Source organism: Gambusia affinis, linkage group LG10 (assembly GCF_019740435.1).
Source record: "Gambusia affinis linkage group LG10, SWU_Gaff_1.0, whole genome shotgun sequence".
Lineage (NCBI taxonomy): Eukaryota > Metazoa > Chordata > Actinopteri > Cyprinodontiformes > Poeciliidae > Gambusia > Gambusia affinis.
The window spans coordinates 18,548,052-18,692,230 of NC_057877.1; the positions used below are offsets into that span (position 1 = coordinate 18,548,052).

Here is a 144,179-nt window from a genome sequence, read left to right on the forward strand (position 1 = left end):
GGCAAGTTCAAAACCTGCAAGACTGAAGGTGATTCTAGGAGAGAGCAACACTGAAAACTGACTCTTCCAGATGGCATACCAGACTCTCTGGATGAGCTTCTCAGCAAGGTGAAGGATACCTTTGGTTTAAAGACCAATGTCAGATTGCAATATATGGACAAAGAGTTTGGTAATGACTTCTTCAACCTCAGCTCAACTTCAGACCTGGAGGACTTGGGAACAGTCAAGGTGATTCAAGAAAAAGCCATTCAAACTTTTGTTGATGTCATTGAAACAGCTTCATCTTGTTCTACAGTTCACTCTGACAGCAGTTCTTTAGCCTCAAATGACAGTATAATCCTCTCCTCCCCTGAATCCTTGCCATCGCGAACACAACAATGGCCAGCCAACTTTCCCATTCCCATATTTTCATATGACACTGAACATAAGCTAGAGAAGGGGAATTCTGAGTATCAAGCAAACAACAAAATGTTGACGGTCACCTCCCGAATGAAGACTGACATCCTAAATAGATTAGTAGAAGAGATCTACAGATACAGAGCCTACACAGAGGATGCACAGTTCTGTGTAGTTGCAGAGGCCTTGGTTAAAAAACATCCGTGTTTAAAAGAGCCCGGTTCATTCAATGGTTGCTACGGTTGGAAGCAAAGGCTGAAGTACAAATGGGAAACTACAGGACTCTACTCAAATCACAAGGATGTCCAGAGTTGTCTGTAAACTCTCTTAAATCCAAAGTTAGTATTTCTGTTTCTCCTGCTGCAAAAATAAAGAAGCCAAGACGAGCTGAAGTTTTTTATCCATCCTTTCCATTGGGAGAAACACAAGAAAGCATGGAAAAAGAGAGAATTGAACTCTTGGCAGCAATCAAAGGCGGAACAATGACAGGGTCATGGAGAAAATGGCTCGTACCTTTGCCTACAGGCGTCAGGAGGTGGTGAATGAAGAACCTGGTATAGAGGATTTCAAGGACAGATGGCCTGCTCTGTTCCAACAGAAAGAGGTAGTAATGCAGATTGAAATTAAATGTCTAGGGTTTTGAACTTAGACTTTGGGAATGATTGAGTATTTACTTTAAGTAATTTTTTTTAACATAGTAAGTTTTTTTTTTGTTTGTTTCACAGATTAATGCGGAGTTCCAGAGGCTCATGGCTCTTTCCCTTGAGCAGACTTTCTTGGCCCAGTTGGACAGGCACTCAAGTCAGCTGATTAAAGTCATTCAGGCCAAAGGAGGAGCAACACGTGCAAAAATGGCTGGCATCATGAGAACTTATGAGAGGTATGGATATCATCAATATGGACACTGAGTGAACTAAGCTATGGCCATTTACTTTTTTCCATTTAAAACAAAGAACTTAAAGTGATTAGTTACTTTCAGACTTTGTTTTAATTATAATACTTGATACACTTTCTGTGCAAAGCTGATATCATTTGAAGAAAAGCAAGTTTGCCTGTCATGTATTTCTGCTGCATTTAGTTGTTATAGTAAGTCTGTATTCTGGTTTATTCATGAATTCAATAAAATAAACCTTTCTATACAACTTGCCAGAAACCGGTGCAATTTAGCCAAATTTTTGAGCTTCTGTTGCTTTTAAATTTTAGCATTTTTAAATGTTTGACTTGTATCAATTCTATGCTGTAAGAGATCTCTTTAATGGAAAATGATATTCACTAGTTCTGGTAGATTGTGCTAAGAAAAAGCCTTAACAATACAGTCTAGTTTCACAAATTGAGATGTGAAGGATAAAATGTGGCAGAGGTGGAATATGAATAATTTTGAAGTGCAGCATTAAAACCCAGTGGACTAGTGAGCTATACATTATGGCATCTGATAGGCCTTTGCTGTTGTGAACAGCCCAAATATATTAGTTATATCATGAATCTCTTCAGATATGAAATATTGATAATGATAACTTTTCTACAGGTTGAAGACATTGGGATTCGAAGGGAATGTGTTCTGAAAGGGCTCATCACCTTTCTTGGAGAGGATGCAAAAGACCTTATTAAGGAATACTGTGTAAGTTTTTAAAGGTTTAAAGTTGCATCTCATCCCATTCAAGCAAATGGACAAATACAATGTCAGTTGTTTTTACCTTCTTAAATGATTTATGGACTGGCCTTTCTAAATGTGAACATCTGTTTGAAAAAGCGGGGCAGATTTGGTGTCAGAAATGTAAATTTAACATGGCTGGGTCCTGCTTAAATCCAGAAATGGTGAATTTGCTGTTCAGCAGAGCACATCAACTTCATTTCATGTTTACCAATATGCCAAACAAGTTAATAAGAATATGTTTTAGCGTCATGGTATTTTGATACCAGCTCCAAAATATCTGACAAGCAACACAAATATGCATTTTGTATTGAGTTACACCCTAAGATGACCATTGGCTGGATCAGTATTCTGCTTTGATATGAAATCTAAGAAATTGTTTTTTAAGCTAAAGCCTGTAATATGATGGAACATGTATAAAGCTATATACATGCATTATCTTTTCAAAAAAATTAAAAATCACCCTTTGATTTATTATTTGTAATGCAACTTCAAACTTGGAAAATTTATCAAGGATATTTCAAATGCCGTAAACCACTCTTCAGTTCACAAGCTGTACATCTTATACTTGGTGCTTGCATTTACAAGGCTTTTATTTTCCAAATTCTGTAGTGAGAGATTAGTTACAGTGTTCAAGTTTTAACATATTGTTTAACTCACTACAGGGCAGCAGCGGAGATGATGCCCAGATGGAACTCAAACAACTCACCATGGCAGTGTTTGTGATTCGGAAGGAGGGAGAGGGATTGAAAGAACCCCCAGAAGACATTGGCATCGTCATTGTGGGAGTGGAGGTGTTGCAGGACCTGACTTCAGTTGCCTCAGCATGTGCCCTGCTTCTGGGTTTGATATATTCCCTTAACCTGGCTTATCCAAAGGCTCTGCGCTTCACATTTGAAGTGTTCCAAAAAATCTTCATGCAGCTTGAGCAGCACAAGATGTCTCCCAAAGTTCAAAATTTGTTTGGAAGACTTCAGACCTCACAGTAAAGACACTGGCATGGTGTGCAACAGGACAGAAGATCATCAGTCTTCTTTGTTTGGACAGAAGATCGCCATGTTTTGGAAGCTTAACACCTGAAGGAACTGCACTTTGTGAACTTCTTTTGGGACATTGTTCATATTAAAGCCACAAGTAATACACAGTTTACTGGGTAACAATTGTGACTGGCATTTCTGGAGGATGTTTGTTGCTCTTGTTTTCAGTGTAAAAATAGTCACTACTGTCATTATATTTTATGTCAAAAACATGTTCTCAGCAAATGTTATGGTTTAAGAGTGGATTTTCTTTTTTAGGAGGACTTGTGTTAAATCTAAAAAACCACATTTTTTTTCCTGAGGAATACTTCTGGATTCTACAACCTCACACAGGGGTGTCCAAGTCTTGTCCAGGGGAGCTACCATTGTGAAACTTTCAGATGGACCCTATTTCAATACCACCTGAAGCTAATTTCTGAATTCACACACCAGCAGACATTCAGCTCAGCAGAGGCGTTGAAATGAACAGTTCATTTGATTCAGATATATTGGAGATGGGATGCATCTGAAAGTTGCAGGATGATGGCTCTCCAGAACAGGACTTGGGCACCTCTGATCTAGCAGGTTGCTGACTAAAAAGGTTTAAGTATTCAAAAATACAACCCCAATTAAGCAGAAAAGTAATATCCCTTATGAAGTTTCAAAAGATCTGTGTAGCATGTTTAATGCATAATATTTTGTGAAAAACCTGTAAGTTTGTGATGTTTTCACAATAAAATTTAACCAGCACACCATGTGTTCCTCTCCATGATTCATATACAATGATTCAGTCTTTCTTTTTTCCAATATTCTCAATTGTATCATGTTGTCCCCTGCAGACATCCATGGAAGACCAGCCAGAGATCTTGTTATTTTGCTAATCAAAACATCTGCAGTAGTAAAACAATTCCACAAAAAAAAACAAAGAAACAACAATAAAGGCATAGCAGTTAATATTTTAAATCATGTTTGTTTTATCTTGTAAGTGACACTTTAAAGCGTTTTGTTTTCTTATGTTTTTGCAATATTTTGCTAGCACTTATGTGAATGTGACAGATGACCCTGCTGTCACACAGAATTGGTAATGGTTTTCTGTTCTTCCTTAATGTTACTTTACATATTAATTAGTGCTTAGTTTAGATTTATCTTTATCTTTGAAATTATTTTTATTAGTCTGACATTTTAGTTAACTATTTGACTTGCACACATTTAGTTAACTTTATTTGTCAGTTCTTTGTATTTTTTGTTAAAGACAACCATTTAATTTCTTCTTTTTGAGTTATTAGTTTCCTTTGGACCTGCCCCTGGAAATTATAGATGAGCTCCAGCTGACTGAGGTCCAGGGATGTCAAACTCCCTCAGCGGGCCGGTCCATTTGTTCACCAGGGGAAGGGGATATTTGGTTTATAGTTTATTTTGACCATTTTTTTTAATGTTTCTTCTTTTTCAAAGTTAGTTTAAATTTTATATTTATTTAATTTAAAGATTTAATGATAATCTCACTAGTATTTGTTAGGTTCTTGTGTGTTTAGTTACCCCCTTGTGTGTGTTAGCAGTGGTCTGATCAGCCACTATTTAAGTTCCCCTCATGTCTTGTTTGTTAGGTCAGTTTGTGCTTGAGTTTCTTTTGTTACCACTTGAGTTACACTTTGTTATGTTGATCTCAGTTTTTGGGCCCAGTTTGTCATTTTTGAATTAGTTTGGATACTTTTTGTAATAAATTAAGATTATTTTCTGAAATTCTTTTATGTCTCTTGGCTGGTCTATGCAAAACCCTCACAGTGAAATATACTTATGTTTAAGCGTAGCTCTTGTTCTTTTATATGTACAATATTTTAGGATTTATTAGTCATTTTCTAAACTACTCTTAAGATTAATACTACTGTCTTAGTGCTGTCACAGTACCATATAAATGAGGATAATTGCATTAGTAAAAGTGTCCAGTGTTTACAATATAAGGCTTCAGTGATTAATCTAAACAAAGGCTGATTTGCCTTGAATATATATATATAATTATTTTTTTTGAAAAGCCCAAATGTTATATTAACTGCAGTAATATAAATTTTTGCAGACTTCAAAAGCATCAACCTGTGAAGATCGCCTTTTGACGATTTGAAAAAGGTAGATTAATACATTAGTAAAATTAAGCATATAAGTGCTGCAGTCTGTTGTTCCTGCTGCTGCAGTCTGTTGTTCCTGCTGCTGCTGCAGTCTGTTGCTGCAGTCTGTTCCTGCTGCTGCAGTCGGTTGCTGCTGCTGCAGTCTGTTGCTGCTGCTGCAGTCTGTTCCTGCTGCTGCAGTCTGTTCCTGCTGCTGCAGTCTGTTGCTGCTGTTCCTGCTGCTGCAGTCTGTTGCTGCTGCTGCAGTCTGTTCCTGCTGCTGCAGTCTGTCCAGCGCTCTGCTGTGATTTATAGACCAGCAGAGGAGCTAATTGCACTGTTTCTACGTTGACCACCAATTTCCAGTAAACACCATCTAACTTGTTGGAGGCTGTGTGATAAACGCAGCATGAGTGTTTATGACAGGATGAATTGACGAACCTGTCACTTATATAATATTCAGAAAATATCACCGGCTCAAAAGCAATTCTTATTTTCATTGATAACTTGTAGAAATGTTTTCTGTTTATATCAATTTTTCCTGGTTTCACAATTTGAAAACGAAAACACAAATAGCGGTTGAGTTTCATTCTTACATCTTTTTCTGTCAATATTCATGGTTATAATTCTGATTTTTTAAATATTATTTTCTCAGAAGAGCTGGAGGACACCATGTTTTGTCTTGGTACTAAGTTTCCATCAGCAAAGGTTATTTTAAGGGGAGATTTTAATGTGGTCTTTTCCACTCAACCGGATAAACATCCTCTAGATTTACAAATGGACAGAACCATCTTTTGAACTTCTCTAACCGGCTAAATTTATTAGATATTTGGAGACATCGTCATCCTACTGACATACAATTCACCTGGAGTAACAAAAGCTTTTCAACTCAATCTAGAATTGACTTCTCATAGAGGTTTTTTTTTCTTTTTTTGCCTTTATTGTTCTTTTTGCTATAATATACAATCTTAGATGTATTCGAATATATTTTTGACATTTTGTTATGAAAACCTAACTGAAAAAGTACACATAATTTTCTTTTACCAATGTATATATATTTATTTAACTCTTGTCTTTCTAGACTTTAACATCAACACCCTCAATATCTGTAATTATTATTTATTTGTTTTTATTATATTTTAATATTTGACTTTGAATTAACATCTGTATGTATGCTCATGTTATTCGTTTTAAATAAGTTAAAAAAAAGCACACAAATTGTTTTCATTCAAACTTGATGAGTTTGCCATTTGTTCTGCTGAGGCTGTGACATCAATCTGTGACATCACGCTTTTCTGTATTACATCACAAAACTGAAATCTGGAATTTTAGTTGACGACAAGAGACGTTCAGTCAGTGAAGAAGAGTTCGACAATTCAGACTGCTGTTAAAAATGTACGGAGTGCTACAACAATGGATGAAAGCTATAACAAAAGGACACAGGAGTGGGAAGACATATGTAAAGGGGTCGATGCATTAGGTTTACATTATCAAGACAAATATAAAAAACTAAGACGAAAAAAGGACAAGATATGCTGTCCCAATTTATTTAAAAAAATTGAAGAACTTGAGAAAAAACTTGAATCTCTCGATGTAGCTATAAAATCAAGGATTAGTACATTAACGGAGGTAGGACAAGAATGGGAACAGCTAGAAAACACATTGGAAGATTCAAAAAAGACTTTGGTGGAACTTAAGGAAGAGGCAAAAAGGAAGGAGCAGCCTAAGAAACCAAACCTATTTTTAATTGTCTTAAAACATATGGGAATAAGCATTGTAGCAGGATGTGGCTTAGGTCTGATGATTGGGGGGGGCACTAGGTGTGTTGAGTTTTGTATTTAATGGAACTGGAGCACCACAGCCGAGATCAGATACCTCTGGACCCTGAGGTTGGTCAATGGGGCTCGTTACTGGTTGGTTACAGCCCTGGTTCTGGTTCCAGACATGGAAACAACCCTAGTTCTGGGTCTGGTCCCAGTCTTGCGTCTGGTTCTGTTTCCAGCCCTGGTTCCAGACATGGACCCAGCCCTGGTTCTGGTTTCAGGCATGGACCAAGACCTGGTTCTCGGTCTGGTTTCAGAGATGGAATCAAACCTGGTTCTGGTTATGGTCCCAGCCTTGGTTCTGGTTCCAGACATGGACCCAGCCCTGGTTCTGGTACCAGTCCTGCCTCCAGACATGGACCCAGACCTGGTTCTGGTTCCAGCCCTGGTTCCAGACATGGACCCAGCCCTGGTTCTGGTACCAGAAATGGTTCCAGCACTGGTTCTGGGCCTGGTTCCAGACATGGACCCAGCCCTGGTTCTGGTACCAGTCCTGCCTTCAGACATGGACCCAGACCTGGTTCTGGTTCCAGCCCTGGTTCCAGACATGGACCCAGCCCTGGTTCTGGTACCAGAAATGGTTCCAGCCCTTGGTTCTGGGTCTGGTCCCAGCCTTGGTTCTGGTTCCAGAAATGGTACCAGCCCTGGTTCTGGTTTCAGACATGGACCAAGACCTGGTTCTGCGTCTGGTTCCAGAGATGGAATCAAACCTGGTTCTGGTACCAGAAATGGTTCCAGCACTGGTTCTGGTACCAGTCCTGCTTCCAGACATGGACCCAGCCCTGGTTCTGGTACCAGTCCTGCTTCCAGACATGGACCCAGCCCTGGTTCTGGTACCAGTCCTGCTTCCAGACATGGACCCAGCCCTGGTTCTGGTCCCAGCCTTGGTTCCAGACATGGAACCAGCCCTGGTTCTGGTACCAGAAATGGTTCCAGACATGGAAACAACCCTAGTTCTGGGTCTGGTCCCAGTCTTGCGTCTGGTTCTGTTTCCAGCCCTGGTTCCAGACATGGACCCAGCCCTGGTTCTGGTTTCAGGCATGGACCAAGACCTGGTTCTCGGTCTGGTTTCAGAGATGGAATCAAACCTGGTTCTGGTTATGGTCCCAGCCTTGGTTCTGGTTCCAGACATGGACCCAGCCCTAGTTCTGGTACCAGAAATGGTTCCAGCACTGGTTCTGGGCCTGGTTCCAGACATGGACCCAGCCCTGGTTCTGGTACCAGAAATGGTTCCAGCCCTTGGTTCTGGGTCTGGTCCCAGCCTTGGTTCTGGTTCCAGAAATGGTACCAGCCCTGGTTCTGGTTTCAGACATGGACCAAGACCTGGTTCTGCGTCTGGTTCCAGAGATGGAATCAAACCTGGTTCTGGTTCCAGTAATATTACCAGCCCTGGTTCTGGTTCCAGACATGGAACCAAATCTGGTTCTGGTTTCAGACATGGACCAAGCCCTGGTTCTGGTTCCAGAAATGGAACCAAACCTGGTTCTGCGTCTGTTTCCAGCCCTGGTTCTGGTTCTGCTTCCAGACATGGACCCAGCCCTGGTTCTGGGTCTGGTCCCAGTCCTGCGTCTGGTTCTGTTTCCAGCCCTGGTTCTGGGTCTGGTCCCAGCCGTGGGTCTGGTTCTGGTTCCAGACATGGACCCAGCCCTGGTTCCGGCCCTGGTTCTGGGTCTGGTCCCAGTCCTGCGTCTGGTTCTGTTTCCAGTCCTGGTTCTGGGTCTGGTCCCAGTCCTGCGTCCGGTTCTGTTTCCAGCCCTGGAACCAGGCAGTGGTGGAGAAAGTACTCAGACAATGTACTTAAGTAAAAGTACAAATACACAGACAAAAATTTACTCAAGTAAAAGTCAAAGTACCACATTATTATTTTACTTAAGTAAAAGTAAGAAAGTACAAGCTTTTAAAACTACTTAAGTATTAAAAGTAAAAGTACTTGCCAACCATAATACCTAATGGCTTATATAATGTCATTAAGTGTACCTATCGTATTTAGTTTTAATAAATCAGTAATGTACCATTTTAATGAGCAATGCTGCAGATAAAGCATGTTTTTATTGTGTTTACCCGCTGTGACAGTTTAGATTTAGATATTTTATTCTATGCATCAGAATTCCAGGGATGACCTGCAGGGTTACATGTAATTAGGCAAAATGAGAGAAATTATTATACCTTTGAAATGTTTTATTTAATTCAAAATAAACACGTTCAAAAGAAAATTGTTTCCCTGAAAAAAGGGACTTTAAACTGACCTAACAAACATCAAGCGATTTGGAAACATCTAGTCTTTCGTCCTAACAAAACATGAACTTAACTTTTTTGCCAGCTATTTTGAGAGAACTCTTAACAGAAAGGGGCTGAGGACATTCAATCAAGGAAGAGGAGTCCAACTTGGAACAGCCACATAATGTTCTGTAGCATCTGTATATGGGTGCACCTGATCTGAATGAAATTGGTCCCCCCACATTCTTCAAATCAGACAATTGGTGTCAAACATTTGTGCTGTTTATGCAGAATTTTTTTTTTGTTTGTATTGCTTACCTTTGAAGATATTAATGAGCGTCTAAAGGTCCAAAGGTCAACCAGTCCCCCACCCCATTTACGAAGTCAAAATTACCTTTAAACGTCCATTGATATTTTCAAAGATAAAGCAGGAGAAACTCAAATTTTGCTGCACAAAACATTTGACATTGATTTGAAGAAAGTGTGGGGGTCAGCTTCAGTCAGCCAACTCTAATCATAGCACCACATTAACTTCTCATTTTAACATCACGGCAAGAATTTCTTGTTCAGCTTAAGCAGAAGTTGGTTCTCAAAGTTTTTAGAGTCCAGCCTGGCTCTTTTGGGTGAGAAAATTTGTCCTGCTATACTGAAGAGTCTTTCGCAGGCTGCTGAGGCGGGCAAAGGTGTGTTTACTTTTAAAGACAAATTAAACACTGCCGGAACTGACTTGAGAATATCCATGGTATCACTTGTGCTGGCCAAATATGCATCTAGCTGTCTGGTAGTCTCTTGAATGTTGCTCTTAATGACTCTGAAGTAGTCCTCCTCATCTGATGAGCTTGAGTTGTTCCGAACGAGTTGCACTGGCTCTTGATCCAGGTTTGTCTTGATGTAGTCCAGTCCTATACAGAACAATCAAAATTAATACCACATAGGAAACATAATTCATCAAAATTTTATAAATGACACATAAATGTCACCAATATACTTTTAAAACCACAAAGTAGTGTTGAGACGCTTATCCAGGGTTGCACGTGTACTCATGCACATACAGCTGTATTTCACACATAGTATGTTTCATTTATGCACAGAGAGCTTTTGGAGGAATGGAACTTGACCTTGCATGTTTCACTTTCAAACAAAAGGCTTTCAGTAGAAGTGAAACTTAAGCTGACACCATGATATCATGGCATTCCTTAGCTGACGTAGTTCATCAGACGACCAATAAGGCGTGTCTTAGATATAAAGAATGGATCGTCCGTTTTTGATCAGATGCTGTTCAGTCCCGGTGTATTCACATCACAACAAATTAGCCTGTGAGGGTAAGCGTCTCTTTCTTTTTAGCGCTAAAAAGAATAAAATAAGTAAAGTCTGATTATTTGTGTTTGACTGATTTTCTGCACGTGTGATCACATGCTTCCGATTCATCGATAGTATATTTGGTTCAATAGTAGGTCTTAACAACTACATATATATGACCATAATGGGTAGCACCTACAATTTTGCTCCTCGGTGGTATGAGAGGAACAAATAAGGAAGGTGAAGACTGGATATAATTTATTCAAATCATAAACTACTATACACTATGTAATGCATAAAATTTTTGATTTATAGGTAATATTTTCTGATGACCAGGAACTGTTCTTTGAATTTGACAACAATAGAGTATTTAAAAAAAAAAAAATTAATGGCCATTGAGGAACAATTTATATGATTTACCCATTTTCAGCATGTCATCATTGCTTGTCCAGGATGTTCGGAACTTTGGAAGAAGAATCGCTCCTGCAATGAGTTCAGGGTCAGCAAGCGCTAACATTTATTTAATAACCAGGACGTGAAGGAGTTTAGCGTCAACTTATATGTAACATTCATGGCGGGAGACGTGATCACGACCGCAGTAATCACTGTTACTTGCAAGTTCATGCTAGCTTATAATAATATACAGTAATCGTATTTATTTACTGCAGTCGAGTTCAACAAAAAGCTTGCTAAGATTACATAAAACTTCACTAACACAAATTAATTTAACATCGATAGCGTTTAGCAACTTAACTTACCTCAATATGTTTTTTCAAATTTGATGGTGAATTTTTGAAAGATAGAATTTCATGCTTTCGGGGAAGGCAAAGGCGGCATTGGAATCTCCAGGAAGCGTTTTTTGACCCAGTTATTTCAAAGAAATCTTTTAAATAAGGCCATGGGTGGGGCAGGTCTTCTGGAGGATGACTATCCTTGGACTCCATTCTGGGAGTTAATGATTCTGCAGGTCCTGCGTACTGTGCTGCTCTTCTTGAGGGAGGGCCTAATGGTTATTTCCCGCTTTGGATTGGTTCAGCGGACTGATTCTGCTCTCGCCATTGGATACTTTCAAACTAACGAACAAATCAAAAAACCGAAATGGGTCGAAACGCTGTATAGAAATGTAGTGAAGTAGAAAGTACAGATACTTACTGTTAAATGTAGTGGAGTAAAAGTAGAAAGTATCCATTATTAAATCTACTTAAGTAAAGTACAGATACACGGAAATTGTACTTAAGTACAGTAACGAAGTACTTGTACTTCGTTACTTCCCACCACTGGAACCAGGGCCCTCTCATTATGTAAGACCCAACTCTCCAGTTGATTCAGTAATATGTCATGGTCAACAGTGTCAAAAGCTGCACTGAGGTCCAACAGAACCAGCACTGTGGTTCTCCCACAGTCCGTATTTATATGGATGTCATTGAACACTTTTACGAGGGCAGTTTCTGTGCTGTGGTGAGACCGGAAACCAGATTGGAAGGAGTCAAAGCGGTTGGTTATCGTTAGGAAGCTATTTAACTGTTTACACACAACTTTTTCAATAACTTTGCTGATGAATGGGAGGTTGGAGATCGGCCTGTAATTCTGCAGTAGTGATTTGTCTAGATTGATAGATTAAGCATTGATAGATTGTCTAGATTGTCTAGATTACATAGATGCTAACTGATATTCTATAACATGGAGTGTGTAACTGGGGATGCCATCTTTCATAAGTTTCAATAAGAAACGCCCATTGCGGCTTCTCATGTAGATTATGAAAATTGTGAAATTAAAATATGAAAGCCAATAATTTCATTTATCCTAATGAACAGACTGCGATGGACTGGCTACCTGTCCAGGTGTACCCCGCCTCTCGCCCGCTGCTGGTGCGAGATAGGAACAAATCATATGCACTACAAATGGCTTTCCATATCGCTTCGGGACGTAAAATTTATTTGCCAAAATACCGGACTATTCCGTACCTTGTAGACAATTCCATATTTTATAGGGTGGATGGCATCTCCAGTGCTAACTAAATAGGCTACTTAAATTTTCTCAATAAATATTTCATTATTCCACTAGCACGAAGCTAACGTAGCTTGGAAAGCTACAGTTATATGAACCGATAACTGAACATCCACTTACCTTGACTTCTCTGCACTTGACGTCGAAAAAGTCTTCTTGTTGCAGAGAATAAATTATTCTCTGCAACATGTATTTCTTAATTCATGTCAAGCTCGAGTTGCAGCGCTGAATATTGTTAAAAACACGAACATTTGAGCTGGACTGATCTGACACTGGACCACTGAATAGCATAATCAAGTAGCCGAAGGCTAGAATGCCTTAGAATATCCGCCAAAATGTTACGTAAATCTGACGTTTTGACTAGACAGAATGCTAATTCAAGATATCAGTAATGTCATTTTGACTAGTCAGAATGTCAATTTAAGATATCTTAAATGGAAAAGCTGAATAATTCAAGATATCTCAAATTCATTTAGAGATATCTTAAAAGGAATTTTGACTAGTCAAAATTACAATTCAAGATATCTTAAATTGAGTTTTGTCTAGTCATTATTTGCATTTAAGATATCTATAATTTAGTTTTCACTAGTCAAAACTACATTTCTCCTATCCAAAAATACATTTAAGATATCTTGAATTATGGTGTAATTTGAGATATCTTTAATTAGAATTATGACTAGTCAAAACTAAAATTGAGATATCTTGAATTTACTTTATGACTAGTCGTAATTTAATTGTAGATATCTGAAATGTGTATTTCAGATAGTCAGTAATTCATTGTAGATATCTTGAATTGAAGTCTCCATACAACTGAATGGTAAATCTGACGTCATTTCGACTAGTCAGAATGTAATTAGAGATATCTCAAATAGGTATTTTGACTAGTCAAAAATATAATTAGAGATATCTTAAATCGCTAAAACGTCTAGTCATAATACAATTTGAGATATCTGGAATGTAAGGGCGGCAAAACCGAATTTATGTTAAAACGGCTTGCCATAGTGGCTTCGCTTCCAACGTTTTTCTGATGACGTTTGTTTTAAACTCCGAAGCTTTTTCCCTTCAAGTGCAAGTGCAGCTCTGTTGCCGTGCTGTGGACTCACATTGCTTCAGCTCTTCTTCGCAAAACAGGTAAAAACACTTCTTAGAAAACTGTTTGAAGTTAAGCCTTAGTCTGGAAATGTAAATTTTATATAGAGTTAACGTAACTTATAGCATTATAGCATGAGCTCGTTTGTGCTGGTTAGCCTGGTAAAATAACGTTACCTTTACATTGCTAACTCTGGTGTATTATCTTACTGGCATATTGCAACGTTCTAAGTTACGTGTCTGTAAATGAGGTGAAAGATAGGAAAATATGATGGTGTTATTGTTTGTGCTGGTTCGGAATTAACGTTAGCTAAGGTGCTAATTTTACCGAAGGTTTTAGCTTGACTTTTGCCGCTAAATCTTCCTCGAGCGACTAGCTTCGGGTTGAGATAAGCTCAGTGGGTGAGTGTCTGTTAGCATTGTTGTTACATCCTTTGTCGAACAATATAACGTTAACTGATAATTGATCCCCCTTTATTTTTTTCTTTGTTTTACATCTAATAACTGTTCATTTGTTTAAACAATGACCTTGCAAATGTTAAAAGTGCAGATTAGCTAGGTCAACAAGGATGAATTCTAACATTCTTTTTTTTTTCTTTCTTTTTCTTAACTCCTAAGCTTTTTCCCCCCAAGTGGCTATGCAGTTCTGTCCTGCTGAGTGCTAACATAGCTTCAGCTCTTCAAAAGACAAGACAACACGTAAAAAGACAGCTCTTCAAACATATTTGAAGCCACAAAATAGTCTGGAAATGTAGAGGAGCAGCTAACCCAGGGATGGGCAATCCTGGTCCTCGAGGGCTGGTGTCTCTACTTCAACACACCTGAGTCAAATAATGAGGTCATTAGCAGGACTGGAGAACCTGACTGCACTTGGGAGGTGATTCAGCTGTTGGATTCAGGTGTGTTGGACCAGGGAGACATTTAAGAGTTGCAGGATAAAGTAGTTTCTCTTATTGTTTGACTTGGTTCAGCCACAGTGGCAGGTGGACAAAAAAGTTAATTTCCAACCCTGTTCACATATTTAAACCATTCTCTTGCAAATTTAAAGTTAAGTCAATAGTAACAGGTGCAACTATGTACAGGTGTAAATTCTGCAGCATTTGTACTTCAGAATTTAGAGAATTTTGTAGTCATGTGAAGAAACATCAACACACAGCTAATTATCGGTTTGCATGTGGAATAGAGCAATGTCTGGGTTCCTTCAGAACATTTTCTGCATTCAGGTCCCACATGCACAGGAATCATCACCATTGCAGAACTCAGACTGAACACACTCAGTTCAAGGGTAATCTTGCTTGTGGGGTTGAAGGATGTTCCTATGTGGCAGAACAATTTTCAGCATTGTGCACTCATTTGAGATTTCATATTAGAGATGGCAAGAAAGTTGTCTGCCCCTATAATGACTGCCACAAATATTTCAGTATGATCAGCCAGATTGGTCCAGCGTGAATCACTAATTTAGCTGCAGAAGCAAATTGAAACCCATTCTACTAATATTCTAATATGTAATCAAAATCTCCAATTTCGGGAACCTAACAAAAATCACACAAAGTTCAAAGGCTCAAGCAAAATGGCCTATATTCAAATAGATGGATTTGGAATAAAAAAAACTTCTCAAAGAGGAACAATAAAATAATTTTTTCTCTGTTTTTCAGGGCAGGGCAGCCATGCATATCTTAAGGATGGTTGTGGTGAGCTGGTTTACTATCAAGTAAGTGATGAGCTTTGTGTTATTGTAATGTTTTTCATCACATTTCCAAATCTGTAACTATATATATATATATATATATATATATATATATGTACTCTGTGTTGTTGCAGTGCAGCAAACCTCAGACAGTATTGTATTGTTTCCCCATGATGTCTGGCTCTATTGTGACATGTTCTGACTGTATGCTAAAGTTTTGTTTTTTTATATTTCAGTGGGTGCTGGGGAAGCAGCCAACTTCGTTTTTGATACGTTTTACTGTGATGAAGTATACGTACTTCGTTACTGGAGTACGTGTACTTTGTTACGAAGTAGTAGAAATACGAAGTAGTATACGTACTTCGTTACTGGAGTACGTGTACTTTGTTACGAAGTAGTAGAAGTAACGAAGTACAGCAACGTGTACTTCGTTACGAAGTACTTTGTTACAAAGTAGTAGAAGTACGAAGTAGTAGAAGTAACGAAGTATGTCTACTTCGTTACGTCACAACACTGTTGAACTCTGCCTCTTCTATGCTCTCTACAGAGTTGCACTGTTGTCATTGCCACAAAATACCTTAAGATATTCAAGTGTTACTTCATCTTTGCCTAAATTGAAGATTGGAGAATATAATGTGACTGATAGAAAGTGCAATAATGGAATGCTTATGTAACACAGTAGAGAAGGGTAGTATATATATTTTAGATAAATGGGCCAATAGGTTCGGCTATCGGAGCACAGTGGAGTGTTTAAATGACACACAAAGGCAGCTGGATGTATTTACAGAACTGGCTTTAGTGACATAGAAAACACACAATTTTTAAAATTACACACAATAAAATGCATAAAATAATAACAATAACACTTGGCCAAGTGCTAACTCTTGAGTTTCAAATATTTTGGTGCACCCTGGTAATCTGCACTCTAAATTGTTAGTCAACAAATTAATCAAATTTATTTCCAATTTGGTTTAACTCAACATCGTTCACATGAGGAGAATTTCCACCACAGCAGTTTGTTATAATGTCTGAAATAAATCGCTCGTATTGTCCAAAATTTTTAAAAAACCAATAAGAATAAAGAATGTCAGTCGGTGGTCACACATAACCAACTGTGTGTGAAGATGTGTATTACATGCCTACCACACCGCAGGGTGCAGCAGGACTCCAAATGGGACAGACGAAATCTGGTTCTTTCTTTAGGTCAGTGTTTCTCAAATAGTGGGGCGGCACGAAGCTCAATCAAGGACGGTGTGTTTAACCTCGGGAACATGCTTTTTTATTTTTTTATTTAGATTTTTTTGACTGTCCTAGAATAATGTGCAATTGCACCTCCACTACATTAGGGGGCAGTGGCGCTCTCATTGGCAGAGTGTGTGCAGGGAACATTCGCTCGGGGGTGTGGGGGTTTGCGCGCTTTGCACACAGCACATAGTATGAGTATGAAGTGTAGACACGAAGTGTAGCAGACCTTCAAGTGACACCATGGAAAAATATTTAACAGGAACAAGAAGACAGGCGAAGAGAAACGGAGATAAAGAGACAAACGAAAGTCTTCCTAAAGCTAAGATGAGGAAATATGACGAAGTGTATGTAGCGCTTGGCTTCACTGTGACTACGGTGGGAGACGAAGAAAGACCGGTGTGCTTACTGTGTCTCAAAATGTTGGCAGCGGACAGCATGAAGCCAAATAAATGAAGGCGTCACTTAAAGACATTACACCCCAATCACGCTGATAAGCCGCTTGAGTTTTTTCAGCGAAAACGTGCCGAATATTGCCAACAATCATCCCGCTTTGTGACTGCTACTTCAGTAAACCAGCGAGCGTTGTTGGCATCATTTGGGTGATTCTCATGAACCCAACCTATTGAATGTCTTAGAAAATTTTAGGGTCATACTCATAAAAAACTCAAAATAATTCACTTTTATTTGGACAATCATTATTTCTAATATTTGGCACAGATCATTGTTGGCTACCAAAATAAATTTTTTTATGTTTTTTAACTGTATTTGGAGTCACAAATTCATTGCCGTAATGTGTCCCAAGGGGAAAAAAATGATTTCGCCTCAATTTATTATTATGAATAATCCAGCAGGTTTATAAAAAAAATATCATAAATTTGTTTAAATATACATAAATTAATAAAATATGATAATATATAATAATTTCCTGTTAAGTAATTCAGAATATTGTAATAAAAGTGAGTGTCCGGAGGTTCAACTCTCATTACCGTTGCACCGTGTTCAAAGTCCTGTAATATTCACAGCATTTTTTAAATAAAGTTTTTCTGACCCATGATGCACCACAAAGAAGAGAAGACAAAGATGGCTACAAGGTAAGATTGTTTGCACTCACCTGACAGAGATATTGGGGCTTTTATTGGAAAATTTCCATTAAGCTTTATTTAAAAATTACACACTAATCCTGTGTGTAACAATGGTTAGTTAAAATCAGTTATAAAATGCCCAAAACACAAGTAGTTCTAAAGGCCAGCTCCTTCCAAAGTGTTCTGCCATAAATCAGCTGCTCTGGCCTCATGTGTTCCGTTCCTATGGTAATGGCTCAGCTGCTAACTGTCATGTGTGTGTGAGACAGAAAGGGGGAAAAAAATTTCTATCTTTATGAGACACCCAGCCAATTAATATGGAAAAAGCACTCCGAACAAACCTTTGCCGTTCAGGAACCGTAATACATATTTGAAAACCGTTTGAAGCGTATAAGAGGGCTATTTGTCGTCTCCGATAGTACCGCAATTCAAATTTTTACCTCATTCACAGTAATTGCAGTGATGAGACAAAAAATAGTGCAGAAACTTTTCAGAAATACATGGAAGTGAACCTGGGAGAGCGTCAGTTACCCTGGCGCATGATTTCACTCTGAAGCACCTTGACAGAAAACCGTAAGCGCTAGAGAAATATCGAACACATTTTACCGGAGCAGGCATGCGTATCAATGTCATGACCGAGTTTGATACCAATCGGGCGATATTTGTGGGCGTGACGGCGATTTCAAAATCGCTTTGGGTTCAGAAATCTGCTTAAATTCTCACTCTACTGGAGCGGCAGTTGGTTTCAGTTATGGCAGTTGGAAATTTTGCTCGTTTTTCGCTTTTTACTTCGCCATCGTAAGTCCGATTCCTTAAACATAATAGCTCCAATGCCGGGATCGAGCCGCACGTTTTGTTACCACTTTTATGGGTGGGCTCGCAGCGGTACGAGCCGCATTAACGGTAACGGAAGAAGAAATTATAACTAGAAAATTCCTGAAGAAATTTAACTGTCTGGCGCCTGCCAAAGTGTGCCCGTCGGTTTGGACCCAGCGTTCTGATGCTAAAAGTTTGATATGTATAAATTTGATAAAAATAAAAATATAACTGAATTAGCATCAGTTCATTTTTGTTTTTGGAGTTAAATGTGTCAATGATGCTCTGATGGCACATTAGAAAAGCAAAGCAAACAGTCATGTACCTGCTCAGAAACCTCTTCCCCGTAGCGGAGAAGGGTCACAAAGTGTTCACAGTTTCGTCCAAGTAGGTCATAGTACACCTTCTTGCCTACGTAGACTTCAGCTCGCTGGAGGATCTCAGCGGTAGGCAGAGGTGCGTGGTGGTTATCGTATTTGTTATTTATACGATAACGACACTTCCTCACCACCTCTTCCAGCGGCTGCACACGGACCACACCCCTCCTGCTGAACACAGACTTGACTCGCAGTTTCTTTCCAGAGGGTCATAAGGCACCTTCTTGTCCATGAGTTCTGCTGCTCGCTGGAGGATCTCAGGTTATCGTATTTATTGTTAATCCGATAAGAATCCTTCCTCACCACCTCTGCCAGCGGCTGGAAACGGACCACACCCCTCCTGCTGAACACAGACTTGATTCTGGATATGATGGATCCATGTCTATCTGTGTGAGACACCATTTTTAATCATTAAAAGTAAAAAAAAGGAGAAATGTTTGTTACAGTGATCAAAACGTCACTGTATTTTGAACCTCATATCTCAAGATAGAAAAAAAAAGCAGTTCTTGTAGCTTGTTAAAGCAACTTAAAAGGAAGAAATAGGATTACAATGGTTGTTTTCCATTACTAACAATGGAGACAAAAAGATTTGACATTGCTTTGGGATAATATTTAACAAGTATCCCCAATAAGCAGAAACTTTTTTTTCAAAAGTGTGGAATGGATTTAAATACCTCATCCTGGATCTGTTATTTATAGTAGAAACTTTTGCCATAATTTGATTTTCGGTTTGTTACCTTCTCTGCATTTCTGAATTTCTTACTTTCAAAATAGCTCAAACTCTATCACATAGAGTGCAGATATGTTGTGAACATAAATCTTTACATCTTGCAGAAGATTGTTTTTTGTAAATTACTGCATTGTAGCTCTGTTTGCATTCCTGCAGGAAGCTGTACCTATGCCCTATGTCTCTTTTCTTTTGCATCCATTTTCATAGCTCTGTCCCCAGGCAAAAAATCAACTTTTAGCTAAGCCATGACAGACAATGATTTACATCTGTTGAGTGTATGTAATGCAGAGAAACTCTACTGTTAAAAGCAGGTGTTTCATTTATTTACGAGGGGCAGAGTTTTGCTCAAATTAAGCTATAGGAACCACTGGGATTTGTCACTCTCTACTGACCAACAGGTGTTAAATTGATGACAAGTCCATCTCCCAGGTAGAGACACCAGTGCTGGTACCCGGCTCGAAATACTTCAATCATGTCCCCTTGCATAGGCTCAGGGTCAGCAGAGGGGTCAGGGTCAGCAGAGGGGTCAGGGCCAGCAGAATGATTAGAGGCCATCTAATACACAGAGCAAAAAAGACAATTATTTTCACAAATTATCTTTTTGTGTCACAAAAAGACTGTTTTGGTAAATAAAACAACTAGAACAGGGGTCAGCAACCTATAGGAACCACTGGGATTTGTCACTCTCTACTGACCAACAGGTGTTAAATTGATGACAAGTCCATCTCCCAGGTAGAGACACCAGTGCTGGTACCCGGCTCGAAATACTTCAATCATGTCCCCTTGCATAGGCTCAGGGTCAGCAGAGGGGTCAGGGCCAGCAGAATGATTAGAGGCCATCTAATACACAGAGCAACAAAGACAATTATTTTCACAAATTATCTTTTTGTGTCACAAAAAGACTGATTTGGTAAATAAAACAACTAGAACAGGGGTCAGCTACCTATAGGAACCACTGGGATTTGTCACTCTACTGACCAACAGGTGTTAAATTGATGACAAGTCCATCTCCCAGGTAGAGACACCAGTGCTGGTACCCGGCTCGAAATACTTCAATCATGTCCCCTTGCATAGGCTCAGGGTCAGCAGAGGGGTCAGGGCCAGCAGAATGATTAGAGGCCATCTAATACACAGAGCAAAAAAGACAATTATTTTCACAAATTATCTTTTTGTGTCACAAAAAGACTGTTTTGGTAAATAAAACAACTAGAACAGGGGTCAGCAACCTATAGGAACCACTGGGATTTGTCACTCTCTACTGACCAACAGGTGTTAAATTGATGACAAGTCCATCTCCCAGGTAGAGACACCAGTGCTGGTACCCGGCTCGAAATACTTCAATCATGTCCCCTTGCATAGGCTCAGGGTCAGCAGAGGGGTCAGGGCCAGCAGAATGATTAGAGGCCATCTAATACACAGAGCAAAAAAGACAATTATTTTCACAAATTATCTTTTTGTGTCACAAAAAGACTGTTTTGGTAAATAAAACAACTAGAACAGGGGTCAGCAACCTATAGGAACCACTGGGATTTGTCACTCTCTACTGACCAACAGGTGTTAAATTGATGACAAGTCCATCTCCCAGGTAGAGACACCAGTGCTGGTACCCGGCTCGAAATACTTCAATCATGTCCCCTTGCATAGGCTCAGGGTCAGCAGAGGGGTCAGGGCCAGCAGAATGATTAGAGGCCATCTAATACACAGAGCAAAAAAGACAATTATTTTCACAAATTATCTTTTTGTGTCACAAAAAGACTGTTTTGGTAAATAAAACAACTAGAACAGGGGTCAGCAACCTATAGGAACCACTGGGATTTGTCACTCTCTACTGACCAACAGGTGTTAAATTGATGACAAGTCCATCTCCCAGGTAGAGACACCAGTGCTGGTACCCGGCTCGAAATACTTCAATCATGTCCCCTTGCATAGGCTCAGGGTCAGCAGAGGGGTCAGGGCCAGCAGAATGATTAGAGGCCATCTAATACACAGAGCAAAAAAGACAATTATTTTCACAAATTATCTTTTTGTGTCACAAAAGACTGTTTTGGTAAATAAAACAACTAGAACAGGGGTCAGCAACCTATAGGAACCACTGGGATTTGTCACTCTCTACTGACCAACAGGTGTTAAATTGATGACAAGTCCATCTCCCAGGTAGAGACACCAGTGCTGGTACCCGGCTCGAAATACTTCAATCATGTCCCCTTGCATAGGCTCAGGGTCAGCAGAGGGGTCAGGGCCAGCAGAATGATTAGAGGCCATCTAATACACAGAGCAAAAAAGACAATTATTTTCACAAATTATCTTTTTGTGTCACAAAAGACTGTTTTGGTAAATAAAACAACTAGAACAGGGGTCAGCAACCTATAGGAACCACTGGGATTTGTCACTCTCTACTGACCAACAGGTGTTAAATTGATGACAAGTCCATCTCCCAGGTAGAGACACCAGTGCTGGTACCCCGATAGAGATATTTCAATCATGTCTCCTGGCTTTGGGTCAGCAGAGGGCTCAAAATCAGCAGGGTCATTAGAGGCCATCTAATACACAGAGCAAAAAAGACAATTATTTTCACAAATTATCTTTTTGTGTCACAAAAGACTGTTTTGGTAAATAAAACAACTAGAACAGGGGTCAGCAACCTATAGGAACCACTGGGATTTGTCACTCTCTACTGACCAACAGGTGTTAAATTGATGACAAGTCCATCTCCCAGGTAGAGACACCAGTGCTGGTACCCGGCTCGAAATACTTCAATCATGTCCCCTTGCATAGGCTCAGGGTCAGCAGAGGGGTCAGGGCCAGCAGAATGATTAGAGGCCATCTAATACACAGAGCAAAAAAGACAATTATTTTCACAAATTATCTTTTTGTGTCACAAAAAGACTGTTTTGGTAAATAAAACAACTAGAACAGGGGTCAGCAACCTATAGGAACCACTGGGATTTGTCACTCTCTACTGACCAACAGGTGTTAAATTGATGACAAGTCCATCTCCCAGGTAGAGACACCAGTGCTGGTACCCGGCTCGAAATACTTCAATCATGTCCCCTTGCATAGGCTCAGGGTCAGCAGAGGGGTCAGGGTCAGCAGAGGGGTCAGGGCCAGCAGAATGATTAGAGGCCATCTAATACACAGAGCAAAAAAGACAATTATTTTCACAAATTATCTTTTTGTGTCACAAAAAGACTGTTTTGGTAAATAAAACAACTAGAACAGGGGTCAGCAACCTTTACTGTCAAAAGATCCATTTGGGATTTGTCACTCTCTACTGACCAACAGGAGTTAAATTGATAACGAGTCCATCTCCCAGGTAGAGACACCACTGCATTCGTTTTTTTTTTTTTTTTCAGGCAATCTAGTTCCTTTTTCTTGTTACTAAGAATTTGTTGTGCCTTCCTCAGTTTTTCTCTTAATTTGGCTGTTTTTTTTCCGCTTTGGAGTTGATGTTGCAGATGGATTAGAGTTCATGGTCTTTGGTTGGATGAATCTTTTACAAAGTTGTGGTTGAGGCTGAGGGTTGATTTGATTCACACTATCATCTGAGGGAGGGGTTTCATTTAGTATGTGTTTAACTGTTTGTTTCTTTTTATTATATCGATTAGAATTTTCCCTCCATTTTTTTCGCTGTTTCTGCAGATGCCTGGGTGTCAGATCTGCAGCTGCCTTTAACAACCCTTTTTCCTTGCGCTTCTGATACCTGTTAAAATAAGATATCAATAGGAACATTTGTGAGACAGCAAAGTTAGCAAAGCCTATACTGTATTTGTACAGTGTGAGCGTGAAAAAACAGAATAGAAGGAGAGATGAGAAAGAGGGAAAAAGAGCGGGAAAGGGGAAGAGAGGGAGAAAGAGAGACACTATCTTTCCCTTTCCTTTCTTCTATACTCCTCTAGAAAGTCTGGATTGTTATAAATCTTCTGCCTATGTTTTTCCACCCTAGCTCTTGATGCCGCCCTCTTCTGTTCACTTCCTTTTGCCCTTCATATTAGGTGATATCAATTAGCATAAATTAGCTTAGAAATTTAGCCTAAAAAATTTAAAGTATAATAAACAGCATTACAGTTTAAATAACCTATACATTTATCTATTTATTATTGCAAAATGACACTGTTCATCACCGTAATCTTGTTTCTCATTACCGCAACAGGCCTCAGATTATGCGGTAATGAAAGTTATGCATTATGGTAATGAATGACATCCACATGTGCTAGCTTAAAATTCTAGCATGTCGTGATGACTCAGTTAAACTTTTCTCACAAACAGTGTGAACTCCCTAACTTCTTCTGTACAAGAAAGTATCTTATTAACAACTTTTTAAGAACATGAGGTATTATACATTACGGTAATGATAACCTGTAGTGTAAAAATAGGCATATGGAAGGAGAAACTTAACAGTTGTCATGATCAAAAGATGTCATATTACGTCGAGCTTTGCGTTGTGCTACAGAAAACTGCAAACATCGAGACCAATATGAACAGCACAATAAACGTGAAAACAGCCACGAATAAACGTGTCCGTAGTTGGCAATAGTTATAATGGCAAGTTAGCACCGTTATAATTATTAATATTACGGTAAGTGTCGCAGCCATCTGAGCTGTGGAGCTGCAGGAGGAGCTCTGTGCGCTGCCACATCAAAACTCAGGGGCGTAACGCAGAATCTGGAGGCTGGGGGGGAGGGGGGCTTTGTGTGGTCCAGACAACAGTGGACCACACAAATTACTCATGTTTTTTATTTTTTGTACTGTTTTTTGTACAATTTCCTCTTCAGTTCAACCTTATCAGTGGAGACACATTGTTGATGTTACCATTATAAAATAACTTACAATTAAGTATTGGCAAAGCTCAATGTGATTTTCACAGGAGGCAGAGCGTTGTTGTTAGCAGCTGCTGAAAGTAACTAAAAAGTTACTTTTTACTAAAGTAACTTTAGTAACTAAGTTACTTGGAAAGTAACTTAGTTACTTTCCAAGTCAAGTAGTCAGTAATCTAACTAAGTTACTTTTTCAAGGAGTAATCAGTAGTCCGATTAAAGTTACTTTTTCAAAGTAACTATGCCATCACTGGTGAAGATGCAAGCTTTTGCCATTTTAGTAGGAGATTCATTAAGGTCATTTTTGCATGTTTTAAAGCTTCTAAAGTTGAGCAAGTGCTAGTTCTCTTAATTGGATAAAACCAAGGCTTTAGATGTGTATGTATGTAGTTTGGCCTTAGGCTCATAATGCAAGTTCATTCTCTCAGACTCATTCTTAGTAAATTAAACTGTGTGATGACTGATGAGTGTCTATTCTCTAGCTTTTTTTGACAGAAAAGCTTGTGTGTAAATTAAATATGACTCATGCATGCAGGAGTTAGACATCCCTCTGAGAATGTGATACAAAAGGCTCTTTGTATTCATTAAAATCCTTCTAAACATTTGTTGTAGTTAGATTGATGTTTGACACAGAGGCCTCTTCCATTATGGAGACAAGCCAAAGCAGCACGGTTGCCCATTCATGATTGTTTGGCAAGTCAAAAAAGAGTCGGAAAGTTTATAACAACTTCTGTGGATCTGTCTGTTTGATTGCTTCCATTGCACATTAACAGAAAAAATTATGGCTTTTATCTTTGGTGATGAATACTGCAACAAAATTACCACTAGGGGGCCTCAGGATACATAGAATGTGAGCCATATTTTAAGATGCAATCCAATAATCTACTATATAGGATTAGATTTAAGATCATTGTTTTCTAATTTTATTCATTATCTTGGGGGTTCAGAGCTAGATTATATTACATAGCATCACATATGACACTAGTTAGGGGAGTTACTGCTTCCTGTTATGCTTGTTTACAAATATTTACTCAAACTAAGCTAATTTTTGTCAAAATAAGCAAAGACAATGACAGAGATTTTAGAAAACATCAATGAAATTTCTCACGTCATAGTAATCAGCCCTTACAATGAAGTGTGTTGCTGCCCTCTGCCTGACATATGTCTGTACTACACATGCTCTCCTACAGTAGAAAAATTAATAGGATTTAAAACAATAGAACAGTCTGAAAGAAAATTATGAGTAGTATTATTTTCATCTGGTTGAGGATTTTTTTTCAGAAGCGATTCGGGAAATGGGAAGATTATTTATGTTATAAATTACTGAATGGAAAAGGGGTATAATTATAAGTTAAACTTTATCACAATGCTTTTCAGACTCGGTCACCGAACAAGTGGTGTATATACATATATTTGAGTATGTATATTTGGTAGTAAGGTATTGTATTTATACTTAGAAATATGAAAGTCTTTGTTATATTTTGTTGGTGAAATGTCCGTCTGAAATAACATCATCATCATCGTAAAATTATCAAAGGGAAAGCACGCAGATGTATAAGGAGTCACCTATGACAGAACCTGAGAGTAAAATTAATAGTAAGTATTATTGAATCACAAATAGAATCTGTAATGGAGAGAAAAAAGCAGAAGCAACAGGCAATTGCAGTATTGGCATCTACACTGTGGCACTAACACCAACACCTGTCAAGGATTTACAGTTTGATTATAAACCAAACTTCTAGATTCTTTTCAATACTGACACATAGTATAGCTACCAAGCACTAATAAGTGATAGTAATGGACTGATCTCACTATCTACACCACAAAACATGTCACCACAAAGTCTCTGTAATATAAAACTCAAGGAGTTTGGTTTACATTTGACCTTTTAATATAGACTGAAAAGCATAAAAGGGGATAAAAGAAAAATCTGCACAGCCATTAACCTGAATTATGTGTAGCAATACAATGTCTTCCTTTATGACATGTAAAACCAATGCACATATGATGGAGTACATCCGATGAAATTCAAATTATCATCATTTATACAGCAAATGATGATAGGTGTGGGAAAGGAAGGCAAAACTATCACAGAATGGACTGTGCCTTGTACCAGCTATTGAGAATGCAGAGCGCCAAGAGTTAATGACGTCATAATGTCACCATCTAAAGACGCAGCAGTGTTTGGACAAACATTATAAAAAAGGTGATTCAAACTATTTACACCAAAGTCGTAAGACACAATACACATGATCTGCTTCATTAACGTCAAACATCTTGAGGCTACAGATTGGTGGTTCAGTCACTTTCTGATGATTCACTAACTACTGATGAAGAAGAGGATGACGTCTTGTGTTTTCTTTTTCTCTCTTTCTTTTTGTGATGTTTCCCATGTTCCTTTTTGTGTTTCTTGCTTTTCTTCTTGTGACTTTGTTTCTTTTTCTTTCTCCTGTCTTCCTCGTCTGATGAGGAGCTGGATCTGCTGTGTTTCTTTCTTTTTTTTGGTTCTTCGTCACTGGATGATGCAGATCTAAGTGAAGATTTTTAAAAAATTAATTGCGACCAAAGGAACATGGAAAAGTGACAGCTTAATTGTTGGTCAGTTCCTATATGTGCTTCAACCTTACAAAGTGCCATTGTGAATATATATATATATATATATATAGCAGTGACGTGCGGTCAGGGGAGGCAGGTGAGGCAGTGCCTCACCAGCCATCATGGAAAGAAAGAAAATATATAATCATAAAGTAATTTAAATTGTTATATTCATCCGGTGGTTTGTACTAAAAATATTTATTTTTCATGTAGCTTCACCAATTTCGATTTTTATTTGTTCAAAATCGCTGAATTTTCTTATTTTCCCATTCAAATGCTTGGAAGCGATGCCGGTGAGGCAGCAGCGAGCTCTGCCTCACCTTGGATTGTGCAACCCCTGGCTCTGCTGGCTGCAGAGAGCATGTTGCTGTAATAAAATGGTTTAAACAAATTTAATATGTGAACTTATTTCCAATAATTTAGCTTATGTATATAATGTACAGTGCTTTTGTCACCAACTGTGTTTGTGTAACGTGTTTCGTAATGAGCGATTATAAACGGCAGAGAACAGGTTCGAGGTGAGGCAGGCAGTTCTCTTGCCTCATGGCAGGGGGCGCTCAAGATCCCAGACGTTCGTCTTGTTCACTCCTCAACTGCCGAGTAAGTGACAGCGAGCTAGGCTAAACGATTCGGGAAGCAAGTCAAGTGCAGCGATAGATTATAATAGAGATAGTGATTTTTTAGGTAAGGTAAGACAGTAATAACATTTATTTTGTTTTGTTTTTTAAGGAAATGTGTGTTTTGTGAGCTACAGTTTGTATGTGTAAGGATGCAGAAGTGAAACATAACCTGTAAACTGCTGTCAATCTATGCATCTATTTGCAAATCTGATTCTGATGACGTCAGTGCCTCACCAGCTATGAACCTCACCGCACGTCACTGATATATATACATATATATATATATATATAAAATCATTTAGGTTAAGATTTTATGCTCACTGAAACTGAAATGTATTTTTTAAACTAACCTTTTTCTTGATTTTCTATCTTTGCTCTTCTTTCGTTTACGTCTCTTTTTTCTGTCATCTTCATCACGAGAATCTGAAACATAAACATTGTGGAAAAGAAAAGCTCAGTGTTTGAAAAAAACAACTTAATATTTTAATAACAGAGCACATGTACTTCAGAAGGACATTTTACTATTACATGCCTCACTGTAATTTCTGTTCTGAACAAAGTTGAATATGGTTGTAACATAGCAAAAAGTGGAAGATGGGAAGGGCTGTGAATACTTTCCAGATGCAATATAAATAACTAAACTTCACATTAGAGCTCAGTTGTGTTTTCATGTTTGTGATTCGATAATAAACACACACAAATATGTAATTTGCAATGATGATAGTAACAGTGCAATGTATTTGCATAGTTTTCTGAAAATTATCTATATGAATTTGTACTTAAAAAATGCTTGACATAAAATCCAACCTTTTTGGCGCAGCACACTTCGACCCAATTTCTCATTATGCTGAGAAGCAGGCACGTCGTCTTCACTTTCCTCGCTGCTGGTGCTGCTTACGTCCAGAACAATGTCTTTCTGGGGGTCAACTCGGACGAAATTTCGACACTCGAATGTTAAATGGCCCGCTGCAAAACGGAGTAAAAGAGAGCATTAGGATAAAGGAAACACTGGCATCAGAACTCAGAATGGCATTACACCCAACTTAACTATATGTGAGATTTACAGTTGAGGTCACAATTATTAGCCACCATGATGAAGTCACACAAAACCAAAATAAAAACTGTTCACACTTGTATTGCTTCCAAAAGAACAAAAACAAAATTTCTCCTTTGCCTTCTCCCAATCTTCATGGTATTCAAGTGAATATAACCTGCACAATTCGACTTAACTGCAACTTCACAACGAACAAAACCCCGTAGAAGCAAAACCGCATTATAATTAGTACAGAAAACTTGTCCTCTAAATTGTGGCGTGAAGCTTTACTTACGATATCCACATTTCTTACACCCAGCTCTGATGTTGTCTTTATTAGGTCCTGAAAGAAAACAAAAACAAAAAAGTTAAAAAATTAAATACAGACCAGTGGGCCTTAACATAAATAATAAAGATATTTTTTAGAACACATCCGTTGGCTGACCTTCAACAGTGGTACAGTAGATCAGTAAAACGATAGAAAAGATCTTTTTTGCCTTAGAACCCCTAAACCCCTGCTAAAACTTTTCTATTTGTTAATTCACCAAACTAAACAAATATCAAACAGTACCTTCTGCTTAAAAGAAAAATAAGGTCTCATCTCAGGTATAAATTATTTACCTATTTGGTATTTAATATTAATACGGAGATATCATCCGGTTAGCACTACTTTAATTGTAATGTTACGGTCCAAACCTTTGCTTCATATTACTCCGATAATATTAATCAAGAAACAACAGAAATAAAATACATACCAGGGAGCGCCATTACAGTTTATGGGACAGACAAAGTCAATACTGTACAAAAATTAAAGTTGTTTAAGCGCGAAGCAGACTGTCGACAAGTCCGAAGGCAAAATACCGTCGGCCGGAAACATTTTTTCTAGAAACTACTAGGTTCCTCTGTCTTCTTCTTGGCTTTGTATGTTGGAAGCTTACAACATTGTGCAAAGCCGCCACCTTCTGGCCCGTGTTGAAAATGCGACGACAGTCTACACGTACTTTGTATATTATGGAGCATAGCTTTTAATCTTTTCTTGTTTTTAAAAATAAATAAATGAATGAATAAATAAATAAATAAGAGCCAGGAAAAAAACTAGCAAACAAAAAGTAGCAACAGAATATAGTAATCTATTTTTTTTTATTCCAAAAGTAAATTCAATACTAAAAACTAAAATGAAAAATATATTTTTTAAGGTCTCTAGACCTCCTAAAGGTCAGTTTTTCTGTAAACATGATATTACACAGTTGACTTTTCAATACGTCATACCATTTTCTTTTATTTTAACGAACAATATGTTTTGTACTTTTGTCTGTGGGATTGCTAAATCTTGAGGAAATTTATCCTCCCTGTATTATATGAGTTGCACTTTTCCAGATTTATATATTTTTTTATATTTGTCTTTTGTTGTTAACTATGGCTTCTCATGACCTTATGTATTTATTGCGTTAATCTAGTCCCTTGGTTCCCAAACTGATCACCGTTGCTAGTGGGGCTGCTTTAGAAATACTCTGAAGAAAAGTTGGTATTAAATGCAGGTCAACCACAAAACAATTAACTGTAATTAAGACCTAATAAGTCCACACTAAAAGGATGAGAAAGTATTTTGATGGAAAGAGAAGTAGGTGGAGAAAACTTCATGAAGCATCAGGATGAACTGAAGCGAGTGGCAGTGTACCAGTCCCTGACTTCCAGAACTTTGATTTTGGAATGATTTCTAACCCAAATGAATTGTGCACATGTTTCAATCTAGAATATACTGATTTGTTCAAATGTTGCAAAGTGCCAGGAAAATGAGCAAATTACAATTTCTCTTGCAGCTTTCACTAACCTGTCATGAAAAATATGATACTCCATTTCATTCATTCATTAAGAAATGTTAATGTATCAACATCTAAGCTTGTGTTTATTTTTATGAAAATGAAAGAAACTTAATTGCCGGTAAACACGTTAGATTATCTCATATTTTACTCAGCACCTTTAAAACATGATAGGACTCACAGTGGGTTCCATGATGGTTTTATGGCCACTTAATGCTGCAGCAAAGCATCAACAAACCATTATGATCCTAGCTCAATGTTCCACAGTTGGTATGAGATTCTGTGTTTGGAATGCTTCATTTGGTTCCCTCTGAACATGTATTATTGTCAAGATAATTAAATTTTGATTAGATATTAAGAATTTTTTAAGCATTGTTTGGTTGAGTGTTGGGGTAAACCTGACCTGTTTTTTAATATGTATACCTGATAAATTTTAAAGTCTAGTTAAGATGAGAAACCTCTGACTTTTCAAATTGAAACATTGGCTTCTTGGTTAAAAATTGAACAGATAATTAGTTACATGGCTACAAAATTCTGTTGGAATTTTGCTTTAAAATGTCAGGGTTTGGCCATTTGGAAAACTTGAACTGAGGTTGGACTTGTTATAGAAACATTTGGGAACTATTACTCTAGTCTTAGCTCTCTGCATACTGATCTCAAAGTTTATTTCCAGAATACTTTCATGTCTTAGTATCGAAACAAACCTCTATCCACTGGAAAGCCAAAGATGCTGCTATAATTTGCGCAGCAAACAGTAACAATTTATTTGTAGTTCTTGTTGAGGAGATTCCACCATGCTTGGGAAGTAAATATGCAACTGACAATTTACATGTTTCTGCTTTCATTGGGCAATGTGTAAATACTTGCAGATAATTTAGTAATCACTAATATATGCATCTTGTCTCCAAGAGCTAAATCAGCATTTGGGTAAGTCAACATCCCTGGGGCCTTTCTTCCCAGTCTATAAGAAGAGGAAGCCATAGTCTTTTTTTATTTTAAATTGAACCTTTTTAAAAACAATTCATAGTACTTTATCAAGACAAAAATAACCTGTGTGTCATTTATTCTCCTGTAATTCTTTTAAAGTCACTTACAAATGTTTGAAACTGTGCAGGCAACCTAAAACTAACAATGTAGGTCAAATTGCTGAGTTAATCCTCTGGGCCAGATGAGTGTTTTAAAGTGCCAGATGGACAGTGGTCGACACCAGAGCTACATGCCAAAGACTTTAAACATCAGATAAATAGTATTTGTTTTACTATCCTCAATCACTCTAAACAATAAAATAAAGATTTTAGCAATCACTGCACCTTTTCATGATTGATTTCCCAGCAGAGCCCAGTTGTGGTTTTTTGTCAAGGGTTAATCGACGACAGCCAGTCTGGCAAATGGAAAATGCTGACAGATGTGGGGCCCTAAGAGACATGCTCTCATCATTATGTCTGTGGCTGTGACACAAATGAACAGAAAGACATACACACACACACACACACCTACACACACACCTACACACACACCTACGGTACATACGCATACAATCTAAATCCTAAGCTTATGATGATGCCACATGTCTTTGCAAAAACTAAAAATAACACTTAATTTGAACTACAAGAAAATATGAAATTATTACTCTGTATAAATCATTGGACTCTTCAGTTGATTCCTATCTCCTAGCTCAGCAAAGACACTTTTATCAGTCACAATTCATCTCATGTTTTGCTTGCGAACTTCAACTTCTCTGTTATTCAAATCTTTGAAGAGAATTATATTTGACGTTTTAGTACTTTCGTTTTCTATCACAACTCCTTTAAAGTTCTTTCATCTAAAGGCCTTTGAATGCCACACATAAATGTTACTCCACATTTTAAGTTGGAAATAGAGTGCATAATTTGATTGATTCTCAAATTGAAATAAAAATTTGATTTGTGCTTACTAAGTAAGGTTTAGTTTAAATGCAGCACACCTTTCAACATTTACGTCAATTTTAATCTCACATCTCATATTCTGTATAGATGTTTATGAAACAAAGCTGCGACACAGTTCAAAAGTACAAGCTTTATCTCTGCTGGTTTATGACCTCAGATGAGAGATTAAAGCAGCAACCATTACTCAGAAACATACAGATGTTTTTGAGATTGGTTTTGTGTGTGTGGAGCTGTGAGTAGAAAGTATGTAGCTAATTCAATTTGCATTGCTGGAATCTGCGAAGACCTTTTGCAAGGCATTGTAAACTATTTCAGGTTATAGTCCTTTAAGTCTTATAAAGTCCATAAATGTTTTACATTTGATGAAATGTAAAAAATATGTCTGAAAGGAATGATGATACTGCTTAATAAGAAGCATATTCAATCTAATATGGGTGCTCTCAATCGTTCAAGCACAATAAACAACATTTCACAGAATTTTGTAATGTCGAGTTATTCAGCAAAATGAATATAGATATTTCAATAAAAGGCAGTCTCTTTTACACATTAGGTATCAAACCAGCAGGTGACAGTGTTGCCAAGAACGTAGTTATACATATCCTAAACAATTTCAATAATGATAAAAAAAAACTCTCTTAAAAGAAACCTGTCCTTTAAAATATATGACAAGATTATAGCACTTTAACTTAATTTGAAAAACCTCTAAGAACTTTCAGGTTTCCTGAAACTTTGAATGGTTCAGACATTATAAATACTTTCTGAGCTTTTTGACATTTCACATGACTTTTATCCTCCACAATTTAACACACAAAAATAAAATAAAATAAAAATTGATAGGGGGAAGAAGATAAGAACGAAAAAAGATGTACTAACCTGGTTGTCCAAGTGTGAATAATTACACTTAAATTAATAATTATAACACAGTTTTTTACAACATTTCTGATTTCAGTTTTCTGTAGTAAACACGATGAAACATAAGCAAATCAAAAATGAGCTAACATAAAGCTCAGGTGTTCTTGAAGGACTTTCCTGACAAAATAATGTAATATTTCAAAGGTATTAGCAAGGAGATGGGTACCAAAATAAAAATTAAAGAAAATAAGTGACCACATAAAAACATGGATAAAGAAAAATTGTGCTAGTAACACTGAAGAAGTTCCATCAGCCTAAAAGTGTTTGCTAGAAAGCTGAAGATAAAGAAGGATTTCATTTTCCAGAAATAAAGTAACCCTAAGCATTTTCAAATAAAGGCAACCATATTCAAAAAAACTGAAACTTTTTAAACTTTTAAACTTTTTAGTCATTTAAAACTTTTTAAAATTTTGGTATCAGAAAAACTGAAACTTTTCAAATTTTAGTATGAGCATGTCTGAGTTATATATGACAGAAAATCTTGCAGCTGTGAACGCAAGATGTCCTCACAAAATGAAATACTTGGAGAACATTTTTCAGAGGTGGAATTTGCAAGTATTGTCAAGTCTAGTTGTGGCATGCTGGAACACTTCTTCCAAAAGAAAAACAAACCACAAAAAATAAATGCTAAAATTAAATTCAAAAGTAATTTAGCAGTGTATTAGTTTGAGATTGTGTGCATGATGGGGCACACAACATGCAGACAACAAGGTCATTGTAGGTTTTTATCATCCTTAAAAGATTACTATATGTTTGTTTCTTCTTCATATTTTTCATTGACCTGGAGTTCTACCTACAAATGGTCATTTTATGGAATTCAAATCAGTGTTATTTAAAAACAAAAAGTTACATGAATAGACATATGACTATTTCAGAGAACATTTGTGGTTTAAAGTTGCAGTGTGTAACTTTTATGAAAATGTTTTTAAAAATATTCTGTGTAACTGAGCTCCTTTGCTTCCTCCCAGTGTTAACTAACAACCAATCAGAACCAGGAGGTGGGTCTTAACGCTGTCAACCACAATCTTATGTGTTGCTGCTCAGCAGCTCAGCAGCAACACATAAGATTGCTCAGTTATCAGGGGCGGTATTTAGGGTAGATAAACAATTTTCCTTTAACAATGAGATGTTTCTTTAATGTTTTCCTTCTGGCTCTGATTTGTCGTTTTTGGTCAGAAGAGGTGCATTTCTTTAGACAGCAAGAGAATTTCAGAGAGGAGGTGTGGGAGATTGATCTTTTCACAGATGATCAGTCTCATAATATCCTGTCACAACACTGTGACAGTTTTAGGGAATATGTAAAGAACTTTTTTTTTTCTTTTTTTTTTTACAAAAGTTCCATACTGAAACTTTAATGCCACATTTAAAAGTCTTATTTCCTGAAACTTTTAACAAGTACTGCAACTTAGGTTTTTAAAAAAAATCTAAAAATAAATCAAAACAATGCCTTATTTCAAATTTAATTTCTTAACAGACTGTATTATGTAAACTTTACATGTTTACAAGGCTTTTTGTAAACATATAAAGTAAAATAGAGCGTTGAAATAATGTGTACACTTTTCAAAAAAAAATAATAAAAAAATCAGTTTATAATGCATTCCAAGTTTGGGAGTCAACATTTCGATTTATAATTCACATTTCTGGCACAAAGATACAGCTACAAAACTGTGGCTATACATAAATTATCTGGTGGTTCCTCAAATCTCATTTTTCCCCAACCAGAATGTTCTTGTTGCCTAGTTTTATGTTACCAAGGAAGTGCCTGGAGAGCTAAACTGTGCGCGGCAACATGATTAAGTATGACAGGGTTCCTTTCACTGATACAAGACAAATTCAAATACTTTGCCTGTTAAGCTTTATTTAATTCCAGAAATGTTTGGAGCTTCAAAATTAAAATTTATTTGTCTTGTTGGAGAAAAGTAAGAGTGAGTTAAATTTATTGGTAATCTGTCCAGTGGCCTTTTACCCAAAAGGATTCATCTGACAGTAATAAATTATCTAAACACAAATATTAAAATTCATTTTTGGCTAGCGGCTAACAGTAGAACAGTTTTGTATTCACAAAAAAGCATTAACTCAAGGATAAACCTGTATTGTTCCTAAATAAGAAATGCCTACACGTCTTCTTCTCTTAGACACACATATTGCTATGAGGCATAAAGGTAAACCAAGGGTGCTGCTGAATTTCCTAAAAAGGTTGCAAAAGTTGATAGCATCTATTTCAAAGCAAGATCTTATTTTAAATTATTTATCCTGGTGAAACAGTCAAAGTGGTTCAATGAAGAAGAGAAATTCTAAAATTCTTCCTAAATGTCCTAAACCATAATGTTCACTATAACAAAAAAAGATGATAGAGGGTGCGGGAAACCTGCGGTTAATGCTACATTACACACAGGTCATCAATAAAGTCAGCAGTTCACTTAATTAGAAACATCTCCATATTTCTATGGGTGGTCCATTGTGGTTCCAGAAAAATGTCCATGGTATGTCTGAGCGGTAATCCATATGTGAGTGTGTTACCTAAAAGCTCAGTTTGGAATACGAAATGAACAGCTCTGTTGTAGTTGAGCGAAGTAGCCTGTCTGTCTTACAACACCTCCACCACATTCACTGCTAGCACTCTTTCTGGTCAGCACCTGGAGACTGTAGAGGATGTTTTTGGACAGAAGCTTGGCTGGATAAATAAACCTATGTCTGACCTCAAGCGCCAGTCACAGAGTTTTCTAACCTCATGACGTGACACGGTGTTCCCACATCAGGCCTGGGTGGTCATTAAGGAAAGAAAAACTTTTTGGAATATTTCAAACTGAGGAAACAAAAGAAATGAGGAAAAGAGAAAGAAGGGATTGAGCTTTCAATTTATTATGACTCATCCTTGTTATCATTTGTGTCCCTTTAAGATAACTAGCAAATGATATGTGAATGTTTTTTTTTTTTACTTTGTATGTGACAGTGGTTTCTTTATTGTATTACCATGATAGGCAAATAGCAACATTATATGTTTATTCAGTCTACAGGTTATTTGAGACCTAAAACAAATCCTTCATTTGTTTCTTATCTGTTTCATACTATTGAAGGACTTCTCTGTGCTTGAGGGGTACATGCATTTTGCACTGAAACTGTTCATAAATCCACAGCTGGGAGCCTGATTTATAAGAAGCACAAGGCACACTGATGTTTATGTGCAAAGAGTCTGAGCAGTAACTGTTTGCCTGGTGTGAGTCTGAGTGGCGGAGTAGTTGTGTTGCAAAAAGTTACAATAAATTAAGCTACTTGGAGCCCAGCCAGGTTTTGACATGATTCAGCCTCAGTACTTCTTTTAATAATTCCTAATAATAACCCATATGAGTGCATGTGGGATATAAATGGCTGAGCAACCACATTCTCTACCAGACCCTTAAACCATGCAGAATGTACCCACATGCTGCCTTTGTGATAATGAACCAATACTAGTTTTGAATATTCTCAAAACTAGTACTGGTTTTGAGAATGTTTGAGAATTGTTGAGAAATTTGTGCTCTTTCAAGTCCAGAGGAGAAAGCACTGTGTTCAGAGCAGAAAATATCTTCAAAAGCCTTTGTGGTCCCAACCCTTGCACCTTCCTTCTGTCTCCTTTTAGGTTTATTGTTAGACCTCCTTTTAATTTTCTATGCCTGTGTGAACATTTATGTAATATAGCCTCTTTATTACTACATTTGTGGTAAGTGCCAAGTTGACTGAGAAGCAAGGAATGCAAGGCAGGTTGACCACAGTGGTGTCTGCTAATTAAAATCCTCCTTAGATCAGACTTTGCTTGAGCTTCATTGTAAACGTCTATGGTTTTGTGCATTATCCCCAATTCTTGTTTATTTTACCACAATCCTGAAAATTGTGTGTCCCACATTGACTCATATGAAACAGTTCAGGCATTTTCTGCAGCCAAATACAAAGCCTGAACCCATTTAAGCTGCTGAAAGCAAAGCATTTGAAATGGAAAATAAAACACACTTCCAATCAAAGCATTGCAAAGTGAGAAGTTGGACAGAGAATCAGGGAATAATGAGCTGCTTTCTAATTTGATGGATATTTCTGACATAAACTAATTTAAAAGTTAATGTGTTTCCACAATAGGCATTAAAGTTATGTTGCCACTATAAGCTTAATTGTTTATGCTTATTGTGTTTTTTGTCATTGAAGATACTCTTGATTGTAATCAAAAGGGTCCTTTTCCTGGACAAAGATAACAAAGGTGCTATTGTTTCCTGTTTTAATTTTTCTGTCCGTATTACTCATAGCCCAGTTCTTCTGCAGTTAGCTGTGCTTCTGTGGGGTGAGGGTGGTGGAGGTGGTAGGAGTTTGTGCTGCATCCAGTGGGTTACTGTCTGTCTTAGTTGTTGCATCCTTGGGCATCATCCTTCCCCTGCCTTGTCTGCTGGTGGTGATCATAAGGCTTGCAATGCCTGAGCACAAGAGCCTCACTTCTGTCCAAGGGCAGCTGTGCCCACAATGTTGTAGCTTACCACCATCAGCATGTGTGTGAATGACTGAATGAAGTGAGAAGTGCTTTGGTGTCGAGGAGACATCTGCTGTAGCAGATAGCTAAACAATGTTAAGTTTTGCTCTTTCTGTTTCCTGAGAATGGACCATTACCACTGTCTCTGATGTCTGATCAGGAGGAAGGATTCCCATGAAGTCAATGACTTTCTTACAATCTTACAAGACACATCAGTGATAAGTAATCTACTCAACATGCAGACAACTTTCGGCTCAGATCCTTTGAAGGTAAAGATCAATGTGGTCTGTGTTTGGTCTGTGAACCAGGGAATAGAAACAATGACGTAAAACCTACCAGGAAGTTTTGCAAATGCATGTGTTTATTAATGTGTGCCATTTTGTTGGATTTAAAAACATATACATATTATTTTAGAGAAATATTACTGCCATAGCTGCACTTACACTGTTTTTCTTTACAACAGAACATTAGTAACAGTAATTCTGCATTGTTCTCTGTCTCCTTCCTGTTCTCTCAGGAAGGTGATCGTCTAAGCAGATAGTTAACAAATGCTGAGTTTGATTCTTTCTGGCTAAACAGAAAGATTCATTTCCATTGTTGTTACCATTGCTTGGTCAAGATAAAGTCAATGACTTTCTGGTAATCTTACAAGATTCTGTAAGCAATGAGTAATCTCCTCACTCAACGCAAACAACTTCCTGCTCAAGTCCTTTGAAGATATGGATCAGTGAGCTCTGTGAGTTCTGTGAATCAGGAGTGCACAGGTTTAGCTTTGTATTGAGGTGTCCAAGGAGAAAAGTTTTGCTGTTTAAGAAAAATAAGAAGACCCGGTGATAGTTTGGGAAAACATGGCTGGTGCAGGACCTGGCTGGTTCACCATTATAGAATCTAGCATGAACTAATTCATTATCAAAAACTGAAACCTGATTCAAAACTTACCAGGAAATCACACCCAAACTTTCAGAGAATAAAAAATCTGGAAGACCTTGAATAAGTGAAAGTCCAGAACTTCCTGCCACTGAGATTCTATGGAGTGATATATATTTCCTCATGTCTTTTTTTAAATAAATACAGTAAGTGCATTTTTTCAGTTGTAAGTAATTATTCATGATTAATGTGTACCACTTTATTGGATTAAAAAACTGATCATGTTGGATTATAACAATTAGTTTAACTGTTCCATTAGTTGCTATATATCCCTATTAGTTTTATAGCAACATGCTTATGTTATGTCTGGGCTTCAGTAGGTGCATTTCTTCCGCTCCTTTATGTTCACATGTTCAGTTCAGAGTTATGCAGTCTCTAATTTTCTTAGTTAACACACATACTAATCTGCCAACGCAGACACAGGCATATATGCACAACACACAGTAGCCTAATTGGAATAGCTCCATCTTTCTTTTATGTGTCAAATTAAAATGTAAGAGAGGCCCTTTTTCAAAGATGTCAGCCTGTTTGATGTTAAGGTAGTTGCCCTTTGCTGTAGCTGATGGGATTAGTTTGTGGTTCTTTACCTCCAAGTGCTCATCTGTTCATTTTCATGTTGGCAGTAAAATCTTTATGACTGTCTGTCAAAATACTCTGAGATCTCAGTATTTCTTATTCACATGTCCTGCATTGTTTCTGGTGCCTAAAGGAAGTTTTTTTTGGGACAAAAACAGAACAGATTACTGGCATGATGCTGATTTAGCTTAATTGTTTCAATAGTTGTTACTTTGGTTTCTCTCTAAAAGATGGGAGCCTGTCTTTTCAAATACTATGTGCGTGCTAGTTGAAATAATTATTTTTTAAGTTCTCTGTTATTAGTAAGGGGGAAAGATTCCCCTTACTATTTTTAAACTATGGCTGTGTGGTCTGGCCTTACCACAAGTGTAACCTTGCTTTGACAACCTGAACCTAAACATTTCCCAGCATGAGCTGTAATCTAAACGCAAACTCTACCTAACCACTGTAATTTACACAATCTATAGGTTCAAGAAACCTTGCATGTTACACAGAGGAAAGGGGAGAGAGTATAGCAATTATCAGTGAGTTCTGAGAACACAGTAACAAACTGTAGGGTGAATTTCACAAAAAATGTCGAATTGGCAGCAAGCTGTAGTTAAAAATGCAAACACATGACTCCAGACTTTTATGCTCAACTCTACATAAAATTCTGCTTGAAAATGCTTATTTCTCTTGCACTTAGTCTGTCTAGGTCACTTTATAAGGCACACTTTGCAAGTAACTTGTTATTGGAACTGCCTTTTGCCTTCACAACTAAAGTCATTTGTAGTGCCATAGATTGAACAATATGATGAAACCATTACTCAGAGAGTTTGATCCATATTGATATGATAAGGCCACATTGTGGCTGCAGATTTGTTGGCTGAACATTTTTGATGTAAATCTCCAGCTTCAACTCATCCAAAGGTTCATTACTGGATTGAAATATAGTGACTTTGAAGGCTCATTCAAGAAACCTTTTTGAGGTTATCTGGCTTTTTTGATATGATGTATTATCCTGTTGAAAGCAAATGTCAGAAAGTGGGTCTGTCCTGTCTGTTACTCTCCAGTTTTGGCGAGTCTGTTGGTTCAGATCTGCTTCAAGGTCCAGTGTCATGTGGGTTTTAATTTTAATACATCATGCATACAAATAATCTCGTAATCATATAAAACACAGCTTCAGCAACAGTCAGCATCTGTTCTCATGCCAGAAAAATAATTACCCCCATGGGGCAGATATTTTTCATACATATGGACATTTTCTGCTTGTGCTGTAAAGAACAGGAAGCGTACCTGAACCAGTCCCAGTTTGGAGCAAAGCTCCCTTCTGTCCAGTTTCTGCTGATTTGTGATCTCAGTCAGTAGTGAACACAAGTCACCATCTGCTACGCTATAAATATACTCTCGGTCTTCACCAGAAGCCAAGATAAATAATCATTTCTCCTCTACTTTGTGCAAATAAATCATTATGTTGGCTATAAAATCATTCATCCTTTGGAGACAGGAAGCGAAAAATAATTTAACAATATTAAAAATGTGTTACACATTTTGTTTGTTATGTGGGTGTTTTGCTCCATTTTTCAAAATCTTCTAAAGTGGTTTTGTTTCTGCTTCTATTGTGAACATTCAGGCTTTATGTACACAGCTAAAGCCAGATGTTGACACACTCTGTATAAAAACACACATAACTTCTCTGCTTGTCTATAAATTTTCTAGTTTCATGGAAAATTACCAAAACGGTTTCTATTTCCTGAAAATCAAAATAGAAAGTAAGATAATTTATTTGATCACTATTTTTGGTCGGAAGTGGACATGCTCTTCCTTGGCATTTGATGGAATTGACTTTATAACTCTATGACCTGGGCCAAACATTTTATATCCTTCCACACACTTCTCCCAGTAGTGTGGGTGGTTGAGCCCAGTTCTCATGACAGAACTGGTGTAACTGGTTCAAATTAGTGGGGCATTTTTCTTGCACACACTTTTTTAGCTCTGTCCACAGATGCTGTGTGGAACTTTTGTGCCACTCCAAATCATTGACTTTGTTGTCTAAGGTGATTGGATGATTGAATCAAACCTGATGATTAGATCATCATCCATTTAGAAGATCAATTTGTAGCCAAGCTTTAACTTCCTGCCAGATGCCTTGAGATGTTACTTCAGTATTTCCACAAAACATTTTTCACTCATGAGGCCATCTCTTTTGTTAAGTGCATCAGTTTCTCCAGCAACAAACTCTCACGGCATGATGCTGCCATCCCCTTGCATCGCAACTGGCTTTGCACCAAAATGCATTGATGATCAGTTGTCGCTCCTCCCAGAACACTCTGGTTTTCTAGTTTATGTCTGGTCTGCATCCCCAAAATCAAAACTAAACACATAGAAGTGGTTTTCAGTTTTTATGCTCCTCTAATTTGGAACAAACTTCCAGAAAACTGCAAAAAGGTTTAAATCAAGGCAGAAATCCCCTTGTAATGTTAGACTCATTTATATGAAAAATGAGTGCGTAAACATCTGAGTTTATGAAAAGGAATAAAACAGTCTCCGAATAAAATCTGTCTGTTGCGATTATGGCATTTAGCAAATCAAATTAACATTGACAATGCTCACTGAACACAAACAGCAAAGCATGTATCTTCTTTATTTTTCAGACAGTAAGAAACAATGAGTATGCTTTTATTCAAAAATTATGTGTAAATATTTGTTTGGCATTTGCTGCTGAGATGAGAAACAGCCACCAGGTATTTACACTTGTTGTACATAAGAATGAATCTGACAAAACAATTACTATTCTCTCTCAACAGCAGAGCTGTACAACAAAATTAGCTGATAAACATGCCTGCGCAGGTTTTCCGGTTTTTGCACACGGCTGCTGGTATTTTCAGTTCATTTGCTCTGTGGGCAACATCACGTGGTTTCTTCAGCCCAATTCCTTGTATGATTTTATTGCAGCCTTGATTAGATACATGTGACTGACTTGAAACCCCTGCTGGCAATACATGACTGACTGGAGAAAAGCAAAGATCCTCCTGAGTTCTGAAACGTAACAAAGATTGAGTCTTGTGGGTTTACGAGGCAAAAAGGTGTTCATCAGGAATTTGATTCCCCATCACTGTGTGAAACAAGCTTGGCCTAGCTCACCTCATTTCATAAATTAACTTCTGTGGTTGTGTAGAAAAGAAGATGTTTTTGTTTTTGCAAGTCAGCTCCACTACCTCACAGAAGAAAAATCCTTCACTTGCCACAGAAAAAACTGCCAAGATGAGTTAGAAAGAGGAAAATATTGGGGTCTCGCAGATTGCAGAAGAATTCAAAGAGGGGGAGAAATGGAAACCTGACCGACTGACTTAAAAGCAGAGCACATTGTGATGTTCTCCAGAATAGCTTGGACAATTCCTCTCTTTCTTTCCTTAGACTGCTTTTCATGGGGACGGAGGAAGTAATGGAAAAAGCCCAGCTAGGATTTATATCTCGCTGGATGCCAACATAAACTGGGTGCCCAATTTTTCTTTTACAGTTAGATAAATTTCTGAACACTAGAATATTTGGACTTTTACCACATTAGAAGATAATTCTGATCTCTATCACACATAGAGCAAGAAACCAGAGAAGGTAGGAAAACCACAATTAATTCAATGCTCAAAAATAGTAAACCAGAGCTCAGGCATTTCTGGAAATCAGTGTGAGTCGAGGGTCTTAAATGCCACACAAATCTTGTGTGGTCCTAACTTTTCAAATTCTCTTTCTGTCTCTCCTCTGTCTCTTCCTCCTTCTCTTAGGTTTCACCCCCTCCTCCCTTTTTTCATGGCTCTAAGCCTATGAGCTGGCGAAGGCCCTTCCTTGTTACACACCCCAGCGGGGCTTTATAAAAAGAGGGCCGGAGGTCTCACCAGCCACACACAGTCTCTGCCTTTTGGTTTTGTTGCTTCTTCTTCTTCCTCAGTCTCCAGGTTGGATTAGTGATGCTGATGGAACTTTGCGGGTCCAGCAATTTTCAGGTTATACTTTTGGGTCTCATCATGATGCCTGTAGGCCTGGCCGCTATGGACAGCCAAGGTGAGAAGATGACAGGGTCAGGATATTGGTAGTGTTTGCGGGCAGACTAGAGCATACAAGCAGGTAACCACAAGCTGGAAAGTGTGGGTTTGTGACGACAGACATGTTGTTGAGAATTGCATGAAGGCATGGTCACGGCTCAGGTGTGTGGGTGTCATGGAAAGTCTCTTCAGATGAACAAAGCCTTGTGTGAGGATATTTTTTTGCCTGAGTCAGTCTGTTTATGTAAAGTGTTGGACCTTCTGTTTGACTTTCCGTTGTTCTAAAGATGTTCTGGATGAATGTTCTTTTTTTTAACTTCACTGATTTGAAGCTTCTTAGTGAAAATGAATGGACAGAATTTCAACTGTGTTGGCAGTTTATGCTAATTCCCTGTGTAAACCCTGTTCTTGTTTAGCTTAGGGCAAAGTAAACATCAGCATGTCAGAAAATGTCTCAAATAAATGTTTATGCACATATGCTGTCCTTGCACTCCTTTTTATTTCTTAACCTCTAAAAATGTTTCTGTTTTTGAACAGCCTTTCATGAACTTGAGAAGGACCCTTCCTACTGGGACTCAAAAGCAAAGGCAACACTGGATGCTGCACTGAAGCTCCATCCTCGACAACACCGAGCTAAAAACATCATTCTTTTTCTTGGTGATGGTAGGTAAATGTTCTTCTTGTGCAAAACTACTGACAATTTCATTAGACATTGTCCTGCCCTGGCGTATTATACATGCATTACATGTGGATATATGCAAAACAGTGTTAATAAACATTTACTAATACTTAATTTATGATATCCGAACTAAGCTTTTATACTATTCAAAACCAAGAAAATCATATCATGTCAAATATTGTTTAAAACCCATTAACCTCAAAATGCTTATACGAGAGAACACCACTGTCATCATAGTTTACGGGTTATTGATGGATGCATCTTACAGTTATATAGTTCTGACCACCACTGAAAGCTCTTTTTGTGCTGATAATTTAATTTTGTCATATCCTGAAGGTTATAAAACTTGATATTTCTCAAGATAGTGGGATAATACAATAATGGCTCTTGTTGCATTTTAGTCAAAGCCATAAAAGAGCTGGAGAGGTTACAACAGGTCGAAAGATTTCATTCTGCTAAGGTATCAATCAGAAGAAGGGTGCAAAAAACCCCCCCCCCAAAAAAAACACCGCAATGTTTTGTACTGTGGTAGAATAAAGATCTTCTAAATAATTGGAGATAATATTGTACGACAGGGGCGTTACAAAAACTGGATGTTTTGTCAAGTATTATTCAAGTCTGAACTAAGGAGTAGAGCTCCATACAGAAGCATGGAATTTCAAATAAAATAATAGAACACGTTATGGCCCGACAAATCCAAATTTTAACCTTTGGACACAATTCCAAAAGTTAAATTTGCATAAGCATAATGTAGAACATTAGAAAAAGCATACAACGTCCACAGTGAAATTTGGTGATGGCAGCATCATGACCTGAGGCTAGTTTTTTTTTCAGATGGAAGAGATTATTTTTTATACATATATATAAAAGTGAATAAAGTTGTAAACAAACTCGTGTGGCTGTCAGGTGTCTGTTGTACAGCTCAAGATAAAGAAGGATTTTGCTTTCAGCCGTTTTGTGAGTCACGCCTTCATTCGACAAACCTCTTGATAGCTTTGCATTGGCTCATTTATTAGATTACCTGAAAAAGGCTGCAAACATATTTTACAAGAAAAGATGTGATAATATCCATCCATCCATCCATCCATCCATCCATCCATCCATCCATCCATCCATCCATCCATCCATCCATCCATCCATCCATCCATCCATCCATCCATCCATCCATCCATCCATCCATCCATCCATCCATCCAACAATTGCACTAAAATAAAAAAAAACCCATATTGAACTCAAATTACATTATAGTCTTCAAAGATTACAAGTAATATAGCATGACAGTCTGGTTAACTGAAGTTGGAGAAAAGGTTCAAATTACTACATATGCATTTACTGACTAATGGTTAAAGAGTAGATTTTTCTTGGAAATGGCTTCGGTCTCATAAAAATAAATTAGCAGATGTCTATTGTATGCATTTTAGATTTTCTTTCTTAAAACACAATTTTAAAGTATTTTGATGTTCCTTGTAGGCCATTTTGATTTCTTTTTGGGTCCACTGCTACATTTATTGGCACCATTTACTGCTGACTAGCTGTAAAGAGTAAAAAGTATGATGGTATCGGCCAAAACTGCTTTTGCCTGTGCATGAACGATCCATTAACATAGTGAGTTTGAAATCAAATTGCATTGTAAAATTTTATATTTTCCAACTTGAAAGTGCACCTTTGTGTTGTGTTTGCTAATTTCTATAGTCTGTGTTGACATGTTAGTCTTGTCTTCTGGCACTCCCAAGTAAAGACAGCTACAGTGAAAAGGAGACCATTTACATCTGGATTGGATAGAAATTCTTATTGTGTGTTTATATTTACAGTTGACAAGGCATTAAATTCATCTTTGCAGGAGAAGCTGTTTAAAGGCACATGGATTAAAGAACAGTTTTCCAGTTAACTATTGCAGTATCTGTTTTAAATCAAACTCAGTCACATTTCTGGGTGGTCGCGTTCAGTTTTCTTTGTGCATCTCCCCTGTCTGCTGTGCCCAGAGCCTGTTCTAAGTTTTACGACTGTGATTTTTGAGTTAAATTTGCTGCAGCTGCCTTAACTCAGCTAGGATTTGTTTCATTTAAAGGGGCAAAGATAAAGCAAATTCCTTCTTTACTGTTTCACACAATTCACTAAGGGAATATCAATTCCATCCCAACAGAGTGCTATTTTGACCCAGAAAGACTTTTTTAATCTAAATTTTGATTTTACTCATTGCATGTTTTCTTTAGAGATCTACATAATATTTTTAGTTTTCACACAAACTAACAAATCAGTTACAAAGGTAATGGCATAAACTTGTGACTGAATATTTCATATTATCAAACTGGTGGCAGATAATCTGCACAGTATGTGCTGTGAGTTTATGTAATGCCAAAGGGTGGTGAATGCAGATATGTGAAGCATTGCTGACAAAATATGTGATTAATTATGTAATTGCTTTGAGATAACTAAGATGAAAAAAACAGATGGGACATAAAAGTGAACTTTATTTGTCTGTCATCCTTCGGCAGGGATGGGTGTGTCTACGGTTTCAGCAGCACGTATCTTGCGAGGTCAGAATGAGGGCGGATCTGGGGAAGAGACAGTGCTGGCCATGGACACCTTCCCATATGTTGCCCTCTCTAAGGTAGTGACACAAAGTAGAACTGCTGACAAAGAAATGATTAAAATGTTTTTGTTTTGTTTTTTAATTTAAGATATTCTTAGTAGGTGTTGTGACCAAGCTTTAATATTTGTAAATAAGTTGGTACACCCATTTATAAAAAATAAAATAAATAAATAGCAACTACTTTTCGGCATTATTTGGTTAACTCTTGTTAACCAAATAATGCTTTTTGCTGGCTCAAATTTTGGTTTCAGCTTAAAAGTAATTTTAGAGTGTATATGTACCAAAATCTGCTCCAACAATGGCAACACTTATTTCATATGTTTTTTTGTTTTTTTTGGTCTGGTTTTCAAATTCCAGGCACACCTTGACTTGAGTCCTGACAGAATTTTGAAATAGTTTGTTTTGCATCTCTCATTGTAGTGCATCTCAGTCTACTGAATCTGATTTGACCTTTTGGAGCACATTGAACTCTTCTGAGTTGGGAGAGAAAGATAGAATGAGTAATTATGAAGGATTTAGGCAAAGACTGCTAGACTCCCAATGGGACATTCTAACAATTATAGTAGTCTGTGAGATGTTTACTGAAACTACAGCTCTTCCAAAAATAATTTTTTTCTAAATATTTTTAGACGTTTTGGTAGTTCAGTCAAGAAATGGAAAGAAATTGTCTGAGCTGGTTATCCACACTCACTTTGACCTTATTTTTATTAAGTGTCAGTGGTTTAAAATAACAAGGAGTTTCCTTGAAATTTCCAATAGCAAAGAACTCTAATATTTCCTTTCAAAACACATTGTCCATTAGCTCCCAAGTAAGCCACTAAAGCTCAATCATCTTTTATTCTTGCTGCTGTATAGCCATTTTTCACCTATTCACATTTATCAGCCAAAAAAGTTAGTTAAGGTGCTTAACAGTTTGCCAGGAATTGTGCAGCTCTTTGACCATTACTATACAAAGTGGAAAAGGGCTTACTGTACACCATAAATATAAGTAAAGACATGATTCCTACCAACACACATTTAGCTACACAGTGGAACATTGGCAACTTTGTTTTTCACATCCCCTGATAGTCCAGAGGTATTACTTGTGAGCCAGCTGGAAAATTTCACAACATTTCCAGAGTTACTGCTTCATTAGTGTTCTCATTTCCCTCTCCTCTGAAACAGCTCAAGAAAACTTTAAGGTTGCTAAATTTAAAATGACAAAATAAAGGTGAGCAATAAATAAGGTTGCTTATTTATTCAGATTTGCTTTAGTCAGCAAACTCCATAATAGAATACTAATCACTTTCACAGAAAAGAAATGGTAACACTTTAGCTTTGCAAATGGAAAACCTGAAGTAATTTACCTTATTTATCACCACAGACACTCTTGGAGCATGAGACTGTGAAGAGAGAGTTGTGTTAAATTTTAAGCACACACATGCATGCATTTAAATCTTCCAACTTAGTTTTGGCTGCTTAGTAAAATTGCACTGTTCATTATGCATAAAGAGAGAGAAGATGAAAAACAGAAGTGGCACTTGGCTTTCCAACAGCATGTTGCATCTTGTCTTTTAATGAGCATGCACTGCTACGTAAGTTCTTAAACCACAAAACTGAAAGAGATTTAAAGGATTTTGTTAATTCACCCTTTAATTAAAATGCTGACAATAGGCTGTAAGTAGTGATCACAAATTCTGGGTCTCACATCGCTTTCTGGGCAAGCTTAATCCCTAAATTATTGTAACTTGAGCATTATGGCAAGGTTGAGTATTTATTAATTGTAGGTTTCTGTCTCAACCCACAATCAAGACAGATTAAATCATTGTTTGGGATAAGTATACATATTTCTTTTTTTTTATTTACTCGACCTTGGAGATTTTACCAGAAAGAAGTAACATACCAAGAAGAAGTAACATTTGACTATTGTGAGACTTTGGTGTTCAGACAAGGTGCTGCTATTGCTTATGTTGCATTGTATTACTTGCATATTTTTTCTGAATCTTCCTAAAAGTAAAGCGAAAAAATCTGTATTTACAAAAACTTATCCTGAACATTTCAAAATATTTAGTGCAAATTCATGCTATGTGTTACTGTTTTAAAACGCCATGTAAAGTACTTTAAAATGGAAGGGATCCATTAAAGGGATCCACGACTAGTTAAGCATATTGGCCTTATTATGTTAGAATTTACTTATTGACCTAAAAGTGGTGGTGTTTTCTGGGTAAAAAACCCCAGTTACTTCAAAGATTGTATATCTTCATTATATTTTTCATATCAGCAGGTTGCCTTTTTTTACCTGCACAATGCATGCCAGGTGGATGACGTGGTTATGTTAAAGTGTGGTCCAAGTCTAAAAAGAAAACATAAGAATTTAAGGAAGAGGAGGTTGACAAGGGCAACCCACAACCATAAAACAGCCTCAAACGTTTCTATCTGCCTTTTAAATTGAGATATCTGCTGAAACAAACGTGATCGGCTTGTAATCTGCTTTGTTTACTATAATAGCTAGAGCTAACTCCATTAGCATGAGTTAACTCGAAATTAAAATCTCAATTGATTTTTCTGGTGAAATGAAGGTTAATATAAAATAATAAAAAAGGAAATTCGAAAAACAATGAATGCGTGTTAAAAATGTTGATAAATCATACAAGGGTGTATTTTTAGACCGTGTCCACTTGTCCACTTTATATTTATTTGTACAATTTTATTCTGTTTCTGAAGACCTACAGTGTGGATAAGCAGGTTGCGGACAGTGCCAGCACAGCCACGGCCTATCACTGTGGGGTGAAGGCCAACGCCAAGACAGTTGGACTCAGTGCTAAAGCAGTAGCCTATGAGTGCAACACTACTTTTGGAAATGAGGTCTACTCAGTACTACGACGTGCAAAAGCCCAAGGTAAATACAGTCAATCACTGACAGTAGTGGGTGTGCTGCATCATGGAAAAGTCAACCAGTTGAAACTTAACTCTTTACTCAAGATACAGATTAACCATACTTACCTAAGATGAAAAATGTTTGGAGTAAAACAATCATCCAATAAGCATGTGGTGTCACTTATTAGGGTTCTATTCAATGTACAGGAATAACTGCAGTGGCCCACTTTTGTATTCGTAATTTTGTTCATTTATGAAAAACTGATGTAGTTCTGATTTGAGTGTGTCTCTGGGTTGTACAGGTAAATCAGTGGGTATTGTGACCACCACACGTGTTCAGCATGCATCACCAGCTGCAGCCTATGCCCACTCTGTCAGCCGCAGCTGGTACAGCGACGCAGACCTTCCTTCCAGTGCTCAAAAACATGGATGTGTGGATATTGCTACCCAACTGGTCACCAACTTTGACATTGATGTATGAAAGAACAGCTTATTATCTTCCAAGATATTCTGAGACTGATTAATTATAGTAACAATGGTTACGTATAGGAACTGCAGAGCATGTGGCACAGTTAATTTTTAGACAATGTGAAATCTATAGTGTGCTATGATGCTATGTAGAGACATCAGGCAAAACCTCTGATCTCCTAAAGCCTGTGTTAAGTCAACAGCAGTCACACTAAATAAAAATTAGCAGCAGGTAATGGTTATTTTTTTCTTCCAGTCAAGGTAGCACTGTCTCTGCAATATTATTTTTAAGTGGAATGACTTATGGTGGCTGAAACTGCAAAAGGCAATTAACCACAGTGATGCGTTGGTGATCCAAAACACTCTATTTGTAAATGTTGCATGTTGCTTTACCTTATTTGCATTAGTTATCGGCGTAGCCTTGATGCGGTCAGCCATGTTATCTTGAGAAAACATCTATGCAAGCAAGTTGTGACTGAATCGCTTTCACTGATTTTTTTTTATTTCATTTTCAGCCTTAAAATACTTCAAACAACAGGGATGCTAACAAATTGGCTTATTCAATAGCAACACTTTACAGCAAATGTAAGATTACTAAAAGTTGAGAGCAGTCAATTACTTCAATGCGGATGCGTTAATAAACACCTTTAGCAAAACCCTGGGTCAATATTTGGAATCACACACATATGGATGGCTATAACTACCTCCAATATATATATATATTTTAAAAATGTATTATATTTTTTATTTCCTGAAGCTACTCCTTTGCTTGATGTAGCTTGCCAAATAATTTCTACTTCATCCTGCAGATGTTTAGACTGAAAGGATTCTAACTTAGAACTTGTACATGTTGGCTGTTGTACACCATGTATTTTGTGAAGCTGTATAGATAAATTCTTTAAAAAGTGCCTCCACCGATATTCTATCATGTGATTTTCTTAAAGGTGATTCTTGGGGGAGGAAGGATGTACATGACGCCAAAAGGCACTCCAGATCCTGAGTATCCCACCTCCTCTTCTCGTAAGGGAAACCGCAAAGACAAGAAAAACCTTATTGATGTGTGGTTGAATGCTAAACCGGTAGGGTTAATGAGCATTAGCTTGATATATTATCTACCATTCTATGAACTTCTGCTACTAACATCTATATTACCATGGACCATGGATTTATTTTTCAGAACAAGAAATCACTGTATGTCTGGCATAAGAAGGAGTTTGATGAGATAAATGTAAAAACTACAGATCGTCTTATGGGTGGGTGTACAAGTAATTTATAACTTCTTTATCTCTTAGTATCACCTTTGATCTTTACAGCCATTTAAAACAGTCATGTGTTATGTGTAAATTTACTTTTAACAAGCATTATCAGGTCCGTCTATAGAGATAAAGACTCAAGGGTGCATTTCTTGCTGTGATAATGCATATAACAGTAATCCAGGTGCAACTACCAAGAGTACACTGTCTTTATTATCTTACTATCATGTTGTCCTCTGATATGTGAGGAGTTCAGACTCCTCTTTCTCATTGGTCCATTTTTGAACTTTCTCATTGGTCCTTTTTTGAATGTTTTTTTTTTTTTTTCTGTGGCCTTTCTTTTCACAGCTTTATTGCTTCTGAACAGAGCTGAGTCTTTACTGTCTCCAACTGTAAATCTCACAATGCTGAGATTTCACTCTCTTATTTGGGTCTAGGTCTTTTTGAAGCAAAGGACATGAGATTTGATGTTTTCCGGAATACCACACGAGACCCATCTATTGTGGAGATGACCGAAAAAGCAATTCAAATCCTCAGGAAGAATCCAAAAGGATACTTCTTATTTGTGGAAGATGAGTATCATGGGATTGTTCTTGAATATAAAATCAAAACAAGAGTAAAAGAAAGCACCTTTTTTCAATGTTGTACCTGAAATAACAGAATCCTGATTGTGCATGATCATGTGCAGTTGTTGAAATGAGTGTTTTCTGTGTTGTATTACGAGGTAGAATTGACCATGGACACCATGATGGGATTGCAAAACTGGCACTAACTGAAGCTGAGATGTTTGATCGTGCAATTGAACGGGCAGCGCAAATCACCAGAGAGTCTGACACACTGACAGTGGTAACTGCAGACCACTCTCATGTCTTTACCTTTGGTGGTAACACACCTCGAGGGAACCCCATTTTTGGTATGATTCTAGAATAGCTACTTTGATGCTGTTCTTATTAAAAGTTGAGTGAAAGTATAAAAAAACATGTAAGACCAAGAGAAGAATAGAGGATGTTGACCTACTCTTAGGTTTTATTAGCTCTAGAAAGTCTTGGATAAAGGTTATTTAAGTTCATTGTAATCTACTTTCAATATGACGTCAAAGCATAAGTATCGAGGAATACCTTACATGACAAACATTATTCACTTTCCCACACAATGATTCAGGTCTGGCGCCAAAAAAAGCAGATGACGAAATGCCTTTTACCAGCATCCTTTATGCCAATGGCCCTGGTTATGTGCATGTAAATGGAACCAGAGGGAACATCACAACGGTGGATTACTGTGAGTCCGGGCTAATGGTTTTCAGATGCAGCTGCTTGTCTCTACTGATCTGTGTACAGACAGTTTTAACTGATGTGGTTATGGCTGACTCATGCCTGAGTTTGTCTGAAAAACAAAGATGAAACATAATGCATTCATTTCATTGTGATCTGTTTTCTTTTTTTCTGCATAACCCTTTGCATTTATATAACTGAACTTTTAAACTACATTTGCATGTCTTTGTGACACGTTGAAAAGGATGAAAATACACATGCATTTTAAGTTATTGCACGGAATACCTTTTATAGCCTTACGTTTTGCTCACCATTTCTAAATGGACCAGTACTACTTTTTGGAGCAAGTTTTCATCTCTAATAGCTATACACTGAACCCACCTCCATATGGAAGTTGATTTTAAAATGTATCCATCTGGAGAGGCAGGAAGCATTGCAAAAGAAGTACATGTGCACTTTGAGGCTTTTATCCACAGCAATGCGGTGAAATTACAAAGCAACGAGAAAGAAAAGGGCACCAGCATGCTTTTCCAACCATCTCTGCAACGCTACAGAAAAAAAATACTTTATCTGAAATGTAGAAAAGATTGTAGTATTGTTAATCATAATTTTTCCAAAATACTTTATCTCACTTCCTGTCCAACATGTGCTTCTTATATTTTAGAGGTCAGGCACTATTTCTGCATTTTCCATCAAAGGAACTTCAATTACCTTCTGGGGCTTTGCAAAGCTGTAATTAGTTTTGTTTGAGTAAATTATGGAAGCTTTGGAAAACCCTATCTTATGGGCCAAACTACTAAAAACGTCTGAGGCAAAAGTAATAATAGTATTAGTGCAAAAGCAGGAAGAACAAATAAAAAAGTCTTAACAAAAAGAACAGCAAATCTAGGACACTCAGTTTTCAGTTATATTTTGTTATTTCATATTGTAAGGAACGTTGGAAAAAATAAATGTTAAACACATAAACATTCTTCTTTTAATAATGTATTTCTAATTATGTTAATGACATAAAATTCACACCATTTTTTCCAATTAAACTACTGTATTTGTTGTTCAGGTAGGTTATGTAAGACATTCAAATCTTGTAGTTCCGGTGAGCTCTTCCCATATATTTTTTTTTAAAGTCAAATTTAACTAAATAGATTGACTAGGCAGCTGTGTATTTTTTTTTACCCTGAGACCACTTGAGTTCCTTTACCTTGGTATCATTGGGTAGTTGAAATATACTTCATTCAGATTCTCATTAGTAATGTGCTGGAAGATTTCCCCTTTCATTCTTTCTGCTAGTTACATGAAGTGTGCCTGTACCATGTGCTAAAACAACAGCCCCACATCCTGATGTTCACACCTTCACACTTCACGTTTGAAGGTGTGAACTTATTGTGCAATGCGGTTTCTCATATATGTGTTATATATGTGTTTAAAGAGTACAGGTTTGGATCTAATATGAAATCTATATTTTCTTAATATTTGATTGGCTTGTTAGAAAGGTGTATAGAATACTTTTCATAAGTTTCAACACACTTTATCTTCAGAAGTGAAGTTTTGCATAGTGAGTCTGTATAGAATGTCTTTCAGTTGAGTGCATTAGTTATTGTTTTTATTTTTTTATAAAGACAAAAGCTAGTTAGGAATCTGTGAAATAGCTACTCAAACATTGGTCATCAGTTAGGACTAAAATAACAAGTTATGAATTTGCACTGTAGTTGAGTAGTTTTGCTTTCAGAATACAGACCAAATCTAATTATTGTCCTGACTTTCTATATTTTTTAATACATATTTTTTCTATTTAATTCTTATTTCTTCACTCCAGCATATTTTAATTGCCTAATTTATGGACTAATTTTTTTTTTGTTAATTTCTTGGATATGTGTGTTAGAAGTGTGAACTTCATGCCAATATGGTAATTAGAGGTATATTTAGGGAGAAAAAATTGATGCGTTCAATATATATATTACAAAATGCTGTTTGCTGGTTTATATGTAATGGAGAAGCATTAAATTTCATTCCTTTTAACATATTGGATTTTTTTGAATTTTGCGCTTGTCTCCTTGCAGTGGATGAGGAGTACATGCAGCAGGCCGCTGTACCATTGGATGCTGAGACACATGGCGGAGAAGACGTAGCCATCTACGCCAAAGGTCCCATGGCTCACCTGTTTCATGGAGTAAAGGAGCAGAACTACGTAGCACATGTTATGGCTTATGCAGCCTGTTTGGAGCCATACAAAAACTGCCCTCCTCACCATCACAGCCATTCCTCAGCTGGGAGTGTGAACAGACATTTAGGCCTTTTGGTCAACATGCTTGTCCTTCTGTGGTTTTTAAGATGACCTTCATCCACACACATACATTTAAACTGTTCTGATTATTTGCATGCAGTAAAAGAAAGACTATGGATTAAGTGCTTTCAGGTAAATATGCCAACATGCCCATTTTGTGCATGGGCTAGAAAATCAGAGTGCATGGATAAACACTGACAGTACTGTATTTATTAGCAAAAAATCCTTGGATCATGTGGTAATGATTCACACACACTAGTGTTTTGCCATAGATTTACAAATGGAAGTTTGAGCATGCAAGTGTTAACTAATCTAAGCTGCATAGCAATAAAAAAGTTGAGCACTGACAGCTTGTTCACATGAAAATATGCAATGATGAACTGTTATTCCTTTGTAAACTGAAGCAGTTTTTCAAGAGAGACAATTAAAGACTCAATAAGTCATTCAACAATCCAAATTATAAATGTACAACTTCAAAGAGACTATAGACTTGGACTAACTTGTAAGTTCATGATTTAGTGAGATGTTTTCAGAGTTCTTTATTTTGTGCCATGGATTTACATGAAATGAAAAATTACTGTGTGCATAAGATTTTCTCTGAATAACTTGAAGCCAACAACCAAGCTGGGAGCCCTTTGTGGTACATCTGGACTCTGTTGGCCTATATACGTTTACTGAAGGAAAAAATGACTTGATTGAGTAAATCAAACCCGAACTTTGAGCTGTTCTGTCATTGTATGTTACAATATTAAATTACCTTCAATGAGCCAATATAAAAGGTATCTTACTTGGTCTCCTATGGTGAATAAATACTATATATATATATATGTATATATGTATGTATGTGTGTGTGTGTGTGTGAGGTGCCAAGTTGGTGAGGCACTGACTTAATCATAATCAGATTTACAAATATAAACCCCCTGCATGTTATCGTTTACATAAGAAATTTTCGCGCAGGCGGACAACGCTGGAGTATGGTGGCCCTAAGCACAGACTTGTTGCCATAGCAACTGACAACAACCCCACAAAAAAAAAGACAACAAAAAAACCCCACTCAAATATTTCCCTTACAAAGAGCAGAACATTCAGTCTGTTGCAGTAGTATGGTTTTAGGCTTGATGTTTATTTTGCGATTATTAATAAGTGATTGCTGAGATAAGAGGAGAAAACTATAAATATATCGCTGCACAGCAGTAATTAAACCACTGATAAAACAGAACAATCTAGACAAATCACTAATTCAGAATTACAGGCCGATCTCCAACCTCCCATTCATCAGCAAAGTTCTTGCAAAAGCTGTGTGTAAACAATTAAATAGCTTCCTAGCGATAACCAACTGCTTTGACTCCTTCCAGTCTGGTTTCCGTGCTCACCACAGCACAGAGACTGCCCTCGTTAAAGTGTTCAATGACATCCATATAAATACGGACTGTAGGAGAACCACAGTGTGGGTTCTGTTGGACTTTTTGACACTGTTGACCATGACGTATTACTGAATCGACTGGAGAGTTGGGTCGGACTCTCTGGTCCAGTGCTTAACTGGTTTTAATCTTACATAAAGAACAGGAATTTCTTTGTATCAATAGAAAACTTCTCATCAAAGAGGTCAGAGATCACATGTGGGGTACCCCAAGGTTCAATCCTAGGACCCCTCTTATTCAATGCTTATATGCTCCCAAACTTCCAGAAAACTGCAAAACAGCTGAAACACTGGCTTCCTTTAAATCTCGACTAAAAACCCACCTGTTTAGGATTGTATTTGAAACGTAGTCAATTACAAATTTAATGATGGAACTTGACTGAATGTCATGTTTTGATTGTTGATTCTATTTTGCAATTGCACAAAAATCTGTGAGGGACGGTGGAGTCCCAGAGCGAAATTCCGTGAATCGTTTTAAACTCTGTGATTGTGAGCATGAGTGGGAATAAAAATAGCAATATGTATTTTGTAGAAGTGTAACCGGGAAACCTTTTATGGATGCAAACTTGACTAAAAACCAACCAAACGTAATCAATTACAAATTTATTGATGGAACTTGACTTATTGTCATGTTTTGATTATTGATTCTATGTTGCATTGTGTTTCTGTGTTTGATTTGATGTAAAGCACTTTGGAATGCCTTGCTGCTGAAATGTGCTATACAAATAAAATTTGATTGATTGATTGATTGCACTTGACTTTACTGTAGGGCTAGCTTGCTGTTACTGTCTCTTACTCTGCAGTTGTGGAGTTACAATGTCTGGGATCATGAGCGCTCCCTGTAGAGGCCAGAGTACTGCCTGCCTTACCTCGAATCTGTTCTCTGCCGTTTCTGATTGCTCCTCAGCGCACGAAACTCGTTACACACACAGTTGGTGACAAAAAAACACTGTACATTATATACAAATGCTAAATTATGGAAAATCAGTTCATACGTGAAATCTTTTTTAGCCATTTTATTGGTGACGTACAGACAGGAGTAACATGCTCATCAGTGGTAGGAAGTACTTTTCATATATCTGTACTTTACTTAAGTAGATATAATCATGGATACTTTTAACTTTTACTCCACTACATTTTATGCTACCTCTTGATTTCTGTTGTGGAATTTTTTTGTCAGGTACTATGACTTCATTAATCTGATGCTAAATATATTAACTGATTAAAAAATATTCCACCATAAACCACTCTTTTGATGAGGAAATATGTCATATTTTAATATTAATCTCATCTATATTTATCTTATCTCTACAGTTTATGTTTATTGCAGCAGTGACCTCCACTGCAACGCTGATAGGAGGTTCCTTCTGTCTTTTTCTTCAGTCAAACATTTTTCCATTTCTAGTCTGAGGAGCAAAGCAACTTGATGAATTTCACTGGAAGCCAATCAGAAAGATGAGCATGGCAAAAAAAACAAAAAAAAAACCCCAAAAAACTCCCTGAATTTTTACTCTGTGGCACAATAAAAGCTATTTCTATCTTCTGTCTCCATCTTGAATAACTTATTTTAACTTACATTTTATAATGACTGAAAAACACATTACATTTATATATAAAAATAAAATAAAATTTCAGATTTAAACGTTCCCTTTCTTTTCCCATTTTTGCCCTTCTTCCGTCCTATTCTCTGAAACTCCCATAACGCCCCCTGGCGGCCCTCACTTTTAAAAACATTGTACTAAAGGACAACTGGGTCACCTTCTTTGCTCAACAAATGGTAATAAAGAATCTAAATCTAAGTTATTTTTAATGGATAGACAGAGAAAAATAAACAATAAATGTATCCCCCTGAACTAGATAGAAGAGAATTTAAGCACAAAATCTTTAGTCTGCATTCTAATCATTCATCGAAGCAGCCCCGTGTGTGCATACACATGTATACATTTATTTTATAGCATATAGAATTGTTTGCAGAATATTGTGCCAGAATAGAGAAAACTGAGGGAACTACAAACTACTATGTGATATGAAAACCACTTACACAGCAGTACAGCGCAATATTTATTGTTCCATTTTAGATGTTTGCTTATTTTTTGCAGGGTTTTTGTTGCCTAGCTCCCTCGCTCAGTGAGAGATAGAACAGGTATAACTGCCAATGAAGTAAACTGTAACAAAACACAAACCTTTACTTCCTTTTACATTTATGCATGTATTCTAGAATAGAACCCTATTCTAAACACATTTTTTTTATTTCGGGCCACATCACAATCAGAAATGCCCTAAAATGGCCCGGTTTTGACAAAAATGGATTGGTAAAACTACCCAATAACAAACTGTTAAAATAAAATGAAATTAAATCTTCTTTCTGTACAGACTCACTAAACACTATGACATTGCTATGTTACATTGCAATAGCAAGTATTTCAATATCACACCAACATTTTTAAAACTCAAAACCTTTTTGATGAGTATGATAACAAAATGTTTTTTCTACAGAATTGGGTTTGTTGGGAGGAGTTGGTGTGTTCTTAGTTGTTGTCAGGGGGCAGAAAGAAGGGGTTACTCAAGGCGGCATACATAGAAAATATCATTATGTGGTCACACTATCACGTTTTATGATAAGGATAAAATTCTAAGAAACTAATAGTGTGTCAAAGTTAATCAGTTTTCTGTTGTATGCAGATAACCAGAGATAACCAGGAACAAATATCATTTGTAGTGAGTTTTTACAGGAACATATATCATTACAGAGATCAAAAACTGTTAATGCATTAATTGGATCCAATTAATAATCAATGCAAACCCTACATTTTGTGTCATCAATTAGAACTAAACTGATTAATACTTTCCTGATATCTGATACTGAGTACTAAGCACAATATCTAAATTGAAAACTACAACTCTGTAAATATTCAGAAAAGTAACAAATAATAAAATGATAATAAAAATCTTGATGAGCTAAAAAGAAGATGCTTGCACTTTAATTGTCAAAAATGCAGTTGCCTGCCATGTTGGCTGCCTTATTGGCATAAAAACTACAAAAAAAAAAAAACATAAACAAACTATAAATCAAATGTTTCTAAAAAAAAACAAAAAAAAAACAAAAAAAAGTCTACTAGAAAAGAGTCTGACTATTTGAATGTTTTGGGTGAGCCATGGACAGTTCCCAGTTCCCTACCTGTGTTATATTTGTTCTTGCTTGTTAAGCATAATCTTGTACTTACGTTGCATGGCATGTCCATGTGCCCTTTGCTCCTTCTGCAGGTATAAAGGGAGTTGAGCTAACTCACAAGCAAAGCTTTGCAAATTTGCCTGCAGCCAACACAATGGCAAAGACAGACAACCTCCTTTTTGCTGGATTATTTATATTTGTATTAACTCAGAGGACTTTGTGCACTATCGGTAAGAATCTATTAAGTATTCAACTAAGAACAGTTCTTAAAATTTGTGGAAACCATGAATACATATAATATGACACTTGTTAAAGAGAAAACAAACATAGGACATCAGTAAACCAAACTGTTTTATGGTTTAATACGATAGAGTGATTTTCAGATAAAAAAAAAAGAATTTTATAAATAATGTGACGTATTTACATGTAATAACTCTGTAAGATCATATTTGACTTCTAGCTTTGTTGGTTTTTAAAATATTTCTTTCCATGAAATATCCCTTTGATTAAACCTTCATCCTTATCTGTTTGTAATTTTATAATGAAATACTTTTATTGTATCCTGATGTGTTTATCCTAATCATAGAGGAAGAACGTCATGCTGAATACTGGAACAACAAAGCGAAACAAGCTCTTCACACTGCACTCAATGTTCAGCCTAATGTGCATCAAGCCAAAAACCTCATCCTGTTCCTGGGGGACGGTGAGTCTTTTCTACCATTAAAGAGCCTTTCCTGGATCATCTGGTTTTGTTCCTTTTACCTAAGTTTATTTTTTCAGTCCAATAAAAAATTACATTGCTTTCCAAAACAAATGCGATGAATCTCAAAATCTTTTTTTCTGAGCTAGTAGGGAATGTTTAACAGAACTGAGGGAGCATGATTTGGGAAACCACTTTTTCATGAGCCTTTAACTAAAGGCAATTAAAACAAAGTGATGCCATAAACTGCTGGATAGTGATCTAAGCATGGTAAGAAGTCCACCATGCTCAGATGATGTGACACTCAATGGGGTTTCTTTGATAAGTAACAATTTGCTGTTAAACATTACTAAAGACTGCCCTTTCTGGTTATATACAACTGGATTTTAACCAACATCATATCATATCAGTATATCATGGTCATAATTGTGATTGTGGACAAATTGCAAATTTACAGCGGCATTATAGAATTCTGATCACAACATAACCCACTCTCTCCTGGAAAACATGCTGATTGTGCCATGTTCAGTGCTTTATCAGGGTTTGCGATTAATTAGTAACTCTTCATTACTCCGTAATCTGGAATGTTTATGACAACAAATCATGTTGTAAGTAAGTTCTTGTAAATTACCAGATGACAACACTGTACAAAGAGGTATTAGAAGAAGGTTCCAGTATTTTATTGTACATTTAAAATGCAGAGAAAAAGAACTGTGAATAATTAGCCCATAGTGAATCATTTTTTGGAGTTCAACTGTTGGACAACAAGTCATTGGTTTATGTTGATATAATAAAGTTTGTAGTTCTGAAAGAATAATTAATAATGGTGGATTTCATACTTCACACACGTTCCACTGTCTGTGATTGTGAGTCTTTTACTGTCATGTAAATCAGCCAAGTTTTATGAGGTTCACAAAGTACAATGTTAACCTTGTGGCATTTGATTCTGCTTTCAGGAATGGGAATACCAACAGTGACAGCGGCCCGAATCCTCAAAGGCCAGCTGGAAGGAAATTCAGGAGAGGAGGGAAGTTTGGTTATGGATACATTCCCTCACTTGGCACTGTCTAAGGTCAGCACTCTTTGACAGCACATTTTGACTGTTCAGGAAATGTATCTAAAATAAAAAATAAACACATTACTTAATGGTGAAACCTAACCCTTAGCTATTAATAAGCATTACTTTTGACAGAAAAAGTGCAAGTACTAGACAGAAACATAAAACTCAATAGAAATTATCTTAACATCTTTTAAGATCTAGCCTTTTAAACTGTCAGAAATTCATAAAGTTATTATATTAATATTTTGGTAGTATTTTGCTGGGGACAGTGTTGCTATACATCCCATCTTTATTGTTTTACTTGATGTGTTCTGTAGCAGTATCCCATATATTATACACTCCAAATCTGACATTATGATCTGAAGAGAATTCCTTGACCTTCTGTAGTCTTAATCAAGTGCATAGTAGACAACTTGTAAAAAAAAATATTGCCAAACACAGGATATTATCACATAAGAGTCTGATCTACATTTAGGGTGATGGTGATTGCAATCCCCCCTTCCAAATATTTTCTGCATCAAACTACATCCCTAACGGTTGAAAAACATATATACTTTGAGCTTGTCCTGGGCCCTCTCAAACCTTTGATAGACAATTTCTATTTTTGACTGCTTTTCTATTGTAAAAGCAAAGTCTTCATATTTGAAAGCACTTTAGAAAATTCAGAATTATTTGACTCTGATTTTTTTGTACATTTCATTATACTTCTAAAATATATTAATTCCACAGTGGTTTTCTCCAATATTTGATTCCTGCAGACCTATAACGTAAACCAGCAGATGCCAGATAGTGCCGGCACAGCGACGGCATACTTATGTGGGGTAAAAGCCAACTATGGGACCCTTGGAGTCTCTGCTGCCACTCCACGGGGTGACTGTAGAGCTATTTTTGGCAATGAAGTCACATCAATTCTCCACCGTGCCAAGAATGCAGGTAGGTACCATTATCTACAAAGTTTGGCCACCATATCTTTTTGTCAAGAGGATTAGTTTTATTATATGCGTGAGGCAGTATAAAAGGCACTTAAGCAAATTAATCACCCTGTAGTTTAATTTTGTAGAAATGTTGACAAAATGTAAGGAAGATTGTTACAACAGTCTGAGAACTACCATATTTGTTTTAGGAAAATCTGTTGGAATTGTCACAACAACGAGAGTGCAACATGCTTCCCCTGCTGCCTGCTACGCTCACTCTGCAGATAGAGATTGGTATTCTGACTCGGACCTCTCTAATGAAGCTGTCCAAAATGGCTGCCGTGATATTGCTTATCAACTGGTTCACAACACAGAGATAGATGTGAGTCTTTATGAAATCAGTTCCTTATGGCAATGTCCATCGAGTCAATAATTGCAACAAACCTTGTTGGATAGCAATGGAAATGTTTTCAAAACCAAATGTTAACATAGCTTTCAGCAATTTGACACATGCTTTTTAAATATACTTCATGTGTTATTCGACTCCGTCCTCACTCATGTTCATGTTATTTAATTCAGATCAATTGAATTCAGTTTATAATTTTTTTTAAAAGGTCATTTATGTCAATAATTCAGTTCCCCAAGAAAAATTATATAGATTATATAAATGTATGAAGCTTGAAGACACAATGTTTCCTAGCCTTTGTTTCTGTTATTCATAAGGATTTTCTGCTTGTAGCGACAAAAACACAACATTGAAGATTAGAATATTACATCAGACTGAGAACAGCAAAAACACTATTTTAATAGTTTTAAAATGACTATAACCTTTGTCATCTTCTTCAATGCAGGTCATTCTGGGTGGAGGTCGTCAGTATATGTTACCAAGAGACACACCAGATCCTGAGTACCCGTCCAAAACTGGAGACCGGAAAGACGGAAAAAATCTTATTTTTGAATGGGCTAAAAACAAAACAGTAAATTTAATATTTTACATCTACATTATTTGATTTGAAGTATGGTGTTCTAATGTAGTGTAAATATATTTGGATTTTGTACATCATCTTATATTATGTCAAATTTTACCCATATGTTTGTTATTTCAACTTGCAGAATGCTGAATATGTTTGGAATAAAAGTGAGTTTGATGCTGTCAATCCTCGAAAAACCAACTTCCTTCTAGGTAAGTTCTTATTAAGCACTCTAAAATGAAATAAAACAATGGCATGACTTGCTTAAATGTTTTCGCTGGTTAGTTTTGATTAGATGGAAGATATCTAAACAGTCATTTTCAGCTCTCTCTTGAAATTTGATTCAAGTCTGGAATCTGGTTTGACCAGTCTAGAACTGCTAGTTCCCACTGCTGCAAAATATCCCCGTAGCATTATGCTGCCATCACCATACTTCAATGTAGGGGTGTTATTAGCCTTAAGATGAGCCAAGTCTGATTTCCTCCAAACATTATGTCTGGCATTCACATCAAATAGTTCAATATTTGTCTCATAAGACCAGACTTTAGTTTCTTGTTGTTTGAGAGTCATTCAGGTGCCCCCAGACAGCCTGTCTGGCAAACTACAGACAGGCTGCCATATGATTTTTATGAAGAAGTGGCTCTCATCTGGCCACTTCAGGCCTGGTTGGTGGATTGCTGCAGAGATGGTTTCCTCCTGGAAGGGAAGAGAGTTTGGCATAGTTATGGGTGTTCATCAGGCTACAGGGAGGACAAGAAATAACTTATTTTACTTAAAAGTTTACATGATCCAGCATATTTAGCTCTAAATTACATTTTAAAAAATGTCCTCTCTCTCAGGTTTGTTTGAACCTAAAGACTGTCGCTATGAGCTGGAGCGGGATACATCTATGGACCCTTCGCTAACAGAGATGACAGAAAAGGCAATCAAGATTCTCCAAAAGAATCCCAAAGGATATTTTCTGTTTGTGGAAGATAAGTACAGTGATACACACCCAAAATTCCAAATCATTTTCTCTTTGTATTGCTTTTGAAGTTTGTATAATTGCATAGATTGTTGCATAGATTTATGTGCCAATGACCCTTATCATCAATATAATATCTCATTTTGTTTTTAATAAACACAATATTAAATAATCTGCATTTAAACCTAGAAACACAAATTATTCTATGAGTGGCATTAGCTGGTTTTAAATGAGCTATCATTTACCTGAAGAGATAGTGTAGAAATTCTGATGTCAAGTTCTGTTAAAACATAACGAGTTAATAATTTACCAGCAGAAAATACTACTCTCTGCAACAATTAGTGTTCATCCCAAAAACTTCTGAAAATGTCCTCATAGTCCATCCTGGGTTTGATTCCCAAGTTTAAGACATTTGCGGCATGTTTTCCCCCTTCTCTTTCTGTTTTATAACTGTAAATAAAGGCCTTTAAAAAAACACAAACCAATGGGATTATTATGCTTATGTGTCAGTGTGCTTCTCTTGAACTTTAAGGGGGAGAATAGATCATGGTCACCATGCCACTTGGGCTAAAAAAGCTCTCCACGAAGCTGTGGAGTTTGACCGTGCAATCGGGCGAGCAGCAGAACTCACCAATGAGCTGGACACACTGACTGTAGTCACTGCTGACCACTCCCATGTTTTTGCTTTTGGAGGACATTCTGCAAGAGGAAACTCTGTTGTGGGTAAGATACTGTATATGATGAGAAAATAACTTATATAAAAGTTAAAATAACATAATGTTGTCCAAATTAGTATTTCTAATTTCTAACACTGATGTGTTCTGTAATCCACAGGAGTTTCTCGTGGCTTGGCCTCAGACAACAAGCACTTTACCACTGCTGTTTATGGCAATGGACCAGGATATCAGATAGTCAATGGAACTCGCCCTGATATGAATGAATCAATTTCATGTAAGTACATGCTGATTTTTGTGAAAAAGCCAATAACTTCACCTGGTAGACTGACATGTTGCATTTTACATACTACACACAACATGAAAACAAGAGTGCATTTTATGTTGTTGGTTTAATAAAACCAGTAATGTGAATGTGTGTGTGAAAGGGTGAATTAATGAATTTAGTGTAAGTGCTTTGGAGTCCTCTGGGCTTCATGAGTTACTTTACAAAAACAAGCCATTTACCATTTGTCTAGGCAACATGTTAAAGACGATTTGTACTAAAAGAAAAATTGAATGTTCTGCTACCAATTTAAAATGCAAAAAATTAAGTTTACTTATTTCCAGGAAAGCTGACCTTGTCACCTGTATGTTCAGCTTTTGTGTCAGTTCATTTGTTAATTATATCATCATTACTTGGAAACTCAAATAAACATTTCAGTCAGGTCAAATCTTAAGACACACATAATGATGATTTATGGTCATCATTATGACCATAAATCATAATGATGACCATAAATGATGACCTAGATAATGTTTTACTTCCAAGTATGTTTTCTAAGGCTTCAAACATTCACACACACAACAGCAGGTTTGCCAATTCTGTGTGAGAAAATTTAAACATAATGCAGGCCTTTCCATTTCTCTCACAGCAACAAATGACTACAGACAGCAGACTACAGTCCCTCTCGACTCAGAGACCCATGGGATAGAAGACGTGGCCATCTTTGCCAAAGGACCAATGTCTCACCTTTTTCACGGAGTTCAGGAACAGAGCTACATTCCACATGTCATGGCTTACGCTGCCTGCATAGAGCCCTATACAGATTGCCAACTACTCGAAGGACACAGTGGAAGAATTCACTCTAGCCTGCTTCTTGTTGTGATGGGCTTGCTGATTACCCTGTGCTCTGCCTGAGATCACAGTACCAACAGAATTTGTTAAGGTGTTGGAATTAGTCCACAATCTTTTATTTTGGTTGAAATTTAAATTATTATTGTATTGCATTTCAATGTTGTGCTATGACATATGCAGCCATTCTGGCATTTTTGTTCAGCATTTGAGCGGAAAAAGTATTTCTATTAATACTGAATATGGAAGCTGTGAATCTGAACACTTTCTTAAACGTTTGTATCTAAAATATGACTGATTCTTTTAAAATTCTAATTATAATATCTTACTTTGTTTTCGTGTTGGATTATCAGCTTGTTTAAAATCTGTCCTACCTCCATGAATAAAGATAAAATGAAAATAAAATAAAAACTATTAAAGTTAAACATTATGTATGTGAGTTTAAAATTGCTGATAATTTCTAGTGTTATTTGGCAGGTTTTATTGCTAACTGCACTTCTTATGTTTAATTATATTCCAGACTTATATAATATATATAATATATTATATAAGTCTATTATATATATATATATATTATATATTTGTATAAAAACTTGTGTTCTGACAAAGTTATAGAAATTATGCTCAAGTTGAAGACCCATGAAAGCTGGTGTATTATAAGCTTCCTTCTCAGATTAAAGGAAGCTTTACAATTTGCAATACAACATATACAAATAAATGATGTTGCAACAGTTTGGGCTGAAATTCCCATGTTTAGTAAGAATAATAGCATCATGGCAACCTTTATGCAAACTATAAATGTATAACATCAAAACACATTTTAAAAACTTTGTGACATCAACCAAACTCACTAAATATAATTCACCTATAGAACAGTATCCCGAAGTCAGTTTTTCTATTTGTTTTGATATTTTGCTGCAAATCTTTTTATTAGTTCAGTTCAATTCAGTTTATTTGTATAGCACCAAATTACAACAAAAGCAATTTTGAGGCACTTACGGAAAAAGTCACTTTAGTCAAACATTTCAATTAATCTTAGTTATTATTGCAGTACATTAAACTATGTATACGGTGATGGAGACCAGAGCTTCTTTTTTGAAGTGCTGATGACGCTGTTGACAAGTTATCCAATCAGAAGAGCCAGTGGGCGGGTCTTCCGCCTTCTTGCTTGGAGGGAACTTTAACCATCAAAACAATAAACGCAGCTTTTCTTGATCTGGGTTTCGGATTTAAATTCAACATTATTTAGGACTACAAAGCTTCGTAAACATTTTAGCTAGATAATAGACGATTAAATAAATCACCTATTATTTGTTAGCTAAATGCATTACAAACTTAGCCGCACATGTGTGGAGTCGTTTCTGCAGAATTAGCCCTATTAGCTAACTATGGTTGAAAGTTTTCCTCCGTTTTCTGATTAATTTCATCATGAGCTAAGCAGAAAGCTTGCGTTGTGCAAGCAAACATCGGTGGTCATGCATTGCAACAACGGAAGGCTGGCAAGTCAGTTGTGCGTCGCGGTGAACGATGGAGACACCAGGTAGTTAACAAGTATTCAGGCTTTTCTTTGTTTTGTTCGGGCATGTCCCGAGTTGAAAGAGACGCAGCAGACAACGGTATTTAGGATACTGGATTGCATTTTCGAGTTGTTTAATTATGAACACCTCTTTAATAATTTTAGTTAAGTGATCAGCACTCTTTTATATGTACAGTTTGATTGGAGTCCTTTGACGTGTAATAAAACAACAGATGTACACATGCGATGGCTGAAATAATTGTATCGTAATAAGTGATGATTGTGCAGTTGAATAAACGTTAGTCATCAAGGGCATGCTTCCATATAATAAACAATGTTTAGGTAAATGCATCATGTCTTTAACTTTCATTATTTGTCAATCAGTTCTGGAGTTACTATTTGCAAGAGCATTTTTTTGTTTTTCAAATTTGGTAATGCCTGTGTAGGTGTTGATGCAAAACTGTTATCAGTATTTGCAATCTTTTTAGTTTTCTTAGATAATGTGCCAGAGAGAAGCCACCCATGATAAGCCAAACACCTACATGTACCTATTGTATGTTTAAATGAGTAGCTTTTAATATTTTTTATTTGTTCTGGTTTGTAGGAAGATGCACAACGTAAGGATAAATAGAATGTTTATGATCATGTTTTGTAAGTGATATATTACTAAATTAATACATTAATTCCAGAAAGTAAGGTGTTTTGATCCTTTGCAGATCTGTACAGCTATTTCTTTCCAAGGGTGCAAACCCAAACCTGGTGGGTAGTAAAGGTGTGGCTGCAATACACCTGGCTGTCGGCAACGAAACAGAGAAGAACTTACGCTGCTTGAAAATGTTGCTGCAGCATGGATCTGACCCTAATGTCAGGTATAGTTTCATACTTTGAAATTAAAACATATATTGTTTTACCAGTTTACAGATAACAGTTTAATTACCGTACACCTATAATCTTCTAAACAAATATATTCTAGTAAAGCACACATTGGTTTCTTACCTGTATTTCTCTTAGATCTTCTGAAGGCCTGACTCCTCTTCATGTCGCTGCTCTTTGGGGATGCTATCAAAATCTCAAGCTGCTCTTAATGAATGGAGGGAACCCAAATTTGAAAGACAATGTAAGTCTTTACAGTTAAACAGATTAATTACAGCTGTTTTAATACAGAGATGTTGGGCAAGTTTATATCTTAAATTGCATTGTATGATGTTTGATGGCAGGGACCTCTTGTGATGGAAACTCGCTTTACCAAGTTTGTATGAAGATAAACACATAGGCCGCCGCACTTACAGCCAAGCAAATATAACACTATCAAATAGGGCATAAGTGAGCATATTGGTTCCTCTAATTCTCATATTAGCTTCAATATTTATTTATATGATTAGAGTTTAGTTATACAACATCTATTGTACTGTTCAGGCATCTTTTAATGTGCAAACCATATTCAGTTTGATAAAATTCTGTTCTGTCCAGAAATACATCAAACTCAAATTAATTATAAAAAAATATCCAATTGTGTAGTCAGTTAAGATCATACAGTTGTTCTTGTAAGAAGCTCTTAGAAATCCCAGCCAACAGCATTAAATTGTTGACTTAACAGCAGTTCTTCATACAGAGCAAGTATTTGGGGACTGTGGAAAGAAATGGCTTCCTTTAATCAGGAAGAGACTCCTAGCAGAACCAGGTTCAGTGAGAGGTCATCTACTAGATGAAAACAGAGTCCCAAGTGTGCTTTTTATGGAAACAGACAAACAAAGAGTATGCATTATGATCTCAAATGACACAGTTTTAGAATATTAAAATCATTTAAATTCACTCAGCACACATCCTTAAAAAAATGTTAGTTTGCTTTGCTCAAATATTGATCTGAGAGCTTTTCTGTAAAAATGTCCTTATGGATGCTGGACTACTTCATGTAGTCAGAGTAACCAGATTACATTGTACAACAATGGCTCTCTCCTGAGGTGTCGGCTTACCACCAAATACCATAGGACAAATGTGGCTGCCAGGAATTAGAAATTTTTAAAGAATAATTATTTCTATGCTTGCTGTAATATTTAATTTATTTAATCTGACCATTATTGTTTGTTTATTTGTGCAGGAAGGGAACACACCAGCACAACTAGCAGAACAACAGGACAATCGGAAATGTGCCTCTCTTCTTCATGAGTACCAGTCCTCAGCTGATACAGAAGAAGAGGACCTCCCTCAGTTTCAATACTGTAAGATATGTTACCTTGTTTCAAACTGCTTTAAAAATTGTGGACTTTGTGGGATCTTTTTGTTTTAAGATACTACCGTACGAAAAAGTACATTCTCATAGATTTGCAATTCTTCATGTACAAAGAAAAAACATTCTCTTTGTTATCATATAAAAAGTAGTTACTGTTAACAGATGAAGATCAGCACATTCGCATTACTATTCTCATCATTATTTATTTGAACTCAAAAAAGCCAAACTGCTGAAACAAAAGTCTACCATTAACAAGAACATAAGTGGTAGCATCTCATTGCAGATTGATTGCAGTATATTTACCTATCCAAACAAATCTATAAAAGAAAATAATGTTTGCAGCATATTGTTGCCTATCAATCAAGAATGAATAATAAAGTAATATAAAAAATATCTATAATCAGTTCTTACAGACTATGATAAATAATTAATTTAGAGTGAAATGGTAAAGTCAGTTTTCATAATTTTTTTGAAGAGGATGTGCCAGCAGATTCACAGTCAAGCTAGAAATTAACTGTTAAATGTAATAAATAAACCAAAGATTAGCTGCCCTTTCCACCAAGTTGGTTGGCCAAATGGTGCAAAATGAATAAAGTGAAAATGTACACAGTGTGGTTATATGCAGGGACTTGAAACTGTTGTGATAAAATGTGTGTTTTCTTGTCACAGCTGTGTACTCAGACCAGACTGACACGTCCAGCTATCCTGAATCAGACTACAGTTTCAGTTCCCGCTCGTCTATGATCAGTGGTTTTGGTGAAGTCCCACTGAGCAGCACGAGGCGTTCATCCTTTTTCACCTTGTCCAACATAAATGGAAGACCAAGTTGCAGGGGAGTATCATTTAATGGGCCTTCTGTACTTTCAAGCACTCGCATTTCTGCTGCAGGACCTGTAGCTCCAATGCCAGCTCCAGAAAATGATGCCTTAAGTTTTGACGACGGATCAGTCACAAAGGATAATGAAGTTGTTTCAAAACCTTCAGAGTTTTTATCCAGGCGAGCAAGTCGGAAGAGTGTTAGCTTTAGAAAAATAGATGACTATTTCCCAGTTTTCAGCCCAGAAACTCCCAAACAGAGCACTGCTGCTGAAATCAGCCAGCGCACGGACACTTTACCCTTTGACATGTCTGAATACTCAGACTTTCTAGATTCTGAACGCATGGCTACAGTTTTACCACAGCAGGGGATCGACGTCACATCACCGGACCATGTATTTGTCTTCTCTAGGGAAAGCAGTGAGAGCACAGAAGAGGAGCTAGAGAAAACAGTTATCAGTCACTGTGCTCTTGAACTCAGTGAGGATGAACCAGAGGAGCAGAGCAGCAAAGAACCTCCAGTGAATCCTTCTGAACAACAAGAGCAGGTCCATGTGGGCAACAGCAGCAGCAGCAGCAGCAGCAGCAGCAGCAGCAGCAGCAGTGGGACTTGCAGCAGTCATTACAGTAGCTGTGAAAGTTACCATTACACCAGCTGTCTGGATGCTCCTGTACCCCTAAGAAATCCTTCATTCCCCCTTATAGAGGAGGCAGAGTCTGATACAAGGACCAAACAGGACTCTACAGACTCTGAAAATGAACTCCAAAAGGGAGAAAAAAATATGCTAAGAGTTCAAACGGAACCCAACAGAGACTCAAAATCTAAAACTGTACAGCCTTTATCAGGTTTGCTTGATAAACTGACCTTATCTGAAAAACAGCATGAAGAGACGGATATATTGAAAGCTTCTATGGGTTCTTATTTAAGCACTGCAAGAAAACTTGATGGAGTCAGGCAAGATGCAGAGTCATCAGAAGAAAATAGTGGACTTCAATTTACACCTAGCCCTTTTGTGACCGGCAGGACGCGGTCTAGATTGAGCCGCTGCTCAATGAGAACAAGCAGAAACCCTGAGAGCATGTTAATCACATCTTCTTTATTTGATGATACGCTGCCAACCCCAGTTCGAATGTTTCGGCAGACACCAAGGTGTCAGAGCAGTGGGCATGGAATCAACTCACCTTACACACCTATTTATACGTCACACCACTTGGAGAGGTGCACAGAAAGAGACTCGCTACCCAACGACAGCCAAGACCCCCAGTCCAGCACTCTTAGAGGTCCAAGTGTCAGTAATAGCCAAGCTGATACTCTTATTCTACACAACAGCGTAACTGATTCTGTTGGGGGATCCCAGACTTTGGATGACACTGTCATATTAGACAAGAACCAGGACGACTCGGACACTGCTTATGAAAAAAATTTTGCAGAGATTATTCGTGCCATAAGAGGACAGAACAGGCATCTTCCTGAGGATGAGGAATTTCTAACGGAGAATCTTACTGGTTCGGATGAGGCAAAAATAGCTCATCTGGCAGCTGAAGATCAAGTAGATGATTTTAAAAAGGATGACTGTTGGGTTACTGAAGACTACGGCTCAGAGTCCAACTCTGCATCCTCTTCGTCCACCTCCAGCTGTTTATCTCCAAAGACATCCACGGAGGACACTGACCCTCCATGTACTCCAGGCACCGGATGCACCCCAAGATACAGCATGAGCCGACTGTCGAGCCGTCGACCACAGCGCCTGGCAGACCTGTCTTTCACTCCTGGGGGGCGTCCAGTAATCCAGAACCTGGATGAACCAGTGGAGTATCTCTACACTGATACAGAGCAGGGCCACAAGCTCATTGAGACACACGTTCCACCTACGTCCGACACCTCATTCACCTCCGGCACAAGTACCAGCATCAGCGACGAGACTGTTTTGTACGACTGGCGAGCTTTACAAGCTGAAACAAAGAGCAGCAAGGGGAAAGAGAATCTACAGCCTGAGATGTGGGCTCAGGAAGAGGAAGATGATAAATCTGAGTGCAAACCGTTCCCAGAAACTAGAGGATTGACTGACAGGGAGCTGAGACTGAGGCTGGTGGAACTGGGAGAGAGCCCTGGTCCTATCAGCAGCCGCACCAGGCCAACTTACCTGAGGAAGCTCTGCCGACTGTTGCAAGAGGAAAACTGCAACACACAGAATGACAACAAACAGTCTGACCAGCCGCAGAAAGGTTATGTTTATTTTCAAATATAACATTACATTAAGTGAAGAAACATTCAGGAGAATTTAAGCAAGTAATTTTGCACCTCGTCATTCACAGATGTTTTCTTCTTTAACTTTACTAGATTTAGGGTATAGTCCAGATCTCTGTCGGGTCCTGAAGACTTTCCAGCTGCCCGATTCCCATGGTGATGAGCAGTCCCTGTGCCAGCAGTTTGACCAACCGGATCAAAACAGGAAGTGGAGGGAGGGCATCATCAAGTCCAGCTTTAACTACCTTCTTCTTGACCCAAGGTTGCTTTTTGATTTCTGGTGCAGTCCTTTTGCCTCGCAAAACGTTTTTTAAGTTTCACTGTTTGATAAGTGTTAACTTGTTTTCATTGTTTTGAGCATATGTGATATGTCCTATAGCTCTTTTGGAAGTTTTATTTTTTGATGTTTTTGAGTTTCTTATTATTAACAAAAATCATTAATAAAGCAAATAAAAAAGCGACAATATGACAGTATAAGATGACAATAGGATAACAGTAAAAATCTAGTGGGTTTACAGTATTTACCAAAATATTCAAAACAAAAATGTGTAACATGAAGTATTATTTTTTTTTTTAAGAAGCAGGGACCACTTATCTCCCCTGCTGTTGTGAATTCCAGTTACCTTTATGGATGCAAAATACTAAATACATAATAAATATATCATTTAGTTTTTAATTCCACAGGAAGACCACAATACATCAGATAACTTTTCATCAGCCATTTTCTTAATTAAAAATGAGCCTCTAAACTGGTTTTAATGAAAAACATAAAACAATATGTTGCATTACATATTTTTCTTTTTCTTTCATTAGAGTCACAAATAACCTCCCGTTCCGCAGTCACACCATGACTCCTCAGGAATGTTTCCAGACTTTCGTCCATGCCATATTTTACGTGGGCAAAGGAAAACGCTCCCGCCCCTACAGTCACCTGTATGAAGCTTTAGAGTACTACCGAGGGGAGAAGACCGCCAAGGTAACTCTGCCCGGACACCTCTGTCTTGTAAAATTATAAGGAAGTTTAACCAAGGTGATATCAATAGGTAACAGGGCTGCTTTTCATCCCTTTAACAGAAACTTTGTCCAAAAGTGCAGCACATTCTCCAGGTGTGGACGGCCGGACAGGGAGTCATCTCTCTGCACTGTTTTCAGAACGTCATTCCTGTGGAAGCGTACACAAGAGAGGCCTGCATGGTGGAGGCCATCGGTGAGTGAGGAGGAGTCGTAACTTGTCAATGATAATCACCTATGAATGATGTCAGACCAAGTGTTTGACGTGACGTCCTTCACCCACCTGCATGCGCCAATCTGAATATGAAAATATAAATATGGATATATAGTCATCCTGGAAGGTTTGATTAAAAGTAATACCATCATAGTTTTTTAGGAGCTTCTGAGTTGAAAACTGGTTTATAGTGTTGAGCGAAACTATGTTTCCTCCCATCCTGACTTTTTCTGCTTTTTCTAAAGTTGAATACTTACATTTTTTTCCCTCACTGCAAATTTGAAGTAACTAAAGTGAAGATTTATATTATAGATTAATTTATTAAAGTATAAAAGCTATCTAAAACTATTGTGAGGTCTATGTTGAGAAGCTACTACACTCCTTATTAAATCATAAATTAACTGACTGAACTCATTTTGGGAAAGCTTTATTAGCGACACACAGACCTGAACTGTGCTTGACTTTTAGCCTCTAAAAGTCACTTAAATAGAATGTATCAGACAATCAAAAATCTACACATCATTCCTCAATCTAAAGAAATTATTTTAAAGAAATTTAATAATTGATGAGTAAAATTTATGTCTATTTAAGTCCAGAAAGGGTTACAATGATCAAACTACTGTAATTTGTAATGCATAAAATTTATCTTGTGAGAAGTTTTCTTTTTTATTACAGCTATGCACTGCAACAGGAAAATGTGGCATTTTTTATAGATCTCATTGTCATTAAAGCAAATTATTATTAAAGAACCAAATTGAAAATTTTAAGTTTAAAAAAAAGCAAGGTTAGCCTTTTTAAAATTTTAAATATTTTCTTTTTCTTTTTTTGTGTTGATGTAGCCTTCTGCACAAACACCTTCTTTATAATGAATTAAATATTATAATTAAATTAAATTAAAAAAAAGAACAGCAGTGCCTTGACTTCTACCCTTCCTTTCTCTCTGTCTCTCTTCCTCAGTTTTTTTATCTCGGAGAGAAAAGAGAGAGATTAGATGGAGAAAACATTTCACTACATGGATATTTAGAAATGAGATGATTAACTGGTGAGGAAGGATTGGTGTTGGAGTTCACACATCTTGTAGTTGTACAATGAAAAAATATTTTAGCTGAAAATGTCTTTCCCTATTTAAGACAGAGTGGACCAAATACATGGCATGAGTTTAAGGAAAATACCTGAGTCAGGCTAAATAAGTTAAATAAGTGACTGACCACACTTATTTAACTTATTTAGTTGTGTCTTATGTAGACAATACCAGTGTCTTATGGAAGTGATTTTCAAAGACTTGCTTAATTTGCCTGAAATTACTTGAGTGCAACATTTTTGGACCACACTGTCCTTATTCCAGGGCTAAAGATGCTGACCAATCAGAAGCGAGGAGATTTCTATGGTGTGGTGTCAAATTGGGAGCTAAAGAGGAAACGGGAGCTCGGGATCCACCTGCTATACCGAGCCATGCAGATCTTCCTGGCTGAGGGTGAGAGACAGCTCAGACCAGCAGACATCAGGCAGTAGAAATCCCTGTAGGAGTCGGGAGATGTGGGAGCCACTATTGACTGCAAAACACCAACTCTGATGGGTGTTGGTGACAATAACGGTATTGTCCATCAATAAGGCTATATTGATGGACATCAGCTACATGAGCCACTATAAACTCTTTATCAGGGATGGTTATTTCGCCTAAAACCAATACAGTTTTTATTTTTTAATGCAGCCTGAACATACATCCGTATGCAGAAACTGTACAATGTATTTTTAGACTTGCTCTGTTTTAATAAGTATGCTCTTTATACATTTTCAATGGATGCTCTTTGTGGAATTTGAGAGACTCACAATAATTAAACATTACTTTGTCTTAGCTTTTTATGACTTGTGAACAAAGCAATCAATTCTTTTGCATTTCAACTTTCTGGAATTTTGCCACAACTCATTTTTAAAAATGTTACTCCTCAGGTTTAAGCTTTATTTTCACTTATAGGCCAGTGCTTTTTTTTGAAAAGGTCACAGTTAATGAACTTCAAATTAACTTTATGTTTCATAAAATGTGACTTTTTTTCTACATAGCTTAGTGATCATAGCTTGTATTAATTGAGTTTTGATTAAAAAGAAGTTAGTTAACTGATATATTAGTGCGCAGCTATATTTTTTTAAAAGGGTAATGAGGCGTAAAAGGAGAAAATTATAGCTTGAAAGTGGATGAGATGTTTCTGTTTATTGGCATAACTAGTTTAAACTTTGTTCCTATGTGAAAGATCTTTAGATTGCATGTGGATCTCAGGGGTTACAGCTGTTACTTGGTGTTATGATCTCCATAATTTTACCATCTCATTTACTACACACCAGTGACCCATGCAGTGAGCTTCCGAATCACTCATTATCTCCACAGGGAATTACGATTGATGAGCTTTCCGAGAGTCTCACCCGGCAAAAAAGCATTAACACTGACAAATGCAGACTTCGTGTTTTAGAATGTTTGCTTTACATCCCGTTTAAAGCAAATTAAACAATTGCCACTTTAGTAAAACATATCAAAGAAAGCACTACAATTCAGGTTTTTGAAGGTTTCATTTAAGCAACTGATTAATCTAAAAGCTCACTGTTTTAGGTCTTAACATAAAAAAATGTGTGCATTACTTCTGATTTCTTTCGTGGTTTGAAAATAAAGCTCCCTATCTTTGATCTGTTTGATTTCATTTATCACAAAATAATGTTTTTGTATAGTCAATGAAAGTGTGTTTTCATTCTGACTAGACTGTCTAGATCACTGCTTTTCTCCGTTCCTTGTACATTTCTTTCACTGTTTTTGTAAAGAGGGAGGGATAATGTGGGAAGTGCACATTAAACTGGATCCTTCTCTGTTTTCAGTGTCTGCTTCCTGTTGTTTGGTGTCCCCCTAGTGGACTAAAAATGACAATGATTTCATTCGTTCACATTATTTAGTACCTGCCCTCGATCTACTGATCACTATAAGAATTTGAGAAATCCAAACATAATTTGATCAGATAATTCCATCCAATTTAGCTCCTTTAATATTTTATAGCTAAAATTTATTTTTAAAATGTATTTAAAATCTTAGTTTAAATAATCAAAATTTTAGATCTTACAAAGTCTTAATTTTTCCAGTGTTTGCATGTTTTATATTTAATTGCCTTAATTATTTAATATTACATGCTTCAAACTATTTCTGTGTAATAAGCATGGTGATTCCTCATACAAATTGCGTGTTTAAGCAATTAAAAGCAAAATTTGCTTGCTACTCTTCAGATTGACTCCTACGTCATGGAAAAGTGCATCTTTAAAATGGTTTGACCTGAAAAGAGGAATTTTAAAGGAGCTGAAATGAAATGAAGTCTCATTCATACCTGCATGAAAAGAAGGCAGAGTAAAAAAAAACATCAAACTGTTTTCCTAAGTTACATGTCTTGCTTAGATTTTATATGTTTAATTTATGCTATTAACCTATTTTTCTCTATGGCGATCATAATTTAAATTAGATATCTTGATTAAATCTTGCAGAAACCCCGAGCTTTATTTGCATCGGTCTCTTAAAAAACACACAAGTAAGCAAAGAAGTTATCTCAGTGCATCCACTTAGTTATGTAAAATGCATTTTGTTTAATCAAAGGTGAATCTGTTTTTCAAGAATTGGCTTTCTTTACTGTTAGTGTGAGTCATTCAGTTTCAGCTGCAGTTTCTTGGTAATGGTGAGGCAGCACATTCTTACCAGCATCATCATCATCATCATCATTTTCTCCGTATCACCACAGGCCCTTTCTTTAAGGCTGCTGCTAATTCTAAAGTAGTGACCCAAATGACGCATTATGTAATCTGGTGGAGAGAAGACTGCGAATCTCGTCAGTCACTGCTTATTTGCACAGGATCAATTAACTTTTTATGAGAATTATTGTATAATAATGGGATGTGAAAAATCATCTATAATGGTGCAGCATAGGTAGAGATAAGTATAAAAATAATATGAAAGCATTAAGCCATTTTGAACAGTCATGACCTCTGAGTTGTCAAAAAGAAAAGGGGGCAGTTAGTGTTTGTGGTTAAGATGTGGTTTTATTTCAGAATTTGCACCCTTCAGTTATTTTTGTAAGAAGGTTCCTTCCTGTCTGAGAAGTACAGAGTCTGCGGGGGAAAACAAAACCTAGCTGTATCATCAGCACATTTTTAAATTTAATTGCAGACATATACACAGACTGAAAGAAACAGCTAAATATTAAGACTTTAGACTTTGTATTGTGCTCCATTTATAGTAAACAGTAGAATAAAATGTAATTTCAGCTTCTCTTTTTTTTAAGTTCTAGGTGTCGTTATGGGGGACTGAATGGGTGGTGTTACATTTTTGAAGACGGTATTGTGTGTTTTAACAACATCAAATGCACAGTTGCTCGTACATTGATTGTACTATGGATGAATGCACCTCCAAAAATAAAGGTTGGCAGTGAAATGTAAAAAATATAAGAGCAGTTATGCTTATTTTTCTTAGTTAAAATGGTCCAATACAATTAAAATATTAGGCTGTGACAAATAATTCAAAAACATTTTCCATGTTTAATTGTAACAATTATCCTGTTGCAATATTGTGGAAACACATATTGATGGAGCTTTATTTATAAAATATTGTAAAAAAATCTTTTCTAGAAGACTAGTTTCAATTTGGGTTGTAAAAGATAAATGCCAAATTATATGTGAAGAGAGGCTTTAGAATTACTTAACTGGTCTCATGTTTTTACTTCACAAATTTACTTCTGGTATTTTAAGAGGGCTCCATAGTTTACATTTTCATCAAAAATTATCTACAATATTTCTAAAATCTTAAAAAGACTAAATCTTGACAAATCCATTCACTTTTTTTTTTTTTTACATCTTGGCTTGAGGTGCTTTGATCAGTGGGATTTGCATATTGCAGATAGCTATCGTTTTTATTCAAGTTTCAGAAGAGGAGCTTTGACTATGTTAGATCCAACATCATCAATTTCACATGTTCCCCTGGAAAATCAACAGCTTCACTGAGAACTGAGAGTGTGATGATTTATTGAAATTCATCAAAGACAGTGCATGCAATGTGTTAAGAATTAGAAACACACAGTGAATTTTAATTCTTATGTATCGTAGTAATTTAATTCCTGGAAACATCACAGAAATGAAGACCACCTGATTTATGCCATTTTATACCTTAACATACCAATTAGTCCAATTACAATGTGAACAAAAAAAACAAAAAAATTCCATTTAGTTCAAAGTTCACAACAAAGTCATGTCTAGAATTCCCAAGTGTAGTTTCATTGTCTTTTCTTCTGTTGCTCCTAAAGCCAAACTGTCAAAAGGGCAGTTCACACCACCAGCATCACGGTAGCTGAAGGAGGGAGACAGGCGAAATAAATAATGCCATCATCAGCATGTCGTGACAACATTCCTTGTGACGGTCGGATGAAATCTGGGACACAGTTGCATTCATCGTTCAGTGAGCTCTTCCACAAAGTCAAACCCACCGACAGCAATGAATGTTGATTGTGACCTTTGCTGTGACTTAGAAAGCTGGAAGTATGTCCAGATTGTTTTCCTTCCAAGGAGTCATCAGCCATTCTTCCTCTGATTCGTATGGTGGGGCCTTATCTTCATCTTTTTAAAATACATCTAGTGACAAAAGCTGTCCACAGGGTACAGTCAACGGTCGATGGTTTTTGTTAAATTACGCTCAAACTCACCGACAGCGTTGAATGTTCACTGAGGGAAGCGTAAACCGGATGGTGACCAGAGATGACAGTCTGCTTAGAAAGGAGGGCGAAGCGTTGCTGCTCTGTGGGTGGAGAAACTTTAACCTTACATATTCATGAACTGAATCTTTCTTTCATTCTTCAGAAGTAAACAGAAAAGGTCATGGGAGCTTTACCAATGACAACAACATCAATGATTATGTGCTAACCAATGCTTGAACTGGTTACAGTAAAGCTCAACATTATTCATCCCTATGGCAGATTTAGACATAAAACTTGCTTCATTCGACAAGAAAAAATGGGAAAGACGTATTTTGATAGATAAGAAAATACAAAAGAAGTGTTAATTTCATATGTAAAGTTTTTTTTTTATTTTAACAAAATAAATAGCATGTAAAAAATCTTTCCCAATAATCAATTGGAGATCTTTATTAACATTGAAGCAATCACACCCTTTTATCATTACTGATAAGAGAGTCTAGTGATTTATGAACAATAAATCATCATTCTGATGATTTATTGTTAATCTTGATGATTTATCGTCCAAGATGAGCTCCAAGTCTTTGACACAAAGGCCATCACCCTAATCTTTAGTTCCTTCAACAGATTCCCTATCAGTTTCAAGTTGGAACTCTGTCTGGAACTCAGTCACTTCAAAATAATAACAGACAAAAGAAACATGTTGATAAAATTACTTCAACCCTAAATCTGCCAAAGGTATCAATAACATAACTGTATATTAGTGGAGTTGTTCCCAGTTACATGACAATAACATATTACATTTTGGTAATTTTGATTTAAATATCCAAAACATTTCTTTAAATAATAAAGAAAAACAAAACAAAAAACAAATGTGACACAAAAACAAGTGTGTGACCTTGCGAAGATTTTTCCTCCCCCAGTAGTTTCTTCCACCGCAGCCCATGCAAAAAGAAACAACTTTGACTCACCTTTTCTTTAAATCTTAGAAACCAATCAGTGATGCAAGTGGGATTTAACTTCCATATAATACGGTCAAAATTACACAGACGGTGACTGCATGGGAACATGTCTTACTTTGCTGAAAGTAGCAGTTACACAAAGAAAGTCATCTTGAAACTCCTGACTCATAGTAGTTCTTGGTTAACAGAGCACCTGGGCAGGAGCTGCAGTTGGCTGTCTTTTTTTTCTTTGCTGTTTTGAAGCACAGCTGCTCGGGCTATAGAGGAGCACCGACATGCCTCAAAGGCCTCAGCGCAAGTTTGAGGATGAGGGAGAGAACGGGTATGAAACTGCCGACTCACCCCGATCAGTAACGCTTGATGTTTCGTTATGATGTGGTCCCCGGAGTCTGAGGACCGAAAGGCTCAAATGTGTTTTATATTTGTTTCCTCTCTGCACTAAAAGCAAGAGAAACTGTCCACCATCTTAGACAGTGCTGAATCATTGCTCATCTTGGGAAGGAAAGAAAAATGCGTAGACAGTGAGAAGCATGAAACTCAAATGCCATAGAGCTGCAGTAGTAATTAGACAGGGCGTGAGAGCAACTACACTGGTGAGTCAAGATTCGTTTGGGTGATAAATATCATTCTGGGATGCTTTAACACAGCAGGATAAGGGCTGACTAAGGTAATCTCGTTGAATGTGTCACTACCTGCCAGTCCCTCTCTAAATACCCCTGCGCTCATAAAAGTTTGATTTAAAAATAACAGCTTTTGCTGTCTTTACTACAAAGAGTACTAAGACTTGTGGAGAGGAGTATGCCACCTCTTTTTACCCTCACATCTCATGCCACTGCTGTCATTTTATTTGTATCTGACGATCTGTTCACTTCAAAGTAACACCCCCTGCAAAAAACCCCCCCAAAAAAACAACAAATCTACAACTCTGTTAGCTGATGAAATATATATCTACATAGGAAAACATGTCCAACATTATATATAAACAAATAGTCCTTGCTGCGACAAACCCCCAATGGTGGTGTGAGTGACAGTGTTTGAATTGACAGAAGTGGATGAGAGAGAGTGTAGCTTTATAAGGTCTTTTCTGGCCGCGGGACGGGGTGGCTGACAGTGGGAAGAAAGAAACGGGACATGAAACTAAAGAGAGAAGAGCCCTGAGCTGACAATGTGGCCTTAATCTGAATGACAAGGCCTGCACATCAGCCCTCTAACCAGCCTGGGTTGGAGCGATGGTGATGGGGTACTGGATGATGTGGGAGCTAACGGGGGGGAGAAGTGGATTTAAAGAGACAGAGGAAGAAGGAGGGGGAGGTGTCCTTCCTTCAAACACGCTGGCCTTAATGGTACAGACAGCTCTGACATTTAACCACTGAATCATTTTTAGATAAGTGGACGGGCTGGGGGGAGCTGAGACTTTGGCTAAATATAGGGAGCTTTGAAACAGACAATAAAAACGATCTTACTGAAAAAGTTTAGGATTGTTGAAGCAAAGTTCTGTAAAAGTTTAAAAGCAGATAAATATATCAGAAGTATATTACACTTTTTCCGTTGCCATTGACTATTCATTTACCATTTTATGAACCTTTACACTGTAATTACATATATATTGGATAGTAAGGCTAATACTTATTTATAACAGTTAACACAGGCTTCCTCTGTGTAACATGAAAATGGACGGAGGCTGGTCCACGCAAATACTTCGAGTCGCAAAGTATTTGCGTGTTTTACACCAATTCCCTTTATATCAGAGCGTTACTCGAAATGGACAAGCTAACATTATTAATAAGAGTTTCACACAGAAACTTCATTGGTGTTACACTTTCATTTCCTGTGAAAATTATTGTCAGCAGCTGTAAAATAGCCACTAAGTCCAAAGAGCTTAAAGATACCATATATAAAATAGGGTTTGCACTAAACACTTTGAGATTGGGGTTTCTATAAGGACCTAGAAGTCCAATTTGGTCTTGGCTCTTCTTGGACAGTAGTTAGTTCAAGCACTCGGGGCCAAGCAATCTGAAATTATACAGAATGAAGACACCATGTGAGTTATTTCCAGCTGCAACTGCTTATAGCCACTTAACAGAACTTCAAAAATTATGAATTTTACCCCTGAAGAATAAGGAGAGAGAAGAGTTCAGAGAGTTTGGGCAAAAACGGGAATTACTTAATTAAACAGCATCATTTTATAACGAGGTGACTAGATGGGGCGGTGACCAAAGAGCCAGTGAAAAGAACAAATTTATGTAAGACATGAAATGAAATGTCCCTTTTCTTTAAAAAATCAAATTGCAAATTTCTTAGTCAATATTACTCCATGCACCTGATTCAGTGCATCTGAGCGGCAACGAGCAGAAAACAGAACAAAACTACAGAGGATTTTTCTTAACGTCGAGTCGCGAAGTAAGTGAAACATATCGGCACTGATAATGGCCATGTTTCCTCAGCAGACTGGGTGCAAGGATAAAAAGGGGAAAGAAAATAACAAAGGGAGCCCTGACAATGCTTCAGGAAATTCGTAAGCCAGGTTTGTGTAATGAGCACTGTCAGCATTTCACAATTAGCACCGTGGACTCTGTCAGAACAGACTAGTAATTCCAGACAGCCAAATCATGCAGGAGGTGATTAAACTCTCCGAATATTCTGCTCCTTTTGACAAGCTTGTGAACACACTGTTTTATTTATTATTTGTCCTTTCATTATTTGAGTTTAACAGAACGTAGGGACAGATATGTGTTCTACCAAAACATGGAGCGTCTGCAGAGATTTTGCACCTATTTTTCTCCACCGCTGTCAATCTGATTTCTCCGCGTCGTTTCATCACGCAAGCTAATTTTAGGCTTGCAAGTGTGAGCTTTTGCCTGGAGGGAAAATATGCATAAAATTTAAAAATAACATGAAACAGACGAGGTTTCTATTCTAAAATAGAAACATTAAAAGGTGAAAAACAAATATTTTCACAAATAACAATTAATGTGAAAATGTAAAACTATTTTTAAAAGTGCAATTAGCCTTAAGACAAACTATAGGGTGTTTTCAATCTTTAAAAATATAATTTCTCTACAAAACCTACACATTGAGATGAATGGAAACTGTTAACTACAGCAATTTTAGATTTTATTAGGTTAACAAGAAGTAGCTTTGAAGAAAAATAGCAGAAGCTGCAGTTTGCACCCGTCTTTCACCTTCAACCCGCCCTCCTCCCAGGAGTTTTAGGAAATTCCTGGCGAGGGTGCTGCGAGTCGCCACGCTCAGCCTGCAGGTACAGACCAGCCTCCTCTGTCTGCCTGTCTGCAGATATCACACCGCGACGTGATCTGTTTAGCACCCTGACTTAATGCTCACCTGCTTGCGCTCAACCCCCACCTGCTGTGTGTATGTGCAAGTGCGTCACACTGTGTGCACACAGCATGTGCAGTGTGTTTATTGTGACCGTGTGTACACGTAGTCTTCTGTCTCCGCACAGCTGGAATGGCGTCTCCTTCTTTATCTGTTGCACTGCAATTATAGACACACACACACACACACAGAATGATAGATGGATTCTTACTGCAAGGACAAGATATTTTTGGAAATTATTTAAATATCCTACAAATAAATGACTAAAATCTCTTTTGGTAGAAGTGAACTGATTAAAGTGCCTAAAAAAAGAAACATGGGACGACTGAATGAAAGATGGACATGAAACTTGCAAAAATGTAACAATTTTAACAGACCTCAGATTTATCTATGCACTTTATGACAAAAATCTAAAAAATAAACATTTTAAAATGAGCTTGAAACATTAATTTTCTGTGATTTGCATGCATAGTTCGTCATTTACCCCTGAGGTTGTCACCGCGCTGACAGATACAAACTGACTTGTACAACCACACTCACAAAACACACACCAAGACACTTGAGCAGGGGTCTGAGTCCAGCTGGAGGTGGTCTCCTGCCAAACCTGCAGGGAGGTTGACTATTCATATTCGTCACACGCGCACACTGATTGGAACTGACAGGACAAACACTCGCACACCCACGCATGCGCAACCCCCCAGCCCCCACACACACACCCATTCTTACACAGTTGGGTAAAAAACAAAAACAAAAATCTACTGGAGAGTGATTCAGTGGTTAGACTAGGCAATGTTTGCTTATACGAGGTATAAAGGTTATAAAAGTTACACGTTTAAACAAGTTTATAAAGTTTTTTGTTTTTTTTTCATGGATAGAGTAATACCACGCTGCCCCTCACCCTTTGTTGACTGTCAGCTGGCTGATAAAAAGCTACTATATTTTACAAAAGAGACGGATTTAGCTGAAAATATGTCGTACTAGCTTGCCATCTTATTAAGGTAACACTATTTTCACACTATAGCTGTCAAGCTATTAGCAACATGACTGATAAGCAAACGACTGTAGTCTGGCCACCGAGCCAGGTTTTTAGTCTACCCCTAAATTTAGCTAACATTTTTTTTCTTGTTTTAGATTGGTGTACTTAATGTGTATATTTATGAATATCAAAATAGCCATTAATAAATGGAATATAAAATATTACAGTTACATCCATGATGAGAAATGAGTTTATTTATTTCAGTGGGGGAAGCTGTTACTTTACTCAAATTAAAGCAGTCTTATGATGCTATATGGTTTAGTTTTACCCTATCCTAACTGCATACTGGCCCTAGCTGTGTTGAGAATGCAACTGTCTTCTTTGCTCACAGTATTGTCTTTTGTTTCTACCTTTTAGACTATTTTACTCATTGTTATGAATGATATGACCTGTAGATTAAAAATATGGACTGTTTAGAAAAAGAAAACAAGGTGTTTATGGTAAAGAGACAGCCATGAATGGATGACGAGCAGCAACAGTAAGTAATGTCGGGAGAGGTGTAGAGTGGGAGAGAAAAGGCGAGAAGTTAATAATAGCCAATGGACTGGGAAGGCAACATCACTGAGAGACATAGAGGATGAGTACCACTCCTCTTCCTCTCTCTCTCTCTCAAATACACACACACACAAAGGCAAAAAAGAGAGAGACTCCATGGGGCGCTGAATAATAACCTTCCTTGTCATTATCATCGCCAAGCCAAACCGCTCTCCTCTCCACTCCTCCACCACCACCACCTTCCATCTTCAGCACAATCATTGCCCTATCGTTTACAGTGTGCCGCCAAATGGGAACATCAATAGACACATCCATTAGCAGCGTGAGTTCTTTCCTCTCTGATTCTCAAGTGCTTTAATAGTTGCCGCACACAAATACACACGCCGACACACCCCCACACACACACACACCCTCAACCGACTGTTAACCAAGCTGGCCTCGCGCAGGAAAAAAGCTGAACTGATGGAGTGTATCATTAAAGCTTAACTGTGACACGGCCGCTGTGAGGTTGGCTTCGTCAGTTAACCCAAACGCTGGAAATGACCAGGGCTGCTTTCTCAACTAAATAGCTCGCATTTGTCTATTTTTTAATTCAGTTTAAGTTCCAAATCTGTATAATTAGCTCAAATTTGACAGCTTTGGGGATCTTAACTCTTGACAGCAACATTTATTTCTAGATAACTGTGGCCACTGGATAACATTTAAAAATCCGAAGGCAATACTAAAACATGCACATTCTTTTTTGTCCCACAAAAAGCCTGAGGAGTTGTAGTCTCTTCAGTGCGTTCCAAGTGGCTCAAAGTGATAACAAGAAGATACATTTAAAGAGGACAATCAAAGAAACTCAATTAGTATGCTAATTAGTAGTTCATTAAAAATTTAAGAAAAAAGATTACCTCATTTTAGAAATGAAAACAAACTAATTATCAACCTCTCTTTCCATTCGCATAAAATCAGACACAAAAAGGTGGCTTCTATAGAGGGCTACAGTCATACCTTCTAAAAATAACTGTAACTACAAATTGAAATTAGTGTGGTTCACCATAGTACCGACTAATTTACAATGAATTTATCTGCACTCTGAATCAAGTGAAGCCCAACAAGGAGACTAGGGAAGGGACGTCGGGGGCAGAGATAGAAAAGAGGGAGGGTTTTCCCACAGAGCTGCACTGTAATTTCGTCTTGAAGGATTTATTTTGGAGGGTGTGCTCGGCAGGATGCTGGGAAGCCTGGGAGGGGCGCTGGTTGGGTTATGCGGGTTGGTTACGGAGGTGTTGTGGGATGTGCGGTGGGGAGGTTAAACTTGTATGGATAGGTTCAATGGACGGGGAAAAAAGGGGGATAAAAACAGATTTAGATTTCCCTGACGCAAGTACAGTCACAAACATTAACGCATGATATAAGACGTATTTTGAATAGCTCATAACATCTAGACTTTAAAGGAGAAAATTGGTTTCAAGTCGATGCTATTCTAGTTTGTTTTCTCAATAATTTTCTATAAATTTTTTGCAAAAAGTTTTACATTTCTCTATTGGAATTTGGCTTTGAAGTAAAAGAAGAAAGCAGCAAAAGATAATGAATGTGTTTTCGTAAATTCCAACTGCGATTATCATCGTGACTCTGTGGTCTGTTGTTCCTTACTGTAACAGTCTTTGTGTGCAAGTGTGTGGGTGTGTGTGTGTGTGTGTGTCTGTGTGCGTGTGCAGAAGGGAGGTGGTAGACCGCAGACAGCCTCTAGGTGCCATTGCACTGGGTTTGTGTGTATCCTTGCGTGCCTCCTTCATGTCTGGACCTGGGCAGAAAACAAACAGGAGTACAGAGTAAATTCAAGGTGTCGTCTGGTTAAAGCATATTATTAAAATGTTTACACATGCACATTCATCACACTGCATACACACAAGAGTCGGAAGAGGCACATGCACCAAAAAGAAAAGACAAGATACAAACAGGCGACTGATTTCAATTAGCACACTGCATTTGATGTGTGCGCTGAAGCTAGTCGTTAAAACAGTTTTAAAATTCGAGTTGAAATTATTCAACAACAGATGATGTGCAAACTATGTTTGCTTCAACTCTGTTAAATAACTCGCATGAATTTATTTGTGCAGAAAGCCCACTCTAAAGTGGACCGGATCCTATCAACAGCTTGGGTGGTCTTAGGAAGCACAGAAAAGGAGCTGCTGGGTGTGTACATTAACCTCTGATTGAGCAACAAAAGGGCCCCACTTTCAGAAACATATGAATTCAGCATCTTTGGAGTCTATATAATACAAGGCCTTGATAAAATACACACGACAAATTGCACATTGAAGTGGCTGTTTTTATCTCCTTTAACAGAGTTGCTGTAAAAACTGTGTTCTTCTCATGTGGTGCTCGACACATTTCAGGATTATGAGGGCACTGGCTGTAATGCGTTATAGGCTGCAGCGCTGCGTCTGACGCTGAAGCAGCAGGATGAGGCCGAGAGTGAATGGGCGGAGAGACAGAATTAATTATCAAAAAGAATTTGAGTCTAAAGTCTACAGCTGGCCAGACTGAGAAGGAGGAATAAAATTGTATTGGGCGTAACAGGAGGTGATTGATGCAGCAACACTATGTAATATATTTTCTGGGTGTATTGAACTGTTTTTAAAAAAATATGTTTTAAAAAGTTACGTTTCTTGTTATGCTACCTGAAACAGGTTTGCTTTTTGCAATTATCCAAAGCTATGTTTTGCTTTTCTTTTGAATGCCAGAAAAAAAAAAGAAACATTTTGATTTAGACTTAATTTTTTGTAGTTGCATTATCTCGTGCTGCTTTACTTGGCTTTCTATTGTTACAGACAACAGACGTGGTACGGTGGAGTTGTGGCCAGTAAAGCACATCAAAGTTCTGGTGGAAGTCATATTCATTAGTGGGGTTTTTTTAAGCTACTCAAGCTGCATTAATGTTTTTTTTTTTTTCCAAGTACCCTGCTGCTTATAGTTTTAAGTAGTTCCTCAGAGTCCTTTTAAAATTCCATCTTTTCTGGCTTGGGATCATTTCTGCCCTTTGGCAAAAAGCAAAGCAAGTTGCCATAATCAGATATGGCAAGTTCATGCACTCCTTTTTAAATATATCTAGAAGTCAGAATATCATGTATTTAAGCATAGTACAAATATCTCAACCACTTCTTTTTATTCTTCATCAAAGTGTGTTGCAAAATTAATACACTAACATTAACCATTCTTATCTTCATGTTAATCTAAGTTTTAATCTTGTTCGCTGAGTTGCATAAGGGTAAATTTTACAAACATAATTACAAAATAACACCACTGCTGTAATAAATGGGCCAGAAAATTTCAGGTAATTATATCTACATTACAAAAAAAATATCAAACTTAGAAAGAAAAACATGCAGAAATTAAATATTCTATAAATATTTGCCTAAATGTGTTTAAAGCGTGGCTTGCAGAAGCAGACATGCGATAGAGGCATGGCTTCTCAGCCGGATCTACATTTTCAGAGGGAGAACAATGATTGACCTTCACCGTGCGAAAAATTGCCTCAATTGTTCAAACTTTCCTTTGATGTTAAATGCAGGGAAAGAGGGCAGCACAGGAAAGCTGCTCACTGCAGACAAAGAACAAATTAAACCTTTTATGCCAACCAAGAAATTCTGCCTTCAGTTAACAATGATGATAAAAAAAAACTCATCTCTGTTTAGGCACAGCCAGCATCAAGGTATATCAAAGTTTGAAAAGTTAGTTTAAAGCTGCTCCTTTCTCTGTTGTTGCTGCACACCGCTAATCAGCTGGCTGAAAGAAGGTTATTAGACTTTATTCTGCTTACAAGGGCGATGGTTATAAGGGTTCATCCAGTAAGTGGTGGGTTGACCGTTCAAAACCCTGTCTCAGCTGTTGTGTCCTTGGACTAGACACTTTTACCCTTCAAAATAATAAAAATAAATGTTACAAATAACATTATTACTACATTATTAACTGTTATGTGTGAGCAAGGTTATTTTAGTAATAAGATCAACCCAGCTAGATTATATTTTGCATTTTTGCTTTAGTATTTTTTGTGTGTGTATGCATAATACAATAAAATAAGGGGTTTAAATTTAATCTTATAACACCATGAGAGTCTCATACTGTTTTATTGTTGGCATTGATCAGTTCAAAATGTAGATGTATTTTTTTTATTTCTGTAAGGGGAAAGTGGTACATCCTCTTTTCTATAACTTTTTCTAGTAGCATATTGTTGCTAGAAAAAGCTCTCTTTTTTTTCCTGTATCCTATTTTTCCATCTTTCTGTCTCAATGCCTGCTGAGAACAGGGAAGAGTACTGCCATCATTAAAGCCCCATTATATTCACCAATGTAAACTCCTTAAAAGAATGGGACCACCCAAATGTTTGCGGAATAAAATGCAACTGTAAAGATCCATGTTTATCCTGCTACCCAAAGAGACCAATAGACATAATGGTGAAAAGAACCAGAAATTAGGATACTTGAACATTTGATGGAACACATGAAGTTTTCTTTTTCTTTTGGTTAAGGAGAAAACAGTATGAATCAGAATTTCTGGTGGAGCTCTTTTCTTGTGGGACTTACCACTATCCCATTATTTTATTAATGTGTCAAAATATAATTACAAGAAAGCAATTAATATATTGAAACTTTGTAAATGCTCTATTAAAAAGCTTTACTATGCATGGTTTCCTTCTAAAATGTGTTTTATATTCAGTGGCTTTGTTGGATTCATGTTGTCAAAACAAAAACAATAGTCATGCAGTCACGAGATGCATAAACCTCCCATTGACCCATGTTACATTTTTGTGCCATTTCACTCTAAAGCAAATGTGGTCCAAAGTGGTTCAATGAGTGGAGAACAACACAGAAAGATTTAAGAGTTTCTCTTCTAATAGGCCACCCAGGTTTGAAATGTACAATATGTGAAAATGTGAAATGTTGACAACAGAAAAAATCCAGCCATTTTGTCACAGGCTCCCTGGGCTATGAGATCGTAAGAACATAAATACATTTCAAAGACCAGAGAAGCATTTATGGTTTTTATGGTAAGTTTACACAGATAAATGTAACCCTTCAGTTTTGGATCATCTGGCTTCTATTCAGAGGCTAAATACAGGTTTGGATGGAGTCTAAAGTTAGCTATGTGATGAAATGCAGGAGGGTGCACATTTACAATTCTTAGTAAAGCGAAGCTGTCGCGTTCAAGTGCGCGTCTATGATCAATTTCGCTGCACCGCGGCGGAACAACTGAAGCAGGCAGTGAAGCAGGAAATGTCCACCATGCCTATTTTTTTCAAGGATTACGTTTACGTTGCACCACGTCACTCGTCTGCTTTGTCGGTGTGTATGTGCTTTTACCATGTTGTGCCTGTTTGTAATAAAACTAGCACAGGCATGTAGAGCTAGACCACCCAGAAAAGTTACCAAAACACCCTCCCCAAAGAAATGCGCTAGTCTTAATTATATCCATCTTCTGGGCGTGACTTTCAGCTCAAAACAGACATCTGAGCCACCCATCGACCGATAGGCCACAAACCTCATGACAAAGCTTTACGGAAAGAACTTTTTGGTCAACACACTTACTTTGGACGGAAACAAACAAGATAAGTTTCTTTTTTCTGAGTATTCTGATCTTATATTCATTACATCTTGTAAAGGGACTACAGCAAAATCAATCAAAAATATTTAAAAGAAACAAATGACAGCTAACTGAAATAAACACCTGCACAATGTGTAGCACTTCATTAACAGGAGGAAAAACATGACAGCTTGTAGATGTGGACACACACAGGAGCTGCAATATGAAAACAACTGTAGAAAGAGGAGGCTGTTGTGACTAACCCGTTCCCGTCTGTGATCTAATTTTTATGTTGGGAATATGAGGGGGCAACTGTTTTGGTTGAGCATGTAGAGACTTAAAAAGGCACAAGAAGACACAAGAGGAGAGAGAGTGTAAGCAGACAGGACCTCAGTGACTATCTGCCAGACAAATCCTCCTCGTGCTTTGATCCGCTGCCCACTTCTCCCTCTGTGAGTTTTGTCTTGAAGCACACAGCTGTGATGTTTAGCTGAATGGCGCAAGATTTCAAGGCTCGGGGAAGTGAAAATTCAATGAAAATAAATGGCAATTTTACACCTAGCAACGGTAAAAAATAAAAATAACCAAGATTTACAGCTATTAAATTTTTTTTATTTAACATGCAGTAAGGGGACAAAAGGGTTAATGTCTTCTTGTTGTAGTTTGGCTGAGATGCTATCTAAAGCCATTTGTTTCAAGTAGTGAGGCTAATGACCCTGATCTGACTCTTGGCATTAGGCAGGGAGCAAAAGAAGGTAAGTAACCTCATATTTTCTCAGGGGGCCAAGATAATGAGAGGGAATGGGAATACGAGCTACGGTCCATCATCTACTTAGGATCTAGACAGCAGCGCTGTCTTACCACTCTTTCCCACCCCCAACCAAAACTCGACAAGACACACAAACACAACTCTTCTTCCCCATCCAATTTTGCTCCTGTCTTGTTAAGTAAATGTAATGTGTGTTGCATGCAATCATCAATAAGTCAATAGTCTATTAACTCTGAGACATTGGTATTATTACTGTAAACAAGGAGTTCCATCATTAGGATAGCAGGCTGTTTCCATTAGTTTTTTCTTTAGCTGAACCGCTTGGTTGGCATCGCCTGGTCTGCTGGGTCACTTTGCTTTCTTGACCTATTTTACATGTCACAGGTTAATTGACAGACAAATACATACATACAAAGTGGGTTTTATGAGTAAACTGGTTTTTAAGAAATTTTGGCAAATACATTATGGTATTTTGACAGCAATAAAGCCTAAATGTCCATTAGTGTTGTATTCTGAGAACAACTTTGATTCAGTTTTTCAGAAACCAAGCACATTAACTTTTATAAGCAAAGTCTAGAATTTATGTTTAGATTGAAAAAAAATTGTCTACCTTCTGTATGAGAACTGTATGAGAGGGCTTACACAGCTACCAAAATCAGGAAAAGAAAGATGTAGACTTTAAAGTAAAACTATTTGTTTTTTCAAAAGACATTAATTGAGATTTGGCTGTAGAATTAACACAATGTGTGTGTGGTATGGTTAAACATGCTGTTTCTAAATGGCTGCAAGTGGTCCATAGGCTGTAAAATGAATTTTTCTACTTTGATGTTCCATCCTATAGCTTCTTATTGTAAGTGGCTAATGACTTCAGTTCTGTTTGTTTCTTTTATTTGAAATGAATGTTCTCATTTGTTCACTCATTTTATAAAGATGTTTCAATACTGCATACTTTTTCTACTCACTTTGACAATGAATGAATTCAAGTAATTGCCTATATACTACCACAGTGTAATGTAAGATAATGTGATTGTTTTACTCCAATAATTAACTTAAGGTAAGGTCATTTTATTTATATAGCACATTTTCAACAACTTAAAGCAGCAGGACCAAAAGTAATTGTTATTTTAGTTTGTTTATTTCATAGCAGAAGTACAAAAGTGGATCAGAACCACAATCGATAAAAATGGAAAATTATCAATTTGAATAGATTCATGTGAAGGAAAACATTTGTTTTCATGTACAAAATTAAAATATGTTGGGATGATTCGGCAACATTTGAATACATTTGAAAGTGATGATACAAATACATGATGACACTAATAGACCAGAAGTCGGTTTTATAAAAATTCTTCATGTAAAGACTCATAAAAACATTTACACTTCATTTCCATTGTCTTTTTTGAGAACGCCACGTCTTACCAATAACTGTTTAACGACAATTCAAAGTTACTGCCATACACGAAGAAGCCGAAACGGATGCATAGACACTGTATAGCCAGGCATGGATGTTCTCACAATATGAGGCAGAGAGAATTCGGCTGTGATGGAAAAACAGCGGGGGGTCCACTCCTCAGCTTTTATTCGATTCAAGTCGAGCATGGCTGCCTCTTTTACTTCTGGCATGCACATGGATATTTCATATGGGCGTGTGTGTGTGGGTGTGTGTGTGTATGTGGAAAGGAGAATAGAGCACCAGAATAAGTACCTACTGCACTCTGTGTATGTCTGCGTGAGCATAAATGTGTTTGTGTGTGTGTGTGTGTCAGTAATACCTCCTATGGCAGGCTAATGATAGGTCTTATCGACACCCAGCAGTGAATGCAGGTCTTTGTCTCCTCTCGGGACGCATTATGAAAAGCTTTGGGGGCTGCCTTTGACTCCTCTTTCATTTGTTCCCCCACTGATAAAACTGGGTACAAAAAAAAGCAACTCTTATATGGCTCCTATAGTGCAGCGAGGTTGGTTACAATAAAACCCCAAGCCCTGTGTGCTCATCAACAAAATAAGCAAAGCAAAGTTAGAGCCGCAGCTCAAAAACTCATAAGTCGCAGACAAAAGATGGAGATTAAGACCAGAATTTACATTTTGCTAAACAAAAACACAAAGCTCCAAGTCAACGAGGAGTGAAAAGATTGGAGAGAGGAAAACAACATGCAGGAGCTTGAAGCATAGTTTAAAATTATTTTCAGTAATACCTGCTCTGAGAAAAAGAAGAAAAATTATCTAGGACCATAATGGATATAGAAATTCTTCTGGGTTGAAACAATGTGATTTCTTTCTGTATACCAAAACACCTTAGCAGAATTTATATATATTTTTTGGTTAATTCTAAAATCCACATTAATTGAAATTAAATTTAACATTTTCAGAAGTTTTTTTTGTTTGTTTTGTTTTTAACAGATCTTGTTTGTCTTTACCAAGATCCACAACATTTTCTACCTGATGAACTGCTACTGTTACTACTTAAAACATATACCGTATTAATAATAATGTTTTTTTCTAAGTAGGCTGGCTAAGTAGGCCCATATAGTTAATCTATTAAAGAGTTTGTGACATGGAAATGTTGTCTTTTTCAATTATGTCAACAATTACTTCTCACATATTTCTGTGTACAGCCTCTTTGGGGTAGCCCAGGCATTTTCCTGCTGAGTCAGTAAAATAATCTCGCTTTATCTACATTCTAACTTTGCTTTTGTTAGAAACTGCACTGACAGGGTTTGGATTGTAGCTTGTGGTTAACTCTCTGCCACCTTTTATTCAATTGTATTTCTGACATAATAATTTTTTCCCATCCTATTTTTTATTTATTTATTTTTATCTAAATGTTCAATGTAAGCTTTCTTTGCTTCACCGCTCTCTTTCTCTGTCTGTTTTACCAACATGGTGGTAAATAATGAATCACCCCAATAAGCTGTGCAGTAAGGACTTGGAGGCTTCATCTAGTAGCCACATAGTGCTGAGACTCCCCCTTCCCATTCCTCACAGCAATTAGAGAGAGGCCAGGAAGCGCATTGCTTTTATGATCTTATAAAGACATTAGAGACTCCACTGCACAGACCTTCAACACTTCTAGATTTACTAGTTCCACATTATCCTTTCTGTCTTTCAATTATCTTGAAAGTTAACTTGGAAACTTAATGGGCTGCACTCACTCTCTTCCTCTCTGTTGACTCCACACACTGTAAATTCTTGTCTGCAAAACCAAATATGCTCTCTTTTAGAGAATCTCACACTGATACCACTAGTTTCAAACTGCAGTGACATTTCACGCCATAAAAGCCCTTTCTGCAAACACAAATGCTATCTAGTCTTTCACTTATCTTTTAAGTTTTCATGCTTGTTCACCAGCTGTCCTGACCATAACTATTGTGTATCACTTGCTGTTTTTCTTTTCTTTCTTTCGGCACAAGCATGAAACCGACAATTACCCGCTGTGTCCGTTCAAAATCTTTCACTGAATCGATACAACATGACGGAGAGCTCATCTGCCTGTCATCTTCCTGTACGTGTACATCCGTAAAATAAAACCTTCTGACATACTGAGACTTTAACCTTGCCTCTCTCTTAATAAATGGACTCCATTAGAGATCCCAGCCGCTTTTTGGACCAAAGCTATCTTAGACAAACTTGTCTGCAGCTGAAACATGTCTCGTCTTTAGAGGGGGAAAAAAAGGGCGAAGAGGAAAAGGCAGCCGCATGTCTGAATATTTTCTTACATCCTCCACCGTTATCCTTCCTTTCTTCCCAAGACAATTCATGCATCCTTTGACAAGTCCCTAAAACAATGGGATTGTGTATCACTCTACAATGTATGTCTCCACTAATCCCAGGTGGCTGATACATGGTTCATCCATCAAAAGGATGATGAAAGAAGGCATTTCTACCTCAAAGATGTTCTAAACCACTTCTATTTAAAAATATTTTTCTTAGTCTGGCTAGATAGATACAAACATCGCTCAACATCCCATAATCCTGCCAAACCGTTTCATCACTTTCTGTTTTTTTTAATGGTTTTGGATCATAAACAGTGCCACTTTGTGAATATACTGTCATAGAAGCAATTACGTAAAAGAAGAACATAGAGACGAAGGCTGTTTCCATATGGATCAAACAAACAAAAAATATGAGACTACAAAAAAATTAGAAGAAAGAACTCAAGAGAACATAAAATCAGTTTAGACACAACAAACTTGCTGCAAAAAATAAGTGCAAGAGATAAAGCGAAACGCTCGTTTGATATAAAATGAGTTAACTTAAAATGAAATGGCGCAAACGTGGAATTGAATTCGCTCTGTCTCCTGCAGAACATGAATGTGAGCAGCAGTTCGGATTGAAAGTTGATGATGTAATACCTGCAGCTGAAAAGCTGACATATTTAGTGGATGAGTATAACATAAAATGTCTGACTCGTCTTGGAAAATAAGTCTGAAAAAGAAGTTTTGTGTTCATTGAAAGATAAATTAAGTATGACTAGTTTCTAAACTCTTAAAACCTCTCGAGGAAAGGGAGAAAAATAGATATTTAAAAACTAAAACCCCTGAAAAGCTTTGAAGAAGAATCCCATCATTGCTGTCGTAACCTCTGGGTGGAAGGTTGAGGTGGAAGAATGTTTCATCAGAAGGGAGGATGACATGTATTGAGAAAAAAACATTGTCTTTTGCCTCTTGCTGGATCTCCTCTTTAACCATCCCCCCATCTGTGCGTGCTGGTGGCCGTTCTGTTCATGCCGACACGGAGGAAAATGATTTACTGCTGCTTTCAGCTTCACACAGAGAGTGAGAAGATTACTCACGGAGACGACACACACTTTGGGAACTGCTGAAACACAGTTAAAACAATAAGGTGACTCCTCTGCCATGTTCATTCCTGTGTTTTGCCTTGTGAGTATGCTGTTCTCCAAAGTAATGATTTATTTCTCACTCTCTACATCCCAGTATTGTTAGGCTTTCCATACTTTAATAGGGCTTGGAAGAAAAATCCTAACTATAAAACAAATTCTCTGATCGTACAGGCAAGTTCACATACAACCCTTTAGACTGTTAAGAATACTGTCTCTTCAAATGATCCCCGACAGATACTTTCTTATGAAAAACTTTTTTTGCTTACTTTCCTAATTAAGTATCCATGACCGTGGCCCACTTCATATGTAAGGATTTTGTAATTTCCATGGAATTTTCTGTCAGTGTGGATTTAAAGTTAATCTCTTTGCATTGATTAAACCACCGGAAATATTATTTCTATTCCTCAAAATTCCTTATCTACAGTTTTTGCCGACAAAAATAATCCCTTCATGACTTAAAACAGCTTAGATGTTCTTCAACACCTTAGCCTCATTTATAATGCGTGGATGTATGAATATGCAAATTTAGTCTCCACCTCCACAGCTTTCCTAAGGGTTTCGTTTACCTGCTTGACTTACACTCTGCTCAACACTTCAGTTATATAAGGGAAGGGGGGTGAAGTGTTTATGCATGCCTTTGAGTCAGTTTATCAAAACAGAACCATATTTTGTCTATCTCCAGTTAGAAAGTTTGGGTTGAAAACTATGTCTTAAAATCCAGCAAACTGTTCAGATTAATTGGATTTTCTTGGGCTCTGAAAGCTACATTGAACTCTGGATGTAATTTTAAACATGAATACAATTTTGTATTCAGGCAAATATGAACTGTAGCTGGTGAGAACGTGGGGCTAAAATACACAATCTTAGGTATTTGAAATTTGTACAATTTGTTTTGGTTTTTTTTCTTGAAGGTAAACAGGGAAATTCAGATTCAAATAAGAGAAAGAGACAGTGACTGGGACAGAAAATGTTACTCACTTTTTGGTTGTGACGTAACACGAGGGGGGGACTCACACACACCATGCTCACTTAAATACTTAAAAACAGAAACATGCAGGAATACAAACATGAAACCTGCCCCAGCTGAACACCTGACTCAGGCAACCAGGTGGAAAGGACAGAGAAATGCTTTGAGGCAAGGTATAAACTAAGCTCTCACCTCGTCAATTTCTCCTCGTAGCTCACCGCTGGAGTTAGGGGGTCTTCTGCTTCCTCTTCTCGCCTCTTGGGTGAAGGCCAACACTGTCAATTCTCTTCGGCTTCCACCTCTTGTGTCAGCTCATTTCATGGCCTGACACAGAAAAAGACCAAAAGGGGAAAACAAATCATTAAGAAACTCTTTAAGTGAAATGTGCTGAGGTCAACAAGCACCTTGCATTGCGAGAGAAAAAAACAACATATACATTTCCTACTTAAAGAGATGGCCATAATTTAAATTTCTTTTTTTCCCTGTATAAAAGGAAGGCAAGACAGCTAAAAACAATTGCAAATCAATGCAAATTCTAGGGTTTTATGTGCTCATGGTAAAGAAAAGTCCCATAATGAATTATTAATATTTAGGCGTTATATGACTATACAAGTGTCATTTATAGTTTGCATAACTGTTTGGTCTTGCTACTCTGTCCATTTCGTCTCTCTTTTCTTTTCCTAAACTGTGTTGACATGCGCAGTTTGGACAATTTTCTCATGGCTGTAACTGCTTCGAAATAATTGACACGGTTTGTTTTGCGAGAGTGCGTGCAGGGGGCGTCTTACAGTGCACTGATGAAATTGCTAACAGCTGTGACAGCCGCCATTGAGCACACAGACCCTCCCTTTCGCCATCTCATTTGTAGTGTACAGCTGCACAGATAAAGCACGAGGGTTAAGCAAATAATGCACAATAGCCAGAAAACAATGACTCTCCTCTATCACTTCGCACACACTTGCTCCAAGTGTTAGTGCTACTAAAAAAGAGCATGCCAGCTGCAAGTGTGAAAAAATGACTGGCACTGCTTGTCCTCTTTATTTCTGGGGGCAGCGCACACACCCCTGCTATCCCTCCAATAATTTGAATCTCTTTTTCTTAATGATAAACCCTCCTCGGTCACACTCGCTAGTTGCCTGCGACCCCTCTAACCGCACCCCTCCAGTCTGGTGTCAACCCTTGAACAAGGCAGCAACAGTGCTCCTTTGTCTGTCCTCCTCCCCTCCTCTCTCTCCTTGCCCCCTCATCCTGCCCTGAGTGATGCTGGTTGGCGGGGACGGAGGCATGCCTCGACAGGAACGCCAGAGGAGAGGAAGGGAGGGAATGCAGGATGAAAAATATAGGTGGAAGAAGGTCAGTGGGGGGAAGAAAAAAAAAGTATAGTTCTAATAGTCAATTGCTGTTATTTTTTCTCTCCTTTCTGTACTTTTCTGGTATTTATTCAGACCGAGATGAGTGCAAACTCAGAAAGCATTTGCGGGGAAAAACAAAGGTGGGTTTCAAGTGACCACACCCACAGTGAACCCTATGACTCCAGGCTTACCATCACAGAAAGTAATTTCCGAAGGAATACAGCTGGTTTGGACAGAGAAGCTAATTTTAAACTCTAAAGTAAAGATGGAAAAGAGGTGGAGAAGAAAACATTCAGTCTTATTTATTCTCTTTGAAAACTAGCTATGTTCATTGGTTTTTATGATTGAAAAAATAATGTGAATATGACTGGGAGTTTATAAAAAGAGTCAAAAGTACACAACGTGTAATTTATCATTTATGCAAAAAAAATAAATAAATAAAAAATACCGGGTCCGAGCCCACCTTGGTTAGTCAGGACATAATTTTAGTCAATCTATTCTGGTACGACGACGGGTGCTGCAAACCCAGCTCCCTAATAGTATAAATACTGCTCTTGTAGTGGAGCCTGGGGAATGTTTCATTTGGTAGCGAGCAAGACCAAGAAGTAGAGCAGCACCTTTTTAGCTAAAGCATACAAACACTGTGGCAACTTGGAGGAAATAAATTGGATCATTAACCCCACATAATCTAGAAACATTGTGTTTATTGTAAACACATTCCCAACTTTGTGTGTGAGGTGGATTGGGGGGATGCTGGAGGGGGGCATGTTAATTGTCTCTGAGTTTGAGGATGTGATGTATTAGTGAGCCGTGACAACGCAAGAAACGCGTCTCTCAGTTTCCATGCACATGGCTCTCTGTGTGTGGAGCATGTGCTGTGATAGACAGAGAGAACATGTTATAGACAGTGAAAACAAGTGTGAAAGTGTGTGTGTTTGTGTGGCATGACTACAGTGATGCAGCTCCCCGCCTTGATCTAGACTCCTGCCTGCTTGTGACACCCGCTGCGCCTGCTTCATTAATCAATAGGACAGATGAAGACAGACTCCTGCTGCGCTATGACGGAGAACGGTGGTTTGAATTCCCTACTGTGTGTGTTTCTGTATGCACGTAGACTCCAATGCCCCTGGGTAGAACGTGGCAGACATGATGCGAACCTTCAAGGCTTCCTGCCCACACAGATCATCTGCATTGTATTTGCTTTCTTGTACCTCCAGAAAAAAAAGCAAAGAAAATATCCTTGTTTATTTGATGATTTGAACAGACTTGTGTTTGCTACTGTATTAACCAGAATGGCCTGAAGCCTGGAAGTCTTCAAAAAAATTTTTTTATGTATTTCTGTGTTTAGGTTCTCTTTACAGGACTATACCATTGTCTCACTTTCATGTCTGGTACAAAAACTTTCAATAAAAAATGAAAGTACACACCAAAATCACAATGATTATGAGGCTCAAACTATTGTTCCTCTTTTTGAATGTGGCAGAAGCCTTGAGAACAAGAATCAACATTTTTATTTTAGTTATATCCTTGATTTTAAGCACATACACAGACATGCACACCCCTGTAATTACCTGTTCTTGGAAACACACGAACACACACACACCCAAAACTCTTGGTGTGTTTATTTAAATTATTTTTCAGAACCTGAAGTAAAAAGAGAAGGTGCCTTAAGGGCTTACTGAGAAACTCTTTGTGTTCGTAAGTTTATTATACCTCTTGGTACAGTCAGACCATGAGAAAATTTAATCAAAACCCAAAATATACTTCCCCTTTCATGTGACACCAAAGAAATAAACGCCTCATAATTTAATGTTTTGAAGTATTTTGGTTGCATAAAAAAAACAAACAAACAAAAACTGGAACTGTTACGACAACAGTCTCTCAGTCATACTTGTGCAAAATGTGACTAAAATACTGTGGCCATACGAAAAAGAATAGAGTAATTTGCAAAGATGTATTAGAGCATCTATATGTAAAACTTGTACAACACCATAAATTTTAATGTAGCTGATTTAACAGCAGTCATCCATCTTGACACCCGTTAAACAACAAGTTGGAAATATTTTTACCTAATGCAACCTGATAGAAGAATGCTATAAATCATAGGTGAGTGTTTTTTGTGAGTCCAATCAAATGTCCACTTTTAGTTGAGCAAAGCTGTACTGAAAGTCAACTTTTAAGAGAGATATAAATTACAGAATATTGTTATAAAGCAGGCTAGATAGGATCTGAGGGATGGAAAAAGGTTAGAGGGCAACATTAATGTGATTTAATGCTACCCTTCTTAAATCTCATGCCACTCACTGCAAGTCAGCTGACTCGATAAAGGCTCATAAACTTTCCACATACTTACAAGGACAAGGTTGGCTGTTTGGAAACACATACAATATTAAACAACCGAGAGTCATGTTTTAAAAATTGCGGTTAATACAGTCACTCTTCTTAAAGTAACACTGTTTTTACTACTACTGCAGCTGTCAAGATAAGGGCAGCTGCAGTAGTAGGCTGACTAATTACACAGCTAGCGTTAGGTTGTCATACTTCTGCTTCTCTATAAGAGCAGAATAGTAGAAAAGCATTAAAATTGGCAAAATAAGCACATGAAACCTACTAAATTTATCATGTTTATAGTTTTTCATAGTCAATGTATCAAAATAAAAACATATTAATAATTTGAATTGTGATAAACATATATTCAACAGCAGCAGTAATAGTTGTTACTTTTCTATTTTAAATAAAAATAACTACATTATATTCTTTATGTGTGTGTTCCATGTTTTAATTAAATACCATATTTATTTAAGGTTAACATACTGTGAGAAGCTTCCTACCAGTTTATGACTGTAATGCATCTATTTTTTCATATATTTCTTCCAAAAATCAAACATTACTGTAGTATTGCACATAGAAAATACCCCTTGTTACATTGTAATTTGTTGTGGAAATGCAGCCTTGCCATTAGTAAATCATACTGTGAAAAAAAGTGCAATGACTATAGCATTTTGAACAAAGCAATACAAAACGTTTGTGACTTGTTTTCAAGTATATTCTGGTAACAGGAAAAGAGGAATGTGTGTAATTTCCTGGGCTCTAAATGACTTGAATGCAAAACCACTTAGGCTATTTTCTTCCTTATAAGCTAAATTTGCAGAACGGTCATTGAGAATTTTTTGCCTCCTGACTGTACTGCTACACCGTTTTGTGTGCATTCTATATAACTTGTGATACTTGGCCAGAACTCAGTGCCCTCTTTGTTAGCCATTGTGCAGTGATGAATGAATCCTTCTTCCAAATTTCATACAGAGTTGCTCTGTGTGGAGCCATAGAGACTCCTTTGAGACCAGTAAACCGATGTGCAGATGATATATGTAGACACCTATAAAAGGAATATTAGCTAGTATCAAGTTGCAATAGTGACAAATTTAAAGTATATGCAATAAAATTAGAGGATTATTTCTCTATAATACTGAATAAACTGTAATTAGCTAGTAAGGTCTCATTTAGTCTTGCATTTTCTAGTATATTCTTTTCCTTATCCAAGTAAAAATAGGTTAGTGTAAGTGAGAGAACTTTGAATTGTTTATTTTATTTTATTTTTTCAGGTTGAAAACAGGCTCAGAAGCACATTTGTTTGATTTATTCAAGAAACTATTAAGAGGTTTGATGGATCTCCTACTGGCAATAATACATTAGCTGTAAATATGTGACACCAAATCATTTCGGTTTATTGATGAGTACCTCATCTGCCTGTATGATTGATTTTCCTTTTCATAAAAGTTGAGCAGCACTGCATAGAGTTTGTTGATTTAGTGACTCATATCAAAAGCCCATTGTTTACTCATTGGAAAAATTATACGGCTAGAAAATTTCTGTGTAATTCTATTGTACTTTACTGCAGAGCTAAAAGTAATGCTGTCAAAAGAATGACATCACCCATAAAAAAAAGAAAGAAAAGAAGTTATTTAAAACAATGATTAACATGCAATAATGAAATGTTTAAAAATTTAAAATTTAAAGCAGAAAAAAAAATTCATGTGAATTTACCAAAACATTTTGTGGTCACTTCTTAACCCAATGTCCCCTGATTGGATAGGCACATTGTGCGTTTTGACATTGTTGGCCTGACATTCAGACAAAGGGGGCCAATGTAGGTCTCAAGAGGGCAGATGACAAACACTCCTAAACCATAGCCAGACATAATCCCCCCGACTCCCACTAAAATCCCACAACAAACGCAGGGAGGAGGTGAACTTATTCAGAGCATATTAGGGAGGTGAAGGGGGCCAGGCACAGAGGGACCCTCTTCTCTCAGCTGTCCTAATCGTCTGAGACAACCCCTCCAGAGGCAGATTTTCCCGCCAAACAAGACCTCGCTCCTCTCCCCCCAAAGGCATATCCCAGACACATCCAGGACTGTTTACAAGGACAGACGGCCATGAAGTGGAGAAGCTGACCAGAAATAAACAGCCCCCCTGGGAGATGTAGTCTGATTGTCCATATTCTCGGTCCAAATTAAACAAGCTTGAGCACATTCAAGTATCCATATACTCACACGTCCCGCCCATCATCACCATCCTGCTTTTAACTGACTGGCACGCCGCTGATGCAGAATGATGAGCGAGACCCTATTGTCTCGTTATATTGTCTTCAATTAGGGAGGAGATGATGGGAGACAATGAGAGGAGCATTTGTAATCATGAGCTTTCCAAACTCACGCTGCGAAACAGAACTTCATTATGCCCAATGGTCCCTCATTGACGATAAAACTCAGAAAATATGCTGTTCCTCCTTAGGAAGTTTTCAAGCATAAATGGCTCGGAAAGAAGTGAGTCACCATGAAAACTGTAGGGGGTTTTGAAACTTAAGATAACAACAGATATGTACTGAGGCAAATTGCCTTCTTTAATCTGAACTGCAAGAGAACAACAGATTGCAATCTATAAAATCCCACTCTTCTCATGCAAGCCTACATTTTATATTAACAATTTTAAAAGTGAGAGAACTTTGAGGAGCAGGGAGTGGATAAAAATTAGTAAAGTAAGCGATGGATAATCCTTTAAGTACAAGAAACTCAAAGCTTCTAATTTGCGTTTTCCAGAGATGAATTTAAAGGTGTAAAGTGTTCCTCTGATGTCTTTTCATCTCCTTCCAGCAAGTACTATAAAGGCTAAGCCTGTGAGTAGAAGCTGTGGCAGCGTTGATGTCACAGCCATCAGTAAAAATGATTCTTTAAGAAAAAAGAAACTGGAGAACGTATTGCTTGCAGTCACCTGAAGAGCGTTCAGCTGAGAAATGACTCTAACCCGACATATCGGCGGCTTTGTAGCTCACCATGTCATTTCAAAATCACGTTCCACTGTGCCTGCTGGGCTTTGATAGAACCATCCAACCGGACAAATACTGCTTTCAGAAAATTGTGCAAATTATTTCTTTCAACTGGGATTGGGGCAGCATTGTCCCCACCCTCTGCTCCCACTGCTTCACTTCGCTTTTCCCTCTCTCGTGGCACAAAGAGCTAATCTGAGACAAACACTCGCTGGCTTGAACGCATTGTCAGTGCAAAACCTGCATGATTTTATTTTCTTTAAATCACGTAAAGTGACGGCTGAGGTGAAAGCCACCATCCTTGGAGCGCAACACAAGGCTTAGAGAAAAATTGCTCCACGTTACACAATGGTGGGATTACATACCATGTTTTATTTTACTCATCCAATTGTTCAGTTGTTTTGTTATGTACGGTATTAAAAGGACACCAAATAGACCCCAAATTTCATTCTAGTTTGATTTTGCCCATTTGCTGATGAAATCATTCTGCAGTGGGTGCCAGTGAAAGGGATATCCACAAATTCAAGCTGCCCCAGGGCTAAACATCCTTTACTCCAAAGCCCCTTATCTGATTCCACCAAATGGGGCAAGACCATGGCCATGCCAACCATAGCCTTCCCGTTTTTTAAAATGTATCCCTCTGCTTTCAAACTGCTTTATTGATCACTGACAGACCTCATTTTGTTCCTCTGCTTCCAAGACACTCTTTGTAACATGATCATCCAGACAAAAATGGCAAGGAGATGGACGGATCCTAATCCTCTTTTTTTTTTTTTTTTCGCAGTCTGGGGCTTTGTGATATTTTGTGGATCATCCCTGTCAAGATCAGTATTATCAGAGGCTCCTGAGGTCAGGCTACAATCTATGTTTGGGAGGTAATTTCTGCTTACAGCAATTGTTCCTTTTAATCCTCTTGCAAAATGGGTAAATGGAAACAAGCAACTACAGCAAAAAGTAAAAAAAAAAAGAAAAACAAGGCTCCCTCAATTTAGAAGCATTGATTTCTAGTTCACTCTTGGATGTTTCTGACCACATTAACCCAAACATTAAATGTGCTCGTTGACCTCTGAGGACTTGACACATTCCTCCATGTTGAACAACGCAGTGCAGCGCAGGGAAGCATCTGCCTCGTCACTCCACCCAGATGGCAGCAGAAAGTATGTAAATTGGTTCATTAACCTTACAGTGCTTTAACCACTGGGCCATGCAAAGGGCTCATTCAATCTGGGCTTTCGTGAATTTTATTAACGCCCATTAATAACATCAGGAAACTTTTGCCAATGGCCTGAGGTAGTTTTCTGTGGCGATATCAAACACTGTAGTAATTATACATGACATCCCTCTGATTAGCACTTCTGTGATTATTACACCATGTAAAAATCTCATTTACTCCTCTCTTAAAAAGAGTTATCCACCTTTTTGGTTGGAGGAAAAATATTATGGCAGCACTTACCCCATCTGCAAAAGCAGGTTTGGATCTTTAACCCCAGACAATAAAGTAGCATGTAGAAAAAGAAGTGAGAGGGGTGGTATTAGGGGGGGTGGTGAAAAATGTGAAAGGGAGCTGCATTTTCATGTGCTGTTTCCCCCCTCCGTGCAGTGTGTACGAGGAATTGGCACGCAATGAGTGTCTGTGTGTGAGCTGCCAGCAGTGAGGGCTTGCACCTGGAGCAGGGAGGAGCAAGTGAAGGGGCCAAGGGTCACCTCGTGGGCTAAACAGGATTGGAGTTCTCCCTCTTCCTAAGGAGGCCAGACGGCCCCCGCGGCTGCATCGCACAAGCAAGTCTTTCACGCCCCCTTCCTTCCTTTTCCCCCTTCGCTCCTTCCTCTCCTGGTCACCTCCTTTTCTTTTCTCCTTTGGAGAAGGCACAGTAATCCATAACCCAGTCAACTATCAGCAGCTCAATTATCCCTACTGTTCCTCTATTTTCTCCCCTCGGATGGAGATTCAAAAACAATTAACCTCTACACGACTGGGGACTTTTCCCAGGAAAGGATATGATTGTAATTGAATGACTCCACCATTTACATTCCTGACCATGACGTCACTTCTTCATGCATAACTCTGGTTACCAAAATCTTAATCTGTGGCTGTGGCAATATTATTACCATGAATGTTGTGTTATCAAGGTGTGAAAACCGTCTTTACCTTAGGTAGAATTTAGCCACACAATTTGTTAACCTTACCTAAACAGCGAATGACCTGCCTAGATTTTAAAACTTTTTGCGTGTCTGTGTGTTGGGTCCAGGCTAGAGAGGGGGTTATGTACAAGCTATTGTGTGATCAAAACATTGTGATAAGTTCAACTGAAAGCACTTTCTGAAAATGGCACTACTAGACAATTTCACACCAAGTGTCTATAAGCTATAATGCACCTCCTCCTCATCTTCAGTCTTCAATAAACTGCTCTCTTTTTCTCCTTCGATACAGAGGGGCCTCCTATTCATCTCCAGGTAGAGAGCCTCAAAGTCTAGGAGGGAGGAACAGCTTGTTGCACCCATTGAGCTTTTTATTACTTCCCCCTTCAAAGAGTGGTGGTAGAAGAAGACACAGGCCCCATACCTCCCTGATGCGATGATGCAAAGAGTTTCAGAAAACAAACACAAAACAAGAGGAAGAACTGCAACTGGAGCTCGGTCACATATTTTACAGACACTTGTTCTTCAAAACATCCCATTTGAGCAGATTATGTTGTTGATGCACAGCGAGAGCACCCTCCCTCTCCCCCTCCCACTCACCCCACTCCAGTTGTTTGGGGGATAATCCTCAGATAAACAAGTTTATCAAAAATGGACACATTTGAGAAAAACAACTGGTGGCATGCTAAAAATATCTCCTTTTTCAACCAGTGTCTAACAAAGACTCTGATCAACCGTTTTCTATGAGACAAGCTAGCTTCGTGTCTAGCTAACCCATCTGAAACAAAATGATGTAATGTACAACCAACAAAGAGGTGTCTAATGGCAAAAGCTTTGAAGATAAACCTGTCAAATGTCCATGATCTTTAATTTTGCAGTTTTCAAATTGCACAAGACATTAATCATCAACTTAAAGGTCACATGTTTTTTACGGCTATTTCAGATTGAGTTGTCCTTTTCTTTGTTAAATGTTAAATTTAACATTGAAAATTGTATGTATTTTTAGTTCATCCATCTAATCCAATGAACAAAAAAAAAAAAAACACTGACATTTGCGCTTCAAAGTAACCACATTGAAATATCAAATGAGGTATATCATATAGATGTCTTCTACTCTTCAAAAATAAATTTGATTTTTAAACAGAAGATAATTTTATATTTTCTATATCTAGCCATTAAAATTTTGCTCCAGACGGGTCACTTCAGAAGCTTCACTAATTTGCTCAAGAGAAGGAATATTATCAAAAAATTAGGACCTATAAAATCTTATTTGTGAATCTAGAATACATACCATATTTCTTCTAAATAAAAGCAAAACCAACAAGCTATTTTCTGCAAGGCAAACTTATTTAATACATACCAAACCTGTGAGAATATTTTGTTATAATCTTACCCAACAAACATCAAGAAACAAAAGGTTGTGCAAGAGGGAAGGACGGTTGAAGGTAACTCTTTCAAAGAGAAGTGTAATCACTAACTAAAATTTTGATATATTTTTGCAATTAATATTTTTTCTATTTCAGATGAGGGGCAGTCCCCATCAAACACTTGATATTCATGGACATCATATTATGAGTCTTTAAGTCCAGTCCTTATTCTTTGTTTATAAGGAAAAATAAAATCCATCCATCCAGCTAGCCCATTTGATTAAGCCCCGTCACTCTCTCAACACTACATTTATAAATCAATAATCTATTTAGGTGCACATCTTGCCATTGCTTCTTCAATCACATACACACATTTAGATTAAAAGGAAAAAGGGTATTTTCTATATTACTTGAATTCAATATTAGAAACAGTGGGTCACTGTATAAGCCTCACAGTGTGTCAAATCAGTCTTTGTTCAAGAGATGAGCACTCGGTTGATACTTGAAAAAGACCTAACTGTGGTTTAATAAGAACAAGACACTAGTGTTTAATGGAGCATATTTTCTAAGAACAAGATCAATAATTAACCCAACTACCAATTCTGCAAAACAACCCGTCTTAATATTTTTCATAGCTATACAGAAAGACACAAAATGACGTAATCAACATCCAACACGCATTGAGAAACAAAGACAGGCTCAAATGGAAAACAAATCTGTTAAAGAAATATATGTCTGATAATTTTTAACTTAGATATATTTTAGCTCGTCATATTATATATTTAGAAATCAGATTCTAAAAGACCTTAATCATTACCTTAACACATGACGTCTATAGACATGTTTTCATGCCCTGTTCTTGTCTTTCTTATTGGTCTCAAAAATATGTTGGAAATATGACTTAATTTAGCTCATGGGTGCTATCCAAATTTTGCCAACTGGTTAGCTCAGATGTTCAGATATATATATAAAATTCATATTTATATGTGTTTTTCAGATGGAGAACAATGTTGTTTTTTCTATGACTATTCAACAGAATTATGCTTGTGGCGGGCCGTTGTAAGGACTTCTCTGCGCCATCAATCAGTCTTTGTTCAAGAGATGGAGTGCTCAACTCAGACTGAAAACGGACTTAACTTTACTGCTTGAATAATGATGTTCTCATGTTTTAGGAACCAAATTCTACATCAACATTTAATTTTGCCAAAAAAGGAAGAACTTAAAAAAGATTTTAAAAAATCATGGATCAAAGTTCCCTGTGATTTGTTTTGAAACAAAATTGTAGCAATAGCAATACTAGACAAAAAATGTAAAGTGAATCACAGAGCATACCACCAAAAACTACATTTATACATATGCTTGCCTACAAGTAGAATCTGCATCAGACACACTCACACAATAGAAGGCAGAAGAAGTCTTTGATGTTTCCTCATGAGAGTGCCCTTGCGTGTGTGTCTATTGCAGCTCTGTGAGTCACCCACACTCATCCAATATCCATACAGGCTGCACGGCGACAGCAGCACACTACCAATGAAACTGCAACCCTTTTTGCATGCAAACACAGAAACTCACAAACAACATAATGCATCTTGATTTGAGGCTGAGGAAGAAGGGACAGGCAGGGCAAGCCAGGCCAGCAAGAGAACAGGAGCGGGGAAAAAGTGGGAGGAGAAGACGAAAACCTAAAAACAACTGGCTGCACTTCAGACAGACTGAAACTTCTCTTGATCATTATGTCTAGGCTTCAGGTGTCTGGGGTCGGTGTACTGTAGGCGATAGTTAGGTTTGAGGGTTGGTGGGAGGATGGGGTGGGTGAGAGTAGATAAGACAGCAGCCAGACAAAGAGGGGAATAAGAAGCGCTGCCTACATACCACCAGCATCAAGAAACAGAGGGTGGGAGTCTAGGGAGGGAGCGACAAGAAGAAAAAGAGGAGGGTTATAAAATTTTGATTAGACGATCCTCCACTGAAGTGACTTTCTGTGTCGGGTTTGCTTTTCTTTTTTCCCCTCTTTCTCTCCTCTTGCCCGTTCCCCTCCCTTTCTTGCTTTTCCAGACCGCTGCCTGAGAGAACAGGGCAGACAGATTTTATAGGTCCTAATTAAAGCCATCTGAAGCCTTTCAAAACATCAAATGGCCCTGGTCCCCTGCTCTTTCCCTCTGATTGTGTGGTAGGTACAAAAAAAATAAAAAAAAAATCTGAGGGCACCTATTTTTTGGATTGACTCTCAAGTGTACATAAATTTTGTACATTCCTCCTCCCACCTATGACCCCCAGCACCCTCTAATTTCCAATCAATAAAAGGGTTCACTGAATGACATGACCCCATAAGGTGTATAAGGTGAAATCCAATTCACTGAAATTTAACATTTAAGGTATTTTACTTAAGAAGTAAGAGGGGGAGGAAAAATAATTTATATATATATTTTTTTAATCTCGATATAAGACTTAAAATTCACCTTCATCTCCGTCAGGCGGTTTGAAGTGAAGTGCAGACCTGTTTCAGTGCGCCTCAAGTACTCCATTTATTCCTCCTGTCGGCCCCCCCTAATTGTCCTCATTGAGCCGTGTGGACCGGTTGCACAGCCTGCCTGTCTGCCTGACTGGGGTCAGCGGGTTTACTGTGTGCTTTTTATCTATATTTCATTCTATGGCGCTGCGCGGAGACAACCACACATGCACAATGAGGACATTCACAGAGACGCACACAAAGAATGCCGACAGCAGAGACAGGAAAAAACAAACTCAGATTACTCAAACATTAACTTGAGTCAAATATATTATGATACACCAACATATGAAGACGTTTTTTATGTCTAAATATCTATTTAAATTAACACTAAAAAGAATAGAACTCATGCCATGCAAAAGTGAAACAAGTTATGAATTTGAAAATTAAGTTGATTTCAAGTCATTACTTTTGCGAACAAGAGCATCCAGAAAAAGGAAAATATTATATCTCGTTACTTACAATTTATTACAGTAACTTCGGGGTGTTATTGTCTCGCTGCCTGTCTTTCCCCCGTTTGGACACAAAAAGTCTCTTCCAGCGGCAAAAGCCGCGATCATCCTCCGCCGACAGGAGTGCTTGGTCAGCCTCATCGTAAGGAGATAAAGTTTGTTCAAGATGAACACCTGGTCAATCAGTTGGAGGGAGAGAAGAGCGGACGTCCGATTTCCTCCGATGTCAGGTCTTCAGTGATGCCTGCACTCGCCGGGATTGAGCGCCTGAAAGGACTTGGAGAGCGCACAGAAAGGCGTCATGTGAGCGAGGAGCGCTGCGCCATTGGCCAGTCGGGTAGAAGTATGATAAGGCTACCCTGCGCGCCATTGGCCCAGGACGGACGCGGAGGCGCCTCCTCACTTGGCTGTGCGCAAGAATGTGTGAGTCTGAGTGTTCATAATTTTCAACATGGCAAGAGCGGGTAGGGGGTGGGCCGTAAGAAAGCATAAGTAACAAATTTGGTATTGAGATGTTATGCTTTTTTATCCACTGGTTTGCCTCTTTGGTCAAGGGTGAAAGAGGAACATTTACACCCACAATTTCCTGGCTGGTTTCCTGGATAAATTTACAGGACACATTTAAAACATTTATAGTATTACAATAAAAAAAAAAGAAAAATCACTTTGTAACTCTCAATAAATTGTTACGGCTTTAAATTTTGCTTCTATATATTTTAGAGCAATTTGATTTCTTGGATGGATATCATCCACACTGAATCACTGCGTTTCCACCCTTTTTATGCAACTCTTGAAAAGATTAAAAAGCCACATCAAAATCTTTAGTCCCTGTAATTTTGCTGATGCATTTAAGTCAAAAGTTTTATTTCATAAAATGCTAGCAGCCTTTTCTAATCATTCAATTCAAGACTTTCGTTACAGAAAATTATAAAAGTTTTGTAAGAAAGAAAAGTCCTGTAATTCCACACTTCAACTAGCTCAATTTGTGGTAATTTTAAACAAACAAACAAAAACCTAATGTTTTCACTTTCCACCAGGCTTTTACATCTTTCGGTTCAGGTGATCCTTTCTCAATAAGTTGGTTGAGGTTAGAAAGAAAACAATTGCTGATTTCAGGAATAACAAAAATACCATGAGCACATGTGAAATTAATGAGGTTAGATGTTTACACCAGTGACATTGTGATGTTGGATGTCAACTGTGACAGGAAGTTAAGCCGTCACAGTCAAAGCTCCTCCTCTTAAACAGTAATAAAAGTAGAAGACATGCACAATATGCTAATCCCACAGATCAAATCACACTAAGACAGATTTGGTAAGAGGTCCTGATACATGCAGGCAGGTCTGACAAGTTAAAATAAAGAAAGAAAGAACTATACTTGTATATCTACTTATAGATAGACAGACAAGAATATTTTCATTTTAACTTGTCGGACAAGCGTATATAACTATATATTGGGTAAATCCTGACCTATATTCAGTAAACATTATTGACTCAGATTACCAGTAGCTGCTGTTCTGAACATTTATTCCCTTTACTTCTCAGTCTCCTCTGGTAGGATGTCCAGGCACGGTAGCCAATCAGATTCAAGCACAGCTAGTATTTAATTGCTGTAGTGTTGCTGAAAATTGTGATGACAATATTGATTATAAGTAAACAATTTTATCCTGTCAGTTTCCTTATTTACCATTGAACGATGTACTCACATCTGATCTAAAAAGATACACATCAGGTGTGGCAGTTAGTCTATGTAAATGACTAAATACACTACCAATATGGTGGTGCTGAATGCAAAGCACTTGAAATATAGCATACTGCAAAATATAGCAACAATCCTAGTTCAAGTTTAGCCAGTCAAACCATTGCAGAGTTTGAACTTAGAATTATTAAGTACAGTTCAGATTCCTCAATACATAACAAAATAGTCCTTGAGTTTAGCACATATATCTGAATCAGAGACCAACTTCATATTTACAAATCTCTCAAATAAGTCACAGAAAATCTGCTCATGGAACACCTTGATGAAATGGCAGCCTTGTATCAATCCCCTCTCCCCCTCAGTGATTTAGAGTCTGAAATGTAACTCCTGTGAACTCTGAACTCTTTTTTGGGGTGCGGGGGGAGGGGTCTGACTTGACTTTGATGTAGCGTGAAAAGTAAAAGTTTCATTAGCATTAAGAATATTTCTACATGACTATTTGTGACTCATCCAGCACAATCTGCAGAATAGTTTTCATGGATAATTATCTTCATTAATGGGTCCATGGTTGCTTGTGAAGAATTTATTTTCTTAATAATATGTTTGATGCAGTCATCTTTTGTAGAGCACAAAGACAACTTATGCTCACAAACATGATAAATACTAAGAAAAAAAGAGGAATTTTCTGATCACACATATCTCACAATTAATGACATTTACACATTTACATTTTCACTTTCAAGAGAACTGCAGGCCAATTTGAATGATTTTCCTGCTGCTTTGCTGCTATAGCAAGATCTACACCGGTTTTGCTATAGATATCTTTCATCCTGATAAGGTCCCAAGCTGATTTATTATTTAGGAGATGTGGAGATAATTAAAAGAGAAGGAGGCAATCCATAGATATGGAGGTAACCACCAGAAAGTGGCCTCTTTTGTATTCTCTTTGAAATACCTCAAATTAGCATAAAATGTTCCTATTATTTGTGTTCTCCCGCAGTTTTCTTTATTTCCACATTAATTCTTTACACAGTTGGACTTCACAGAGGGAAACGGCACATAAAAGAGCATCCTCTCCCCGTCTCTCTGTGGTCCTCCAGAGTGTGGAGACAGAGGAGCTCAAGGATCCTGTATGGGTGGGAAATAGAGCGCATGTAATCTGGAGCACGCATCTTCCCCCTGCTCAGGCTGCAGCATTAAATCGATATTCCGCAAAGCTTTCCCTTGTTTTCACATTCACTTGACTGCTGCCGTAATGCGCCGCAAGGGTCGAGCAGCCTCTCCCTGATTTTTGTGGCACTTGCCTCCTATCCCTCACCCCCACTGCTCTCCACTTCCCTCTTCTGCCTTCTCCACCTCCTTCTTCACTTCAGTTCACTTCACTCCATTGCAGACACCCTCATTTGGATGGCTTCAAGGCGATGCTCCTGTTCCGTTTGTCTCCAGTGCTAACGCGAACCGGCAGGAATAAGGCAAGGCGTTATCTCAATACGAAACATTATCTACGCTTTGGTCCTCCAACACCGTGAAACAGTGATTATTAACTGCTCGAGGAGCATGTTTAAGGGTTTTGAGGCTTGTTGTCACACTTAAGAAACATGAAATATATCTCACATTACACGCCATGCAATATATTTTTACATTTTTTGTGACAGATTATAATGCTTCCCCTTTTTCTCACCTTTTGCTGCCGCTTCTGATTCTGTCTAGCCCATAGCCTCAGTAAAGTATGACTAACGGCGTTATTACTGGACGCATGACAGTAGCATTTCTCACCAGAAACCAACCTATGATTTTCTTTTCAAGATTTAAAAGCTTGTTGTGCAGTAGCATCCCGGCGCAAGAATACGCCATTTATGCATTCATACACTTGTTCGTTCCCTCACACTCCGCTGTTATGAAAGCAAAGCCCTGCCTCTGCAAAATGGGTCACATACACTGCAGTGACTTTATTTCAGCAAATGTATCATGCTTGGGTGAGTCTGTGAGCGGGACACGTGTGAATGTGTGGTTGCACATCAAAGGCAAAAAGAAAAATGCAGTATTAGAGGATGGATGTCTTTGCTGGAACAGGACTTGAACAAAATCGAGCAAGTCAATCTTTTCATTGGCTGCAAGCTTCTGTGATTAGAGTTTGCCCAGAGAACTAAGATGTCATTCTCTATTTAATACCTTCAAACAGCCAAGGGGAAGATGCCCACACTCAATAAATAAACTCCAGTGGCATCACATTTATTCGGGTGCAGTCTCTCAGAAAGGCTAATTCTACCTCAGGTGTTTCCAAACATTGGAGCACATGAGACTTTTTTTCCAAAGACAAAAAAGCGTTTATCTTATTTTAGTTGTGGAGTTCCAAGCATTACCAATCAAAAAGAGAAGACGGCACAGGCTAATCTGCAATGTGCTGTGGCCCTATATTTAGAGCAATGTTTTGTGAATTATGCGCCAAGATGAAAGAATTTTTTCTTAGTTGTTAAACTCATATCTGTAATTCTTGCATGTGAGCTTTCAGACACGGATTCCAAAACACCTGTTCTCATCTTCACTGCCTTATAAATACAAACTAGTTTCGTGAGAAGGATGCTGATTATAATTGATGATAATGTTATAATGTTTCACAAAGATTTTATGGCCGTTATTTCCTGAATTTGAGACAGTTGCACAGTGCTGAACTTCAGCATTGTGTGAATGTATCTACAAACAATATGTGAGCTCTATTTCTGTAAAACTGCACAGCTTAGTTTATCTTTGTACAGGATATCAGAAACATATTTACATTTAGTGATTTTCAAATTTTGGTTTGGAGCAACCACAAATTTTCATATTTTTTTATCAGCATCATGTTAGGCCAACACAAAGCATTGTATAATTGCAAAATGGAAGAAAAATGCAACATGGTTTATTACACTTTTAAAAATAAAATAGTGTATGGCACGTAGAAGTCGTTTTATTTATGAATTAGGTACCTCTCAGCATAATTTAACAAAAGTATAAAATCTTCTGTGTAGTCGATACAAAAAACATGTAAATATGTAAAAACACCTACTTTGGCGTTTTTAGATATTGGACAAAATTAAATGTATATATTATATATATATATATATATATATATATATATATACATTTAATTTATATATAATTATATATATATATATATACATTTAATTTATATATAATTATATATATATATATATATATATATATATATATATATTTATAAAATACCATGTGAGGCTGAATACTCACACTTCACAACATTATCTCTACAGTCATTCAAGACTAGAAAGCACCATACTGTGAGGAACTTTCTTTTTCTGCATGGATAGGGATCACAGCCCGTTAATTCACCTTTCAGCAGGACGGGGATCCAAAACATAGGATCAGAGTTACAATGGAATGGTTTTAATGAAAGCATATTAATTCATTAAAATGGCCACACTCAAAGTCCAGACGTGATCTACATCAAATACGACTGAGCATGAGCTATTTTGCAAATAAGATTAGGAAGCAAATTTTTTACTCTAAATTTGCTGAGCTTGCAGAGAGAAACTGTAATGAAAACAATAGATGGTCAAACATAGTTGATTCTGACAGGTTTCATGTAAATAAACACCACAGTTTTCTGATTTTATTTGCTAAAAAATGTTTTCACTTTTCTGCCACTGAACAATTATGTGCTGCTTTTCATTGGTTTATACCATATAAAACCCTAATAAAATACATGGATTTTTGACATTTTGATTTAGAGGTATGAATATTTTTGAAAGGCATAACGCATCATGGTTGTTCTCATCTCTTTCTTTTCATTATCTAACATATCACTGACTGTGTTCAGAACATCAGGCATGGTTAACGTACAGCCAACCTATTCAGGTGGGACAGTGCAAGTCGGTCATTTTAAGAGCCTTTACCTCCATCTGCTGTGTGGTCAGGACAACCACAAGCATTTACACACAGATGCACAGACAGGCAAGATTGTCTGTCTGGTTGAAATGCCTGTCCCTTAAGCATTATACGCTATATGCTTTGGCCACACAAATGCGCCACGCCAGCGGCCTGCATGGCATCTGCCAACTTGCTACTGAAGCCAAGGCTTGGGACCGAGGGAAGGACCTGGGGGTGAGATAAGCTCTTCCTCCCCTGGTCAGCGCTACGCCGTGGGGACCGGACAGGCCCGAAGCCTCAGCTGAGCACGACTGATAATATCCACCGGAGTGTACGTGCATGTGCAGTTGGATGAGTATGGGTTGTATGTGCAAAAGGAGGCTTGGCTGTGTGCATTGAAGTGTGTATGTGTGTATCCACAGTTGCTCACACTTTTGCACATTTGTGGAAATGGACAAATATGACAACAAAGCCAAACATGCCAGTCCCCAAAGTAATAAAAGTTGTGCAGTTTAGTGGTAAGTGTTAACAGAAGTGCTAAGCGAAACGTTTCCTTTTGAGGAAGGCTTTTACATTCTGGAATCAACAAGAAAATGCAAAACAAAGACTTTGAAAAACTGCAAAAATATCTAGAAATGTAGAAACTAATTAATGTCACAATTTTCCCAAGACAGACATAAAGCATGATGCATTTAGGGACATTACATTTATACACATATCTGTGTAAAACCTCGGTTAGGCATGGAAACGCAGAGCTTTTAAGATCAGTACATTACACTAAAAGGAATGACAAGGAATAAATATGACTTCCAAAATGCTTCTCATGGAATTTTGACAGCCTTTGTGTTTTTCCTCTTTACAAGATGAGATTAATTTTGTAGCTAACTGCAAATCAATCTGTTCTCATTCACCTGCTCCAGATCATTACTAATTGAACATGAGTGCAACCTCCTCCTTTGTCAATTTGTGGAAAATGAACTCTCTTTGTTCAACAGCACTGACCTTATCATTTTTACTTGTCATATTTGGAATATTCATTTTTTCATTATGGTTAGAGTCACATCCCCTAATTAGGCGGGGATAGCAAACTGAATTAATTCGAGGCTTGTTTTAATTTTGTTGACATTTGTGCATGGTAAAGTAGTTTGGGTGATTATACATGAAAACATTTTTTTTAAAAATATAAAAACGTAAATTTATTGAACTATGGTAATATTATGACATTTCACACAAAGAGGATTGGGAGTGATCTTCTGCGCAGCATGATATTAAAAAGAAAAGCCACAATAACCATAAGCCATCTATTGAATGTGATGTGGGTATTGTTTTAACCACAGTTAATCATTAACATGTTGATTTTAGTAAGGGAATTTAATAGTTAATTGGGTAGCTAGAACAGAAATTACTACCAGGGAATAAGAAGCAACTGTTTTACATCAAACATCCTGAGTCGTCAATGAAATTTACTTAATTAAATGTTTAAATTCTTGTCAATCAATGGACAACAGATAATTGGTTACATTTTTGTTGTAAACAGGACTGAAGCTTTGGATTGGAGTGAATGAACAAGATCACTTCAGCTTGTTTTTCATCTCGCAAAGACAAAAGGGGGGAAGAGTAGTGCTTTGATTAAAAGAGCTTTGTTCTCTTTATAGTGGGAAGCAGTGAAAGTTATGGGAAAAGTGGTTTAAATTTCAGAAGCACTGACAATGCCAAGAATTATGACATGCAAAGATAAGCCTTGGGAGTCTTATTGCATCATTACTGTCTTATTATCCACTTGGTTTATATCCCTATGGCAATTGCATTCATTACATTATTGGCAGCTTATGTGGTGTCCACTGGGTCTAGAGATCTAAGATGTCTAATTGTTATAGCCTGATTGTGATTTTATTATGAGACATATGCTGTCATCCTACAATTCATAATGTCTCAGCCAAAGGTGACACCTGCCATGGGATATGTAGCCTATCTTCTTTGAAATGTACCAAACAGAACTGCACCAAATAAAGCACATTTGCCTGATAGATGACTACGTTTGCATAATGACAATTATAACAATTTCAAGCTTCAAGCATTTGTTTTAAGAAATGTTTTCAGGCATTTCTTAAAGCAAATAACTTTTTTGATTGAACCTTATATCTTTGGTTTTCCAGTTTTGTTCCTGGTTATTGTTTAGCTAGGCTTGGTTGTCAAATAAGATTTTGTTTTCACAATGTTATTCTAACATTTTTGAAAACAATGCCACAGACAACACAAAAAGAGGAGTGGCTAATCAGAATGAAGTAAAGAAAAACAGTCAGAGCTTAAAACCCAAATTAGCACCATCATTCATTCTTTTTAAGGTTGTACCTCTGGAATAAAATACACTCGTGCAAATAGCATATTAAATTTATGTAGCATGTCTTGTTACGTAGTCAGCTGCATTCTGTTGTCTGTGCAGATAGCCAGGCTACTTGACCAGCAAATATTAGTTTGCTTTAGCCCAATGATTGCAGAAGATATTTCCCAGTGATCCCTTCATGGAGAAGTGGGTATGTCCCATGGATAGATGGATAAACTATAGTAATATAAACTATGTTTATGTTACTCTATAAAAAGCAAAACAGTAAAAAGTTTTAATGCCCTATCCAGTAAGAATGGCTTCCAAGGGACAAAGAGAAAGGGAACTGAAGAAGCTTTAAATATGGCATCGTTGTTGGTGTCAAGTGGGCTAGTCCAAGTACTTCAGAAAATGCTGATCTACTGGTAAATTCAGTTCAGCCATCTATAGGGACTGGTCAGAAATAAACCCAAATATTCTACACTGGGCCTATAACTATCAACTGAGCATTGTTCAAATCTCAAAGTTTACCAAAGTATTGCTGCTGGATATCACCATGCCTTTATCACTAGAGTTTTGAGGTTATGACAGTTGTAACCGCTTTGAACACAAAAGAGGGTCTAATACAATACTGAGGAGGTCTATCTGATCATAAAAAATCATCGGCTCTTAGATTGGGAAACTTGGATGACTACTTGAAGAACAGAGAGCAAGTATTGTACATTGTTATAAGTGGAGCTTCTGGGGTTTAAGTCAGCACATGTTTTGACAGAGGGAGCAAGAGAAATATATACATAAAGACAAATATCCAGAGATCCAGGTCAGCTGTGTGGCCTCAGCTGGAGTGGAAGGCTACACCTGTCAGTGCTCGGGGGCCTCTCCCTCTTTTTTTCTGTCCAGCTGGACATGCAGAGCCTCTCAACTCCTCCAAACCCCCCCTCCACCTCCCAGATTCAGGCCAGTTCAGCTCAGCCATGCGTGGCCATCTCTGGGAATTTATTCCGGATGCTTTCAGTTCCTTACATCTACTCTTCTCTCATGCACAGTTCTTTCCCAGTCACTCCCTTCCTCTATCCCATGCTTTCCTTTTATCTGTCCCATAACCAGTTTCTATTTTATCACATACAGGTCAATTTCTTACACTTTTTTACCATTCTCATACATTCTCAGTGATAAAGTAAAAGATCAAGATTTGGGGAGAGAAAAAAAAATCCAAAACAGAAGTGACTATTATCTCTCCCCTGGGGTCTGATTCAAATAAAACACATGCTTTCTGAATTTACTTTTAGTACATAGCAATGAATTCCAAAAGATTTAAACTAATAGAGTAGTGCTATATCCAACAAGCCACAGGCAAAGTCATCCTTTCTTCTTGCACTTACTACACTAGAGAAGATGATGGCATAGATACTCAAAGTTCCCCTTTCATTGTTGAATTTCAGCAGGAACCACTAAGCAGCAGAACACATTCCACCCAGTTTTGTCTCCCGCTGTGCATCCAATGCTTCCTCCCAGCACAGTCAGCAGAGACGGCAGCTGGAAACACTAAAATCTTACTACAAGCATCTTTTTTTCATATTGTGTCTGTAGCCTGTCTTTTCCCAAAGTGTGCCAGCACTGTAAAAGTACAATACCATTTTTTTGCAGCGTTGACTACAGTTTAGTGTGCTAGATGAGCACAAGCAGAAAGACAAGCATTTTATATATGCATTTATTTATGTTCCAATTTTTCAAATCAAAACAGTGAGCATAAATCTGAATAGCTAAGGAAAGTCTTTCAATGCAAAAATAGAATTAATCAAACCCAGTTTTTATGTATATCTATAGGATTGGTAAAATGCATGGCTAACCTCTCCGTGAACAGCAGTCTGTAACTCCAGTCCTCAAGAGTCAATGTCAAATAATCAGGGGCCTGTATTCTCAAACATTCAGTCCTCTAAACATCACCTATCCTAGCATAAAAGTTTCTGCTACTAAGTCCTAGCTCTGAGTGATTCAGTTGAGAGCATCTCTGAATTAGGAATCCACAGAAAGTCCTATCATAAAGAGGAGCTGTGATTGACCAAGAGTGATGCTGTCATCTAGATACTGTGCTTTGTTCTTCCTCTACTTGTTAAATAGCAGCTGCCAAACAACAAACTGGTGCGGAGTGTGGACCAAATGTCTCAAAAACACAATAAAAAAATTCCTCATTTCCTATCATGCAAACTAGAATATAACCTGCTAGCTAGGAAGGAAGGAAAGAAGGTACAAAAAGGGAAGGAAAAAGGGAAGGAAGGAACAAATGAAAAAGAACCCAATAAGTGAATAATACAAATGAGGGAAAAAAAGGATGAGGAGAGAAAGAAAATACATCTAAAAATGTAAATATTTTTCTATACTGATCCAGATCTGGTCACTGAAACTCAATTCCAGACTTTTAAGAGTGCATTGAAAGTCTGTATTTCCAATTTTTACATATGAAACATTAATTTTATCTTGATTTTACAGTTATGTGCTACTTTGTGTTGGTCTGTCAAATAAAATTTCAGTAAAACACATTGAAGTTTGTGGGTGTAGCATGACAAAATATGGAGAGGTTCAAGCTGAATGATTGCTTTACCAAGGCACTGTAAGCCTCAGAATATAAAACTATAAAAAAAAAGTCAGATTCATTATTAGATATTTTACATCCCATTTGACCATAACATTCGTGGGTTTGATTGAATCTAATGGTTGTTGTGAACAAATGTACACACTAAAACTGATACTTTCCCTCAGTTCAGAATTCAATGAAGAGAAGCTCTGTAAGCCGCACTGACGATCCTCTGCCAAATCACGATGGTTATTTCTGTGACAAATGGAAAAGACAGCTTTCATTCTGCCCCAATTTTGTCTCTCTGTAAAAGAACGCCAGCTGAATCTATGCCTCAGTTAGGCATTTAATGTTGTGAAAGCCATAGAAAACAGGGCCGCCGTAGGTTTTTCTAGGTTTGCCTTTTCCCACTGTTACTTTGCAAATCGATCAAGTTTTCAGACTAATTTTGGGCAGTCAATGTTTTATGTTTTTTTAAAGGAGGGAGAAAAAGAAGAATCAAACATACATACAACACCCATTGCAACTTAGATTACAGCAGTTGGTTTGAATTTTATTTGGTTTGCACAAATCTAGAAAAGTCCTTAAAATAAGTAGGTATATATATATATATAAAAAATCAACACCAAAACCAACATTTACCCTCTCTCATTTATCTGTGGTTCCCGTTTTACACATAGCTCCATTTGCAATTTCCCCCACCTAATGGAGAGAGTCTAAGATGATATGGTATCCACAGATAACGGTAATGGATTTGGTCGGGAAGGAAAGCAGTCAAATCTCCTTTTGTGACATGCTAATGTCTAAAACTCTGGACATACCTGTGTGCTTTATAGCTTGGTCTGTGCTTGAATCGATTCTCACATAAGTGGTTTGCCAATGACATGAACTGGCATTAAAAATAAAACACCACCCAGCTGCTGTCAGTCTGGTGTAAACCAAAACATTGATGTATTTTTCTTCTCTCTCTTTCTCTCTGCCGGATACATGTATCTCTGGTGGCACAGGCCTGGGACAAACTGGTAAAAATCAGATATTTAACCTCGCTCAATCTCCATTTTGTCCTGCAGCAAGATGAAGCTGAGAGTTGAATAACAGCGGGCTTTTTCTCCCACTGCACTCACACCACATCCCACCCCACATGCCAGCTGCTGAATTATTCAACTGTTTGTACCTGTGAGGCATGCAGACTCTGTTAAGGGCTGCCCCAGTATGATCTATAATTAAATATAATGTAACATGAAAGTGCATAAGTCATGAGTTTAGGGTTTGGACAACACAGGAAGACTTCCTCCAAGTTATCCGTTTTGTGTAATTTCATCTGCTGTTTTTATTTATTTTTAATTCTTTTGTTTTTGCAGTCTGCAAACGGTAATGACTACGCTCTCTTTTGCCTGGCCTCACTCTGATCCTGAGTGTTTGCCAATAGCGATTGACATCGGGAGGGCAATAGGATCATGTCATGTTTGATTATACTGCTACTGTCTGACACAGTGCACAGCTTTACACCCAATAAGGCCGCCGTTTTTAACAGTATGTTTGTTTTGATTCCCCTTGCAGCTCAATCACAGACCCTTTCATAGCATGCACTCAAACAGTCCTGCTGTGCAATTAGAAATTTGAGCATAACAAAACCATTTATAGGCTCTCAAAATTGGCCATTTGGGATACATAGAACTCAGCAAGCATCTATTGTTCTCAGCAAGTGTCCAATTCTCCCTTAATGTTGACATAATTTTTAGTTGCCTACAACGGTGCACAAATTGAAATCTCACTCAGGAGGAACAACACATTTGGAATTTTGTTTTGAATATTTGTTTTCCAGAAAGCACAATATCTGAATTAAACAATCAGAAAATAAAGATGTGAAATTCTCAGGTACCGCTGAAGATCTGAAGTAAACACACATATACACATGCAATGCAAACGGATCTCCGCATCTGTCCAAATGTGAGCAGCAATATCTTCACCTTGCAGGCGGCTGTGGGGAGGAAAGGCTTAGCGGCTTGCTCACTTTCTTCCTTCACTGGCTGTGAAGTGGAGTCTGAGGTGTCAGGAGTTTTTTTTTTTCTTTCTTTTTCCCTCCCTTCCTATTTCTCTACTCTTTCTCTTTTTTCACAGCAAGTATGTCTGTATAGTGGTTGAGTTTGAGCTTTACAGGGAACGCTGCAAGAGCTTGATAAGAAGCTAAAAGCTAGATATATACATCCCAGAGTGAGCTGCAGAAACACAGCCTGTGAGACAGTAAATAGATCACATGCAGAATGTTTCTTGAATTTGTACGTGGCAAATGATATGGAGGTGCTAGCGTGAAGTAAACATAAAAAATTTATTTGCACCTAAAATGTATTGTGAAGGGACAGCAAGAAATAACATTTGCCTCTCATGCTTCCATGCAGGCATATTGAATTGACCCTTTTATTATTTTCCTCTAAAAGAGCCTAAATTAATATTCAACAACAGTTAATATAAATACCAAGTGGTTTTTCCCTTTAGCCTTTATTATGGGACCTTTTTTTCTTTTATTTTTAAAAAATGCATCTCACACATTCAAGCTTTTAGCTCATCTCCTTTTATAAAGACCAAGCAATTACTCTGGTTTGCTGACACACTGAATGCCAACACAACAATGCCTCTTTTTCTCCTCAGGACTCCCCCAACAACATTACCGACACCATGAAAACACACACATGCACACGCCCACACACACACACATTGATTTCACTACCACTCTCCCCACCCAAAATCCCTTTCACTCCGCCCTGTTCCCCTCCTAAAATACAAGTTGCAGCTGGTTGCTATGACTACAACAAGAGTTCATAAATCCAACCACAGAGGGACTCTTCATTCCTTAAAAATTATCGGCAGGATTTTTTTTTTTTGAGGGAGGGCAGAAAGTGGAGGGGGTTGGGGGGTTTGGGGCTGCGGCAAACAGGGAGAAGGATTTGGATAAAGAAGGTTGAGGGGATAGTGCACATGGAAGAAGCCCATCCTTTCCCTCCACCACGTGTCCTGCTGAAGCAGATGGTGCCGTGTGGCTCCGCCATGCCACTGTGGTCGCCTTGTGAGCGCTGCTGCCATAAGGAGGCGGGTTAGTGGGAGATTTGGGGTGACAGTGTTTGGCAGGGGCTACAAAGTGAAGATGTAGGGAGGGGAGAAAGCGCTTGGTGCCTTGGGCTGACACCAAGGTAAGCTGCTGTTATGTTTCTGTCTCTCTGATTTAGTGCCCAAGTGGTGAAAGAAAAGAGAAAGCCAAGGGTAGCTTTAGGTTTAGGGTTTAAGCATGTCAGGGCACATCATGGTACATTTTAGTTTGTTATGTAAATGCCTTCACTAGTCCTGCCAGTCACACAGCAAAGTCATTTTGTTCCATTTTAAAGAAAGCAAAACAAACAGGGTATAGAAAATAATACAGCTTGAATGACAATACACATAAAGTCCAAAAAACAAACATGTGAAAAAGTAAAGAAAACAAAAGACTTACTTTATATTTTCAATCTGTATGTATTTTTTGTAATTCTTGTTTTATGTTTTATAACCTTTATGCTACAACATTCTGCACATTTTTGCCATTCTTGATCACAATATGTAAAAAAAAAAAAAAAAAAGTAAAATCAGTCCCCACACATTGAAAAAATGCAGTAGTTATTTTACTTTATTTTGAGATTATAGTATACTTTCCATCCCATCCTCCTCAACATGTGTGGTGGAAATGTGAACTTGTGCCTGCATCCAGCCATGTTTGTTAGTTCTTGTTCTTTTTTTTTTGTTTGTTTTGAATACTGTACATTTAAAATATATATATATATATATTATTATTAAATTATGTCTTCAAGTGTATAAATGTAGGGCGTTAGGTGAGAAAAAAATTCTCTTGTTCTCATTTTTTGTTTCAGTTATTGAAGATCAACACACTCAGCATATCTCACTTGACTTTATCATTTTGAATAAAGTTTAACAGAAATGGGTCACATGTCATATTAGTGTATATTTATAATTAAAATGTAATAGATTTTTTCACCAGGGCATAAATATACTTAAATTAAAAGTGGTTTTCATGAATAAAACACTAAAATTAGGATACTGCAAAAACAATTTTTAAGGATTTTTAAATATCTTTGAAAAAGTGCTGCAAATTGTACATTTTCTTCTGCTTCTCTTGTTGCTGCAGTAAAAGCATTGTGCCTTGGAATTTTTCCTTTCTTTTCTTTTATTGAGGAGCTTTGCTACATTTAGTGCACCTTAGCAACAAAAACATACATTTCTACTGAAGATCATCATAATCAAGGGCAGTGGTTTTAAAAGCTCACTCTTTAAATGCTGTGCAAAAAAAGACAGCTACCTCTCAGCCATACACATTCCAACAAATAATCTGCTGGAGATTCATGCGCAAAATAAAAAGAATGATTATACTTTTAAAAATAGATTTTAAAAATTACTTTAAAAACTATCCCCAATCAATCTGGAACAGCTTTTTACAGACCAAGAACCCCAAAGGAATCAATGATTCTAATACTGGACATCACTGTGGTTACATATAACAAAAATAATTTCCGTTAAGAGTACAAAACTGTAAACACAATGCAACAGAAGGTTATGTTGTTAAATGGCTACTTGGCTGTCTCACTGCAAGCACCGCACAAAAGACAGAAGAATGAAAAAAGCTTTTTAGAACACAATTGGTTACGCTGTGTCAGAAGAGCAGGTTTGTGTAAGTCTTGAAGTATGTCTTGAATCCTAATGCAACACTATGACCCCCAAACACTCAGCTGGAAATAGCTCAAAGCATGGTTGAAAATAAATGAAATAGCCTGTCATGAACTTCAAAGTAGTGATCCTAACATCCAGGAATGGTGGGTATTTTACTTTCAGGTTGACTATGAATATTGTGTAAAAGCATGATCACAGTGCGATGGAGTGGAAGAGTTTGAGGAGGGGCACATCAAGGTGAGATGGTGCTCTGGATTGGACGGAGGATGAGAGGTGGTTGAAGAAGGTCATCTGCATGAATACTCCTGCACACATCCCGACATGCTCTATCTGTCTGTCACATGCAAATAGTTATGTCCACATTAGCCTTCTGCTTGGATGAAGTCCATGTGCAGTCTATGTCTTGACCACAAATTATATAAAAGTGTAATCACTAGAAAAACATGAAACACACAACTGCTTCCTTTAATCCACTGCACTCCACATGCACACACACGCATATAGACGTCCCACAATGCTCATTATACCGTATGCACTGATGCACTCTAACACACAGTAATACACAGACACATCAACCTTTTCAGTCCATAGCGTGGAAGAATGAAGCTAGTGTGTGTGAGGCTGTTATACCAGACAAGGGCAGGGCACAGCATTTTTCAGGGGCATGTGGGGGTGTATGTAACAGTGTGTGTCGGGGGCGCAGCAGGCTTTGGAAATGTGGGTTGGTTTTGGGAGGGGCCATGGCCAATACATTTGAAATGCATTTAAGTAAATAGATAGAGACACAAATAGAATCAGAGACGTTCCGGGAGTTGCAATGTGACAAACTGGGAGATTTGTGGGTGCATTTGAAGTACAAAGCCTTTGAAGGATGTGAAAGTTGATCTTTACAGGCTAGTTCGGGAACAAATGATTAAAATCATGGACGTTTCTGAGCTAAATTTAGAAGCTTCTCTAAAAACAGAACACAAAGGACCTGAACAAAAAGAAAAGAAATGCAGCATAAAAAAATCAGAAATCTGTCACTGTCTGCACGCCCCTCTATTAGCTGCATTTTTACTAAACTAGTGAGCACAAGCAGTTATACTAGTTACATGAAAAAATGCAAAGAATACATTAAATAGGATATGTGGGCTCAAATAACAAATTAATTTTAGAAAACCGAACTAATGTCACAAGGAAAGTATGAGCGATTATGTATTCTATGATGTGACAAATAGTACCTGAGTGTATAATGAACTCTGGTGCTTTCAGTCACATTTAGAAGCAGCTCTTTAATCAGTCAAAGATCTACTGCAACATTTTAAGTGACTTAATGTGTGGTATATGTTAATATTTTGCTCAAGTACACTTCAGCATAATACTCTGCTGTACTTCTCTCAGAAGTGAGACAAGCTGTTTCAGTAACACTGTCTTCTCAACAAGCTCACTTTAATCCTTCTGCCCACAGCCTCATTTGGCTGATTCTTTCCTTATTACTAAGTATAGTGTCATGTTTTGCTAATTTTTGTTTTCACTGAACATATTGATAGTTTCATATAACATAAAAATGGACGATGAACATTTGATACATTTTTTTTTTTACAATAGAAGGCAACTTATAGTTATGAACAATCAGAGGTAGAGTGTACTACTGTTGGTGGATGAAACATCTGAGGTTATACCTTACAGTAAAAAAAGAAATGCAATCATTTCTGCAAAACTCCCACCCCCGTATACCTACAAATAGTCTTGCTGAACTTGCTTAGAGAAGGGTTATAATACCATGGAAAACTTCAAAGTCCACAACACCCATATAGTTGGTTCCAGTTCAAGAAATAAAACCACCAAAACTACAGGTGTTCTCCACTCAGCAGCAGAGTTGTGCAACACGTGTAAGACATTTCTGAGTATTTCTTTCACAAAGTAGGTGTCACATTTACACCTACTTTTCTTAACTACTGTGATATTTTCAATGACATCAAGTGCATGAATTTAGTCTTCATGTCCTGTGAGAAAAGGAAAGGGATGCCAGTTGAAGTAATATAAAATATAAAATATTAATTTTAGAAAACCAAACTAATGTTACACGGAATGTTACAATGAGAATCAAAAAACTTTATGCCTTGGTTACCATTTTCATAACATTTTGACACAGAGTGTTTCGAAATTATTGATCGTGAAATGTGAACATTTGTTGTCATTAAAAAAAAAATAAATTGCATCATACTGAGTTTTATATTGGGTTATAAAAAATGCATTTAATTATTATTTTACATAAGTGCTGTAGATGGATTCAATTTATAGCTTACATGAGTGTTTTGTGAATTATGTTTTATTTTTTTGCAAGGCACGATGTCAGATGAATTGAAGCAGTGGCTTCTAGTCAACAACTCCTCTGTCATTAGGCTGCATTGTTTCACTCATTGCCCTTTTATTCCTTTCACTCATCATTTTCTTTTCAGAGCAGCAGATGTGAATCAGTCTGCGTATGTGCAAGTAATTTTTGCGGTTCCATATGTGAATGTGTGTGCAAGAGTGTGAGGGAAGTTAGCCAATGAGTCTTTTCTTTTGAAACCCAGAGGGCCTGTGACCGACTCCAGTCCCCAACATGGTCGCCGTAAATCAGAGGGAGAAAGAGCTAAGTTAATTGCACAGGCGTTTATGAAGGAGAGAGCCTTGATTTACTCCAAAAGCTTTACATCTCCCCTGCGGATGTGGAGTGATGAAAGGAGTGGAGTCACAGAGAAGGAGAAGGGGGAGTACGGGAGAGGGGACAGGGATAGAATATTTGGGGTGTGAACAAAGTTCACTCACAGCACATTAGATTAGATGATTGGTAAACCAGATTATGAGAAGATATGCATCTCTTGCCTTGGGAATTATTACTGAAAAGTTAGGATGAAGGAACTTTCTCTTTATAGAGGCAAAACTTAACATTTCAGAAACTTTCCTTTCTCTTGCTTTCAAGGGACTCCTTAAAACTAGACTGAAAGAAGTTGAAAGTGTTTTATTTAGCTGTAAGGAAGTGGTGGAATATACTGGCTTAGTTCTGTACTCTATTATTTATCCATATACATATTTTCCTTCCTTGTATTTATTTTATGGATCACATACACTTAGCTAAGTTTCATATTAAATGTATTTTCAATTGAATCTTTAATAATTGTGGCATTTTTAGTTTAGGTGATCAGAACTCCCTGAATGAGGAGAAGGTCAATTTGTTTGGGGCCCACTAAATGAATGTGAAAATGTAGTGCGTGGCATTTAAAGGCTCTTCAATATGTGTACTTTTTTGTCTCATGAAAATCACAAATTTTAATGCATAACTGTGCATTATATGAATATTCACCCTTTAATACTCCAGAATGTAACTAATTTGTAAATAAACACTACCCTGTGGGGGCAATTTAATTTCAATATAAATTAAATTAAATTTCAATGGAGAATATTTATTCAAACACCAAAAAAAAAAGTACAATTTTGGAAACTATGTATCATTTTCTTTCCATTTTCTACATAAAAGCGTTGTACTGAGAGGTAGTTCATGCAGTAAGTTGAGCAGATGCGCAGTTCTGCTGCCACTAGTCTGGTGGAGCTGTGCAAGGAATGAATGGGAGCTCAGTGAGGCGGAAGCTCAGCTGAAACTGCAGCTACAAGGAGGATATGCACCACTTTGTGGGACTAAGCATTTAGGCACCTCCGAATGGCTGCCACAGGAGATTCAAGCTTTCCTCAATAATAGAATCAAAGCAACACTCTAGGTATTTTTCTTTTAATGAGGGAAAAACATTATAACATAATATATAGCTAAATAAAGTTGTTTTAACATTACCTTGCTTACAGCATTTTTGCAAGGTACTGTAAAAAGTATTAAATATATATTAAGTATATTATCATCTACAGCCTCATATTTTAGCTTAACTTGGCAAATAAGAACGTGGTTTATGATAATAAATCCTTTTGCATATAGTGTTTTTTGAAAGACTTATACCTGCCTACTTCTATGCATTTGATCTGTTATGAAAGCAGGCCCTCTTTTACTTTTGTGTAATAATTTAATCAAACTTTACATTTTTATTTAGCTCAAAAACAAGGGAACAAAACACTGCAAACAAATCTACCTAAAACAACCATAACAATGAGAATAATTTATAATCATATATATTATCTTGTCCCAGTACACGTGTACAGTGTCAAACAACAAATTCTAATTATATATGCCTCAGTCACCAGCTTCGAATACAAATAAATTATAAATCATAAAAAGGGGGTAGACATATCAGCAGAAGTTATTTTAAGTGTCTCAAGGCTGGGAGTGAATGCATGTCTACATAGCTGAGTCTTCCATCTGCCCTTTCATACATCCTTAAAGCCTTTGTGTGTATATTCAGTTGCACACATTACACACCCATCGTTGCTAATTAGTAGTGATCAACTTTGGATAAGGACACGTTGCGATCCTGCCCTCAACAAAAAAGCCACAGTGAAGAGGTTTGATGGGTTCCCATGCTCACGGAACATCTGTCTTTTCCACAATAAGACAGATTTTATGCAGCACTCAACTCCACTTCTCCCCTTTCCTCCGAATTTAGCAACGCAAGCTTGTGTCTAGCTCTCTAGCTTCTTTCCTGTGTGATGATGCTATCAGGGTTTCAGATGCTTTTTCAGCAGCTGCATGCTGCATGCAGTTCTTGCGCGCGTGCACACACACAGCAAAGAAGGAGGTGGAAGCGGTAAAAAACCGTTGAGGCCGTGGTTTTGAGGGTAGGTCTATGTGGTTGATGATGGGAAACATTCGTTACAGTAGCATAGAAGACCTGAAGCCACGACACAAGCTTCAGGTCTTCTATTTTGTGTCTCAAAAAGCATTACAGTTACAATGACAGACAAAGGAGGATGAGTAAAAATGTAAAAAGGCAAAGCTGCAAGTTCACCACATATTTCATTTTGTGGTTTTGGATCCGAAACAAAGCACCATATTTTTTTCCTTCAAATATAATCATCTAAGTAATTCAAATAATTGAAAAAAACAATGACGTGATAAATAGAAGTTTTCTAAAATAATCATTTGACTTTGTTCAGTTTGACAAACTACCATTGTAAGCAAAGCAAAGTCCTGAAAAATGTAATTGGAAAGTGCACAAAGGATAAAGAACAAAAAGAGGAACAAAAAGAGGAAGGTTAAATTGGTAAATAACAATTTTAATTTAAAGGAGCATCGATACTTACTGGAGTTCTAACACGGTTTTTTTCTCAGAGGTCTACTGTTGAGACCTCCGGCTTGCTGATCATCAGAGGGAATCGAGCAGGTGGGTGCTGACAAAAACAGAAAAAAAGGAAGTAATGGCTGAAGCATTATCTTCAGGAGGCCAATAGTTACTGTTAAAACAGCGTATTTCAGTTGTTGGCAGGTCACTAGAGAATATATCTGTGACATGATAAAGGAAAGGTGTCAAGGAAAAGATCAAGAACCCACTCGGGGTAGACACAAAATTTCTATAGCACAGTGGGACAATATTAATTCTTTCAAAATACTATAAGAACTGGAAAACTGCAAGGGTTAATACAGCAACAAAATATGTACAGCCTAGTAACAGGTGTGGAGACAGCAGCAATGGAGTTTGGCTGCATTCTGGACAAGAATCAGCAAGTTAAGCACAAGGAAGTATCAATGGGAGTAAGAAATAAGACAGACAGAAACACCAAAAAACTAAATAATCACCCCAGTATTATGGTGTTGCTATTATTTATTTTGCCAATAAATAATAGCTAATTAAATCAACCCTCTTACTTCTTTAATATAGATAAAATGTACTATGCAAGGCTACATAAAAGACAAAGAGAGGTACACAATTGAACATCTGCCAATTTGAATGCAGACATTTGACCTATTTTGCTGTAACGTTTTTCTTTCATTTCTTTGTCCTCCCACGTACAATAACTATTTTCATAGCCTACTTATCCCTGTAGTACAACACTGCAATTTACCTTTTACACGACATTTTAATCTAGCATTTTACTAACAGAGTTTTTTCCATCTTAAAACATTTCAATGTTTCTAGTTGTGTTTTGAATAAATTTAGCTTTCTACTTACCAAAATCAGATGACTTCCTGAAGGGTACTACTACCTTTTTAAACTGAACTGCAGTATATAGTTGTTTGCAAAGTTCTTATCCTTGAGTTACTTTGGACACATAAGTCACCCAAAGGGCTTGACATGCCTTTCTGTGTCCATGTCCATGAGCTTCTTGGTCCTTGAAATAAATAAAAAAGGGATTTTTTAATTTTTTTATTTTTTATTTTTTATTTTTTTTACACAATTTGTAGATAAACCAACAACCTCTGAGATCTACACTTTCCACCACACTACTTTTGGTTCACTACACATTAACAGTCTCTAAGGGGTAGTTAATGACATATTTCACCCAGCTGTATTCATGTAAAACAAGCTTCAGAGTATTTTTTTCCTTCTCCTGCTCATGGTCTGCCCCTTCGTTTTGGTGCTGCCCTCTGACTGGGAGTCTCATCGTCACTCCTGCCATGTATAAACACAGTCACAAAAATCTAGGCAGAACATGGATCTCTGCCCTGTAATGGGATGTATATTTCATCATTACACATGACAAAACTTATATTGTGGTCAAGCACTATTCGAAGTAGCCCTGATTGGTTTTGGGATCATACAAACTTTAGTACATAAAAAAGCAAATAGGTCAACAATAGACATACCACTTTATGAAACGTTATTACTTATGTATAAACAAGATGCAGAGGCAATGCCCTCCAATATCAAACTTATAGGTGGATGACTGAGATATAGTGAATAGGTTCACAAATAAAATATATATATTTGTTTTCATTTTATATAATGGAAGTGTCCTTTAAACTTAGGAAAATGAAAAAAAAAGAAGTTTTTGACACCACACATTTTGAAGACCAGAATTTGTGATTCTAAAACATTGTTGCATTTACTATTATTTTGAGGTGGAAAAGTGTGAACTAGTTTGAATCAAGTATGCTGCTTAGCTAAAGGAAAGTACATGTTTTTATAATGTTTGGTTTGAACAAAACGGTCACCATTTTCTCCAAACAATGCTTCTTGGCAAGAATAAAACTTTAGAAAATGTTGTATGCTGAGTTCTGACCTCAATAGAGGAATCTGCAATCATTTCACCACTACTAAGAGCTAAGTGTTTTCAGGTGCTACAATCCCTTTAGTTTTACTCCAGAGGGGATTTAAAAAACATGAATATGGATATGACAATGAACTCGATGATGACGGTAGTTTGGTCTCTCTTCAGATAAGCGCTAATCGCATTTGGAGACTGTAACTACAAAGCTAGGTATAAATTTGGCCAGCAGCATTATCTGCATGGGGGATGTGGTATGAGTGAAGGTGCCTTTTGCGTATATGTGTGTAAGTGTGCATGTTGAGGTGAATGAATTATTTACCGTAAAAGAGAGCATATCTTCATGGCAGTGGGTGGGGTGGAGGATGTTATCGGGGAACAGATAATCCCAAACTAGGGATTGATCTTTTGACTTCTTCCTCATCATTTCTTTCCTCCTACCCCCCCTCCTTCTTTTCATCCTCTTCCTTGTGCTCATCTTCCAATCATCTGTCTTTTTCTCCTTTTTCAGTCTTTTTTTCAACTGCTACTGCTCGGTGCAAACAGAGTAGCTGAATGAGGGGTTATAATTAGCCCAGATAGTCTTATTCATATTCAAATTATATATCTAATCTCACCAAGGATTTCTAACAAGAAATAAGGATTGGATTGCTCATTTCCATCAGAAGATTTGATAGGTCACATTCCCAAGAACAGAGTAAACCAAATCTCTTTCAGTATGTTAAATTCAGCACCGTCTTCTGACAACCCGGAACACTTGCATGAACACCACCCCATGCATGGCACCTAAGGCATAGGTACCCAAACTTTTCAATTTCATGCAAGCAAAATAATAGACAGACTATTATTATATTTTAAAATAATATTTATTTGACTTTTTTGAAATCATCTAAAGACCAAAGCAAAGAATGATGGTCTTGGTAAACATAGCATTCCATCTTGACTGAGGCCCCCTCAGTCAAGATTTACAGCTACAAGTCCTTTTGGACATGTCTCAAAATAGCTTTGCACATCTACAGATTGACATATTTGCAAATGTTTCTTGGAGCTATTTAGCAAAACAGTTCAAGCTCAGTCAGATTGGATGGGGAGCATATGCAAAAAGCAACTCTACAGTGTCACCAAAAATTCTCAATTGGACCTTACAGATTTAGTAAGGTCAAGGGGTGATTCTAACACATGGAGGCATGAATCTAAAACATCCTACTGGAAGCCTGGCTGTTATGTAGTGCATTGTTTTACTGGAAGGTGAATTTCTGTCTCTGTCTCTTTAGATGGTTATAACAGTTTGTCTTGCAGTATTGTTCTTTATTCACCTCCATCCACCTTATCATCTAGCCAAACGCCCCGACCCTGCTGAAGAAGAATCGCTCCTAAACCTGCCAGCAGTCTGTAAGGAATGTTGCGCTCACGGAAATGAGCAATATCAATACTTTTGAAGGGAAATTTCCCATGTCGAAGAAGAAAAAAATTTACAATTTTTTCTCTTAAATTAAAGGGATGTCCATCAGGTAGGAATAACATTTAAAGTATGAGTAAGACTAGATAATGGGCTCTGGCCCATTTTCAAAACAGCTCAAGTGCGAATAAATAAATATTTGCTTTGAATGCTTTTAATTAAAACTGATTAAACTTCTACTGATGCTATATACGAAAAGCTACCGACATGTTTAGTTTAAACAATTAACCCTCATGTAATTTGCGGGTAAAATAGTTTTTTTTTTAAATAGTTGGAAGTATTTTTTTGCATAACACTTTTTCTACTTGTCTTAATAGGTGGACTAGACATATAAATTGAAAATTTATTCATTTAAACATTTGCTCACTATTCTCTTTACTTCACTAGGAAACTACAAGAAAGCAGGTGTTCGTAAAACTTTTGACGGGAATCTTTTCTGCTCCCGTGGATAAACTCCACCCACACTGAGTGGATACTCAGCAGAAATGGGAGAAAACATAAATACTCTCCATGACTCATTTGTCTTGACTTTAATCATCGGATCAATTTGACCCTGAACAGTATGTGTGTCTCAAGTTCAATTATAAAGATCACCCATTGAAAAAAAAAAAAAATAATGTAAAAAAAAAAAAAAATTACCAAAGATCAATTTCAAGGAAAGTATTGTTTTTTTTTGTCTAGGTTTTTTTCAGTGGACATAAAAACATGTAAATTCTATTTTTTATGTCCAAATGAGTAAATGAGTAGGTTGTCGTCACTGATCCTTCATTTCTGAGAAATAAAAATATATCATTGCACAAATATTGATTGAAATGGTTGGTATTGGAGTTAATAATCAGATGCAAAAATGTTTAAAAGGAATTTTTTGGTTTCTGACACTATTGCATGATTAAAAACTCCCCGGGTCAAATTGACCCACGGACATTATTGGTGTACCCCAGAAACAAACAGAACAGGAGGGTTAATCAGTTATACTAATGCAAGTTTTTTTTAATAATTCAGAAAAGGCCTGTCTCTTCTCTAAGGCAGGAGCTATGTCACAAGAAAGCAGTGAAGCTTGCTTGATGTGTATATATAAAAAGAGAAAAAGAGAGAAAAAAAAGCCCTTCTACACTCACCTCAGGGCGCGTGGTGCATCCGTGCCCTACATGCTCATCCAAGCAGAAGCTAATCTAGCCTCTCCCTCTCTGGCTCATAGTTTGTCATTTATCACACCTAAATGATGTGCTGCAAAAATTTCTGTTTTGAGATTGAGAAGAACAAATTATGCATGTAAGTATTTGTCTTTTTACATGTGAAATTGACATTTACTGCCTTGCATTTAAGGTCTGAGCCATTTGCTAGCTAGAAAACAGCTTTAACTGTGTTTTGCAGAGCAAAAGTATTTATACTTTCCCACAATCCAACACTTAACATTTCATTTTGTGTAATTTAGTACGATTTTATGAGACCAACTCATATAGATTCCCCTGTGAAGGGAATCTATATGTATTCAGTGAACACAAGATTTTAGCTCTGTCTTAAAGAGCTAAGTCTGCCAGTTGTTGTTGCTATTTTGAGATTTAAAAGTTTCTTTTGAAGTTTTTCTGGTTCAAGTACACTATACAGCAGGGGTCTCAAACCTCTGTCCTCGAGGGCCGCAGTCCTGTAACTTTTAGATGTGCCTCTGCTGCAACACACCTGAATAGAATAATTAGGTCGTTAGCAAGGCTCTGGAAAACTGGTCTACACAAGGAGGAGGTAATTAAGCCATTTCATTCCAATGTTTTGTACCTGTGGCACATCTAAAAACTGCAGGACAATGGCCCTCGAAAACTGGATTTTGAGACCCCTGCTATACAGTGTATACTGTAAATACACTACATATAAAATAAATATTTTGACTTGAGGGGTGGGGTTTAGCTTTCAGAGGGTAGACACAAAATTAGTTACCCTTCAAATAGTGGCTGATCAGAGCATTATTTTCGCAAAAAAAAAAAAAAGAAAATACGAAACATCAAACTAACAACAAAACTTGATTGTTAGACTTGAGTGACAAACACTAATCAGAAGAGTAGTAATAATTGACCTATATAAATAAAAACATTTTTGGGTCAGGATTATGCATCCAAAGAAAAAGAAAACAGAACAAATGATTAACATCAACTCTCCCCTCCCCTTGCAATCAGACAGTGGTATGATCCACTTTAGTGGTTTTGGTATTTATAGAAATCTGATATAACTAGCATTTTTTTCTTGCTGTGGGACCAGCTGTCACACAGACCATTAATTTTTTTTTTTATACAACAGTACCTCTAACAAGCTAACAAACATTTCCACTGTGTAGACCAGAAAACTAGAGATGCTCTATTTGATTGACCAGAATCTAAAATTGGCCAGTTTTTTTCTTAGATTAGATTTAAAAAATCCTCAATGATAACCTATTTTTAAATCCATCCAAACCAAGAAACCTACATTTTCAGTCAACAACTCAACATGGTGAACTATTTGCCTATGTGTTCTTTCAGAATGGTGTGTGTGTGTGTGTCACAAACATGCTGAGCAGTATAACTTAATTTTCCATTTATTCCACCATGTTCATCTTAAAGCTTCCACTAACCTAGTTTAGACAAATGACCGATTATTTCTTGGTTTTATCAGATAAAAATAATCTGTGTTGAGGTGAAGGCATCACATTTCCTTGACTGGAATCAAATGGACAATGTAATCATGAGCTTGAATACATGGATCAAACTAAAGACTCCCAGGCATAGTTTTGTATTTATTTGTTTGAATTAAGGTCCTTCTGTTTCAAAGCAACAATGAAATGCCCTAACTGACAGAAGCCACTCTGTACCATCTCTGATGCCAGTTTAAATCTGGATAGTGATTGACAGCAATGACATTTCATGGTTGGAAGACATTTCTTTTCAAATGCTCTATCTCAAGCTTGACCTGTCATTGTGTCCTTACCCTATAAAGTGCTTGAACATGGTTCTTGATCCTTCATGTGGGTTCTTGATGTTAGACATTTGTTACTTATTCCAATTTTCTCAGTGTCCATCTCTGGAAATAGGTGGGTGTGACAGCTGTGAACATTGTTTACAGTGTCCTCAGGGCAGGACTCTGCACATTCCATTGGCCAATATGTTCATATTAGTGTACTGACTAGAATTGAAAAGCATTGCAAATATGTCTATATAGAGTGTATAGACAGTGAAACTATGAAGCTAATAGCTGAAGAAAGGCAAATTACAAATAAAGTAAAACTTTGTAGAATGTAGATGCGTTTTTACACCTGCCATAACTTACTGTGCATCTGAACTATGAGGGCTCTAGAAAGTTTGATTTGATACACATTATTTTTTTAAATAATGTAAGGAGGATTTCTACACAATATGAAAACATTAGTGTGGCAATAATTCATGTTAGGTAACATGAATGATATGACTCATAATTAGGACGACCTACAGAAAACAGATACAGAATGTTCTTGATTCCATAAGTCATTTTCTTTTGCATAGTGCATGCAATATGAGTAAATGGTGCTGATATTTTCATGTACTCTCATTATTTTATGGTTGATCAATGGCGTTGATCAAGGTTAAGATGCTGTTTCATAGACTTTCATGCTTGGAAACTAAAATAATTATAATTATGCAAAGGAGAGTGGGCCAAAATTGCTTGACATAGGTCAAGTTGTCAAGGTCAAGGGTTGTCATGTTTAAAGAACAATTCTGTTCCACATAACTCAGTAGGAGTGTAACCAGTAAACCTTTTATAGATGCAAAAGCAAGAACCCCCCACTTGATGACTTTGTGTTTCTGTGTTTGATATGATGTAAAGCACTTTGAAATGCCTTGCTGCTGAAATGTGCTATATAAAAAAACATTTGATTTGATTTGATTTGAACAATCAATTTGTTAGATTTTTTTTTTTACATAGGGCCAGATTGTTATGGTCTTTAGAAATATTTTTTGTTGATCTTAAAAATATATTATTAAAACAGCTATTTTGTTTTCTTTGGCCAAGTTTTCTCTGTGTGATTTAACACATGCTTATATGAAACATTTTATATAAACATGTGTTTATATAAAATGTAAAAAGGCAAAAATAACTAAAATTTTGTGGAATTGTAGCTAGATTGTTTTTGTGCAATTTCTCAAATGCTGGGTTTTATTCAGTCAGTCATCTATAATTCATATTTGAGGCTTCCTGATTAAAAAAAGTTTGGATTCACTTGGCTTGTCAGATCGCCTGAACATGAATCACAGGATAATTGGACACTGCCAATTATTTTGATGCACCGTATGTTATGAGGAAGTGGCTGATTGCTCTCCTGTCCCTCCTGTGAAAAAGCATAAATCAATACACACACTTCTCTGGTCATTAATGTGTTCTTGAATGGCAACAAAAGTCCAAAACCTACAGAGAAAATTACTTACATGAATCACCGGAAGAACATTTTAGAGTTCAGTTTGATTTTTTTATTAGAAAGGAATATTTTTTGCAGAGCACAAAACTGCAGTTGTTGTTAACATCGAATGCAACAGAAACAAAACAAAAAAGAAAAACATACATATTTTCTATGATATTTTACAAGTGCATGGCAAATACTTCACCAGGAAAGGTGGCAAATATATATTTAGTTACGGATGATGGTGTCAAACCATCAGTCAGGTTTAGAAGTTAAATCTCAAACACCAAAACTAAGGAAGCAGCTTTATCGTCATGGACTCTGTTTGGTAAATATCTAGCTAAAACCTCTGAATTCAAATGTTTATAAATGTTGTGTGTCTTCAGTGATGTCTTTTGTTGAATTTTGCAAGTTAAGAATATTATTTCAAATTGAATTACAGCTCATTTTATAATTCTCTTCACAAAGATTGAAGGACATTCCTTGTAACATACATGTTTAATTATGAACACAAACATATACAATATGTAAAAACATTCTTTTTTGTTTACAAAAGTGCTGTACAATGAATTTTAGTTGAGTTGGATGTTTTATCTCTTTTTTTCTTTCCTTTTTTTCACACATCTGAGCTGTGTCTGGGTCCTGCAGTAGAATTAATGGAGTGTGTCTTTTTCAGGCTTTGGGAGGCGACTCCCTGCTGGTAATGCAGTAAGAGAGGAGCAGGGGAGCAACCAGACGAGCAAAGACAGCCGCCACCTCACACTGGGTGATGACTGAACTAACTCCATCTTGCACACTAATAATATGGCGTCAGTGGCTCTTGGTGCTGAGCTTGCAGACCAGTGGCATCACTAACTCTATTTTGTGCTCAAAATCATACATTTCTTATCAAAAGTATAAAAGTGTCATATTTCTTTACTCTTTGCCGAGCTTTACTCAGTCTGCACTCCAGATCTTTTCCATAAAATCTTTTTAGGAGCAGTTTGACAGAGACAGAGCTTTGTTTGAGGTATGGATTTGTTGGTTTGATGTATCTGCTATTTGTATGGACCACAAAGAAAGACCATGTGATCTTTTCCTTCAAAACTGCTTTTTGAATATAATTCTAAAATAAACTATAAAATATCCCATCATACCACATACTGACTTGACATCCACTTTGCCTTGTATTACACTGTTATAGATTCTGTATTAGGTATTTTAAGTGAGATGTCTGAAAAGCAAATCAAAGAAGCAAGAAAAAAAAAACATGTAAGAAACTAGAAACTATGTTTTTATAATGGTGCATGTCCAACTTCAGTCAGGAGATCAAGAAAATTGCAGAGCGAAGATGCTATGCTTTATCCTTTTGACATTTTAATCTCCGGTCTGTCGCTAAATGTTCTAAATTTGGAAAGTCTCCATTCTTTAGGAAATATAAATGTAGACAGATGTTTACAGTTAGCAATGCTAACCACACTAATTGCCATCACAAAAAGTTGTGGCACAGCTTAAGATGTTAATTTCCCAGGCAACTTATCTTTGTTTAGCAATGAAACACATGCACACATGCGAAATGTTGCCTCTGCTCCCAAAATACACAATTAATTAGTGCCTAGCAAAAATTATTTGCTGTTCCAGTGTTACATTTATTCAAGAAAAATCATCACCAGCTAAAATAACTTCCGGCAGGTCAAAGCTTTACAGAAAAGAAATCTTCCACAAAACTATAAGTGGAGCACATTAACTTTTCATAGCACAATTCAAATATTATAGGTTACTCTTTAATTTGTGATGCATTACTTGTTTGCTTGCTTGAAAGTATGTCAAGTAGCTAGAGTAAGATAACTATCGTAATCATTTTGTTTAATTTTTCTTGACTACAACTGGATCAATGTTGATTCTTTAAACACTATGACTGACTATAGTCAATAGCAAGAAACTAGAAAGATGTCTTAGCAGCAGGAGAAGCCGAGTTACAACTTTATTGAAACATCAAATGAAATTCTTAACATTCTGAGGGCGCCGTTGGCCACAGAAAATGTATGGAATATTTTTATAGGCCTGCTTTACATTCAAGCTGTGTGTCTGTGCGTGGGTGCGTGTGTGTGTGTGCCCAGTTTTTTTCCATATGTTTAATTAAGGTCACAGCAGTTCCTCTTCAAAGATTTCCCATAGAGTTAACAGTTTTAAATACTAGGAGTGAGTAGATAAAAAAAGTTGCCAACACATAAAATCTCAATCAAAGCAGCCAGATAAGCTTGAACTTGATCCCTCAGAGGGGCTCATTTAATGTATTAGAAAGAAGTGCATTCCATGAAAACTCTCAATCTCAATTCCTAACTAGTTTACCCAGCGTCCACCTAAAAGGGAAAAAAAACTGAGAACAAGACCCATTTAGCAGGAAGCCTAAAAATCAATGAGGATTTTTTCTTCTTCAAGCTTGTCTGAGTGCAGTGGCTAGAAGTCAACATATTCTAAAGGAAAGGAGTCAAGGGATCCTTTTGAATGTGAGCCCTTACTAAAATTGCACATGGGAAAGAAAATGTTGCTTTAAGGTGAAAAGGCTCTTTCTTGCTTCATGCTGTTGTTGCCTATTTGTGGGCAGGCGTGCATGGCATTGACTCGGGCAGACAGTGCTAATTAAGACTGGCTTCTCAAGCTAGAAGGGCAGAAATATTTAATACAAATGTGTTCATACTTAAAACTAACCCTTCACTATTTTCTCTTGCACACACAGGGAGCCACACAAAGCAACTTCTGTGACACACACGGTTTGAGGCCATACATGGGTGAGCACAGGATGAAAGCGTTAGACAGCCTCTGTAATGAATTGAACAACTGGGACACTACTCATTAAAGATACATTTGTGTACACACAGATTGGGCAGTTCATTATTCCCGAACCCGCAAATTCCACTGCAAGTCACTGGAATCACAGAGATCTTATAATGTGCCCAGAAAATCTGTTTAGTATTTAATCTGGATGTTTTAAATGGATCCTGATGTTGTCATGCTCTTTCATGGCTGTGCCATATAAGGATAAAGCAAATTTGCAATGTGTTATTTAAGCTGTGAGGGTGAAGGTACATCATAGTTATTTTGTGTCTAAATTGGACAAATGTACAACCCAGTGTCTTCAATAGTATCACAACAGACAGGAATAATTTGTACATAACAGTAGATTTTTGTTTGCTCTTTTCAGCATCACATTATGAATGTAAGTTCCAGTTATCTTTTAATGAAGAAAAGAAATTCTGGCAAGAAGTCTCAATAAATATGTTAGCAGCAAATCAAGCAAATCAGCCGTACTTAACAAATCCTTTATAACCCAATCTGCCCATTGCTACGTTTCAGCTGCTAAAATCCAATCTACCTCCGGGCGAAAATTGCACAGTAGCTTGGCTGCCTAAGGATTCAGTTGATTAACACTTCCTGAAGTTTAGGGCCATGGTTAACCAGCTCCTTTGTGCTCCCAATTACTTGTCACTTTTGTCATCAGCACGCCTCACTTCCCCTTCACTGGGGAAGGAACAGCAAAGACAACAGAAAGCTTCTTGTCCTTCTCAAAGCCACAATTACAATCATGTTAACCCACTATTGTTTCCTACTCTCTTCTATTGAGGTTCTCCAAGAGTAGTAAACTCAAGATCTCTTTGTAGTAAGCCTTTCAACATGTTTAGAGCCCATTTGCTGTTTTCTGCTGGGGTGTTGCTTTTGACTATGACGGTCTTGGCATCCTTCTGTGATGAACCAGCCTCAATCCACGTGGTTTTGAATGTCATCTTTTTGCTTTGAATGTGACTTCATTTTTAATTCAACTGTTCAAATTGGATGCTAACTTCACATAAGTCAAAAGGTCTACCCAAAACACTCATTTTGTTTAATTTTTTGGCAATTCACGAAAAAGGTGATACGAGTCTGAAGGTTTTCTTAATATGTGCACATTGGCATACTGAAAATATTAAACTAAAAAACAACAGAACTAATAGCTCCTAACCTTGGAAGTGAAAAAGCTTCCTCAAATAAATTCCTTGTTTAGATAAAATCCATTTATTTTAAAATTATCAACAAAAAAAGAATGAAAATCAAAAATAGAGCAAGAAAATGAGAATTTAGAATAATAATTTAAAACTGTTACATATTTGAACAAAAGATTTTGTTTGAGAAATCCAATATAGAAAATAATGTCACTGTAGGGGTAGTTTACACTGTGTACTTATTTATACATATATAAGTAGTAATCCACTGCTCTATTGTACAAAGATCTCAAATTCCAAAAACATTATTTCACAGCAACTACATGTCAATTACTAATTAGTTACCACCTATGGCTTTGGGCATTTCCTCACTAAATAATGGTAAAATATGAACCAATACTGACCAGACCATTGTAATTAATAACCACTTGAGAACTCTAAAAAGATTGGAACTCTTCTAGTCCAGATTGATGTTTATCTTGCTTCACTGTGAACAGTTATAATGTTGCTTCACCTTTTTTTAGTTTATGAAAGGCTGATGTATTTCAAACATTTTCATGTACCTGTATAATATGTAAATATTTGATAAATACCTTAGTGTGAGTCAATGCATATAGTCTGTAGGTGTCATTTTAAACAGTTTGGATTTGAGATTTTTCCAACGCTGAGACTTTTTAGTCTTAACTTAATTAATCGCAGTCTGACATTGGGCCAGGTACCAAAGGACTTGAAGCATTCAGCTGTTCATTGTCTAATGAAGAAACCTGAGCTCCACTTAGATATCTTATATATTTTAAGCCAGTTTTAAAATGGCCTTTTCTTAGTAGAATACTGGAAATGAGCACTAACTACAAACTCAAGGACTCCTGGGAAAAATATAAATCCTGAAACTTTTTCATTTGTGTTTTGAAAAAACTCAACAAAACAAAATCAGCCTTGTTAACCGTTTTTAACAACAACAACAAAAAATAAATAAATGAAAATTGTGAAAATTATGTACTTCAAACAAATGTGCTTTCTTGTGATTGAAACAATTGATAATAGCATGCTGATTTTATGCTTGGAGCCACGGGTGGGAATCAGAGGCTCAGGTCATCAAAGTGTGAAATGCAACCTCTCCTAAAAACGTTTAAGGATCAGCAGCAGAACCTTAACCTGTGCTGACCTACTGAAGTCACAAGGCTATGTTATTGAACCTTTTCTTTTTTCCATGTACAAATTGGCCACTGAAAACTATTTTTCAGAGACATGGGATTTCCTTCCATGTGCATATTTTTAAATCTTAAAAGGAATATTTGGCTTTTAACATAATGTGACATTGACTGTACTGATTAGACTGATTTTATTGTGCAGTGTCGGTGTTTTTAGGATTTTGATTGCTATCTCTGTCTTTTTTTAAGTGCTATTTAAATAGACATGTTATGGTAGGGGAAAAATCAATTCAGCTAAATTAACCCAACCATTTATTGTTTTAACAATTTGTTGAAGTTCTGTGATGCCTAGGGAAAATGATTAGGGCCACTGAAAAAATAAAAATAAAGCTATC

General features: G+C 37.3%; 4 protein-coding genes and 2 long non-coding RNA genes across 12 annotated transcripts; 3 read left to right on the forward strand and 3 right to left on the reverse strand.

The window, feature by feature from the left end:
* The first annotated feature begins 13,560 nt into the window (after positions 1-13,560).
* alpi.1 (alkaline phosphatase, intestinal, tandem duplicate 1) lies at positions 13,561-55,722 on the forward strand. 3 transcript variants are annotated; one of them, XM_044129346.1, is made up of 12 exons: positions 13,561-13,639; positions 15,253-15,308; positions 43,805-43,930; positions 46,442-46,557; positions 49,243-49,417; positions 49,698-49,870; positions 50,808-50,942; positions 51,041-51,116; positions 51,554-51,688; positions 51,838-52,029; positions 52,278-52,394; positions 54,445-55,722. In XM_044129346.1, the coding sequence occupies exons 4-12, from the start codon at positions 46,444-46,446 to the stop codon at positions 54,717-54,719; spliced, it is 1,392 nt and encodes a 463-aa protein (XP_043985281.1). In that variant the 5' UTR covers positions 13,561-13,639; positions 15,253-15,308; positions 43,805-43,930; positions 46,442-46,443; the 3' UTR covers positions 54,720-55,722. The 3 variants fall into 3 exon arrangements, with proteins under 3 accessions (XP_043985281.1, XP_043985282.1, XP_043985280.1); XM_044129347.1 differs by lacking the exons at positions 13,561-13,639; positions 15,253-15,308 and adding an exon at positions 37,879-38,014; XM_044129345.1 differs by lacking the exons at positions 13,561-13,639; positions 15,253-15,308 and adding an exon at positions 43,153-43,286.
* LOC122838598 lies at positions 19,896-21,789 on the reverse strand. Of its 5 annotated transcripts, none has more exons than XR_006371924.1 (4): positions 21,652-21,789; positions 21,368-21,512; positions 20,513-21,227; positions 19,896-20,374 (listed from the first exon to the last, which is right to left on the reverse strand). It is a non-coding gene; the product is annotated as an uncharacterized LOC122838598 (long non-coding RNA). The 5 variants fall into 5 exon arrangements; XR_006371922.1 differs by having other exon boundaries at positions 20,513-20,942; positions 21,083-21,512; XR_006371923.1 differs by having other exon boundaries at positions 20,513-20,657; positions 20,798-21,512.
* On the reverse strand, positions 26,532-29,493 carry srek1ip1 (SREK1-interacting protein 1). The gene is made up of 5 exons (XM_044129348.1): positions 29,352-29,493; positions 28,892-28,939; positions 28,371-28,529; positions 27,914-27,986; positions 26,532-26,878 (listed from the first exon to the last, which is right to left on the reverse strand). Exons 1-5 carry the CDS (start codon positions 29,362-29,364, stop codon positions 26,647-26,649), a joined length of 525 nt encoding a protein of 174 aa, XP_043985283.1. The 5' UTR covers positions 29,365-29,493; the 3' UTR covers positions 26,532-26,646.
* A 3,680-nt stretch (positions 55,723-59,402) lies between the features above and the next one.
* Positions 59,403-66,112, forward strand: alpi.2 (alkaline phosphatase, intestinal, tandem duplicate 2). Its single transcript, XM_044129003.1, has 11 exons — positions 59,403-59,490; positions 59,847-59,963; positions 60,917-61,032; positions 61,779-61,953; positions 62,144-62,316; positions 62,786-62,911; positions 63,048-63,117; positions 63,745-63,879; positions 64,401-64,592; positions 64,704-64,820; positions 65,458-66,112. The coding sequence occupies exons 1-11, from the start codon at positions 59,415-59,417 to the stop codon at positions 65,721-65,723; spliced, it is 1,563 nt and encodes a 520-aa protein (XP_043984938.1). The 5' UTR covers positions 59,403-59,414; the 3' UTR covers positions 65,724-66,112.
* A 714-nt stretch (positions 66,113-66,826) lies between these two features.
* On the forward strand, positions 66,827-76,549 carry LOC122838878. The gene is made up of 9 exons (XM_044129907.1): positions 66,827-67,197; positions 67,890-68,042; positions 68,185-68,290; positions 69,272-69,392; positions 70,073-72,445; positions 72,561-72,729; positions 73,281-73,443; positions 73,542-73,674; positions 75,038-76,549. Exons 1-9 carry the CDS (start codon positions 67,133-67,135, stop codon positions 75,202-75,204), a joined length of 3,450 nt encoding a protein of 1,149 aa, XP_043985842.1. The 5' UTR covers positions 66,827-67,132; the 3' UTR covers positions 75,205-76,549.
* Positions 76,550-84,533: 7,984 nt separating this feature from the next.
* LOC122838491 lies at positions 84,534-110,789 on the reverse strand. Its single transcript, XR_006371901.1, has 3 exons — positions 110,525-110,789; positions 97,563-97,694; positions 84,534-87,015 (listed from the first exon to the last, which is right to left on the reverse strand). It is a non-coding gene; the product is annotated as an uncharacterized LOC122838491 (long non-coding RNA).
* Between the last annotated feature and the right edge of the window lie 33,390 nt (positions 110,790-144,179).

Bases quoted from the DNA above. Each gene is read 5' to 3' on its own strand.
- srek1ip1 (XM_044129348.1), bottom strand. The intron at 28,530-28,891 runs GTAAGTAAAGCT...TCCGTTTTGCAG, and splicing joins GTGTAAGAAATGTGGATATC to CGGGCCATTTAACATTCGAG. The intron at 27,987-28,370 runs GTTGGATTTTAT...TTTATGTTTCAG, and splicing joins AAGTGTGCTGCGCCAAAAAG to ATTCTCGTGATGAAGATGAC.
- alpi.1 (XM_044129345.1), top strand. From the start codon at position 43,193: ATGCTGATGGAACTTTGCGGGTCCAGCAATTTTCAGGTTATACTTTTG. The intron at 46,558-49,242 runs GTAGTGACACAA...CTGTTTCTGAAG, and splicing joins CATATGTTGCCCTCTCTAAG to ACCTACAGTGTGGATAAGCA. The intron at 49,418-49,697 runs GTAAATACAGTC...TGGGTTGTACAG, and splicing joins ACGACGTGCAAAAGCCCAAG to GTAAATCAGTGGGTATTGTG.
- alpi.2 (XM_044129003.1), top strand. From the start codon at position 59,415: ATGGCAAAGACAGACAACCTCCTTTTTGCTGGATTATTTATATTTGTA. The intron at 63,880-64,400 runs ATAAGTACAGTG...CTTGAACTTTAA, and splicing joins ATATTTTCTGTTTGTGGAAG to GGGGGAGAATAGATCATGGT. The intron at 64,821-65,457 runs GTAAGTACATGC...TTTCTCTCACAG, and splicing joins TATGAATGAATCAATTTCAT to CAACAAATGACTACAGACAG.
- LOC122838878 (XM_044129907.1), top strand. From the start codon at position 67,133: ATGCATTGCAACAACGGAAGGCTGGCAAGTCAGTTGTGCGTCGCGGTG. The intron at 67,198-67,889 runs GTAGTTAACAAG...GATCCTTTGCAG, and splicing joins GTGAACGATGGAGACACCAG to ATCTGTACAGCTATTTCTTT. The intron at 73,444-73,541 runs GTAACTCTGCCC...TCCCTTTAACAG, and splicing joins GAGGGGAGAAGACCGCCAAG to AAACTTTGTCCAAAAGTGCA.